Here is a 144,179-nt window from a genome sequence, read left to right as displayed (position 1 = left end):
CCTTATGAAAAGGGAATGTCATTAAAAATTAGAGCTGGGCTTAGAACCAGAATCAAATACCCCTGATGTTGAGGGGATGTTGAGATTGGTTCAGGCCCATCACTGTTATAAATAGGTTTCAAATCAACCCTCCTGCAGCCAGTCCAGTGCTACTGCCAGACAAACGGATGAATGCTGAGAAAGTATTAGTGACGGGAGAACCACCTACAGGTCCAGGCAGAGGCTTTCATAGCTGTCCAATGGATTGGGATACCCATTTCTTATTAATTTTTAATGACCGCTGAGTATCTGTACCCTTGAAACAGCTTTGAAGATCTCAGCCATACAGTTCTGGGTCAGATAAGCACCTGAAAGCTCGCAGGCTCCTCTGAAAATAATGAGCCTGCACAACAGAGGTGTCAATTTCACAAGACCACCCGATGGTGTGAGATGGCTGCTCCTTCCGGCTTCTGGCTGGGCTGGAAGAACCTGGAGAACAACCTCTCTCATGTTGCTTTGGCACCGCTGTGAACTTGGCAGCACAAAAATGAAAAACAAAGGAGTAACTGTACTTTTCTGACCCTCTGAAAAGCTCCACTTTGAGTTGGATTTGAGCTCCAGCTGCAGCTACAGTTCTGGCGCTCTTGGTCCCACTGGGTTTGTCTATCCCTTGTAGCTAGGCAAGGTAGGATCTATTAGTAGTCTCTCCCTGATGTGCAGCTAACCACACTTGTTCATGCTTTTGTGACCTCTGCTTTAAAGAGCTCTGGGGTTGGCCACCCTTTGGGCCCAGACAGAAGCTTCACCTGGTGGACAAGGAAGTAATCTGACTATTTAGTGAACATATACTAGTGCTCCACTATTTGCACTGGCTCCTTATTCACTTCAGGGTATAGTTCCGGGTGTTGCTATTGACCTTTATGGCTTTAGTCCTACCTGTCAGGCTCTGGCTTCAAGGCAGTCAGTCCTGGTGGTCAGAGCTGTCGTCAAGAACAGGTGCAAGGGTCAAAGCCAGCCGCAGAGTCAGGACTTGGCAGAGGGCAGTACTGAAATTGAGGTATGGGGATAAGCTATGGATCAGAACTGAGATCACGGTCCGTAGACAAGCCAAATCAAGATCATAGCTGGAGTCCAGATGCAGGCCAAAGATCAAAGCTGGGTGGCAGTCAGTCCAAGGGTCAGGAGGCAAGTGCAGGGCTGAAGAATAGTTAGAGTAGGGTCTGGGCAAGGCTGAAGTGGGTTGGAACAAGAACTGGATCAAGGGCAGGCTGGAAGCCTAGGGAGTCTGTGGTTCCTGGACAAATAGTTCTGTTGTGGGGTCAGTGAAATACCTGTGCCTGGGGGTCATCTGACCCCGGCCCTGTCCTGGAATAGGCTGCTGCAGCAGCATGCCTGAGTGATGAGTCACTGCCGGCTTTATTGGAGGGGTGAATTATGGTATCTGAGTAAGCAGCCCTGGTCTGGCTGCAGGTTTGTCTCTCACTGCCTCTCAGAGAAACTGCCTCTCTGACTACGCGCCAATGCATCAGTTGAGGACAGCTCTTGATTTAGGCAGCAAAGCACTTGAACACATGCCGAAGTCCTGTTGACGCCAATGGATGGATGCAACATATGTGTTCAAGTGCTTTGCTGAATAGGGGTGGGATTACTCACATGCTTAAATGCTTTGCTGACTCTGTGTGTTACTGCCTAGGGGGTTACAGTGCCAATGTTTGATTGTCTACTGGACCCCGGACTCTGGAATTCTCTTCTCCTGTTGGTCCAACAGAGGCAGTTTTCTAATCCTCAAGCCCTGCTGGGGAAAACCCTATCTGTTTAGCTGGGCTAGCAAGATGAAAAGAGGAATATTAGACTTGTGGTTGTTACAGCGGAATCTCTGGTACTATTGTTATTATTTATGTGTATTGCGATAGCACCTAGGAGGCCCAGTCACAGAGCAGGACCCCATTGTGCTGGGCACTGTAAACACATAGAACAAAAAGGCGGTCCCTGCCCAAAAAGCTTACAATCTAATTCTATATTAGTTTGGTATCGTCTTTGCCTGCACACAAAGATGCAGCAACAAGCATGGTTTAAAATCATTACAAAAGTTCCTCCATGTGCTTCTTCAGAAGGTGAAAAACCCATGTCTTTTCCCCATCCTGTGTCACTGAAATGAGAAAGACTTTCCAGAAGGTTTTCTCCTTGCTCTCCAAAATCCTCCTCTCCCTTGTTTTTATTTCCCCACCCCCACTCTCTCTCCAGCACTGCTCTCGCCTTTGCTAGGCACTCTCCAGCAGGACGTGGGGAGCAGGTCTTCTGAAAGGGCAGCAATGAGTAACACTGTTTGCAGTCAGTGGGCAGCCTGTATGTCTTGGCAAACACCCCTTAGAACCTCAGCATTTGGACAACAATCTTTTTAAAATGTCTCTGCCTGATACTTTCCACGGATTCTAGCAAAAAGGTTGCAGGCTATTTCTGAGACCTGGTGTACACTAGGAAATTAGGTGGTGTAAATACATTGCTCAGGGATGTGAAAAGTTCACACCCCTGAGTGACGCAGTTAAACTGACCTAATCCCTGGTATAGATCGCGCTAGGTCGACAGGAGAATCCTAGCCACCGCCGCTCGGGGAGGTGGATTACCTGTGCCAACGGGAGAAGTCGTCCTGTCGGCGTAGGTAGTGTCTTCACTGAAGCGCAACAGTACTCAACTACCATTCAGGATTTGATTGAAGGAACCTAGGTTATTAGGTCTGTCTGCACTTTACTGTTCCTTCTTTTCAAAACTCTTCTGAAAACCTGATTGCCCTTAGAGAAAGCATCACTGACTGTGATGTAGTTCTGATGTAGTTTACTGTAGTGTTCCCTAAACTGTACAATAGATTCAAAGAGTGCGTACGAAGCAAGGTACTGAGCCCCACCTGAGCAATTTAGGTCAGTGGGAGATACCCATGCTCAGTGCCTTGTGAGATGAAGCCCTTTGTTCCTGGAAGTGACTTCAATGGGGGCATAGTCAGGCCATCTGCATATTTATAGTTTCTAACCTTATTCTGTAATGGTGGGCCTGATCCTGCAGTCCTCACTTGGATGACACCCCAGCTGAAGCCAGGATCGCAGGCCACACAGTCGAGCCCTGCATTAGTTCTATGGCGCATCTGGGGACATATTTTGCTGAAAGATGCTATCTAAAATAAAATGTGCTTATCCGTTCGTTTGTATTCACTTTCTTGGCAGTTAATTGGCGGAGGGCGGAAAAGTTTGGCTGTTAGAAAACAAACCCAAATCTATTGTTAGCAAGGAAAACCAGATCTAAAATAAGGCATAAAACTTGTTAATGAACAAGCTTTGCTATTTAGCTCAATTGGAGCAGGCTAAAAATTGTTAAGCCCTGCTCCCAGCACACTGAATGCAGCCTTTATAAACTAAACTAAATTAAAAAATTGAGACATCTAGTTGTTTTATTTCTTTCCTTTTTACACTGAGGGAGTGATCATATTTCCTTCTTTTTCTGATATTTTTCTGTAAACAATAATTGGTTCCTTTGTGCCTACATTCACACATTGGCAGTTGCATGCAGTGTTTTCTTGGGAGGTGAAAAGAAAAAGGGAGTGATTTGTTTCAATGGGTTATTGTTGAGTGAATGCAAATGTCTGCTACCACTGGAGCAAATAGGAGTGGGGGATTAGGAGAGGGGAGTTGGTTGAGTGGCATAGGCCATCTGTCCTGGTCCTGAGAAAAGAGGATTCTCATTTGCAGTGTATGTTAATTAGTAAGCTGATTGGCTCAGCTGTCACCTCTGTAGAGTGAAAGCGCACAGGCACAATTAAATGCATGTCCTTATATGTTTATCAAAGCACATGTTTTAGGCTGCACTGTTTGAGTTGTAATTTTGTCGTCTTAGGTGCTGGGATGGTTCTTTGCTATTGTGCCTACAAATATAAAAAAAAAAAAAAAGGAAAGGCCTTAATTAAGATGTGATCTGGACTGTTTGCTCAAGCGTCTCTGGCAATTGCAGGCTGCATTCTTTAATGCACTCGAAATTACTCATTTGCATCAATAGGCATTAGCTGAATTTATTTCCATGCAAATGTATTCCCTTGATGTTTCTGCACAAAGTGCTGGGCATGGAACTATCTGTATGGCAAGTTTGGGCTCCTACAGCGTCTCCATTCAAACAAAATGTCAATATCTTACCCCTAAAAGGACACCGTTAGTTAAAATAAAGCACTGGCTGGGTTTTGGTTTGTTTGTTTGCTTTTCCCCTACAGTAACACATGCAAGACAACATCCCAGCAACGTTCCTCTGGGAGAAGGCAGCAAAGGAAGCTGTCTGCCTAGAAGCCCCAGGAAGCTATTTCCCACGGTGTCATTTTTTGGTGTATTTGTTTGCTCTGTTTCAGCCCTTGTGCATGCACAGTGCCCCCATCTCACACACACCCTCCTCTGTGGGTACATAGGGTCCTGTCTGCAGGTCCTCCTGCACAGGCCCTCCAGCACATCTGTATAGCAGCAGCTCACTGGGGTCTAAGCAGACAGGAGGCAGGGCAGGTCTGGGCTGATAGAACCACCTTTGTCAGAGCCCCCAGCCATTGACCTTCACACAGAGGAGTGAAAGGGCTGCAAATCCAAACAGCCATGGAGTGCCTCTGCTGCTGCTTCATAGCCTAGAGTGGAGGAGTCCTCCCTACTGCCTCTTCAGAGAACACCCTGCTCAACTAGCTGGAATGGGTGCTGGGAAGAGGCATTGTCATGTAATGTCCACCCTCAATGAGACCGGACTAGGCAAGGGGCCATGTCCAGGATTCCACTACAGTATTTGAAAGAGGAAAGTCACAGGAATGAACATAGACTGTCCTTCCCAGCCAGGGCCGACGCAACCCATTAGGTGACCTAGGCGGTCGCCTAGGGCGCTACAATTTGGGGGGCGGCGACCGCGGCGGTATTTCGGCGGCGGGACCTTCCGTCGCCTCTGTGGGGGGCAGCATTTCGGGGCGGGACCTTCCAACGCCTAGGGCGGCAGGAAAGCGGGCGGTGCTCCTGTTCCCAGCCCATCTTGTGCTTTCGTGTCAGACTCCCAGAATATAAATTAAGGACCACTTCTTCATTCTCCTTGAAAGAGAAATACCTGCCCGCACAGCAGGAAAGATGGTACACACTGTGTGTGTGTGTGAGCACATGACTCCCTGTGAGCTGATTCACCAGCCAGGGACGGGAAACACAACCCCATCTATAGAGCACTTCAGGGATCACTTCACTGTCAAAATAAGGTCCCCAAAAAAGATCAAATAAAGTTAAAATACTGGGCCGCGATAACCAGAGGTGTTCCCAGGTTCCAGCAGCCAGAAGGGAGAGGACATAGTCTTCCCCTTGTATAGCTCTTCCTGGCTAGGATAGAGAGCACTTCCTGGACTCTGCATCCTCTCTTGGCAGCTGCTTCAGTCTAAGAGGCAGGAAGTTTCACATCTGGTCTCCTGCTTGCCTCTAGTCATGTATCTTGCAACTGCAGCTTCCAATTTCAGAGTGCCCAAGGGCAACAACAGCTGTTCTGGGAGATGCGTATGCACCCCAAACCTGAGTGTTCTGATCCCCTTTCCCACCAAATACCTTGTCACTTAAGGGAAAGTGCACTGAGCGGGGAGCCAGGAGGCCGCAATTCATGGGCTGACTGTCTAATATTATGGCTATTTCCAGCCAATTGTATTGTTTTAAAACTAAAACATGATTTTAATACACAAACATATTAATACACACACAATGCTGTATATGCACATAAATACCCATCCATGTATGTACAGTTTTCCAAATCATGCAGGATGATATGGGGCAAACTGTACCAAATAAGTGTAAAATCTTCTATTAATTAGTAAAGCTAAAGACTTTGCTAATCCTTTGGAGAGCTTATCATATGTCACTAATCTAGAGCTCAGTGCAGAGCTAGTAAAAGAACAGCGTATGGTATTTGGGACTAAATGGGGCTTATCCGGGGACAGACCATCAACCGTATTCAAGCTTGGCGATGGAGCCCCTCTGTCTGATTAGTGCACTGTCCGCAGGTCTGGTTCTAGGGCACTAGGGGCAGGCAACCAAGGTGTCACCCTCGGTGCCAACTTCCAGAGGGTGCTGTACCATTGCACCGCTTGGCTATTTTTTGTCCCTCAGCCCGCTCAGGGGTGAGCGCCAAAAATGTTTTCTGCCCCAGGCCGCACCTGATTGCATGATCTATGTAAGCCAGGTTGGAACTGGTGAAATTTCTCTCCCTCGGTTACTGATGATGAATCCCATTAGGAGGGAGACCCAGGAGAGTGGCGCTGAGGTGGCCATTGATGGATGAGGTGTGCTGCCTTGTAAGTATGCTCCATAATGGAGTTCCTCACAGACTAAATTCCATTTTTGCTTTTTTTTTCCCTTGCACTGTCCCTTTCTCTAATGATTCACGGGTTCTGGACAAATGCCCTTGTTGCCAAGAAGGCTAATGGCATTTTGGGCTGTATAAGTAGGGGCATTGCCAGCAGATCGAGGGACGTGATCATTCCCCTCTATTTGACACTGGTGAGGCCTCATCTGGAGTACTGTGTCCAGTTTTGGGCCCCACACTACAAGAAGGATGTGGAAAAATTGGAAAGAATCCAGCAGAAGGCAACAAAAATGATCAGGGGGCTGGAGCACATGACTTATGAGGAGAGGCTGAGGGAACTGGGATTGTTTAGTCTGCAGAAGAGAAGAATGAGGGGGGATTTGATAGCTGCTTTCAACTACCTGAAAGGGGGTTCCAAAGAGGATGGATCTAGACTGTTCTCAGTGGTAGCAGATGACAGAACAAGGAGTAATGGTCTCAAGTTGCAGTGGGGGAGGTTTAGGTTGGATATTAGGAAAAACTTTTTCACTAGGAGGGTGGTGAAGCACTGGAATAAGTTACCTAGGGAGGTGATGGAATCGCCTTCCTTAGAGGTTTTTAAGGCCCGGCTTGACAAAGCCCTGGCTGGGATGATTTAGTTGGGGATTGGTCCTGCTTTGAGCAGGGGGCTGGACTAGATGACCTCCTGAGGTCCCTTCCAACCCTGATATTCTATGATTCTATGATATTCCCAATACTGTTTACTGACAAAATTTGCAGGTTATTTTGTTTTTGTTTTTTATTTTTAAAGTAGAGCACTAAATCAGCTATACATAGGGGGCTGGCAGATGGCTAACGGACCGTGAGAAAATGGTAATTGTCAGGATTAGAATCTTAAAAGGGAATTTAAACAAAGCTCAGTGAGACTTGATGTGATTGATCTCTGGAATTATATTTAAAATGTTTAAAAATAATGGCTGGAGGCCTCATCATGGTATTACCTCAGTACCTCAAGTATTTATCCTCACACCACTCATATGAGTCAGGGCAGTCCTATTAGCTCCATTTTACAGAAGGTAGGGTTACCATACGTCTGGATTTTCCCGGACATGTCCGGCTTTTTGGGCTCCAAATCCCCGTCCGGGGGGAAATCCCAAAAAGCCGGACATGTCCGGGAAAATCGGACATGCGGTCGGCGGCTCGGGTGCCGGGGGCTCGGGGGCTCCGCCGGCGGTGCTCGGGGGGGCCCGGTGCCGGGCCGGGGGCTCGGGGGGCCTGGCCGGCGGTGCCGGGCCGGGGGCTCGGCCAGCGGTGCTCGGGGGGGCCCGGGGCCGGGGGGCTTGGCCGGCGGCTCGGGTGCCGGGCCGGGTGCTGGGCCGGGGGCTCGGCCGGCGGTGCTCGGGGGGGCCGGGCCGGGGGGCTCGGCCGGCGGCTCGGGTGCCGGGTGCCGGGCCGGGTGCCGGCGGTGCTCGGGGGGGCCGGGTGCTGGGCCGGGCCGGGGGCTCGGCCGGCGGTGCTCGGGGGGGCCCGGTGCCGGGCCGGGCCGGGCCGGGGGGCTCGGCCGGCGGCTCGGGTGCCGGGTGCCGGGCCCGGTGCCGGCGGTGCTCGGGGGGGGGCGGGTGCTGGGCCGGGCCGGGGGCTCGGCCGGCGGTGCTCGGGGGGGCCCGGTGCCGGGCCAGGTCGGGGGGCTCGGCTGGCGGCTCGGGTGCCGGGTGCCGGGCCGGGTGCCGGCGGTGCTCGGGGGGGCCCGGTGCCGGGCCGGGCCGGGGACTCGAGGGGCCCGGCCGGGGACTCGGGTGCCGGGTCGGGGACTCGGCAGGCGGTGCCGGGCCGGGGGCTCGGGGGACGGGCTGGGGACCTGCGGTGCCGGGGGTGGGCCGCGCCTCCTCCCCCCACACACCCCCCTTACCTGCTTCAGGCTTCCCGCGACTCAAATGTTCGCGGGAAGCAGGGGAGGGGGCGGAGACTTTGGGGAGGGGGCGGGGTTGGGGCGGGGGCAGGGGCGGGGCTGGGGGCGGGGTTGGGGCCCCTTTAAAGTGTCCTCCTTTCGGAGGCACTAAATATGGTAACCCTACAGAAGGGAATGAGGCACAAAGAGACTTGCTCGAGGTTATATGAGAAGTCCGTGGCAGAGAAAGGAATGGATCCCAGGTCTCCTGAGTCACAATCTAGTGCCTTAATCATCACACCAGTGTCCCATGCAGCCTGCAAGGATCAGGGTTAGAGGAAGGGGAAGGCTGTCTTCTCCGTGGGCATCTGGGATATGTCGTGTATCGAACAGATCCTGGCACAGGAAGGGAAAGGGAGGCCAGGGCATCCTTACCCATATGCAAGGTACGCAGCTGCGTGCTGCTCCAGCCCCTGCTCCGGCTCTTCCCCAGGGCCCCCGCCCCAGCCCTGCCTCTCCCACCTCTTCCCGCCCCTGCTCTGCCCCAGCCCCGCCCCCACTCTCCTAAGCTCTGCAGCATGGCCGGGCCTGCACTCACCGGCGGTGGGAAATGCAGACCTGGCCCCAGCCGTGCAGGTGGTGAGTTCTGGGGGGTGGTTTCCCCCTGCCCCCCAAGCCAGCCCCCACCCACGGAGGCCTGAGGACAGCCCCCTGCTCCCCCCTGCGGAGGCCTGGGGCCCCACACACACTCCCCATGGGGGAGGAGGGCTGCGTAGGGACCCAGAATAGCTAGGGGCGGCCCTGAGGGGGGCATTGGAAAAGGCAAAGTGCCACCTTTTTGGCATCGTTTCTCCTCACCCAACCCCATAGAAGCCCTTCTGTGGATGCATCACGGAGCGGAGGATCCATAAGTGAGGAATGGGCAGGCTGAGGGGGCAGCGCAGCTGCTGCATCCTGGATCCCATGGGGGTTTGATAAGTACAATTGACCCTGTGAACATTAACAGTACTAAGCAGCCCTTTGTGGAGCCTTCCAGGGACACTGGCCTTTTGGGAAGCCCTGCTGGAGCTCTGCAGCGTAGGCTCCGGGATGGAAGTGAGCAAGAAACAGGGAGTAGGCACAGGCCCGCCTTGTAAGAGGCCCTCTACTTCACTGTATCTTGGATGATCTTCAGGCTTAGAAACCAGGAGCCTGTTTGGCCAAAGGAGACTCAGGGTCTGTCTAAGCTCGTCTAAAACATGTTTCTATTTAAGTAACGCAGCTAAAAACCCTAGTGTAGACAGAGCAAGATGTATTTTTGCATGTGTCCGCTAGTCCAAGTGGCCCCGAGGTGAAATAGCAGGTTCACGCCAATCAGCTAACAGATGCTAAAATACAGCTTGTATTGTTCTATGCTAGGGTTTTAAACTGTATTAGCTCAAATATTTTAAAAATACACCTTTTCTCCTAATTTACACCAACCCACTGTATGGAACTGTCTTGCTTTAGTCTAACAGTTACAACAGACAGTGAGAAATAAAACTCTTTCATTAAGAAGTTTACTGCTCAGCATCGCGCTGAATGGCATATCTATTTCACCTTTGCAGTTGAAGGTAGAAGCATTGCTGCATCATCAGAACAAATGTCATTGTATGATCAGAGATCCTGAGGCTAGAACAGCTACGTCACAACTTTTGAGAATGGCTTGGGTGTCACCTGCTCTGTGGCGATAATTAACAAATCAAAAAAATGTGAGGTCATTATTACTAATTGCATAATTACTTGATCTACTTCTGGCACTAACACAACACTAACACTGCCTTTTGAAGCCATTTACATGGCCCAAATGGAGTGCAAAGTCAGTGTGAATCGATACTATGAATATGAATGGAGAATTCTGATTTACACTCACTTTATCCAAGTGTTAATGACTCCACAAGGCAGTGGAGAATCAAATCCCTCTATTTTGGCTGCACGACAATATCACAAAGAACAGCAACATCATTTTCCCAATACTTTCTCACCCTGCTATCTCTGAAAGACCATTCCAAGGAGTGAGACTGTCAAGTGGAAACACACACATATACGGTCTTTTTCCTCAGAAACACTTGTTGGGTCATCTAAAGTATTCACCCCTCTTGGCTCCTATCTTGCACAGCAGCTTCCAGTTCATTTGTCTGCAAATTGGGGATTCATAGTCACTTGCATTTCTATTTTGAATCCCTCCTTAGAGCATCCATAATTTCCCTTTTGGAAGCATTGAAACAAAGCAGAACAGTTGCAAAAAATAAAAAATTAAAAATAAAAGAGAGAAAAAAAACTCTTAAGTGCCTCGTTGAGAATCAAAGAGTTAAACTATCAAGGGAAGCTCATTTCATAGAAAATCTAGTGGAATTATTTTGAAAGCAAATTGCTGAGGTATTCCAAGAATGTTGATATCCAAAACTGTCATAATAGTTGACCCTCAGATACATAAATATCCATCCCTTGGCATAGTCATTGCAATAATATTAAATGTGAAAAGAAAAAGAAAACACTTGTTGTCTTTCAGAAAGAGGGGAGTGGTGTTTTACAGCAGGGATTCTCATCAGAACATGCAGCAAAGGGAAAGATTAAAAAAAAAAAAGCTTCAAGTACTTCTAGTGAGGAGCCTTTCATCTCCAGCTCTGTAACCATTTAAAGATGAAAGTCCTAAAGTTTCACTGGGAGTGATGAAAAACATTCCCCAGGGCCTTGCTTAAAAGTTTTGCTGCTTAAGAGTTTCTCCTCATACCTAAATTATAGGCAAAGAGCCAGATCTTGGAGGAGAGGCTCATCTGCACAGGTTAGGGTGTGCGCAAAAGTGGCTTAAAGCTCACATTTATACCACCCTGAACCTGATCCCCCTGCACCAAGTTAGAACTGTAAATGGCCCCAAGAGACAAATCTGCTAATACCAGGGCATCCTGGCCACTTGTCCCTGCTATTCCAGCAGCAGGGGGGGAAGAGGCGTAAGAGTCTCCAGGCTGTCCCTACACCATCATTCACATGGCCCTGCTCCTGCAATGAGCTATATTCAGGTAGATCCCTTTGAAATCACTGCAGGATCAGAATGAGGTACTGTACATTACTGGGGGAATTATCTCCTCTGACTGTGGGGATCTGACAATTTTGTTATATGTGACAGAGAAGATCATTTTCAGTAACCAAAAGTCTGAGATTTGACCTTTGACTCTTGTGACAGGGTCAACTCCCCCCACATTGGATGGGGAAGAGTTGACTCCTCACTGTGGGCAGAAGAAGCCATGCCCCCATGTCCCTACTGGGCATGCCCCAGGTGTAGCACCAGTATAAGCTGACTGGGCTGACTGACGGAGAAGAAGGACACTCCTTGCCAGCTCCTGCCAGGAACCACTGGATCCGCAGACCGGGGAAGCCAGAGGCGCCGAGATCCAAGCATCAGGGGGTAGCCCGTGTTAGTCTGTATCTACAAAAACAACAAGGAGTCTGGTGGCACCTTAGTCTTTAAGGTGCCACCGGAGATCCAAGCAGACATCCAGCTACCTGTGGACACCCCAGGGAGGCCTGAGCTACAGGGGATTACACCGGCCGAGGAACCCAGAGACCTCGAAGACACACAGACTGCCACCGCGAGTATCATGGTAGGAAGTAGCCCCGGGGGGGACTAGCCATTGTCCCGATGATGGTCAGTGTTTTGCGGATGGATCCCCACTGACCCCGTGGCAGACACACTCGCCACTGACAGGGCCCGGGGCTGGGACCCGGTGGAGCAGGGAAGGCCCAGGTCCCCCTACCCTGGCTGTCACCCACCCTTCCTGGGTGGCGGCCCACATGCTCCAACTGGCCCTTAGGCCATACAGCCCCACTCAATAGGACAACTCTATTGATTCTGGCCACGAGGCCATACAGCCCTGCCCCATAGGGCAACTCTGTTGACTCTGGCTGCTAGGCCTTGCTGCCCTGTAAAACCCAGGGTATCGCTACTGACTCTGGCCGCTAGGCCTTGCTGCCCGGCAACCCAGGGTATCGCTACTGACTCTGGCGGCTAGGCCTTGCTGCCCGGCAACCCAGGGTATCGCTACTGACTCTGGCGGCTAGGCCTCACTGCCCTGCAGAGAAGGACTACCCCACCAATGTAGGTTATGTGACACCACCACCTGACCCTGATGCCAATTTGAGACACATAGTCATTGAGCAATTGAGGCACTCAGACTCAGTGGCTGCTTTGGCAAATGTTGGCTATTAAACTATTCAGTGGATTCTCGCGAATAACCATTCTGTTCTCGGAAACCAGGATCAGTCAGTGTATGCTTCACAAACAGAGTAAAAAAGGAAGAAATTCATGGGATAATTTATTCAAAATGAATAATTCAGCCAGCAGTAGTGACTACTCCACAGATTGGGTCAAAAGTTGAGTGCTTGAATAAATGAATTGCCCTTTCACAAAAATAAAAAGCAGAAATTTCAATATTTATCATTTGCAGATACACAAATATCCCAGAACAACATTTTATAATGAAGGAGAGCGTTCAAATTCTATTGATAACAGGCGTTAGAAAAGCAAATAATAACTGACTGGAGCATGTTTATGTATGAAAAGTGACTTTTCATACAAACTGTCAACAGTGGGCTATGTTATGAGGCCATTAGGAAATAGAAATTCTGTAAATAACTTTCCTACCCCGGCAATTATTGAGCCTGGTGCCAGTAAATAAGCATCGTCTTGAAACACAAACTAAGCTGTTGTGAGTTCGGAGATACATGGTGAAAGCACAGATTCAAAGGTTACTGATCCACAGCTGAGACCAGAGGAAGACCCATTGAACCGGACATAAAAGTGAAAGCTTTCAAAGACGTCTCAGTATCACAAGCGTAAAGGAGTCGTATCGGTCTATGGATTTGGTATAAAATGTGTTCTACAGTGAAGGCTTCTGAAGGCACTGACAGAGTGGGAGACTGGAGTCTTCTTTTCATCCAGTGCAGCCCAGGCAGTGCGTCTGTAAAAGTCTGTCTCTCTAGCTTGGGTTTTATTAGAGCTGGTAGAAAAACGGCAATAGAGGGAGGGGAAAATCACAATTTTGGGGGGACATTTTTGGTGTGTTTTTGGAATTTAAAATATTCCAACCAGCTTTCATTTGTTTATATTGCACCCGTGATACCTATGAGGTATTTGAGCAACTATCCTTCTCCACCCCACCAGCAGCCCTGCTTACAGAGACTGTAAAGTCTTTGGGGCAGGCACCATCTTTTGTTCAGTGTTTGTACAGCTCTGTCATAATGGGGTCCTGCTCCATCACTGGGGCTCCTAGGTGCTACTGCAGTACAATCAATCAATTAACAAATAATAGCCCCATGAACATGCCCCCTCCCTATTCTAAATGGACTACCACTAGGGCTGGGAAGGAAATGTGTCTCCATGACTGTTCCATCCTTAGCTAGTAAGCTGAGGCTACACCAGCAACACTGCCTATTAATGCTAATTATGCTGTGAGCTGCTTATTTGGAAGGAACTGATGTGAGACTACCAAATCATCTCTCACTGCCCACCAAAGCACTGCCTGACAGCAGTGACTTTTGCTCACTACTGCCCTGGTGCTAAATGAAAGCAGTAATTGAGCAGTCCGTATAGCCCATTGCACATGCCCTGGTCCATCAGGCCATGACTCGTGTTTATCAAACCTACGTTTTCAGTAGGATCAACTACCGAACTTGGAATAAGCAGAAATACCTAGGCAGCCTTTTCCTATTGTCTATATCACAGCCCCAGCTGAGATCAGGGCCCCTTCTGCTAGGCACTATCCAAACACATAGAAAGAAAGAGAGCTCTCTGGACTGAAGATCTTACAGTTTCAACAGACAATGGATGAGTGAAAGGAACTATCATAACCATTTTATACATGGGGAACTGAAACACAGGGAGACGTCTTCACTGCAAAGTTAATTCAGGCTCTGTCCCCGGTGTTGCCTCTAACTCCCCTCCTATCCACACCCCAAACTCTCTCAGCCAAGTTTAGAATTGTATTAAAGCTGAGCTAGCTGTGGGTATAGAATGGACTAACCACTCAAGTGCTCATGGTCCTCCAGTGCCTTCCAACAATTTCTCCCCTTGTGCCCAGAAGGACAGACAACTTCTCCTACTGTTCATTGGGAAAGATTCATAGAGTGGCTCAGCTTACTGCAGCACAAAGACCAGTCCTGGGTTTACAATGGCGCCATGGAGCCAGGCCCATGCTCAGAAGGGACCCTGGCCTGTTCCGCTTGCACCCCAAGACCCCGCCAGCCTGCTGGCTTCCCCTCACCCATCACTTGCTCCTCTCGGCCTGCCCACCAGCTGGCCAAGGGCTCCTCTCCACCCCCTGGCCCCACCCATCGGCTCCTCTCTGTCCCCTGGCCAGACCCCAATGCACCTCTGGCTCCAGGCAGTCTCTGCTTCCCACCACCTATGGGGCCCCGCCTGTCTCCCTGGAGCTAGCCGCCAGGGACTGGTGCAGAAGTCTGGCCAGTCTCAGTCGGTTTGGGGGTGTGGGGGAGGAGGAACAGTGGTGGGAGGGTTTGGCTGGGCCCCTCAGGCAAGTGGGTCCTGAGGGAGCCCAACCGGGGCAGGCCCTGGCCTGGCTGATCGCACCACTCCTGAGGGGCCGGAGCAATTCCCTGCCCTGGGACAAGCCCTGGCTGCGCTGCCGGCTCCGCCCGGCAGACACAGACACCTCCCAGCAGGGCCAGTGAGTGCGGCCGGGAGGCAAGGCGTGGGGGAGTGGGACTCTGAAGGGTCTGGATGGGTGCTGGGCTGTGACCGGGTGGGGAATATGTGTGTGTTGGGGCACTAGGGAGTGGGGGTTCTGTGGGAGGTGCTGGGCAGTTGTGGTGGGGCTGTGGGCAGTGGGGGCGCTGGGCAGGGGTGGTGTTGTGCAGGGTGCTGTGCATTTGTGGAGGAGGTCTGGGGGGCACTGGGCATAGTTGGTCCAGAGAGGCTCTTGCCATAGGGAGTTGGGCGGGGGGCTGTGTGGCACAGCATGGGCCCGCCCCCGAGGGGAAGGAGCATGCTGGCAGCACAAGGACGGGCGAGCCAGTGTGCATCTGGCAACTGCCGGTTTGTAAATAGTGCCCTTGCACTGGGCTGGGCGGAGCGGGGCCGCCCCTTGTATCCATGCCCCATTGCCTCTGGCTGGCCCCTCGCTCTGGGGACTGACCTTTCTGCGCCATAGGTGCCAACTCCATGGGTGCTCTGAGGCTGGAGCATCCACGGGAGAAAATTAGTGGGTGCTCTGCACCCACCAGCAGCCAAGTTCCCCTCATCCCCCACCCCACCTCCTCCTCCCACCCCTGAGCACGCCACCTCCGAGCTCCTCCACCTACCTCCCAGCACTTCACACCCGGCCACCGCCAAACAGCTGTTTGGTGGCGTTAGCAGGCCCCGGGGCCAGGGGAAGGAGCGGAAACGTGGCGCGCTCAGGTGAGGAGGTGGGGAAGAGGCGGGGCCGAGATGGGGATTTGGGGAAGGATTTGGGATGGGGGTGGGGCAGGGGTGGTTCCTCATGGAAGGGGGGCAGAATGGAGGTTGAGTACCCATGGGAAACAGGGGAAGTCAGCCCCTATGCTCTGCGCCATGCACCATTGCCTCCATGGGGGCCCACAAATATGTTTGGAGCCAGGCCCACAAAAGGTTAATCCAGCCTTGACAAAGATCCATGAGATATGCCCCCTGAAGTCTCTGGGGGAGTGCAGCACTAATGAGGAAAAGCAGCTCAGGGTGGCTACTCAGACCTCCACTAGGCTAACCGGGGTGTGGATCACCTAAGTTAACTCTGAAGACATATCCTAAGTGCCTTGGCCAAGGTTACATAGGAAATCTGTGGAAAGCCAGGAATTGAACTCCAATCTTCTGAGTTCTTGTCCAGTTACTATAGCCACAGATCTATTCTCCTAGATTGCCAGCCCCTAGAAAAACAAGAAGGGTTCTTGTTCGGTTGTTTTTTTGATAAAACAGTTTTTCTGATTGGCAATAAGAATAAAATATTGTGGACATAAGAGAAGCTAATGCTGGCCTTTCCTTAGGGAATTGATACAGGGGGGAAAAGGGTGGTCTAATAACTACAGCAAGGGGCTAGGGAGTCAGCAGGACTCTGGTAGGAGCAGTTAAAAAAAGTGTTTGCTGTAAAAAAGTTTCCTTACAGTTTTATAGCTTAACCCCACAACAGGAGAAAGATTCCTAACTTCCAGTAAACAAGAATGCCTCATTTTAATGGGAATCAGCACCAAAATGAAGGGCTTGGTTTGTGAAATATGTAATATAATCCCTCACCTATTAAAGGCCTGTTTCTCCATTGCCCTGTGCCTTGTGCAGTTATTTAAGATGGTGCAAAGTAAGTGCAAAATGCTACCAAAACAGAATTCACTACTCACTTATGTCAGTGCTAGTAATATACCCCCACTTGACACAGGTGTGTATGACTACTCAAGACTTAAGGCAAGGCAGAATTAAAGAGGCAGGATAGGCCTGCAGTTGAGCAGTGGCCTAGGACTTGGGAAACCCAAGTTCTGGTCCCTGTTATAAACCTCCTCTGTGACCTTCAGCAAGGCTCTATGTTTCAGTCCCCCATCTGTAAAATGGGGTGTATCGGATTTCCTTTCCTCACAGGAGTGTTTTGAGGACAAATTCATTAAAGATTCTGAGGTGTTGAGATGCTGTGGTAATAGAAGTCATATAAGTACTTAAGACAGGCCCTATAAATATTTTTTAAGTGCATGAGTTGTACATGACTTTAGAGATCATAGAATCATAGAATATCAGAGTTGGAAGGGACCTCAAGAGGTCATCTAGTCCAACCCCCTGCTCAAAGCAGGACCAATTCCCAGCTAAATCATCCCAGCCAGGGCTTTGTCAAGCCGGGCCTTAAAAACCTCCAAGGAAGGAGGTGAACAGTAAAAACTTGGCAGCAAGTACGGTGTGGCTCTGAACTTTGCCTGAGGTAATCTTAAACTGTTTGACTACTGCTGAATGCTTCAGTTACTATACCGCCAAATATTCCACAGATTGTCACGGGGATGTTGCAGCTGCATAGTAGGAATGTGAAATGCCAGCAATAAAAGGGTTAACTGGTCCTCTAGCCATTCCTACACATTCCATATAGTGTAGCAATCTACTGAAATGTTTAATGCAAAAAAAAAAAAAAAAAGGTACCTTTGGCTATGGCTACACTACGCAGCTTATAGCGACACAACTGTGCTGCTACAGCCGTGCCACTAACAGGCGCGCAGCGTAGCTGCTATTTGTCGTCAGGAGAGCAACTTCCCTCCCACACGAGCAGCAGCAGCTTTGTCGGCGGGAGTGCTGTTCACACCAGCGCTTTTTGTCGGTAAAACATTTGTCATTTGGGGCGGCCGGGGGGGTTAACGCCCCTGCATGACAAAAGTTTTGCCGAAGAAGTGCCAGTGTAGACAAACCCTTACAGTGTGTATGAACTTTCCATTCACAAACACAGTAGAAAATACATTACCAGCATGCCAGGGGGAAAGGCCTTCATGGCACTGAGTAAGAAAAAAACATTTCACAGCCATCAGCTCCATTCTCCCCTCAGCTTCAAGGAGCCATTGTGTTGAATCATTTTGTTGCTTTGTTCAAAAGAAAATTAATATTTTCTGTTCTTTTATTTTTTTCCTGTTAATATTTTGGGTAAAAAGAGCGTGGGGGGGGGGCAGTAGAAGAGGAGACGTGAAGCAGGGAGATCAAGATCTGGTGAATGAGATGTCTGTCGGAGGGGAACATGGCAGCAAAAAGTATCCCTGAAGTAACTACATTAATTCATCTAGCCTCTAGAGCCTTGTGTTCATTCCTTTTAGGGGAGATGGATTCTACTCTCATTAACAGTGGGGTGGCCACGCAGAGGTCAGTGGAGTTGCACTGAGGCAGCCTTAGGTGGCAGTAAGAGGAGAACAGGGCCCGAGGAGTTGGGGTGGCTGTGCCCATGGGGCGATACCTGTTTGGAGAGGCAGTGACTTTGGCCCCCACAATGAGCCACGTTTCCACGAGTCATTTTAAACCAGGCTTAGTTAATATATTGTTGTGCACACCTGCTGTGCTGGGTTCTGCAGGGTGCTGATCTCACCTGTGAGGTGCTGGGTGTCCTCGGCTCCCAGGGAGGTCAGTGGGGCTGAGAGTGCTCAGCACCTTGCAGGGTTGAACCCATAGATGTCTCTGGTACTTGATACAACGTTGCCTCAAGCAATTTTTAACCTTTCTTGAATCACTGGTTTCCAAGGCAGTTGCCCTGCCCTACTTGTGGAACAGCCACCACTAACATGCTCTCAACAGTGTAACGCTCTTGTAAAAAAAGCGAACATCATTCTGGGATGTATCAGCAGGAGTGTTGTGAGCAAGACACAACAAGTAATTCTTCTGCTCTACTCCGCATTGATTAGGCCTCAACTGGAGTATTGTGTCCAGTTCTGGGAACCACATTTCAGGACAGATGTAGACAAATTGGAGAAAGTCCAGAGAAGAGCAACAAAAATGAGTAAAGGTCTAGAAAACATGACCTATGAGGGAAGATTGAAAAAAATGGGTTTGTTTAGTCTGGAGAAGAGAAGACTAAGAGGGGACATGATAAGTTTTCAAGTACTTAAAAGGTTGTTACAAGGAGGAGGGAGAAAAATTATTCTCCTTAACCTCTGAGGATAGGATAAGAAGCAATGGGCTTAAATTGCAGCGAGGACGGTTTAGGTTGGACATTAGGGAAAATCTTCCTAACTGTCAGGGTGGTTAAGCACTGTCCAGGAAGATTGTGGAATCTCCATCTTTGGGGATTTTTGAGAGCAGGCTAGACAAACACCTGTCAGAGATGGTCTATAGATAATATTTAGTCCTCCATGAGTGCAGGAATCTGCACTAGATGACCTCTTGAGGTCCCTTCCAGTCCTGCTGTCAGGGCCGACTCTACTGTTTTTGCCGCCCCAAGCAGCGCGCTGAATTGCCGCTGTGGATGGCGGGGGCAGTCTGTTTGCCGTTAGGGCGGCACGCGCGTTTCCGCAACGGCGGCAATTCAGCGGCAGCTTGTGTCTTCAGCCGTAAGACAGAAGCCGCCGAATTCCCGCCGCGGGCAGCTGAACATAGAAGCTGCCGCCGAATTGCCGCCGCCGCAGAAACGCACGTGCTGCCCTAACGGCACATGGATTGCCCCTGCCGTCCGCGGCGGCAATTCAGTGCGCTGCTTGGGGCAGCAAAAACACACAGACTGCCGCCCCTTGCAAATTGCCGCCCCAAGCACTTGCTTGGAATGCTGGTGCCTGGAGCCGGCCCTGCCTGCAGTTCTATGGTCTGTGCTAATGCCAGAACTGAGACAACATGCACTGTTAAACGATGTTTTAATGCTTCTCTCTAGAACATTCACTGTTCTTTGTGATGTGGTAGCACCCAAATGTGCGCTGGGTGCTTTACAGAACCTATGGAGAGATCCAGGGGCAGACTCATCCCTGCTTTAGGGCTGGGGCCTGCGCAGAGGGAAGGTGGGTGGTGCATCCCCTATCCATGGGCTCGCGGGTTCTGGATCCAGAGCTCAAAGAAGACTGAAAGTTGATGTAACTGGGTACCTGGGGATTCCTTTGGCATGAAGAGGGTGCCTTGGTGGTGCTGACCAGTGTAGCTGGTATGTGTTGCCCCCCTCCACTTCAGCCTGTCCCCCAGCACTGAGGCCATGTGGGAGAGGTGGCTGAGGGAAAGAAAGTGTGGCCTGGGGGCGTGTTGCAGCTGGGAGCAACTTAGAAGCACTCTGAGGCTGCTCCATGTTGTGCCAGGGGACAAACCAGTCCCAACCAAGCCCAGTATCAGAGGATAGAAAAGTGGTATAAAGCCACCTGTGCATCTCATCCATCCCCAACTGCACCAGACACATCACAAGCACAGCCGAGCAGCTGGCCTCAAGGATCCCTCAGCAGATTCAATAAAGAAATGCAGAGGAACTGAAGAGAGAGAGAAATATTATAGATTAAAGAGAATGACTGTGTCTCCTGTAGGTAAGGCACCTGATGCAATGTAGGTATTGCAGTGTGGATCTGAAGGGAGGTCAGTCATGGCTGTGTTATCAGCTTAATGGGCTATCATCTTTGATAGCCAATATGAAAGGAATTGGTCTCTGTCTGATGTCTTTCTGTAAGGTGTCCACATCATACAAACCACCACAACTAGCACCTTTTGTTGTCAGGCTCAGAAGAGAGAGGCAAAGGACTCAATGGTCATGGAAACTAGCCTGCTTGCTCTAACAAACCTATCACAAGGCATCAGCAAGGACCTGCAGCAGAAGCCCCACCACATGAGGAATGGCCCAGCTGTGTCTGCCACTAGAGGGAGACATGGTTACAGACACTTGGCCAGCAAGGCACATCACCTCAAGAGGTAGTCCCTCCTGATGAGGGTTGAGGCATAGTGATGTGTGAGGAAGTTTGCGCTGCTGCTTGACTTTTTTGTGGACATCACTTTCCAAGGTGGCGTGAGTCAGGTACTTTTTATGAGCATAAGATTCATTTCTTTTAAAAGAAAGGAGGAATAATGTATTGTCAGTGGATAAGCTCACAGCAGTTCATTCCAGTCTGTGAGTGAGAGAGAAATGTGTCCATGACCATATCAATTTTGTCCCTCACTTATCCTGCCTCTGCCAGAACCATGCTCCTTGCACTGCAGCTAATGGTGAGCTGCAAATATGTCCTCCCCAGGTCAGTTTTGTTGTTTGCATCGAAGAAATATATGTTGTGCCAGGTTGCTGCCTGGCTGCAAATAAAGGAGGATTCCATACAGCAGCAGCTTCTGCTGAAGGAGGGGAAATGGATGGGTCTGTTTGTGTACACAGATGACCCAGATTTTTGCAAACAGCCAGCAAAATGTGACAGGCAAATATATCCAAACCAAAATAACTACAGCCAAGGGAGCGACTCTGCCTAAGGAATTGTTCAGTGATACCTGCTAACTAATGATCTCACGGAGAGCATCATCCTTCTTACTGGAGCACCATCCGTTATTGCACTACTTACTCTAAGCTAATAAGAAACCTCCTTTCCCAGCTGAACTTGTGTGGGCCCCAAAATGCTGAGTGGGTAGATAGGAAGGAGAGAACAGTACAGTATTCAACAGTAATACAGGAGGGAGAGGCCCGTTGAGGTTGGACTGGGAATTGCTGGCGGAGCATGGAGACAAAATGTTTCTTGTTTCTTAATTATCTGCTGGGAGCCTGATGAAGGCTGTAGATATAGGGTGTCTATAGGTGGCCTTTGCAGCCTGCCCTGAAGGGCCTTATTGGTGCACTTGTGCCCTTTGCAGAGACACCTTAGGGTGGCTAAGGGGGTTGAACAATGCTGCCTTGAGCTGGTTCAGCAGAGGGGAGGTTGGCGTGAGAATTTAATCCTTTGATTACTGACATGGTGGACAAGGCTCAGCAGTAGGAGACTATGCTCTAAAAAGTGCAGTGCAGCTCTAGCCACTAGCCCACACACACACTGCACCACCACAGGAAAGGAAATCCTCATGGCCGTGTTTAATTATTTCCCCTTCTTGTGTGTGCCCAAGAATTAAACACATGGCAGAAAACATGCCTGTCAAGCCATGTAAAAGACACAGGACAAGAGAATAAACCTGCATGGAAGTCCAAGGCGTTGGACTAGAACCCACAGCTTTGTTTCCTTGCAGTACCTGGGTGACTCTTGGATACATGTTTGGCCTCCGTATGCAAATCTATAAGACCTTTTCAGCTGCGGCTCATTACAAAGGCACAGCCCATTTCTGAATGGAAACTGTAGCAAAAAATAAAATAGATCTCTGGATGTAAAACTTCTGACATCTTGAATTCATAAACTGAGCGACAGCATTCTTGTGCAGAGTCTGAGGGTGGCCTTTTCGGATCTACCCTCTTTTATACCAGACGAGTCTAACCTCAGCGTCAGGATGACTCCAGCGAGTATCATTATGCTAAAATGAAGAAAAGAACATAACTCAAGTCTTCACTATAAATTGCATAAATGGGGGGGACTAAGCCTGCTGCCATCAATCCCTGCTTAAGAAATGTCCATTGACTTTGTGAAGGGCTCCTCGTTTCTTGGCCTATGAGGAAGTCTCCAGAGATGGTAATTCTGTGCTAGAGTCAGAGAGCTTTGCTCAGAGAGAGATTTCCCAGTGAGTGAAATGCCCAAGAAAAACCCAACAGTAAAAATACATTATAGAAACAGAAGAATAAACCAACAACCCATCCTGTTCCACCTACTGTATTACCAGACCACTTCCATTTTGCACAGCACACCCAGAGCCTCTCTTGTCAAGAGCCAGCACTAAAATCAAGCACAGACTGAGTGGGCTTCCTTTTAGAGTAGGGCTAGGGGGCACAGAGTCCCTAGTCCTCCAACATGCATACACCTCCTTATCAATGATGCAGTGACAAAAAGTTCTTGTGCTCCTTCCAACCCCCCAGAGATGGAGCATCTCCTTTTCTCTTCCATTTTAACTCAGCAGAAGGATGAGAACAGTTCTCTGCTTAAACAGCAGGTTGCCCTAGCACAGATTTCCGTGGGTATTCTGAATGCAGAACGACAAGGATTGTGCAAATGAATGCTTATCACCTTCATACAGAGTCATGTGAAAGAAAGAGATATGGTAAGAATGTCTGATTAAGCATTTGACAGGGAGATGGCCATGTGGTTAAGGCACTGGGAGATTTCGGTTTTATTCCTTGCTCCACTACAGATTTCCTATGTGACCTTGGGCAAGGCATTTAATCTCTCTGTGCTTCTGAAAAATGGGGATGACACTTATCCATGAATCCATCAATGTTGGTGAGGTGTTCAAATACTGTGGCGGCGGTGCCACCTAAGTATCTGGATGCACAGCAAGTAAGGACAATTTGCAGGAGTCACCTGAGAGAGTGCTTAAAGAAAAAGTGACTTGATCTAATATGCTCAGCGTGACAGTCCCTCGTTGCCATGTGGAGGGAAACTGCCCTGCTTTGATCTAGTCCTAAACAATGTGTGGCAGCCCATACTCTCACAATAGGAGCAGGTTCCCTTCTTAGAGCTTATTTTGAAACTCCTCCAGACTACCCCAAATCATGCTCCTCCTCCTATTCAGCAAAGGCATCACCATTTCCCAGCCACATTCAGTGTCTTCCCTAATGTGACCCAGTTTGGGTTCAGTGACAGTATGGGCTTCCAGCTGGGCAGTTCAGCTAGCTCAATGTGTGCTAGCACTTTTATTTCACTATAGTTTTTTAAACTATCGGTAAATAGAAGTGCAGGCAGCACAAGTCATATTCTCACCTGAGCAGTAAGACGGAAGGCACCAGCTACACAAGATAAAAACACAGCGAGCTATGGTTGTATGGGTTCCATCTACTGTCACCAGAGGGGTAACCATTTATTCTTAGTCTGTTCATCCCATTTGCTCCATCTTTCCTCATACAGTTTAGTTCTTCGCCTCATTCAAGGAGTAAATCGTTCCACTTTTCTCAAGTCTCTTATTCCTGTGAACTGCATTTTTATACTGGGTAGTTTGTTGCAAGCATAGGACTGAAATAATGCTTTATTGGCTGCAGCAATTCTCACTAGGTATCTGCCTCTGTTTAACTTAAGTAAAGTAGGACATTTTCCTAACACCATATGAACAGAGATTTTTATGGGGTGGGGGAGGGTGTATCTCCTTGAAATCAACTTTCTGAGTTAAACCCAGAAGTGTTTCAATCTGAGACATTCCCAGCAGTTATCAAGGGGCTTCTCCACTCCGTGGCATTCTCTTCATCATTTTGTACGGTGAGATTGTAATTTTCAACCTGTATTTTCTTCCAGAGTCGAATTTATACTAGTCATAGCAACAGTCATCAGCATAGCTGTGCATTCCTCGGGAGAGACACGTTAGTTTGTTTTCTTTCCCTCCTAGCAAATTTATCTTGCTATATTTTAGAAAAGAACGACTACTTTTAAACAGTTTTACTCAGAGAAATGCTACCGCCATATTACGATGCTGTTTTGTATGCTTATATAGGCTTAGTTTCACATGTGGTTTTAACAGACATGGTTTTGCACAGGGGTTCTCAAACAGGGGGATGTGACCCCCTTAGGGGGTCGCAAGGTTATTATATGGGGGGGACATGAGCTGTCACACTCCACCCCAAGCCCCGCTTTGCTTCCAGCATTTATAATGGTGTTAAATATGTAAAAAAGTGTTTTTAATTTATAAGGGGGGGGTCGCACTCAGAGGCTTGCTGTGTGAAAGGGGTCACCAGTACAAAAGCTTGAGAACACCTGGTTTAGCACATGTGGCCTTATTGCAGAGCGGCAGTGTGTGTAAACTGTAATACAATTTTCAACAAGAAGATGGTAGCTGTCGTTCAAATGGGGTCAGGACTTGGGTTTCCAAGAAGCTCAAAGCCCGATATACTAGTAAACCTTAGGTAAGGTACAGAGTTCAGTATCATGTGCCATACTGGTAACTTTCTGGAAACCCAGAGGCTGTATCTAACCTCCATAAAATGGAGTCAATGGCAGATGGCCCAAGCTTCCATGAGGAGCTGGGGTCCTTGGATGCTGCTTGGCCCCTGGAGCCATCTCCACTTGGATCAGACTGGGCAGTGCATGCTGGGACTTAGAGTTTCCATGGGCTGTGCTTCTGTACTGAAACAGAAGACAGCTGTGGCCTTCACTATGGGTCGCCATTAGCCCACGGGTTGCATTCTGGCCACCCAGATTAGATGGACAATTTACAAAGCTGGAGGCTTGGGGTCCCCTGAGAAATAATAAAAAATAAAGAAATGTTGGAAAATCTGGCGGCTCTAAAGATGAATTTCTTTGTTGTGGTGCCCAACACTGGCACAGCATGTCAGCCGCACAAAAACTCTGTGCTCCCTCAGTAAAGGACCACCAACCAAGAAAACATATTGAACTATGAATGAAATTATTCTTCAGCTGTCTTAATTATACAAGTGAGGCCTTCCATAGCTGTGAGGATGAACCTTGCCATCTGATATCCAACCTTCTTGATAAAAAAGATTGACACTTTTACAACAGTGAAATTGAAAAAAGCAATATCTTGGGGCCAGACTCGATAGACTTGCTCATGTTGATTAGCACCTTACTCTGGAATTATTCCCATTAAAGTCAACAGAGCTTTTTGCGGAAGAAGGTGCTATTCAACGAAAGTTAAGGTGACACAACTGGGCCCTTAGTACTTACTTGGGTGTATCTGCTTAGGTCACTTTGGCTTAAAATAGTGGTCCCCAAACTGTGGGGCGTGCTCCCCTATAGGGGTGCAGAGGAGCATTCACGGGGGGGGGGGTAGGCGTGGTGGGGCCCAGGCCAGCCCCCCACAGAGGACAGAGATTGAGTACCACCCATCCCCATTCTGCCCCAGCTCCCACCTGCAGCTCCACTCCCAGCCCCAGATCCACTCCCAACTGCAGCCCTAGCCTTGGCCCCATTACCTCTGTCCGCGCCCCCACCCCCAGAGCTGCCACCCCACTCACAGCTTCCGGGGTGGGGCGTGGACAGGAGTAAAGGGGGGCATGACCATGAAAAATTTGGGAACCACTGACTTAAAGGGACTTGTTAAATATACTTTATTTACTACAGCTATTGTTGAAATAGTGATCCACTCTGCAACATCTTGAAGTGTTGTCGTAGGCCAACAGGAATAATTAACATCAGAAAGCCTTTATATAAAGGTACAGCTTGAGCCGTTAAATGAAATGCAGATTTAAACAAATGATTTAACATAGACAGTGGTGTCAAGCTGAGAATCCACCAAAGGTAGAGACAGACATCTAAATGCCTCCGAAGGTAAATGCCTCCAGAAAATACTCGGTATTAAATGGAAATAAATGTATAACAAATGGCGAGATCCGTCAGAGAGTTCAACATTTCCAATGTTATCCAGAAAAGGAAATGGGAATATCAGGGACGTGTTAAATATGAAGCCAGAGCATCTGCCATTGTGCAGCTGGAGGAACATGTGAAAGGGGCCAACAGAAAGAATCATTCCATCAAACAGTACTTAACGGGGGGAGGGGGGGAATGATGGGACTTAACATAGAGAATGTGCAAAGCACAGCCCAGCGTAGACAGTAGGGTGACCAAACAGCAAGTGTGAAAAATCAGGACAGGGGTTGGGGGGTAATAGGAAAAGACCCAAAAATCAGGACTGTCCCTATAAAATCAGGACATCTGGTCACCCTAGTAGGCAGGGATGGCATAGCCTTGTTTGTGCCCTAAGTGAGGTCCGATGGCACAGGAAAGATTCAGATTGCTAAAGTCCTGCAAATAGGTAACTGGACTCTCCAAAGGATTAAATGAAAGAATATGTCATTTTTCAACTTGGTTTAAAGAGACCCACCTATTTGAATTTCTTATTCATGAAGCCACTACTGTATCTCAAAAAATTCAAAACTAAATGACTGAGGTTCAATCTACTTTTTAAAAAAGGGCCCTTTGAAAGTGTCTTCACTAGATGCTAATTTCCTAACTATTCAGGAAGTTGAAGTCTAGGCTGTGAGAAATGAATGGAATGCAGTGGCCACTCTTTCCAGCTTGCCAAGGGCCTTAGGCCCTACCCTGGATTTCAGTGGGGCTCTCCAAAGGGTTCAGGGGTCATTGGCCTGCTAAACCCAGGGTTGTGAGTTCAATCCTTGAGGGGGCCATTTAGGGAACTGGGGTAAAAAAATCTGTCTGGGGATTGGTCCTGCTTTGAGCAGGGGGTTGGATTAGATGATCTCCTGAGGTCCCTTCCAACCCTGATATTCTATGACTCAGGGCAGGACTGGAGCCTCCAGTCATTAAGACATATATCCCTGTTATGCATGATATTCTGGAAAGTTGGGGTGCTTTTAAGGGTGATCACTCACATTCTTGATCTTATGTGAATTACAAATACTGTATTTGTGTAGCCTGGCTGGCTGCCTGAGGGAGTATGTGTGCAATTAGAAAGACTGTCAGATATGCAGATGTCTGTTATCTGCAAAGGTATCACCTGCAGAAAAATACTGAGCCTGGAATCTCAAGCCTTTGCATTATGAAAGAGATAGCATCATGCCCCAAGTATGCGTTGTTTTCTCTATACCTGTGCATTTTGTACTTTGCAAGTTCTGTCTTTGATAGAAGCATTATTGAGATGTTGCCAGTTTAAATTCCACAGAACAGATCCTTGGCCGGGGAAAGTCAGTGTAGCTCCACTGAGGTCAATGAAGCTATACTGAAACACGCCAGCTGAGAATCTGGCCCTGTCTTTTATGCAATTCAAGTACTGGTGATAAATGAAGGTCATTTAAAATGCCATTATCAGTTTTACTGGAAGCAGGCTGATTGTGAAAAGAGAATTTGCAATGCTGACAAATTCTAAAGAATGACTCAGTAGAATACAACATTAACTGAAAACCAGTAGGACAAATCCTCCCCTTACTTAAAAATCCTGTGCAACTCCTGTGAAGTTATATGAGGGAGGTATAAACTGATAGAATTTGACCCACAGTCACTGCTTTTACGGTGCATGAGAATGATTCATGTTCACAATGTATAAAGAGATCCAACTTTCTATATGTATATTAGCTATATGGTTTGCCAGATTCCTGGACAGGGTACATATGTTTCCCATATTGGAGGACAAAGGACATTGCATTAGGACACTGTCTCATTTGTGTTGTTTTGTCATCATGTTGTAATGACTCTGGAAACAGTACTCATCTTCCTCTTAAAATCTTCTGTGCCCTGTTAAACAGTGGACACATTCCATCCATCACAGAGGTGGCTGCATTGTAGTGATGGGTGGAAATTATCTAAAATCATTGTTAATGTGAAAAGATGATAAATGAGAACTGAAAATTAATTTAACAATTGGAGGTGAACCATGGTCCAGCATCACCCATCCAGCACTTTAAAGTTTCTGTTTGAATACATGGACACTTAGATGGGACAGAGGTCCCGTTTATAATGTAGACTTGGACTCAACAGAACCTTGCTCTTAGGATTTTGGCCTCCTGGGGAACTGAAATTGTAATACAGAACATGGAAAACACACTCAAAATAACACTGGATGATTTAGGCAAGGCAATAACTATATTTTAGAAGCCACCTAACTACTCTGAAAATCTCAGCCAGGTTTTCTTGGCTTTCTTAACCCAGATCCCAGATTCCCTTATTCAAAGGTGGTCTTGGAACACTTCAATATTACCACCTTACAAGTTTACATCCCCTATTGCTAGCGCAGTTAAATAAAAGATGCATAAAACAGAGTAAATAACACCTCTTGGAATCAAATTATTTTTTCCAGCTTATGTGGCATTTTATGGCCTGGATTTTCAGTTGGTAGCCAGTGCCTCTTGTCTAGTATCAGACAGATCCAAAAGAGTGTGTGGGTCACATTCTGAATATACAATACATACAGAGAGAGCCTGGGACATTTTTGAGACAGGTAGGGAGATAGCGATAGAATAAAAGAACTAGAATCAATACAAATGACTATTGTACACAATAATAATACTTTATAATATTTTTCATCTCCAATGATGCATACAGCATCTCTGCCATATTAACAGTGAAAGTTCCAGGCCTTTTTTGTTTTTTTCCCCAGGTTGATGATTCTGTTCTGGCTTTTGAAGAATATATTTCTCCATAAAAATTTCACTGACCCAGTTCAATTTGGTTCATGGATCTTTTAAAGTTTTCCAATATCATCAAACATAAAATAAACATTCATGATGTGAAAGGCTGCTTGATTTTTCAGGTTTCCCCTGTCCATTCACAGGAAGAAGCATGTATTTACCATTTCTGTGTGTGCCTACAGTGAGGGCTAGGCTGCAAACAGAATGACACTCACACTATCAACAAGTATCGACAATTTCTCAAGCTTTACTGGTTGTCTGTCAGGCCTTGGCTACACTTGCAAGTTACAGCACTGTAAAGCCACCCCCAGCGCTGTAACTCACTCCCCGTCCACACTGGCAAGGCATTTGCAGCGCTGTATCTCCATGGTTGCAGCGCTGCATGTACTCCACCTCTCCGAGAGGAACAGCAAGTATTGCGCTGCTACTGCAGCGCTGCGGTGCCAGTGTGGCCGCCCAATGCACTGTGAATGGCCTCCAGAATTATTCGGCAGTATCCCACAATGCCTGTTCTATCCACTCTGGTCATCAGTTCAAACTCTACTGCCCTGGCCTCAGGTAACCAACCATGTGACCCACCCTTTACATTCCCCGGGAATTTTAAAAATCCCCTTCCTGTTTGCTCAGCCCGGCGTGGCGTGGAGTGCTATCAGCGAATCTTTCCAGGTGACCATGCCGCCACACGCCAAGCGAGCCCCAGCATGGAGCAATGGCGAGTTGCTGGACCTCATCAGTGTTTGGGGGGAGGAAGCTGTACAGTCCCAGCTGCGCTCCAGCCATAGGAATTACGATACCTTCGGGAAGGTATCAAAGGACATGATGGAAAGGGGCCATGACCAGGACGCCCTGCAGTGCAGGATTAAAGTGAAGGAGCTGCGGAGTGCCTACCGCAAAGCCCGCAACGCAAACGGCCACTCGGGTGCTCCCTGCAGTGCAGGATTCTACAAAGAGCTGGATGCGATACTTGGGGTTAACCCCACCTCCACTCCGAGCACCACCATGGACACTTCAGAGCTGGTGTGGGGGGGGGGGGGGGGGAGGAGGAGGAAAACGGGAGTGATGGTGGTGGGCCGGATGGAGACACCCTGGAATCCCTGGAGCCATGCAGCCAGGAGCTCTTCTCGAGCCAGGAGGAAGGTAGCCAGTCGCAGCAGCCGGTACTTGGACAAACAGAAGAGCAGGTTCCTGGTAAGCGGTTTTTTTGGGGGGAAGGAATTTTTTCAGTGCGGGCTGTTTGGGAGAGGAGGGTTAGGCATGCATGCCTAGATGCAGAATAGTGCATTGATGTGGTTTATCACATCGCGGTAATCGGCCTCAGTAATCTCCTCGAATGTCTCATCCATAACGTGTGCAATGCGCTTGCGCAGGTTTATCGGGAGAGCCACCGTGGTCCTTGTCCCAGCCAGGCTAACGTGTCCGCACCACTGTGCCGTGAGGGGCGGGGGGACCATTGCTGCACACAGGCAAGCTGCATATGGGCCAGGGCGGAAGCCGCATTGCAGTAGAAGACCCTCCCTTGCTTCCCAGGTCACCCTCAGCAGCGAGATATCATCCAGGATGAACTCCTGTGGAAAATGTTGGGACAGTGTTCAGTGTAGGTGCCCCCTGAAACTGTTGGCTCTCCCCAAGGCACAGAAACCCAGAGGACAGTGCAGCCCTGAAACAATCAGTCCCCCTTACTCACCATTTTGAGGCTCCCATGGGATATGTGTGCTTTGTTTCGGACGGGAAAATTATGCTATTGTGTAGACCCTGTGTGTTTTCTACTCCTTAAGTGCAGGGGGAATCATTACTCTGTCTGGTATAAACAATGCTGCCTCTGTTAAATGTTGCATTTTGCCTATACAGCTGCATCAACCTTGAGACCTCAGCTGTCCCTCTTATCGCCTGCTCAGAGACCGCGAAAAAGCAAAGAAGACATGCTGCAAGAAGTGATGCGGCAATCTATTAAAGAGAATGAGAAAGCATAGAACTGGAGGCAGAGAGAAAGCAGGATCCGCCAGGGAAATGCAGCGCACCGGCGGCAAAGCACGGAGCACCGGCAGCAAAGCACGGATCGGTTCATAAGCATCCTGGAGTGCCAAGCAGATGCTATCCAGGAGCTCGTAGCCATGCAGAAAGAGGAGCAATACCGCAAATGCCACCCCCCCTACAGCCCTTGTCCCAAAACTCTTTCCGTTGTGCCCCACTGTCACCTCTAAGCCACTTTCCCCAACTTCCATGTTCTTCCCGCCACCCGCTGCCTCCAACACCAGTATCTTCACCACCCAGCCCTGAAAACCACGACCCTTACCCTCTGCACTCAACCCCCATCACCATGCAGTATAGCTGTCCTGAAGTGCAGCACTCACTGCACAGCACACCAGACAGGACATACGCGAATCTGTGATTGTACTGTTCCCCACTCCACCCCCTTGTTTCTTTTCAATAAATAATTTTTTTTTCTTTTCAATAAATGGATTTTTTGGCTTTGAAAACATTCTTTATTATTGCATAAAGTAAAAGACTCCTTAGCCCAGGATATGACTGAGTGAAGCTTTAACCCTTCCCTTCACAAATATTATGGAGGGCACAGCACGTGGATATAACCGCGGGGATGCTGTTTTCGGCCAAGTCCAGCTTCCCATACAGAGATCGCCAGCAGGCCTTTAAACAGCCAAAGACACACTCCACAGTCATTCGGCACCGGCTCAGCCTGTAGTTGAACCGTTCCTTGCTGCTGTCAAGGCTCCCTGTGTAGGGTTTCATGAGCCACGGCATTAACGGGTAAGCGGGATCTCCAAGGATCACAATGGGCATTTCAACTTCCCCTACCGTGATCTTCCGCTTTGGGAAAAAAGTCCTGGTCTGCATCTTCCTGAACAGCCAAGTGTTCCGAAAGATGCGTGCGTCATGCACCTTTCCGGGCCAGCCTGTGTTAATGTCAATGAAACGCCCACGGTGATCCACAAGCGTCTGGAGAACCATAGAGAAATACCCCTTCTGATTAACGTACTCGGATCCTAGGTGGGGTGGTGCCAGAATAGGAATGTGCGTCCCATCTATCGCCCCTCCACAGTTAGGGAACCCCATTTGTGCAAAGCCATCCACTATTTCCTGCACGTTACCCAGAGTCACGGTTCTTCTGAATAGGATGCGATTAATGGCCTTGCAAACTTGCATCAACACGATTCCAACGGTCGACTTTCCCACTCCAAACTGTTTTGCGACCGACCGGTAGCTGTCTGGAGTTGCCAGCGTCCAGATTGCAATAGCCACCCGCTTCTCCACTGGCAGGGCAGCTCTCAATCTCGTGTCCTTGTGCCGCAGGGTGGGGGCAAGCTCCTCACACAGTCCCAAGAAAGTGGCTTTTCTCATCCGAAAGTTCTGCAGCCACTGCTTGTCATCCCAGACTTCCATGACGATGTGATCCCACCACTCGGTGCTTGTTTCCCGAGCCCAAAAGCGGCGTTCCACGGTGCTGAGCATGTCCGTGAACGCCACAAGCAATTTCATGTCGTACGCATTACGCGGCTCGATAGCATCGTCAAACTCCTCACTCTCACTGTCATTTTGGATCTTAAGGAATAGTTCGACAGCCAAACGTGACGTGCTGGCGAGATAAGTCAGCAAACGCCTCAGCAGTTCGGACTCCATTTCCCGCAGACAGATCGCGCTGCACAGAAACTGTTGAAAGATGGCGCCAAAGGTGGACGGAAACAAAGGGATTTCTGGGATGCGAAGCGATGCATCACGGGGCGTTGGGACAGGACCCAGAATGCCCCGCACCTACACCCCCTTCCCACAACCCACGGCGCCAGAATGGGAAGAGGTGCTCTATGGGATAGCTACCCATAATGCACCGCTCCCAATAGCGCTGCAATTGCCGCAAATGTGGCCACGACAGTGCGCTGGGCAGCTGTCAGTGTGGATAGACTGCAGCGCTTTCCCTACTCAGCTGCACGAAGTCAGGTTTAACTCACAGTGCTGTACATCTGCAAGTGTAGCCAAGGCCTCAGAAGTTGAACGCCTCATTGAACAGAATATCTCACACAGATGTTGCAAACAAACCAGGCAGCAATTTCTCAAGAAAAATAAAATCCTTCTTCTTGCATAGACAGATGTAGAGATGTGCAGTACAGTAATGCTAGGATATTCTGAAATGATTTACATGCTTCTAGCTCCACATTGATTTGAGAGCAGGTCGACATGCCAGGGAGCAGGAAGAAAACAAGGAAAAGAGAAGACAGTAATGAGCAAAGAATTTGAAAGGTAAATTATTATTGTTGCCCTTTTTGGCCAAGCAGTAGCCAAAATTTGGGGCCTTGTAGTGTGGGCTCCATTTGGATGAGAAATTGGTGACATGGAGCCAGGATATGTTCTTAGTGTAATGTGTTTATTTACACAGTGGGCACATGTCCTATTTCCCTCCACAGTGGTAGGAACAAAACAACACACATGACACAGCTCTCTTTGTACAGAAGCTTCAGACCAGCTACTGCTGACGTCTCTAAAGAGCAAGCTCTCTTGCTTCTTTCTCTCCAGAGACCCACACAGACTCACAGCAAAAGGCAGAATCCTCTCTGCTAACTGCTGACACAATAATTTTGTCTCAACCTTCAGCCTCTGGGTTTGAAATGCAGGAAATCCCGTTGGCTCCACATTCCCCTCTCAGTTGGCTGGTCTTGCCAGGTGGATCCAGGCATCAGCACCGTCCTTTGTCTGCAGCTGTCTTTCCTAGGCAACGGAGCTTCACGCACCCACTTTAATGAAGCCTGTGAAGGCGTTTGCTTCCGAGAACGCTAAAAGCGGGCCATTAACACCTTTTTCATAATATTATTATTTGTATATGTAGAATCTAGAGTACCCAACTGAGCTCATGGCCCCATTATGCTAGGTCCTGTACAAACATGTAGCAAGAGCCATTTGTTGCCTAGAAGAACTTACAGTCTAAAAACAGGTTTCAGAGTGGTAGCCGTGTTAGTCTGTATCGGTAAAAAGAACGAGGAGACCTTGTGGCACCTTAGAGACTGCATCTGATGAAGCGGGTTTTAACCCATGAAAACTTATGCCCAAATAAATTTGTTAGTCTAAAAACAGACAAAGAATCAGAGAGTCACAAAGAGGAAAAATGAATTGCCCAGGTTTGCAGTCAGTAGCAGATCAGGGAACAGAACTTAGGTCTCCTAATTCACAGACCAGTGATCCACCCAAGTCAAAGTTACATCTGCCCATGGCCAGCATTTAAGGCACCTTTAAGATTTCCAAGGTTAGTACTAGTTGTGGTTGACATTTTCAAAAAGTCTTACCAGATTTACCCAGTGTATTGGCCTGAAATTAAAAAAAAAAGAGGTGGAAAGGAATGTTAGCTCATCTAGCAAATGCAGGGTTGATTCCCAACAATATATATTTCCCAGTGCTTTTCCCAGGTCCATTGTAAATGACTTAACAATGGGGCTTCCTTCCCTCAGAATCTAATAGAGCTCACCCTTGGCACAGTTCAAGAAATGGCTTCTGTGTAGAGTCTCTTCCTCCAGAGGCCCACACAGATTCACAGCAAGCTGCAGACTCTCCGCTAACTGCCTGAACAATAATTTTATCCCAGTCTTCAGCCTCTGGAAACGCCAACAACCCTGTTAGCTCCACATTTTCCTGTGGGCTGGATGGTCTTAACCAGGTCCCTCATCCTTTACCGTCGTCCTTGGAGACAAAGCAAACTCTTCTCTGTGAAGAGCAGCAACCCCGAAGCTTTGGATCCTGAGAGCTGGATCATGTAACATTTCTCATTCTGAAAGGATAATCAACAAGAGGGAATCCCTTTCCTTGAGAATACTCCCAGTCTTAGGGTATGTCTACAATGCAATTAAAAACCCCAGGCTGGCCCATGCCAGCTGGCTCAGGCTTGCGGGGCTTGGGTTAAGGGGTGGTTTAATTGCAGTGTAGACATTCAGGCTCGGGCTGGAGCCCAGGCCCTAGGACCCTGCAAAATGGGAGGATCCCAGAGCTCAGGCTGCAGCCTGAGCCTGAACATCTACACTACAATTAAACACCCCTTAGCCTGTGCCCTGGGAGCCCAAGTCAGAGTCAGCTGGCATGGGCCAGCCATGGGTGTCTAATTGCAGTGTAGACATACCTCTAGAGTCCATCTGTTATGAGAAATTTTCTAGGCATTTTGCCTTTTTAAGAACAAAAAATGTCCCTTTTCCAAAAAGGTTGTGGTTCTGAACACATCAGAGCTACATGGACAACTGCCCTTTCCCATTGTCATCTTTCATTTCACAGCCACTTGCAAGTGTGTTTACTCATTGCATACTGCGCTATAACTTGAGCAATAAATTGCATCCATAGGAAAGATGTTAGAGTATCTAAATATGTCTTGGAATGTATGGAAATACCTGTCAAAACACGACTCTCGTATCATTGTTAATTCTAAACATTTCCCTTGTTGATTAACTGGCTCTGTGTAACGCCTTACCTGCCTCCGATCCAATTTCTTATGTAACTACTGCTTTCGGCACCACAAATATTTTTTCTCTTAATGATGAATGAAATGACTTATGCCACAATTACTAGGTAGAGGCCTTTCAGTGCTGCACCAAGCCAAACCTCCAAGACCACAGATTGCTTTTTTTGTTTCATTTGATCTGGACATACAACATGCTGCATCGACAGAATCACATAGAAGCCACTTCTGGAAATGTTCAGGAGCATCTGAGAGTTCATATACCCTGGTTATGACAGTCCTGTATTTGGTGTCATGATGAGAGCAGAGGACTGAGAGCCAGTTAACCTCTCTGTGCCTCAGACTAAGCACATGTAAAGTGGGGATAATACCTATCTGACAGAATTGTCATGGAACATACTTCATTTCTGTTTGTGAAGTACTTAGACACCATCATCTGAGAAGTGCTTGATCATTGCAAAATTGCTAGAGATGAACATGGGATCTGTAAAGCCCACACATTTTGTTTCATAATACAAAGCCAAAAAAAAATCCCTTCATGATCATTTGATTTTAAAAATGGCGTGTGTATTTAATATACTAATGTGTCCAGGATTCGTGGTAGAATCCACACCCCCTATTTTCACAGTAGTATACTCCAAGCAGGGTTTCTACTGTGCTTCTAGTCAAAATGAAACTGCCACAAGAATTGCCAAGGAGATACACATATAAATCAGCCACTAGATGAGGCTGGGACGTAGTCAGACACTGTACTGTACGAGCTCTGTCTTGTGGGAATACACTGTCAGTATTAAAGTGGCGTTAAGAATGACTGATTTGTCCCAGTGTTCAAGTCCTATCATAAAGTAAGACAAAGTGCCACTGAGGAGAAAAGCTCTGCTGGAAGCAGTAGAAATAACATCCTCATCTTGAGTAAAATTCTTCAGTGGCTAATAGATTAAAGACCTCAAATAGTTATTAATTATTGATCATTATTGTTTGAATTAAATGGCCAGTGTAAGAACTTTAATAATAACTAATATCCTTCCCCCTCCCAATCAACCCACACTGTGGAGAGGAGCAGTTCCCTTGAAAATCCACAGTAAGGTGATTCGAAGGGAGAAAACGGTTAAACAGAGTGTTCCCCTTGTAATTTACATAGCCATCTTCCCTTTCTTAGCAAAGTATCCCAAGGAGCTTGTGGATACAGTAAACAGGGTGAAAGGTTGGAGCAGGAACCAATGAGCAGCGGCACTAAGGCCTTGGCTACACTTGGCAATTCACGGCACTGCCGCTGCGAGCGAGCGTGCAGCGCTGCAGGCACTGATTACACTGGCGCTTTACAGCGCTGCACTCGCTGCGCTCAGGGGGGGGCGTTTTCACACCCCTGAGCGCAGCAAGTTGCAGCACTGTACAGCGCAATGTAGCCAAGGCCTAAGCAGCACGACTGCAGAGGAGCTGCAGGTAAGTTAAGGCTGCACTAACTGCCACTGTATGTGCTGTGACTGCCACACACAGTCACCAACCGGGCGTCAGTCAGCACTAATGGCAGGACAGCCACTGCCCCTTCGGTGCTGCCCGGATAGGGTTGGGAGATGGGAGCCTGGATCTCCATAGCAATGATCTGGATAATCCTGCCACTACCAGTTCCGCACCAACACCAGTTCTGTGGATTGGGGCAGAAAATGCTTAGACTCTACCCACTTTTATACAAGCGAGGAGCATATGTGGGACGCTGAGGATGACTTACTGATGAATATTTCAATAAGAGTCTGGGCAAACTGTGTCGACAGAGTCTGTGCGTGGCCTCAAACCTCATCCAAGCGAGGTCCACATCTCCAATACGCCAGCAGGCTGCTTGAATCAATACCTGAGCTGGTCCACAAAGCCGCTACCCTCTCCTCATTTAAATCCCCACTGAAGACCCACTTCTTCTGCATCACCTACATACAGGAAGTGAGTGGATGAGTGGTCTGCTTGCTTTCTCCCCACTTACTGTGCAAAAAAGGGGTCCAATTCTGGGTGGGGGATGACAGTGGCTCTGGAGCTAGGGATTGCTGGGGAGAAAGAGTTTGAGAGGAAAAGGGGGGACTCAGTTGCTGGAGGAAATCTAATGAGTTTATCTTAGAGCAACAAACAGCCAACTAATAAACTGTGGACCTATAACCTGCCCGATCAGTTTGCTTGAATGTTGCATCCTTTTCCCTCTCCTTTGTCTAGCTTTTTAGACTGCATGCTCTTTGGGGCAGAGACTGTACCTCCCCCTGTATTTGAAAAATGCCTAGGACATTTAGGGCTCTACCTCTGTATTAATAATTAATGATAATTAGATGCAGCTTTGTAGTCTTGCATCTGGGACTGCACCTCCATGCTCAAGTGCAGGGCAGCGTCAATCTCCTTTGAATTGTGGTTTAGATCTCCTTAGCACCAGGCAACAGTGCAAATCTGGAGTCACTCCTGACTTCAGCGGAATTACCTAAGTGTGGCCACGGGGCTCCCAGCCAATGGACAACATTGACTTTGATTTAGGAAAGTTCAGCAGGTCCTACTACAATGCCGCATTACTCTCATAGGGATAGGTGTACATAAGTAGTCTGTCATTTCAAAAAAATATCCCTTGCCCCCCAGAAGTAATTCTGTCTCTATGGCTATCCAAGGGAAATGTGGTGATCAAGGCTCATTTTTAATGAATATATACTGGCATGGTGTATATTTGATAGGTCTATCTTGCAGAAGTTGTATCTTTACCTTCTTATTCCCCAAGCCTAGAATCAGGAGATAATTTTCTTCTAAGGGCTTGATTCACTCCCAGGCCTCTGGTAGCAGAAGCTGGTAGGATCTGTGCTGGGGGTGGAAGGCATCTTACAGTCACACTCTCTAGGGGCCCAGAGCCAGCCAATGGCAGTGGAGGAGGTGACATGGCCAGCATCCATAGGAGATATGTTGAAGTAGGATTCAGTATCCAGTTCCAAATCTTTGTTTTTCAAACCCTCCAGAGGTTCTCTCCAGCCTTGTCTCTCTCTTCTTCTCCCCATTTCCTCCAATCATCCAGCACTCCCCTCCTCTCTGCCCTTTCAGACTGTTTCACTGCTGCAAGAGCCACCTCCTATGCAGCTGCTGCAGAATAGCCTTCCTGTATCTCTCCAGCTCACCAACCTCTTATCCTTTTACAAAGCTCATCTTAAAACTAGGGCTGTCAAGCAATTAAAAAAAATTAACTGTGATTAATCACGCTGTTAAACAGTAATAGAATACCATTTATTTAAATATTTTTGGCCCTTTTCTACATTTTCAAACATATTGATTTCAATTACAACACAGAATACACAGTGTACAGTGCTCACTTTATATTTATTTTTATTACAAATATTTGCACAGTAAAAAACAAAAGAAATAGTATTTTTCAATTCACCTAATACAAGTACAGTAGTGCAATCTTTTTATCATGGAAGTTGAACTTACAGATGTAGAATTATGTACAAAAAAACCTGCATTCAAAAATAAAACAATCTAAAACTTTAGAGCCTACAAGTCCACTCAGTCCTACTTCTTGTTCAGCCAAAAAAGTTTGTTTACATTTACAGGAGATAATGCTGCCCACTTCTTGTTTACAACGTCAGCTGAAAGTGAGAACAGGCATTCGCATGGCACTGTGGTAGCCGAAGTCGCAAGATTTTTAAGTGCCAGATGCGCTAAAGATTCATATGTCCCTTCATGCTTCAACCACCATTCCAGAAGACATGCGTCCATGCTGATGACTGACCCTGCCAGCAGGTAGGGGATCTTGGGGGACAACTACTGCACTGGTAGGGTGCAAAATAAACTTTATTAAGAAAATGCAAAAAAACAGGGAAAATTCAATAGTGAGGGGTACGGGGTTTGTTAAGGTAGACAATTGGGGAGGTGTTTCTTTTAGTAAATAGGATAGGGGGTTTCAATAGTGGGGTCCAATACAGTGGGGTCCAATACAGTTGGTAACCAATTAACACTGAAGTATAAATGTAACAGGTAGCTAACAGTTCCTATGTAAAAGGTGTGTCACAGCAGCATATAACCAACTAACAGTTATGGGTAAAATGTGTTAAATAACCAACAACTCTAGGTAAAAATATGTCACCGTGGTGTAAATGTCAAATGTGAGGTGTGTTAGAGAGAAAAAGGGTAACCAATGGGGTTTTATGCTAGACCTCAGTAATACAATTGAGGTTTGGCAGCAGCAGGAGCGGGGTGAGCACGTGGGGGAAGGGATTAAAAGAGAGAGACAGAGAGAAAGGCAGTGGTAGAGGAGTGAGGTTGGGGGATGGGGGAAGAGGAGCACATGGTGGAGCAGAGACCAAAGGCAGAGGCGCTGCGGAGGGAGATTTAGACTCAGGGGGACACAGAGAGCAGACAGGCTGCAAGTTTAAACAGCAGAGAGACTGCAACGAGTGACTGGGGAGCTTGGGGGGAGACACAGGCAAGCTCGGGGGGGGGGTTAGGGCAGCGGGAAGACAGACTTAACCACAATTATACAGAACACAGTAAAATCTTGTCTATGATCTAACTTAACCAAGACTACACAAATTAGCAAGTAACAGAACACAATGCAACAATTTTTTTTAAACCTAATTTACAGAGCACAATACAAACAACTCTTTAAACCTAACTTAACCACAGCTATGCAAAATGAAATTACAACTTATCTAGACTAAGAACCTGATTCTAATAGGTGCACCTTACACTATGCCGCTTCTTTGATCGGGAGGGGGAGCAGTTCCGGAGGGCAGAGTGGTGTGTGCCCAGGGTACAGCCCCGGGAGGAGGGGGGTGTTAACTAGTGGTGGCTGCAGCAGTGGGGTGGCTGCAAGCCGGCAGCCCAGGATACAGTCCAGAAAGGCACAGCCTAGGAGCGGCACAGATTTATTTCCAGCAGCAAAGGCGCTGTGGAGCAAGAAACAGATTACAGATACAGACCAAGGAGTTAGTTTGGGTCTGTTTGCTGGGGAAACCAGGCCAGCAGCTAGGACAGGGGAAGTTTGCAAGAGGGAGTTCTTACCAATCCCCAGGACAGCAGCAAGCACAGAGACAGGAACGGCAGTAGCATCGGAGGATGGAGAGAGGACTCGATTCGCTTACAATAATCAGGAGATCTCCAGGCACAAATTTGTTGTTCGTGGGAGGGGAGTTTAAAAATGGGGGTACGCTCAAAAACAAACGAGAGCGGGAAGAGGGCCCCCCAAAGACCCCTAGTTGATCAGACCAGGTGGCAAAGCAAGGACCTTCTCTGAGGTCTGATCAGAAAATGTCCGGCTTTAAAGGCAAACTCAGGCAGTTTCCCACAAGTACTTTTGATTGGCTCCTCTAGATACAGGGGAGGAGAGAAGGCAGGGAAAGGCTGCAGGTAAGCATAGGCATGCCTGGGCATGTTCTGGGCCACAGGTATGACTCATATGCTTAATTAGTTGGCCACTTCAGGTCTTGCATTTCTGGGCAGCGCCCCCCACACCGAGCCCGAGTCTGAACAAAGGAACCAAACAAAGAAGCAAGAAGCCCCCTCCCTAGACAGAGCAATGGCTCCAGTTAGTCTGTACAAGCCATTCCTAGGAATAGGGCTGTGACTTTAGTTAGCACAATGGCCGGGAGGGGCGGCCACACAGGACAAACAGAAAGGAGAGGGGGAAAAGGAATGCAGCAGGGGGGACAGCTGTAACAGACAATGACGGGTTCTGCTCAATAACGATCCAAAGCAGTGCAGACCGACGCATGCTCATTTTCATCATTGGCGTCAGATGCCACCAGCAGAAGGTTGATTTTCTTTTTTGGTGGTTTAGGTTCTGTACTTTCTGCATCTGAGTATTAAGACTTCTGAAAGCATGCTCTACACCTCGTCCCTCTCAGATTTTGGAAGGCACTTCAGATTTTTAAACCTTGGGTCGAGTGCTGTAGCTAACTTTAGAAAGCTCACATTGGTACCTTCTTTGTATTTTGTCAAATCTGCAGTGAATATATTCTGAAAACGAACATGTGCTGGGTCATCATCCAAGATTGCTATAACATGAAATATATGGCAGAATGCAGGTAAAACAGAGCAGGAGACATACAATTCTCCCTCAAGGAGTTCAGTCACAAATTTAATTAATGTGTTATTTTTTTAACGAGCATCATCAGCATGGAAGCATGTCCTCTGGAATGGTGGTCGAAGCATGAAGGGGCATATGAATGTTTAGCATATCTGGTAAATACACTGCCATGCAAATGCCTGTTCTCACTTTCTGGTAAATAAGAAGCGGGCAGTATTATCTCCCGTAAATGTAAACAAACTTGTTTGCCTTAGTGATTGACTGCACAAGAAGTAGGACTGAGTGGATTTGTAGGCTCTAAAGTTTTACATTGTTTTGTTTTTGAGTGCAGTTATGTAACAAAAAAATCGACATTTGTAAGTTGCATTCTCGCAATAAAGAGATTGCACTATAGTACTTGTATGAGGTGAACTGAAAAATACTATTTATTTTGTTTATCGTTTTTACAGTGCAAATATTTGTAATCAAAATAATAATATAGAGTGAGCACTGTACTCTTTGCATTCTGTGTTGAAATTGAAATCAATATATTTGAAAATGTAGAAAAACATCCAAAGTATTTACTAGATTTGAGTTGGTATTCTATTATTTAACAGTGTGATTAAAACTGTGATTAATCATGATTAATTTTTTTAATCGTGACTAATTTTTTGAGTTAATCACATAAGTTAACTGTGATTAATCAAGAGCCCTACTCAAAACATAGCATTTCTCCCTTATTTAGGCTTCTGACTTTCCCTCTGTTCATCTGCCCTTATTTATTACACAGTTTGGGCTGTGTGAAATAACTTTTATAAGACAAAGTTGCATTCTCACAACCTTTCAAAGTTCCATACTTTTCATTTGCAAGCACAGAGGAAATCTTAGCATGGTGGTTTAGCCTTATGTGATGTTTACCCTGACAATCATTTGAACTCTTAGGCTTAGCAACAATGAGTATCAGCTTGAAATTCAATAAACCTGCTTGGAATCTCAATCTCTCAAACTGACAAGTTCAATAAAAAATGGTTTAGCCATTTTCACATCCTTATTGATACAAATGGATGCTGACATGATCTGTGGCAAACTTATGCCAGTATGCATTTCTATTATGCTAATTCTCTCCAACACTTCAATTCTAAAAGTTAGGAAACCTTGACCTCTTCTCAAGAAGGCTGATGAAGATCTGATTTTTGAACCAATATTTTCACCCAGTCTGATAGTTAGCTAATGACTTTTTATCAGCCTGGAGAAATAACTTGTTACTGTATTATGTAGGTATGGTATTCAGTGCATCCAAGCCTTCCAGTTATGACAAGATTTATTTTGGCCAAATTCATTGTATGTACATAATCTGATGTGATACTGAGGTTTATGCAGCTGTGCCTTTGTATAATCCTGAAGCACCTGCTTCGATGCATTAAAATTTTCATTAATATTTAACCTGTTTCGATGTTTTGCTCATCCTCCATATTGATTCACACTTGTTTTCTGTATAATAAGGAGACTAAATATGAAAATGTGAGGATCCACTGAATGGGCTATTATATGACAGATATTATGTGATAGGATACCAACCACTGTGCTACCTGGACACATTTTACAAGGCTTAAGTTAGGTCCATTAACATTCCAGGTAAGAAGAACAAATCACCATACTCCTCTGTTGTCCACAGCTTTTCATCTGACTATTCAACTAAGAACCCAGGAATTAACAGTTTAATTGATTAAAAAGACCTGAGCAGACAGGCATCTTGCATCTTTCTCTTTATGTGGCCAGGTTCATACTTAAGCATATTTCTGCAGAGAGTAATTCTAGATCTCTGGGCCCATCACTGAGAAAGCCCTGCCTCTGCCTGCCCTGAGCATCATCCTGGGGGCATCTGGTTCAAAGGACAGGTCTTGCAGTGATTCCGAGATAGTGAAGCAGTCCTTAAGGTAACATGGGCCTAGGACTTTCTTTATGCCAACTGGTAATTTGAATTTTATTCAGCCGTCAATTGGCAAGCAGCACAGAGAGCTCTTGTCAGCCCAACACCCCCCTCCCTCACCACCCCCCAGAAGACAGGCAGCTGCATGTCAAGCTAGCTGGAGTTTCCAGATGACTTTCAATGACAGTCACAGATGCAGCCTGTTGCAATAGTCCAACCAATAAGTTATAAAGATGTGGATGAAAATTGCATCTAACAAGATAAGGGGCAATATCTTTACCAAAAAATTTTTTTTTCTTCTGAGAACTAAAGCAACTTGGGAGTCAAGGAGCTGTGTTGTATCTAGTAAGAACTTCAGACTATTTGATGACAATTCAGCAGACGCCCTCAACTGAGGGAACAGTTATAGATTTCACCAAGTCCTCAAAGCCCTTCCAACTGCCGATCAGTATCACCTCCACCTTGCCTGAGTTGAATTGCAGTCAGATGGCTTTCCAAATAGATCCCAGTTTTCACCAGACATTGGGTAGCCAGGAGATGACAAGGAGATGCACAGCAGAGTGACACTGGTGTACTTATGACACTGCTGCAATCCCTATCATCTCACAAACTTATCTAGCAACTTCACGTAGATGTTGAACAGAAGAGGCGACAGGATTGAGGATTGCTGAGAGTGGTCAGGAATGGGGTGAAATTACCCACCGCCACCCTCTGGGAAAGGAATGAGCAGAACTACTTGAAGGCTATTCTATCCACTGTAACAAGTGTCAGCAACACTTTGTGACTAACTGCGTTAATGGCTGCTGAAAAATTCAGAAGCGTGTTCTATCAGTAAGGACAGCCAGCGTTCATCCCTTGCCTTCTGAACCTTGCTCAAATGGGATATAAAGAGCTTTAGGACATTAGATGTTTGGGAAGCTAGCCAGTCAGCATCTGCTAAATGAGTTTTCTTGATAAGGGGTAGTTGGAGAATGAGAGGTAGTTGGCCAAGATGCTCATGCTTAGAGTTGATTTCTTTAGTGGCCGCCTGACTATAACTTGTTTCAGAGCTGTCAACAGATTGCCCGCAATAGGAGGAATTGACAGTTTCTTCCAGGACAGGGTCCAGGCATATTGATATGGTGTTAAAACAAAACATTAATAGGATCTGATGCTGAGAACATTGCAACATACTGCTGAAATCAAGAGTGACTCCAGACTGGCAAAGAGATCTAAACGTGGATCATCATCTTTAATTTGGTTTGCTATAAGGAAATCTCAAAGCTGCCAAGTGCCAAAACATTTGCCTTAAATTTTTACAATTTTGACAATGGCCTGTATCTATTTGCTCTAAGAGGTTAACTATTACACCCCCTTGTTTCATTGGATCCGCAAGAGCTTTCTCAGCTGATGCGGATAATATCGTCATCTCCCTATCTCAGGGATTTACTATGTCAAGAGGATTAAGACAAAACTATGACTTATTCCCAGCACGAAACAATTTGAATCACCTCTTAGCTGTAAATGATGCATGACAGTGAGTCAATTCTGGTATATCTGTAGGTATATTACAGCGCCTGAGATGATTATGGTATATTTATAAGATTTTAAACCAATTTTAATCTCTCACACATGGTGAAGAGGGTGGTCTGCTGAGTACCCTGGCTTCATTCTGGGGGAGCTGATTGTGCTGTGAAGAATCTGACTTTATTTTAGGAGAGGGTGGAGTCCCTGAAAACTATGGTTTTCTGGAGGCTGTGCTTCTGATGCTACAATGCTCAGAAGCAACCTAGCAAAATGCTTTTGTCTCTTTTTGTTCTCCTCCTATTAAAAAGTTAATAATAATTAATAAATCAGTATAGCTGATGCCCACCCACAGTTTAGGAAGTTATGGGACAAGTGACATGATCTACAAATATTTCTCTAGTGAAGATAACATGAAAAAAAAAAGTGTGGGATAAAATAATAGACTGTCCCTGTTAAATAATAATAATTAAGCATAAATAATGAAAAATAGCACTTATGTAGCCTTTACTGTCTGAAAGCACCATAAAAATATTAAATAATGAACTCTCATAACATCTTTTGTGTGCATACTGAGACTATAACCGCCTTTGAAAGGATGTTTTCTGTCATTTTATAAATATATATAACTAATGAGACAACAGAAGGAATCACTCACACCCAAATATTTCTCTTCCGCTTCCCAACCCTCCTCCGCCCCACTCAGCAGAAGATGACCTCAAAGGTCTTTTCCAGCTTGGATTCCTATAACTCCATGAAGCCATATGATGTAAGCAAAATAGCAAGAATAACAGGAATCAGTGAGGAGAACCTTTAGTCCAGTGGTTCTCAACTAGGGGTACATGTACCCCTGGAGGTATTCCGAGGTCTTCAAGGGGATACATCAACTCATCTAGATATTTGCCTAGTTTAACAACATGCTAGCAGAGTCAGCGCAAACTAAAATTTCATACAAACAATGACTAGTTTATACTGCTCTATATCTATACTCTGAATTGTAATTACTATATATTCCAATTGATTTATTTTATAATTAAATGGTAAAAATGAGAAAGTAAACAATTTTTCAATAGTAGTGTGCGGTGACACTTTTGTATTGTTATGTCTGATTTTGTAAGCACATAGTATTTAAGTGAGGTGTAACTTGGGGGTAACACAAGAGCAATCAGACTCCTGAAAGGGGTACAGTAGTCTGGAAAGGGTGAGTGCCACGGCTCTAGTCCATCACCCCTGGCAGTGCAGGACGGTTCCCTGTAGCATATTTTGCAGGGCTAGGTCCATTCCAGTTTCAGGGGTTCCCAGAGATGTGGCACTCTGCTGTCACTGAGAGGGAATTTAACCGTCTAGCTTCTGCTCCATGTTTCCAAGCCAGCTCGTCCAGGGGCCTTGGGCTCTGGGTTCTGGTCCAGCACATGCTCCAGGACTGGAATTGGGGGCCAGACGCAAACTCTCCCCAAACTGGGAGGGAGGTGGCAGAGGAGGAATCTGGAGTCAGAGTCTTGCCCAGGGCTTAATTTGTGCCAGGGCTGAGTCCTGGCACCTCTGGGCCTGGCAGGTCGTAGCCCCGACACCTCTGGACTTGCTGCCTCAGTTATGAATGAAAAAGTTGCTTGCTCCCCAGCACCTCTTGCATTACAACTGAAGCAATGGTCTTGCCTCGAACCCCTCTGTCAGGGCGCCGCAGAGCTGGTCAATCACCCGCCCTGCTCTGGCTGCCGCGGCCCCACGTGCCCGTCCCGGCCGGAGGGAGCCAGGCAGCGCGCGGGAGGAGCAGGGCCGGGCTGCGGGCTGGCGCGGAGCCGCCCCCTTCCCGGGGGTTGGGGCGTGGGGAGGAGCCGCCCCACCCCCGGACTGGGAGCCAGGCGGGGGAAGGCGGGGTCAGCGCGGCGGCTGCTCCCCTGCGAGCCGCCGGGCGGCCGGCTCAGAAGCGCTGGGGCTGCGGGAGGGAAGAGGCGGCAGCGGCGGCGGCTCCTCGCGCGGGTCCCTCCATGAGCAGGCGGTGCCGAGGCAGGGAGCGCCGGGGGCTGCCGCGGGACTCGGGCAGGTAGGTGACCCGCGAGCAGCCGGGCTCGGGCTGCAGCGACAGCGCGGGGCACCGTCCCTGCCCGCTGGAGAGGCAGCAGGCTGGGCAGGGCAGCCGCAGCCCGGCGCCCTGGGGCGCTGCGTCGGGGGGCAGCTCTGCTCCCTCTGGGGCTCTTAGCGGCCCCCTCCCATGGTCGGCTCGTTCTCCCTTTGGGGGGCTGCATTGCAGCCGGCAGGGGGTGCTGGCAGGGACCCCTCCAGCTCCTTGCACTAGTTAGTAAAGGGGCTGCAGCCCATCAGCCCCGGGATCCCCTGGCGAAGTCCCCGGGGCTGCTTTGCAGAGATCGGGGAAGCGCATCGCTGCGCCTGGCAGGGGGGTTGATCGGTTCTTGCCTTTAACTTGTGGGGTTGTTTTTCAAAGGGAATGAAAAAAAGTTTCCCAGGGACCTGCGAGCTCGCAGCGCCTCTGTCTCCTCGCCGCTCCTCGCCGTGCTTGTTCTGCGGCGAGCGATGCACTCCGAGCCCGCCAGCTAGTTACAGTGTAGCCTCTCTAGAGACCGTCCGAAGCGGGAGGGAAGCGGGATGGGGATGGAGGTTTCATCTGCACATTTTAAAAACAAGGCAGAGCGCAGCTTGATGGGTTATATTTACCTTCGTTTTATTGGGCCTCAAAAATGGAAAGCTGGTAAACAGGGAAAGTCAACAGATTGCAACTTTTGTGCATGGAAAAAAAAGTAGAGAAGGAGATTGTTTCCTTTAAAAGAAAAGGACAGATTGCAGCGTTGGTACACACGCAAAAGTCTAATGTAGTTTTTACACACCCCTAAAAAGCAAATGAGCTGGTGTTTTTAAGTGGATTGCATCTTGGATACACAACGCAGATGAACGGTGGTGGTGGTGGTGTTTTTTCAATAGCTTGCTCCTTTAGTACATGGTAAAGCAGATAAGTGAAGTAGCTTTTACGTGGATTGCAAACTCTTGTACGCCGAAAAGCTGTCAATCGGGTGGTATTTTTAATAACAGTTCTGCAACTTCTGCGCTTACAACAAGAAGCAGCTGCAGATAGCAACTCTCACATGAAAGAGAAATTCTGTGGCTTTAATTGTGCGGTGCTGCTCCGTGATACTCACAGGTCTGTGCGCGTGTCTTTCACTCTTGTGGCAGAGCATTGATTGTGGTGGTGCAGCAGTGATCCCCATCGCAGCCGGGACCCCGGGGAAGGGACAGCATGCGGCCGGAGGATGTCTGAGGCTGGCTGGGGCAGTTTTCATACTACTCTGCTTTCTCCGAGCGTTGCCAGAGGAATGATTGCTGCGTGGAGTGCCTTCTTTTGCTTTTACCTGGTGGTGACTGTCAGCAGCCTCCCAGAAGCCAGGCTGCCCATCTCGGACCTAGAAGACAGGATCACTCGAAAACCAACAGGTAAGGGCAGCTATATGGGATGCTGTGAATGTTGGTACGGGTCCCATCCAGCGGTTGGGTTTGCTCTTGCATTCTTCCAGGGGAGGGGGAATGGGGACAAATCTCCAAGGAATCCTTGTTCCTTTGCCAGCTTACTCCACCAGCAGTCATGAGAAATGCACAAGACTGATGTCTCTGACGCACCTTCCACCTCCTTGTGCGATTGCAATCCTGATGTTCTCCCAGGCAAACTAAATGTAAATGTTAAAGCAGCAGGAGGAACAGTCCTGTTGAGTGCATCTGAGCTGCACAGCTTTGCAGGTGCATTGTTTTGGCAACACAGTTCCGAAGTGTATCCCTAGAATTAAGAAAGGTGGTTGGTGTTTTGTTTTTCTGGCCACATTCATCTGCATGGGCACTCCAACTGAGAACTGGTGTTTTTACTATATTAATTGATAATCTGAGGCTCTTCAAGGGGTAAAAATTAAGATACACCTAAAACTGCAGTAAGTGCCACCCAGACCACGCAACCCCCTGTCTTAAGTGGTGATTTTAATTATTCACAGGGTTTCAATTAACACTGAATTTGAGGTTCAGTGACAACCAGGGTTTTTTTGGTGGTTTTCGGGTAGCTGCTAAAGTGCATTGTGACAAAGGTGGGCTACAGATAAAGTGAATATATGCCCATCCTCAGTAGAGTGATGGAGGGTTAGACTGTGTAATTAATTATAATCTTTATTTATAAAGAGCCATGTACATTAAAATTCTGGTTAGTAAGAAATATAAGCACCTTTTAAACGCACATAGAGTGACTATCATGTTTTAAATATTAGAGTCCAAGGTCAGGATTTAAACTTCAGTTACTAATACTGTACAAATCCACTCTTCAAACATGCCCTCATGATCTATTCGTCTTGTGAAATGTGTCCCATGCACTTTGTAGTGTTTGCTTTGTAGTCGGATTTTTGCTTACAAAGACTTGTAAAATAGCGAGCAAAAATAGTTATTACAAGTGATCTCGTTTACTGAGCAGGTTTGTTTCGCTTGCTAGCTGGAGTCATGACATGTTACAGATTTGGTTCATGTCAAAATTACTAATCAGAGCTTGGAAAAGCAAAGCTACTTACTTACATGGACTCACAATCTGTATTAATTTAAAATATCTGTCTATATTGGGGTGTGTGTGTGTGTGTGTGTGTGTGTGTGTGTACACGTACACTTTGCAGGGATAAAACCAGAGTCGTCGTCGTTTTTTTTTTGTTTTTTTTTTGTTTTTTAGTTAAGTCGTGAAATAATGTGTGCTGAATTGTGAACATATTGAGAGGGAGAAAGAAAATGTTTATGGGAATCCAGTAACTATCCTCCTCAAGTGAAACATTAATGTAATCCGTGAGCAAAGTTAACATACAGGACAAAAGCTGTTTTAAAAATATACGGAATGTTTAAAATTGGTGTCGCTCTGATATGCCTCAGCTGCTACCTGAGTCTGTTTATTTTTCAAAGGCCTTTAATGGAAGGTCGTCTCTCTCACTCTTTTTCAAAGGTTCCATACACCAAACAGAAAGTTTCCATTGTTCAGGAAAGGGGTTGAAGCATGTTCGCCAAAAAAAGTGACAGGGGAATAAATGTGTTTCGCGGAGGCTGGGAGGTGGGGGCTTTACTTCCATACCCCTTTTGGTTGAAGCTATAAATCACACTGGGGGTTGGTTTTGTTTTCAAGAAAGTACTAATAAAACACCAGATTCTTAGTGTAACTCATTTGGCTCATTTTTCACAGCCAAAATAATTGATTTATGGGGCAACATCTCAGCTACTTTGTCAAAGCAGCTGAATATGGTGTTTAAGAGGAAACAAGAGCAGCCTGTGCTAGTGAGCTTATCAGGAGTTCACTGAATGTAGTAGTCCAGCTTTTTTCGTGTTTTAGTTTTTAATTCATTTTTTGGCCCATTTGAGCCAAATTCTGTTCTCAGGAACACCAGGGTAAATCTGGAGTGCCCCCACTGCCTCCATTGGAGTATGTCTGGATTTACACCGATCAGCTGAGATCACAATTTGGAACCCATGGCACAATTTTACCCCAGTAATGTTATTCTGTTCTTTAAAGTGCCCAGGCTTGCACTTTAAGTTAATAGGATGGCATTTGAAATATAGCAAATGATGCACAATCAGTGTCCTCCAATGTGTTGCTAGAATATAAGTCGTTAAAGAAAATGGTCCTAGGCTGATGTGTCTAAGAGCTAAATTACACCGTGGAATTTCCAAAGTTGGTGGTGGAAATTCTACGTACAAGTTTATTTTTACCATATTAGCTTTTCAAAGTAATGACACACTTCTGATCCTGCTGAAAGCAATGCCAAAACACCTATACAACTTCAGATGGGGCCGGATTAGGCCCCAGCTGAGTGCTTCTAATGTAGAGCATATTTTAAAATATTTCTCTGTTGGCTTCAGTTGTTGAAAATAGGGGTGTTTTTGACATACATGATGTGCAAAATGTAACTGCAACAGCGCTGATTTTGGGGAAAACAGGTACATGTGCAAAAGCCACTAAAATGAGGCAGAATTTTCTGACAGATTTGAAATATGGAGTAAGAATTTTTGGTTGGCTTGTAATGATGTTTAATTGGCTGGGCACTCAAGGGTAAGGGACCTATTTTGAATGTACAGGGCACCCTTATTTTGGAAAAAGATTCTGCGAAAGAAACTGTATAAAGAATATAAACAGTTGGAGCCAAGTAAAAACACATTTTACTTTTCAATCTTTAAATTGAATGGCAAAAAGCAAATTCTTTCTCCTAGTCAAATGGGTCATGGGTATTGGCTCATTACTGAAGGTTGTTGTTCACTAGCTTTCGCATTTACAGTCTAAAGCCTTATTTTCCATAAAGGGGCTTGGAAGGATTTTTCCCTAGTGATCTAATTCTCCACACGGGGCTGTGAAGGCTGTAACAGCTACTGCTTTGTGCCTATGCTCAGCTACATAAAACACACATTGAAGGGAGGCATTCTAGAGGTATGTGTATGTTTGCTAATATGAATACTAGCTATTAGTGGAGGTGGAGGGGGTGCAAGTTTTAACATCTCCACAGGGAGGTGTTCTGCTGTTGGCAGGAAGAAGGCAGATGGCGGGGTTGTTGCTGAATAGAATCCAAACTGAAAACACTAGGGGCCTCATCTAGGCTGAGTTTCTCTTCTCTCCCTTTCTCGGGCTGCTGCAGGAAGAACAATGTCAATTTTTTTTTATGAATGAAAGTAGAGAGGCAAGGCAGCATTGAATGTGTGTGTCATTCACTGGCTATGACAGAGATGATTAGGGAGGTCAGTGAACTCTTTGCTGCCTTGAGCATGCGGTCACTCTATTCAGCAGCCACAGAATAGACATCAATATAAAAAAAGCCCTTCCAATTTGCATTAGTATTCGGATAAAGATATTACTTCGTACGATTTGTGAATGTCAAGTAATGCTAGCTGCGTTGTTAGGGAGCGGATTGATAGAAATAGCAACATTTCACTTTAAATACTTCTGCTGGCTGTCCTGCCTCAGTTTTGCCTGAGATATAGATGACACACACATCGTATTAGAAAGGGAAATTTCTCTACATATTAGATCTCTATTCATCTGAATAGCATTTTAAGCTAGAAATCTTATATCAAGAAAGAAGTTTGCATGTGTGTGAGAGATTATTGCATAAAAATAGAGAAAGGAAAAAAGCCATCAAATCTGTCAGTGGAACTGAAGTTTAGTGTAGTAGAATTGTTGCGTTTGATCAAGCCCTTGCCAACAGTTAGTGAAAGTTACTGTACTGTTCCAAGTAGTCACTTTTCCAAGCCAGAAAAAAAAGTGACATTTTCGTTTGAACTTACCATTGATACTTGAATATTAATAGTCCCCTGCAACTTCTCCAATTTGAAATACTGATGGCATACTTGTTTTGTTATTTTCTTCAAACAGCTAATACCAAGTTTGTTTTCCTTTATCCTTCCCAGCTTCAGACTAGCTGAGGATACATGGTCTAGGACATAATTATCTAGGTTGATGGTCATTTTGTTTTATTGTGACTGTGTTCCAGAGTCCACCATGAAATTTAACTTCATTAGTATGAGTTTTAATGGACACGCATAATTCCTATAGTGATGGTCAGTTTTTACACATTCTCTTAAAGGTATTTTTAAAGGAACTATAAAACTGTGTCATATATAAATTAGTGTCATTGTCTACTTTGTAATCCAGACCTAAAATTTTTTATAATGTGCTGTTTTGAAGAATATATCTAATCATGCTTCTTCAGCTAAATAGATTCATTTAGTCCTTTTGCAGTAGTAACAATTAAAAAAAACTTAAATGTATATGTTAAGACTAGCATATTTCACTGAATCATAAATTAACAGGGCATTAGTAACATGATGAGAGTTACTGCTGTTTTGCACCATATCCTTTAAAAAGCAAAGAGTGAGTTGGCAAATCTATTGAGTGCAGAGTGTTAACAGACTTGACGCGGGACTTGTACACCTCAGTGTTTCTGTGTCTGTCTAGATCAGGGGTCGGCAACCTTTCAAAAGTGGTGTGCCGAGTCTTCATTTATTCACTCTAATTTAAGGTTTTGCGTGCCAGTAATACATTTTAATGTTTTTAGAAGGTCTCTTTCTATAAGTCTATAATATATAACTAAACTATTGTTGTATGTAAAGTAAATAAGGTTTTTAAAATGTTTAAGAAACTTCATTTAAAAATTAAATTAAAATGCAGAGCCCCCCAGACCAGTGGCCAGGACCCTGGCAGTGTAAGTGCCACTGAAAATCAGCTCACATGCTGCCTTCGGCATGCATGCCATAGGTTGCCTACCCCTGATCTAGATTTAGCAGGAGCTTGGATTAAGCCTGTGGCTTGTTTTTGTTTTTTGTTTAAACCTTCATTAACAAATAGTAAATGAGGATGCTAACAAGCTGGGAAATCTAAAATTTGTGAAGAGAAGTGTCAATCTGCAAATTAACTGATGCAATTAAAATGAGCCTGCTTGACCATTATGATAACTTCCATGGGTCCATCTCTCAAAATTTCACCCCGATTCAGGAAAGTATCCCTATTCAGGAAGGGTGCCTTAAGCATGCACTTAAAGTTAAGCACGTGCTTAAGTACCATTGAAGTCAGTGGCACTTAAACATGTGTTTAAGGAAATTTCCAAATCAGCGCTCTTTCTTTTTGGGAAACTTCCATTCAAATTAATGGGAGCTTAGTCTCAGTACATACTGTAACACTAAGCTCTTCTTTCTCTATCCAGTGAATGAGTAGAACTTGGGCGTAAAATGTGATATTAGAAAACACTACATTCTTTTTTCCCTTCAGCGAACTTTAATGCATGTATCTGCTACTTCAAATACAGAACCTAAAAATAAATGAAAGGGCCCCAGTTCTCTCTGTTTCTAACAGTTACGAAGATATCACTATTATTAACTCCTTTAAAAATGTACTGAACCTCTCATATGTCTAAAGGTACATATTGCTAACTAGGAAACAGTTTAGAATTGGAGACATTAACTGAACAATATTTGGGGATAGTAAAGGCAAGACCCACTAAAATACATTTCTGTGACAGTCATTTTAATCTACAGTATTGACTGTTGTATAGATCTTATCAAAACCCCCCAAGACATCTTAAAATGGGGAGCAAAGTGGGCTGTAGTCCACGAAAGCTTATGCTCTAATAAATTTGTTAGTCTCTAAGGTGCCACAAGTACTCCTGTTCTTCTTTTTGCGGATACAGACTAACAGGGCTGCTACTCTGAAACCTATCCTTGATGTTGTAGCTTAGCTGTTGACACCTTTAATATACATGGTGAGAATGCCCTAGGGTTACAAACATGCTTCTGCTCTGAGGTGTTACTGGCATATGTTTGGGTAGAGCTGGCAGTCATGTACCAAATTCAAGAATTTTTGACAAATTTAGTTGGAATTTCAAATCCAAAATCCAGGATAGATTTTTCCCAAAAATTTTCGATCAGGTAGAGTTAAGTGTGGTTCCGTTGAGTTTACTGGAATTATACCAAAGTGAAAACAGTTTGAGATGGGAATCAGACTCTGGATATCTTGAGGAGGCAAGTATCCAGGCAAAGCAACCTGATTGTGGGTATAAATCTTTCAAAGATTTATGTGGGTGTTTTAATTTTTACATGTGACTAGTGCCCACTGCAGTCAAGTTTTTGTAGGATCGGGGCTCAGCATGCTTATTGTTTTACACAGTATAATTACATTGATCCTCTGCTGATTGTATAGAATGTAGAATATTCTAATCCTGGAAAAAGTTATTACCATAAAATGGGATAAAAATGACCAATGTCTGCATCGTGACTACTTTCTCTTAGCTAGGCTGAATCTGATAGCCAGGCAGCTTATTTAAACCTTATTGATCCTTGTTTCCTGACTCCATGAAGTACCCGTAACAGTTTTTCCATTGGCAAATGCTTGTAACTAATCTTTTGTCAGTGTTCTGTGAATCTTTGTACAGCTTTCCACACTGTTCTGTTGTCTTTTCTATGACACTCTCTCTCTCCAAAAAAAAAAAAAAACAAAAAACAACAAAAAACCACACAACCAACCACCCACAAATAAATCTATACCCTTAAAGCTGTTCGGTAGCTGTGTCAGATGGAACTTTCTCAGCTTCCCCTTTTTCATTTCTTTTTAATACTGTTTAGTTTATAAACCTTAGTCTCCTCCGTGCACCAGGCTGAATGCCAAAGAGGAAGGCAACTTCATAAAAATTCGACATACTCCCTTTCTGCAGCTTACTGGACTGCAATTCAGCAAATCCATTCACAGTGTGTGTGTAAATGGGCGCCCGAGCCCAAGTGTGAATATCTAGCACCCCAAGTGAAAGCTCTTAAGATAGAATCATTATACCAGCGATATCTATGCTGCAGACCTGTAAAGTATCCTAGAGACTGCAAGCCTCTACACTGCAAAAAGAGCCTTAGATAATCTTTTGCACCTTGATTGTGCACTTTTCCTCATGCATATCTGAGCTCTATTCCTCGTGCAAGCTGTACCTTGAGTGCTATGTATGCTTATCACTTTAATTTTCACTCCTGTCTGTTGGTTATATATCTGGGACCCTTATAAAAACCCTGGTGTATAATTTTGTCTGAGTTATAACTGTCTTCACCGCTCCCCTCTTTCTGATGCACTTTCAGCTTGATAGTTAGCAAATGAGGTGGACATTGTTTGAAGCTGCTGTGCTGTGTGTTTGTGAAGAAGGGGCTTCATTGTTGCTGAGAATGTGATATTCATTATGTGCTGCCCTCTAAAGAACACAAACTCTTTGGCTTGAATAACCAGGAAGTTTCTGTAATTTCAAAAACAAACAAGAATTCTAAGATAAGACCAGAGTAAAACCTTGGGTAAACTTGGTAGTTAAAATGTGAAAGGTAATCAGTTGTAAACCTGCCCTGTCCTTCTGATAGACTATCTAAAGGAGTATTATAACACTGAGGAGTACTGAGACTAGCCAGGTGTTGTATTTGCTGTGAGACTCAAGTTGCATAATATATCAAAACCCCAACTTCAAGAATCAAAACATTTTAAAATAGAAAACACTTCACTGGAAACACTGGTTTAGTTTCAGAAGAACTGGATTAGTATGAAAGTTAGGGTACTGTATTTGCTACAGTGCAGCAGCTAGTATGAAATTTGATTTTTTTGTTTGGTTTTGTTTCAAAAAAATAAAACCCAGGAAAGCTATAGAATTTGTTAAAGATAGTAATTATTTAGATGTTGCATTAAATCTTGGACCTGCATTGTAGAGGGTTTTTTCAAATATTAGTGTAAAGAAGGGTCTCAGTCCTGGTTCACCAAGGCAATGGGAACTTTCCAATTGATTCCATTTGGAGCAGGTCTGTGTCCCAGGATCTATACCTTTAACTCAATGTAAAGTTTCACAAATTTTAGTTCATATGGGTGTTGCAAGGTAATGCTTGCTAAAAGACACCATGAAATATAGCATAGTTTGCACCGGTGAACACTTTACTGATCTTAAAACCTCAGGTGGACATATGGCAGCTTGTCTTTTTCTCTTTCTTTCACCAAAGGAAGCCAGGTGTGACAGCAATTTCAGCAACTCAAATTTGAGACTCTGAGGAGGAGAAGCAAATTGTGGCCTTTCATGACGTACTGTGCACCTCATTTGATAAATGGGAATTTGGGGTCAGAAGAATAGATTTCGAACTCTAGTTGCTTGATTATCAGTTTCAACATATTTTACGCTTCTGGCCAAAAGCTGACTGCTTAGTAATGTGCATTCATGATCTAAGACTAGGGACCAGTCTACACACACTTTTTGAGCACAGTGATTTACTGAAATCAGTACAACTTTTATGTGTGTACCCCAGCCGTTAAGCCAGGGAGTTTTGTTCAATATTCTGTGGTAATAGAGCAAATGATGATAAATGTCAGAGTTTCAGGCTATGTCTACACTTAAAACGCTACAGCTGCAGTTGTGCTGCTGAAGCGCTTCAGTGTAGACACTCACTACAGTGACACAAGGGTTGACTAGGTGGACCAGAAGAATTCTTCTATCGACCTAGCACTGTCTACACCAGGGATTAGGTCAGTGGATTTTTCACACCCCTAGCCAGGAACTCTTCAGGGTAGGCCAGCTCTAAGAGTTTTGAGTTGAGCCAACAGGAGCTGTTAAAATGCTAGATGGTGTTATTGGGCCAACACCCGAGGGCCTTACTCAGTTTATTCGATTTCCCCATTGAAGTAAACTCCCTCATTGAGGTCAGTGGGGAATTTCCAGAGCAGGAACCAAGTTCGAATTGAGGACCTAAAAACCCACAGGAGCGACCTGAGGAGGAGAACCCAGCCAGCAGCTGCTCCTGAGAGTGCTGTTAAAGGGGGATTCTAACTGTGGGAGGATGGACCAGAGCACAGCAGAGTAATGTTACATTTCTGCTCTGAAGGCCACACGGGTGCTGGAGGGATAATGTGCATCCCTTCTGGACCACTCACTTCTTCGCCTGAGTGTTTGGACCTGCACGCAACCAGCTGGGGGAAGGAGGAAATGCTGCTGTGGAGGTTGCCAAGAGCCCCCCAGTCCCCCTACCCCCACACACTTTTTCATGCAGAAGGGGGATTGCAGCATGTAGAGGGCCCTCTCCCTGTGCAGGTCTATGGGACAAGTCTGGTCCCAAAGTAAGGACCTCAGGATTTGGTTGACTATGAACCGAAGCTCTGCAGCGTTTTTTACAAGGCTCTTGACATTTGGTTGTGGAGTCTCTACAGCTCTGTCAGAGGCAAGTTTTGTCAGCTTGTTCTGTGGGGTTTTTTTTTTTTTTTTTTTTTTGAAGCTTTCTGTATTGCCAGCTTGTAGTCCTGCCTGGTAAAACACGAATGAGGGCCTGATTCTGTGCCCATTGAATTCTGCATCAGAAAACACCCATTGACTTTCAAAGGGAACAGACTCAAGCTTTTAACAGATTACAGTATGAGCAGCTATTTAGCATAAGCGGGGATCCTTTGGAAAGGATTCTAATGATCCAAACATTGTACCAAGCAGAAAAAAAAAAATAGTTTATAATACTAGTCAGCTGTGTGTTGTGCGTGGATTTGGTTTTGTTTTTTGTGCCTTTTTTTTTTTATACTGTCTGCTTTTAGTGTTTGGTTGATTCTGGGTCCTCCATAAACTCCCATTTCTCCAGAAATGTGCCTTAATATTGGAAAATAATTCTTGTGATTTGCCAGTGGCTGTATTTGTTCTGTGAATCTTGTTTATTTTTATCATTCTTATCTAGATTTGACACAGCCCCCATAACTACTTGCAGTCTGAATCTGCTGAAGCAAAGTGTTCTGACAAAGCAACAAATATTGTTTTGATGTACAGTAACTCTTGGCTTGAAGTCTATGAGAGAGAGGACCAGAGGAATGTCAGTCACTGTCATATTAGCAAGATTCTCATGTCAGTGGGTTTCCATCATATCACTGTCGCATGGCATTAGTACCCTACGCTGTGATTTGAAGTTAGCACAATACAACAGAGAAAGTGTTAATAATCCTCCACAGGGGTCTGTAATTGAGGTGGGGCTCAGACTGCTCTCTGGCAGTCCACATACTGGAAGGCAGGAGGCCAGCCTCACCAGAACTTGGAGTGTGGAAAAATACTGTAGCAATTTGCATAGGAACAGAAGATCAGTGAATGTGGTGGCACTCTGTGCCTCCTGCTAGAATACACTGTGGTACAATGGAGAAGCCCTGGTACATTGCGTACTCTCTAAGGAGAGTTCCCCAGAGTCCAGCAGACAAACAGGCTGATGGGGTATCAAAGAGAGTTTTCTGAAAAATGTTTTTTGTGGTGTGTTGTTTTAAGGTTTTTTTTAGGTTGGAGTGTGAGACTCAAGTATTAGAAATCCTCTCCCAGCGTATGTTTTAACCATTTATTTGGAGATTGCAGTAGTCCTGAAGTAGTTGGTAATCTGATTTTTATAAACTTCTGTAAATAGATCACTATTGCAAATGTGTTGTTACTAACCAGTACTTGAATCTGTAAAGAACCAGCACACTGGCTCAGAGCAATTTACCTCCTGAGATTGAGTCTAGAGTATGATGGGGAAGGAAAAAGCCCAATAGAAACTGAAAGGCAAGGGGGTTAAAATAGGGTGCAAAGATAAGTCGAATGTGCACCTAAAGACAAATCCTTTATGACCCTGTCTCTAATTAAAATAATAACTGGAATTAGGCACAGTGCTATCCACTTTCTATCTGTGATATTTGTGTCTGTAAGAATAAAGCTTTTTGTGGTGGGTGTGGGGGGGGGGGGCTTTAGAAGAAAAGATTTTAATCTTCCTTTGGTAGCTGGTGTTTCTGCTTTAGAACTGGTAAAAACCATATTTCTCTCTGCCTTGGAATACACATGCTAGTTGACAGTAAACAACTGTCCTTTAGCACTTCATGAAAGAAGAATAAAGTTTTTAAGAAAAGTTCCCCAGTTGATTGAAATAGTAATGTTAATAGACTGAGGTTGGGAATTGATGACTAATTGGGAGGAGTTGATCGCTCAAGGTGCATAAAGAAGCTGATAAATGCTGTGTTTAAAAAAAAAAAAAAAAAAAGAGCTTGTTATTGAGCATGCTTAGGGCTAGGAGAACACTTACTGTTCAAAGTGAATGCAATATTTTTTGCCAGTTCGTTATGCATGAGCACACAGTTCTTCCTCCTCCCTCTCCCCCTCCCCCCAGACAGCAGCTTTTCATGAAAGGTGTTTTTACTGAAAACTCAGAAAGCCTCTTTCTTGCAAAATGTGGTGGAGATGGTTCCCTGGAGGCCTAGAGAAATGAGCCGCAGGGATGGAAGCCCAGAACTCCCACTAAAAGGCCTAAAAGCACTTCACACTACAGCTAGCACTTGGGCCTCACACCACTCCATGTATGTCATTAGTCCCCTTTTGCAGCGGTAGAATCCAAAGGTGAGAGAGGGAAAGGAGCAAATTTTCTGTGATTACAAATAAGTTTTGTAAAAATTAGCAAATGTTGTTCACCCCCCCCCTCAAAAAAAATTGCTTCAAATATATCGCTCAGCTTGTCCTGAGAAACTGGTGAGTCATGGCTGAATGTGAAGTGGTCATTCCAGGTCAGTCCTAAAACATCAGTGTCAAAATTTTCATTAAGTGCCTGACTTTAGGCACTTGAAATCTATAATTAAGCACCAAATTAAGTGGCTGGATATTTTTTTCAAAGTTTCTCGGCATCCACAGATCCTCTTGGCTTGGAATTAGAGGCCTATATTTAATAATAATAATAATATTTAGGACTTTTCATCAGTAGATCTCCAGGTACTTTACAAAGGAGGTCAGTATCATTATCACCATTCTACAGATGGGAAAACTGAGGCACAGAGAAGGGAGGTGCCCATGGTCACCCAGCAAGCCAGAGCCAGGAGTAGATCCCAGATCTTCTGAATCTCAGTCTGGTGCTCTGTCCACCAGGTCACACTGAGACTTCTAGATTTGAATATCTTGACCACGGGTTACCTTTGCAGGTACTGCATAAAATCCCTTTACAATTTTCTCTTCTTCGAAGTGAATCCGCTACCGTCTCAGCTGAGCTTGCCCATCTTCAGTCCGTTGTTGCTCAGAGGCAGCTCATTGGGAAGAGAGCAGTTTCAGAATCTAGCAACTGATGCTCACAGACTCTCTTGGGGGGAGAAGAGCAGAATGACCATGCTGAGCAGGGGCCTCAACTGTGCCTCCATTCAGCTCTTTAGCCATTCACTGGCCAAATGCATTTCAGGGAGGGGAGCACTTACAGGGCTGCCTCTTCCTTCCCCCATTGCTGCTGCAATCATTATCAGATGGAAGGGGGGGGGCATGTCAAGTGGATGGGGCAGCAGAAGGAGTTGTGGACTCCAGAAAGATCAAAGATGGGGGGGGGGGGGAGATTGTATTTCCGTTTCCTTTGGCTACTGATTCAATTAAATAACACCTTTATTTGGATCCGAAGCCAAAAGAAACCCAGCCATAAAACCTCTGTCCCCAAAAATGTTTTGAATCTTCCCCCTGCTGAACCACATGCACACACAACCCAGACAAAAATGAAAATAAGTCCCTGGATGTGTTTATTGATTTTTGTACTATGACTTCAACATGTCTATTATTTAGTGAAGAAATAAATTTGTCTTTGACTCACTTTTATTTATAGTTATGGTGGTAGATGTGGGTCTTAAGAAGGAATTTGAAAGAGAAGGTCATGGGCTACTTGATCAACTCAGGCTCTTCATGGGTGGGTGGGAGGGAAATCACAGAGTAGATAGTTGTATATGAAGCAGTTGGCTTGTTGAGGTTGGCATCAGTGCCTGACTAAAGGGATTGGGGTTGATATAGTAGTTTGGTGTTCTGGAGAAGGGATATTTAGGTCCAAATCCATAAGGTATTTAGGCTCCAGTTTTCCATTGATTTCAAATACTTTTGTGGATCTGGGCCTTTGTGATTAAAGCCACTGAAGCGGGGCTTAGGAGACTAGGGTTCTGTTCTCAGCTGTCTCACAGTTTGCATGTGTGACCTTAGGCAAGTCATTTGATCTCTCTGCGGCTCGGTTCCCCATCTGTACAATGGGGATAATGCATCTTTTCGGTTACCTTTTGTTATCTTGTTTGTTTGGACTGAAAGCAGCTGGGGGCAGGGACTGTTTCGTACTATGCGTTTGTAGAGTGCCTAGCACAGTGGGCTCTGATCTGGGTTGAGGCGTCTGGCCGTACCATAATACCAAATAATACATTGAACTATCTATCTGAAATAATACCATGTGATCCAGTACTTCAGTGTGACTGAAACACAAATCCTCCTTACAAGGAGCCATTTAGATTAGGATAATACAGAAGATGGAATGTGCTAGTCCTGGCAAAAATGCCTGAAACATTTTTTTTAGGTATTCTCAAAAATGTGTAAATATTTAATTTACTGTTCATTGAGGGGGGGCGGGGGGAATGCTACTGTAGAATTAAACAAGTCCCAACACTCTTTGCCAACCTGCTGCTTGATTACAGCTACCTTTGGGGTGAAAAAGTAGCAACCGTTTAACAATCCAGAGCAATACCACACAATAGTTAAGGACAGAAAGTGAAGAAGAATACTTGAGCTGAGAGGTGAAAACATTATCTACTATCCATACAAAATTGGAGAAAACTAGGTAGGCAGAATTTCATTAACGGATTAACCAGACTAGAGTTTGGCTAGTCTGAGGCTAACACACAGCTCTGCCAAAGAGCTGTTCCACGTTTTCAAGACCACAGGTGGTGAGGACCTTAGTTTTATATCTCCTCTAAAAGACAGCATCTCCAGCAGCATAGAAATGCACCATTGGTTCAGAAAGGATTTGTAAGGCCATCTGTTGAACCATTAACGCTATTCCCTGCACCACCGTAGGTTTTCCTAGCCAAGTTCTGAGAAGACTCAACATGTCTCAGCCTGGAGCTATGACCAAATCACAGCCCAGTATGTTATTTTAGGCCATTGTAAACCCAGCAGTAATCCTCAATATGATCAGAAACTGCCATTTCAGTGATTCAAGTAGGAAAGCAAATATGAAAAGAATCAATTTCTTTGTCCTGGGCAAAACGTACATTCTTGCTACTGTTGTGTTGTGTGCAGGTTGGATTCCACCCCACAAGTGATTGCATCTAAGTCCCCATATATGGTACAAATATAATTGTCAGGGAACATGGTGACAACACAGTTGTCCCCTGACCTAGCTATGACACAGTTATAGGTTTTGATCCTGTACTTACTGAGGTCAATGGTAAAGCTGCAGTTGATTTCAGAAGTGCAGGATCAGGCCCCAGAGTTGTAGCATGGCTGGGACCTAACTGTGTCCCGGTAGCTGGGTCAGTCTTGACCATCTAAAGCTTTAGCTTAGTTAAATCACTTCCACTCTACACACGTTGATTATGCTGAAACTGTGTCCTCGGTTATATTTGTAGCGTGGCATATGTGAATCATTGGTGAAAATCTTTGGAATCAGTAGTGATATCTAAACACGCAGTATACCAATCCATGAGACAAAGCCTGCTGGGGTTTTTTGTTTTTTGTTTTTTGTTTTTTTTCTCTGATAATTCCCTTTGAAGTCAGAGAGAGTTTTTTCTTCAGTAAGGGCCGTGGGATTTGGCCCAATCAACAAAAGATAGTCATAGTCTATATTCAGTTGTCAGAGGGCAAGAATGGCCTTTCTGGTTAAAGAACTGCCCTGGGACTCAGGAGATCTGGCTGAGTTCCAGCTCTACCAGACACTCTGTGTGATGTTTGGCAAATTGCTTAATCTCTCTGTGCCTCAGTGGCCTATCATTAAAAAATGGACAACAATACTTCCTTTTCCTACCCTTTGTCTTGTCTATAAGATTGTAGGTTTTGGGGGGCAAGGACTGCCACTTACTGTGTGTATGTACAATGAGGCCGTGATCTCTTGTTGGGAGCGTTTATGTGCTGCGCTAATACAAATAATCTGTCCATCCTAATTGAATGGGGAGGGGAAAGAGGTTCTCTGAGAGCTCATTCTCAGCTGTCACACAGGAGTGTTTTTAAAACTAGCAATTTCGGGGGAGTGGTATAGAGAAAGGTTTGAAAAACTTTGGTGTGGGAAGGAAAGAGAAAGCTGTCAAAATCAGGAGATCACATAGGGGTAAGCAGGTGACTGAAAGTGGCGAGGGACCTTTACCTAAGGAAGTTAGTAAATATATTCAGAAGTTATAAAACAATGTACAAATGTCTGTAGATCACAGAAACCAAACAGACTTCTATTTTACTCCAGGACACAGGAAATGACCAGTCTTGGAAAGTGCATTTCCTTACGGAATTATTAAGGGAGTTTGGAACAGAAGTGTTAAATTGAATCTGGCATTTCTGTAGCCGAATCTGTTCCAGAATTTTGGACTGATTTGTGAAAGAGTATGATTTGGTAATGTTAAAATTGTTTTTTTTGAGGGGTGGGAACAGAGACACGCATGACTTCCTTGAACTCTCTCTTAATTTATTACGTGTTGTTAGAAACCCATTGTAATAGATACGGTTACACAAGACCATTAAAAGATCAATTCTGTTGAACTTGATGCCCTGCTGCTGGAAATGATCAAATGTTGCATTTGATCGGATTTGTGTGCGTGTATGTTGTTTTTAAGCCAACAAGTTCTGATAATTTAGGGTTTGTTTTCCACGTCTGTTTTGTATAACTTCATGGACTTAATAAAAATAAAGAACTCACTGTATTTCCTACTAAAGAAGTGGAACAGACATTACCATGGCATTTGAGTGCAGCAAGGTGAAAATAGAAATTTGTGTAGAAAAAAAAGATCAAACAAGCTGAAAAAAATCTAGAGGCCAATTTAACAGAATATTGAATTGGGAGCTGTCTACTCCCTTTAGTGATTGGGTTTTTTTTTTTTTTTTTTTTGAGAGAGAGAGAGAGAGAGACAGAGAGACAGAGATTGAGAAATAAGAGACCTTCACTTTTTAAAGCTGAGGGATGAGAGCGAAGTTTTGCAGTAGATGGAATGTTGCAGCCTCTGTGCTATATGTGCTTTTAAAACCCATCTCCATGATTTCTGGCTTAGGTTAAAATGGATAAAACTCAGTAAAACCCCACAGAAGGGGAAATTGGAGACTACAGACAAGCTTTTCAAACTGGGAAGCCTGGCACCTAAATCCACCCTTAGCACTGAAATAACTGGTGTGGTTTTGAAAGCTGTTGAGCAAACACAGCTTCCATTGAATTCAATGGATTCGGCACCTTTATAAAATCAGGCTACTAATTTTAGATTGGGATTTAGCTGCCTAGCCTTAGACCTCTAAACTTGAGAAGTTTGGCCTTCGGTTTTGTTAAGTATACAATGAAAATACACCAAATTTATGTATTGTATTTTATTTTATTTTTACACTATTAAATATAACTTGTGGAGAGGAGTCTAAGTCCTGAAGACACTTGCTCTGAGCTCATCCTTAAGAATAAGGAACTATGGAAGGGGCCCATTTTATATCATTACAGGAAGACCATTTTTTTGTTTGGTCCTGTTTTACTCCCAAAATATGATCCACGGTATACATAAAAATAAGCGCCAGAAACCTTTACCATCTCCTAATACGTGTTGTGAGAGGTTTTTTTAAAGTGTATTTTTTAAAATTACTGAACTAAAGGCAATTGATTGTGTTTTTAATTATGAAACTAACCCTAATCTCCACGTAGAGGAGTTTCCCTCTTTATATGGAGGAGAAGGTATAGTGAGGAAACAGTGCCAGGAGTTTTGAGGTTTAATGCTTATTAAAGTTTTAGTGGGTGGGAAAATTCAATCAATACATGTTGTTTAATGCACTGAAACTGGTGTTAGCTTTCACTAGCTGCACTGGAGAGTAGTTTTCATTTTGAAACTAGGACACTCGTAGTTGGAATGACAATTAATGCTGAGTGAATATGGTCCCAGTTGGAAGCCCATTTTTGAATAGAATGAAAACTCCCCCACCCCCAAACATTGGCTCCAGAGTGTAGTAGCTTCCGTTTTTAATTAGCAGGCCAGGCAAAATTTAGCTCATTGTGTCTTTCTCCTCCTTTGGCCCAGTGGATAGCATGGATTTCTCCATCTTGTTGTCAGGAGGCTGTTCTTTTTATTTTGCTTCGTTTTTGGTGCAGGGGGCTTTCAGGATGCTTAGGATTAAACTCATTGTTCTGGGGTATTTACAGCCAGCTGCCTGCATTAAATGAAGATTAGAGGAGCGCACATTAAAAGTGCAAGGAAACTCAGAGGAACTGGGATTTGGTATCTGCATAGCTGTGAATTGAAGGGGAAAGGTTGGGGCTTTATGGATGGTAGATTTTTCTGATGCCATGTGATCTCAAAGCCGACTCCATAAAGCATCACTAATAAATGCCCAGGCTGGTCCTGGCTGGGAGTGAAAAAGAAACTATGTTACAGCTCTATGAATCTTTGCTGTTGCAGTAACTGCCTCAGAAACAAAACTTTAGATTTAACTTCTCCATTTAGACCTGCTGAACTTTGCACTGTTTAAATGTTTGTCTCATGACACATCCAGAGCACTCACATGTAGACATTAACTAATTGTCAAAAGGCCTCTCTGAGGTAGGTAAGTCTCAGTATGCGGGAGATTAACTATTTTAGAAGGAGGTGGAGGAATTAAGGGAGGGAACGCAATAAAAATACCCCCAAACAGTCTTTAAAACTTTGCAACGTTTGCCTTTATAATGATGATGTACATGTTTGAAAGATTTTATAGCAAGGTTAAAAAAAAAATCTTGCATTTCCCTCCCTCTCCTACGCCTCTTGTACTACTTGTTCACTATTTAATTGCCTGAATCTTGTTGCAAGCTTCCCAAGAGCCTAGCCAGTATCCTTCGCAACAGCCCAGCTGTGTGGGCTGGTCCCGCAAAGGGAGTAAGGATGTTGTGGTTCTAGTCAAGGTTTGGATGCTGGGATGCTGAGGTTCTGTCACACCTCAGCAACAGGGTTCCTTACTGACCTTTGACAAGTATACGTCCTGCTCCCATAAAGATCAGTGACAAGACATCCATTACTCCAGTGGGAACAGAATCCAGTCCTTAACCACCCTGTGCCCTAATTTCCCTACCTGTGTTGTGCGTTTAATATTTACCTACTTTGTAGGGTTATTGAGAAGCTGAACCTGGCAATTGTTGCAAGGCCTTCTGAGAGCCTTGGGTATAAGGAGCGCAAATCAAAATACTAACAATACATGCAACATTGTGTTAGTGGCAGTCTCCTTTCCCCTTATGCTTAAAACGTGAGGGCAGGAGGCTGGTTGCTGCTTTTTCTTGTATTTATGCAGTTCAGCCTGCCTGTCAGTAGCTTCTCTCAGGTGCAGCAGGCTATTCAGTCTTGTTCCTCCTTGTCACTTTGTCAGTCTAGCTTCCCCCTGTAAACGGCTCAGATCTTGAGGAGAGACCCAGAATGTGCTAAGCATGTGTGTTGCCATCAGCTGTTAGCCAACTTTGGAATTTATTAAAATGCAGCCTGCAAGTCAAACATGGCCCAAAGAGTTCTAAAAGGTAGCTCTCTATTCCTTCATCTTTAATAGGGAGCTTCAATCCATGAGGGCTACAGGTCCCAGGTATAGAGCTCCATCTTGATCCAGCAGTCGTCTTCTTGGATCAAGGCGGTGCATTGCATTCTGGGGCTTGTAGTTTCCATGGGCTGTTTTGAGCAACTATTTCTGCAGTTCCAATTCAGGTAAAATGGGCACCTCACAACATCCTGTGTTTGCAAACACAAAATCCTATGTGTTTGCAACATCCGGTGTGTTGATTAATAAGTCAAGGATACTTCAAACCTGTTTTTAGAAAATGCTTCTGAATCATAATTGGGATAAAATCAAGGTTGGTCGTTGTCGTTTTCATTTAAGTTCTGTTTAAGGATCCCCACATTGTGAAACAAATGCAAACACTTTTGAGCAATATATAGTGCACCAGATTTTAAGACGAACTCCCCAATCACTGTGGCCCACTGCTTTTAAGAGAAAAACACAGAGCCCAAATCCTGCCCTCAATTCTGGACACGCAATAGCCATCGAAGTCCTGTGTCTAAGGGTAGATTTTAAATATTCCCAATTTGTTAGCTGTCTCTAGTTTAGTGTAATGAGACGTGTTTGACTTGCTACCTTATGAGAAAGGAGAGTAAATCTGAGCCAGAGTACGTCTAACTATTTTATGTGGGTTATTTTATTCCTTCTTCTGACTCGGTATCTCAATTAAGTGATTTAAGAAAACACGCCATTAAAAACAAAATACTGTAGAATCCTGATGAATCCTGTTTTCTACTTGGTTGATGAAACAGAAAGCTAATTGCTAGTAGTAAATCCATTCAAAGGAAGATAGGCGGGAGGGAGAAAAGTTAATATTACTCCTTGAATGCCATTTAATCTCTGAAACCTTTCATGCAGATGTAAATTAGGATTTGCACAACAGAGAGTCAACAGTGGTTCAATAGATGAGGCAGATTTGTAACATCTGCTTTTCCATCCTAGAAGCCCTTCAAATTCAGTATGACTGTATCCAGTCCAAACACTACTGATTTTTTCCCATCGATCCAAGTTTATAAAGAAAATCATATACAAACAAAACAAAACCTGCTTATCATTTTTAATTACATTTAATGTTGTTTGTTTTTTTCATTAAGTCTTTACTAAGAGGACTAACATTTTTCTAAATACAGTTGTGGTAATATGATGGCAGTTAATCTGTTTGCTTTTTTTAAGTAAAAGAACATTAATTTCTTAGGAAGAAACCTACGCCAGTAACCGTTCCAGAGTATGGAGGCTCCCATAGTGATAAACTGTTTTATACTGCAGTGGTTCTCACTATTATTTTGAAATGCATTTAAAGCTTTTTAAAAACAAAAAACCACAAACTACTGCTGAAAGATGAAATTGCTTCTTCAAAAGACTAAGGTCACGTGTTTGCAAACTTGGTTTCCTAAAGTCAGGCCCCTAGATTGCTGTTTAGGCACCTATACATCTAACCTGATTTTTTTTCAATAGTGAGGAGCACCCAGGAGTTCCCGTTGACTTCAGTCAGGCAGCTGGGTGCCCATTGCTTCTGTGAATCAGGCCACTTCAGTGTTCTACTGTAGATGCCTGTGATTGTCAGGAATGTTGGGCAACCCCCAATCTCTGTTCTTGTTGCCTGTGAAAATCAGACCACATACCTGGATTTAGGTGAATAACTAGCGAGGAGGGATAGCTCATTGGTTTGAGCATTGGCCTGCTAAACCCAGGGTTGTGAGTTCAATCCTCGAGGGGGCCATTTAGGGATCTGGGGCAAAATCAGTACTTGGTCCTGCTAGTGAAGGCAGGGGGCTGGACTTAATGACCTCTCAAGGTCCCTTCCAGTTCTAGGAGATAGGATATCTCCATTTATTTAATCTGCATTATAAACTTGGGCAACCAGTTTTGTGAATTTTGGCCTTTCATCATTTGAAGAATTTGTCTTCTTTCATCTGATCTCAGTCTTTTTTTAAAAGATTTTAAATAGATTGCAGAATAGTACTGAGAGGTAGCACCCTTTTGTTATTAAAGAAGCAAACAGTTTTTTGCCCTAGTAGTTTCTGAACTCCTGAACAATTACTGATCTTTGTTTCTTTCATAGAAGCTAATGCAAACACCTACCTAGTGAAACATCCCAGATGGCATTGTTATCTGAAAGAAAAGACACTGTTTTTCTTGGGTCAACACTGGTTACAGTCTGACACTGTGGAAAAATGATCCATGAAGGTTGAGAACTGTGCATTGACTTTTTTTTCTCCATTTGTCAAAGATCTTACACAGAAAGCAACAAAATTGGTTTTGCCTGACAACACTGATCATTTGATTCCTAACACATGTTGGCTCATTTATGTAGCCATTATATTAAGTCTGTAATGGCATTTTCAACAAGGCACCACTGCTTCATTGGCATTATAATATGAAATCTATGTAATGTGATCTCTGCAAAGCAGTATAAATATCTCAGGGCGGTGATAGTCTATCTGAGCCACGTTATCCTTGGGAGCATTGAGCAAAAGGACTGGAGTTGTTGGGATCACAGCAGCCAGAAGCAGAGTGGGGAGATTTTGTGTTCTGTAAAGTTGGAGAGCACTGCAGAATAATCTCATCATGATAGCCTGACATTGTTTGGTGACATTTCATCAACATTTGATGTTTGCTGCCCTGGATCAACTCCCCCACTCACTGCAAGGGTCATTCCCTTGAACCTTATCTTTACTGACAAGATGTGCTTTATAAACAAGCAATCCCACGATCTTAATTGTAACTGTTGCTCTCCCTTTCACCTCCCCTCGGTTTCTGGGTTACCACTTTTATTGTGATGTCTGGATGTAGATTGGGAGCTGCTTGGTGCAGGATCTGTTTCTTCTCCATGTTCTGTGACATGCCCAACACACTTCACTCACCCACCTAGAAACATAATCATTCAGTATCTCCACGCTAACATGGCAATGCAGTGTTCATGTCGCTCTGTATCTCTGATTGATGAGAACCTTGGATGTCCTTGCTTTGGGGAGTGTGGCTAGATCTTAACATACGCAGGTAGTGAGCGGGTTTATAATAGAAGGAGGAAGGAAGAATAGCAGGAGCACAATCAGGTAACACAAGAGTTCACCTGGTTCTGTTCTCTCTGACTCTGATTTTGATGCTACTGTAACTTCCTTGACTTCATGGAGTTACTCCTGACTTCCTCTGCCAGGAGATGGGAATTGGAATCTGGACCCATGGATTCAGTGCTCAGCTGTGTCTATTAGCTTCTGCCCTTAGCTGGGTGGGGAGAGACTCATAGCTATTTGAGACTTCCTGATCCTGGAGCTTGCCAGAGCTGCTCTAAATTTTTTCAGTAGAGTTATGGCCCTCGCGGGACCAACTGCCAGCTGGGGATGGCTAGAACATGGTGGTTCATTTGGCCACATCCCCTTCCTGGAACTACCCTTACAGGCCCTATATGCTGGGGAAGGCAGAGGAGCTAGCTATATCAGCTCTATGTCACACAGCCCCCACACCCCCCGGGCAAAGTCTGCTGTGATGCAGAGGGCTGAGTGGGCCTTAGAGCTGTGTTCCCATAGCTCCACAGAGTCATCTGTATAATTTTGAGCTCAGTTCCCATGGAGTGATCATAAATTAACTTTAACAGGAGAGCATACCTTGCATAGTTTGTATTCTAGGTGAAAGGTGGTTGGAGCAGGTTAGCCTGCAGGTAACAAGGTGTGTTCTTCACAATACCGAATTAATCAAACACTTTGATAAGATTGTGGAGTGACTGTCTTTTTGTGTGAGGCTTCATGTGCAGTCTGAAATACGTGAACCTTAAATAGAAAGGCGGTGCAGATGACAAGAGGACTGACAATTCCATAATGTGACTTCCTTGACTTCAGTGGAGTTTCAGCAGGAATAAATTAAGTTCAACCTATGTAGCTTTCCCCCCTAAGACATAAATAGCTTTCAGTCAGTATAATGAGAAAAACCACAGGAAATGGTAGAACTCAGCATGCCTTCTATTCAGAATTTTTTTTAACCTGTGTCTTTTAGAACAAAAATTTCCTCCAACCTTTGATTCACAAGTAGACGTCTGAATGAGGGAAGCAAAGATGTTTGAAGTGAAGGTTGAAAGTGTGTCCTGTGGTACCTGGATATTTTGCCACATAGAAGTTATATATTGAGTCAATGAGTGCTGTGGACAGATAATTATGACCCCTATTAACCCTTGTATGGAAGTCACCCTAAGAGAAGGGAAGTCAAATCTCAAGTCTGATGGAATAAACTGATTACCCAACAGAGTAAGGATGGTCTGGTGGGTAAGGAACTGGGCTGAGGTGCAAGGGATCTGTCTTCTATTCCCATCTCTGCCATAGGCTTCCTGTAAGACCCTGGGGAAATTATTTATTTAATTTCTCTATGCCTTAGTTTCTCTACCTGTAAAATAGGGATAATACTTCCTTACCGCATGGGGATGTGATGAGGTTAAATTCATTGCTAGTTTTGGGGTGATGAGATTCTGTGAAGATATGGGCCATCTAAGTATATACGCACACATTTCCTTACTTCTAGCTTCACACTATTGGCCAAGTACTATATGGGTGTAATCATCTTCCTCTAGAAACAGGACACCACACTCAATAGGCAGATGGTCTGATGCTGTATTTTACTCCCATGTTCCTACCTAATATGTTGTCACAACAGATTTGTCATGATAAAATATAGTTGCTGAATTAAGTAGTAGTAGTATCTGTCTGTAGAATTAAAATGAAGTAAGGGATAGATATAGTGTTATTACCACTGTGCTTATTAAAATCTTGCATGTTACCTGCCCAGTTTTCAAAGAGTAAAATATCCATTTGAAAGTAAAATAGCAGAATCACTTAGTCCCTTGTTACTTAGGACCTGTAAAATGATCTTGTAAAACATCGTTGTCGGGTTAAGAGGTTTAGGTGCATGACCGAGAGAGAGACCATTCTAACTGAACTGCTGCAGTTTAAAAACGACTGCATGAGTTAAAAAAAAATTGTTTCCAGGTTCATCCCAAACTGAGTTTTGATGCCTAAGAGGAGTAGACATCTGATGGAAATACTGGCGTACTTAAACATTGGAACTAAAAACCACACAGAAATTATTGCTATGGATGAGCCAAGCAACTAGGGAGATATGAAGTATCTTATAAGTGAATGCACGCACAGTCATTTGCAAGAGTTGAGCCAGTTGCTTTTTATTGTAGAAGACATTTCTTTATTAGCTCTTGTGGTATTTTTTTTTTTTTTTTTTAATTCTAACTAGTCTGAAAATTGCATCTTTTCTCTAACAAATTTGCTACAAGGTCTTTCTAGCAGTGACATGCATTACTGCAAGAGCTGATCTTCATTAGAAGTGCCTCTTGGTAATTCTCTGCTCATTACTGCTTGGATAAACTAATAAATGGTTGAATTTTAGTCATATCATGGGAGTCCAAAACCTAAATTACCTCCTCCTTTATAAGAACCTATTAAAGCTTCATACTCATTAATTCTAGCACTGTTGGCAAGTGACATATAGGCTCCCATAACCCTGGTGATAATTTATACCTCTGAAAATATTTGTTTGTAACTGTCTATGGATTTTGAAGAAACAGTGTTAGGTCATTTAAGTAAATTAATTTTTTTTTTCTTTTGAGGGAGGAGTTTTATGACCTAATTATAATAGAAATAGTTCATGAAAGTTTTTGAAAGAAAGGGCATTGAAAATGGTATTCTCTTTGGATTGGGGATGGTCTTGTGGTTAAGGCACTGGACTGGGACAAAAGGGATCTGAATTCATTTTCTGGCTGTGCCCACAAGCTTCCGCTTTGACCTTGGGCAAGTCACTCAGAGTCGTACCGTTTAAGGTCAGAAGAGACTACCACATCATCTATTCAGTTTGGCCTCCTGTATATCATAGGGATAGGCCACCAACACTTCCCAGCACCCGCACGCTAAACCCAGCTGCGCTTCAGTGTCTCATCTGTGAAACACTTCCAGTCTCCCATGCTTGTCTTTTCTTGTTTCAATTATAAGCTCCTTGTGGCAGGGGTTGTCTCTCTTACTGTGTTTGGCTGCAGTCACTATTGGGACCTCTAGGCCCTACCATAGTACAAATAAATAACTATAGTAACAGATGTTGCAAGATTAGAGAGCCCGGAATGATTATTTTGACAGATCCCAAAGTTGTGCTAGGCACTTCACAGGAGAGAAGACCAGAGAAACTGCCCAAAATGGCATGTAGCCGATCTGCGACTGCCAGTAGTAAATATCTCTAACGATTGACACTAGATGGGGAAGCCTCTGAGTTACACCTCTATCTCGATATAACGCTGTCCTCGGGAGCCAAAAAATCTTACCGCGTTATAGGTGAAACCACGTTATATCGAATTTGCTTTGATCCACCGGAGTGCGCACCCCCCCCACCCCCGAAGCACTGCTTTACCGCATTATATCTGAATTCGTGTTATATCGGGTCGCGTTATATCAGGGTAGAGGTGTACTACAAAGAATTCTTTGCCAAGTGTTTGTCTGGTGGTGTTGCCCACATGCTCAGGGTGTAACTGATGACCATATTTGGTATCGGGAAAGGAACTTTCACCCAGGTCAGATTGACAGAGACCACCTGGGGAAGGGGTGGGTTTTGCCTTCCTTGGCAGCATGGGGCACGGGTCACTTGCAGGTTTAAACTAGTGTAAATGGTGGATTCTCTGTAACTTGAAGTCTTTAAACCATGATTTGAGGACTTCAGTAACTCAGCCAGAGGTTAGGGATCTAATGCTGGAGCGGGTGGGTGAGGTTCTGTGGCCTGTGCAGGACATCGGATTAGATCAGGGGTCGGCAATGTTCGGCACGCGGCTCACCAGGGTAAGCACCCTAGCGGGCCGGGCCAGTTTATTTACCTGCTGACGCGGCAGGTTCGGCCGATCGCAGCCCCCACTCGCCGCGGTTCGCCGTCCTGGTCCAATGGGGGCGGCGGGAAGCGGCGTGGGCCGAGGGATGTGCTGGCCGCGGCTTCCCACCGCCCCCATTGGCCCGGGACAGTGAACCACGGCCATTGGGAGCCGTGATCGGCCGAATCTGCTGCGTCAGCAGGTAAATAAAGCTGGCCCGGCCCGCTAGGGTGCTTACCCTGACGAGCCGCGTGCCGAACGTTGCTGACCCCTGGATTAGATGATCACGATTATCTCTTCTGGCCTTAAAGTCTGAGTCTATAAGCAAACTAGAAAAGAAGCCTAGAAAAACAGACCTGTCTATTTTCCATTGTCCCTATGGATTAATAAAATGTGTATAGATAGATAGATATAGCTAAGTAACTCAGTTGAGATCCAGTAGGGCAGCATTGTAGGGGGAAGGGCAAGGTACCATCCTAACAACCCTCACCAAAACAAAGCTGTCAGAAATGACGGATGACGGTGCTGTGGCCACAGCAGAGACCTTAGAGCCCAGCTGTTGCCAGTCCAGAGCGTAGAGTAAATGTGTCCTTTATTACAGTAACCCCAAAATGACTTTTGTAAAAAGAGTTTGTCACTTTGTCATGAAACAGTTTCATTGTCACTTTGTCATGAAACAGTTTCATTATCACTTTAAAAGGGAGGCTTATTTTTAAATGGCTGTTCCATTCAGTGCAGCGTGCATTTGTCTGGGCTTGTTCCCGTTTGGTGAATTTATGATATAAAAGCCAAAATATACAAGTCTTGATCACTTGGCAAACAACTTGGGTAAAACCATGTATTTTATATGGATGAATTGTGCAGCTGCATGGGGTTTGTTTTCTAATGGATTAAAATAGCAAGAACTTCCATCAAGGTCAATAGACAAAGAACAGTACTGAGGCTTGCAAGTGTGAAGCTATATATGGGGTCCTTACATTGCAGGCCAGAAGTTAGCGCTATTGAAGTAATACTCAGGTTGTGGTGCAAACCAGCAAAACCAAGGAAATTCATAGTTAAAACGGAAAAGCTATCTTTAACTGGCTAGCAGTGTTTCTTTTCCTCAGCTGTGTTCTTCCCAGGGATCTCGCAGGTCTGATGTCAGGGAGGAGTTTCCCCACAAAACTGTTGTTCAGTGGGAAACTGGGTTTTTGACCAAACGAAATTTTTCATGCGAAGTGTGTGCTTTCTGCAGAAACTTAGTTTTTTTCATCAAAATACTGAACATTTGAAAACTGAAATATTTCAGTTTGTGAATGTTGCTGCAGTACCTCTTGGGGATTCTGGTTTGGTTGCCTCATATTCACATTTTCCTCTATGGGCCAGGCTCCCAGCCAGATGACATCTCCCATGAGGGGCTATGGCCAATGACTCACATGATGTACCATCTCCCGCTCCAAGAGCGGAGACTATGGTGCATCATGGATATGTAGTCTGAGCACGAAGCCTATAAAGAAGAATGGGAACATGAGGCACCTGACCTACAACTTCCATAAAACTGAGCAGCACTTAAATTTATAAGTATTTAAGTTTATGGCTGAAATATTTTGGTATTCAAATTTCCATTGAACATGAAAAATATCCAGGGGAGGCCAATTTTTTGACCAGCTCTAATCATAACACTTAATTGCCACAGGACAACCTAAAGATACAGGCCCAGATCTTCAGCTAGTGTCAACTGGTTTAGCTGCAGTGAGGACACCAGCTCCACTTACAAATCCAGACCTGAACTTCCTCAGATCTGGACAAGGATCTGAAGCTGAGCCAAATTTAAGGTGTATTTGAATCATAGGTTTGGACCCATCTTCTTTGAATGGTTCCATTGAAGTCAGTGGGAGTGTTGCAATTGACATCAGCAGGGCCAGGGTTTCACCTCGAGATTCAGTGGCAGTTTACTGATTCTTCTAATTAATCGGTATAAACTGGGAGTAACTCTGTTGAAGTAAATAGTTACACCAGTGTAAAATCAATGCCAGTGCAAAATCAGGCCCTGGAATTGCAGTCTCAATGTGTATGTATAACTGTTGTTAAAGTTGATGGAAGTTAAACAAACAGCTTACCTATGAGAAGCATCTAGGCTTTAAGCTTATTTTCTTTTGTCACCGTCTCATAAAATTAAACACAACAGCATCTACTACAGTAACTGCCCATTATGCTGCAGCATTGTTGCCACAAGCTCTTGTGTTTCAGAACACCATGATTGACTATAGATACCGTGTGTCCAGCCTTAGGTTTGTTTTGTCTGTGCAGCTCCTGGCTGGCTGGATAGATAAAATTCTGCTCCGTTTTGAATGCAGGGGCTATTTCAGAGCTACTGAATGGGTTGGTTAACGTTAACTTTAAAAACTCCTCCTGCCCCTTGTCCTCTGTCCAACCTTCTCTCCTGGAGTCTCCTTCACCCATTCTGTGTGCACCATCACACCACCTCATATTTCTGAAACAAAGTCTCCATTAAGGTCCATGTGTTCCATGAAGCATTCCAGTGGTACTAACCATATGCCAGTCTGTGTGTGTTCTACATTGTAAAGTATGACCACGGTAAGGGCCAAATCCTTAGTCACGTGAGTATCCCCGTTGAAATCTGTGCAGCGACTCTCAGGGGACTAGGATTTGGACTCTGGACCATGAGCCCTTCAAGTCAGGGACTTATTTGTTTGCCCCAGCCCACCCAGCATGCAGCATCGTATGTGGTTATGACTCCACATAAGAATATAGCCTCACTGCACTGCATTTTGTAGGCTATCCCACATTTTGGCCATTTTTCTGGCTTTTTCCTGCCTCAAGAAGGAGTGGAGACAGCCTCTCTAGCCCTGCCAGAAAGCAAGCTGTACAATGGCGCTGTGTGTGCATGACTGCGATTCTTGTGATTTTTATTTATTTTATTATTATTTTTTGCCTTCCTGCTTGCTGGGGGATCAGGAGGAGGGCAGCGCTTAATTCTGACAAGCAGCAGGAATGGGAAGTTCTGGGAAGAGGAGAACAGCAGGAGTAGAGCTTAGATAACTTGCTGTGGAGATGCCCCCATGTTTCCCCTTCCCAGAGGGGAAGAGACGCATGGTGGCTTATAAAGTGTTTTGAAGTGAAAGATCATACATTAGCATAAGGGGTGAAGTCTTGCCCCTCTTGCAGTCTGTGAGAGCTTTGACATTGATTTCACTAGGGCCAGGATTTCACCCTAGATATTAACCTTGGGTTATCCATTTGCCATAAGATACACAAATAAGGGAGCCAAAATCATCCTCCCTCATGAACTATTTGTCTTTTCTTTAAAAAACAAAACAAAAACCACCTGAATTTAAAATTGGCCAAAATAACATGTTGTTTAATTGAAGAAAGAGAAACAAAGCCCTAGGCCTGATACCTAATGTAGTGAGCTTCAGCTTACAGAAAATGACTGTAGCTGAATTACAAACCTCAAAAAGACGGAAGGCTTTGTAGTGGCAATGCTGACACAATGCCAAAAAAAAAAAACCGAACACCCAACCCCAAAAGGCCCAATCCTGCCTAGTCCTGCTTCAGTCCTGTTGACCTTTGGCATATTGCAATGTGAGGCTCTAGGGAACAAGTTGTAAACCTGGTGGCAGCAATTCCAGAACCATTTATTTCACTGACAGCACCTACTGGTTTCATACTGCAACCTTGTTTGAATTTCATTCACTTCGTTGATCCTACTCACAGTGAGTAAAGCAAGCAGGGTTTGGTGCCAAGTCAGTACCTCTAAGTGAGCTATTAAAGTACCAGCAGTCCTCAACGTTATGACGTTTGAGTTACGACAAATGGCACTTCGGACGTTTATAAATTGTCATTGTGTTTCGACTTTACGACATTGGTTTTGACTTTACAACGCTCGATCCGACATTGTTCCTATGGGAAATTCGCGTTATGACATTTTCGACTTAAGATGCAATTTTCAGGAACCAATTGTGTCGTAAGTCCAAGGACTGCCTGTACTCGGTCTAAACAGCACCTGTACGGTGCTGAATGCTGTTATCTGACTAAGGTAAACCATTGCTTGTCACCAGTTGATGGCATTTCTGCAGTTTTCATCTCTTGGCTCCTATGTGCATGAAATTAGCAAGGATATAGGTGCCATGGCTGCTGTCATCAGTCATGCCAGGCTCTTTCATCAGTGTTTGATGCCTGCTTTATTTAGTTATTTTTTCTTCTCCATCACAGAATATCTGGGGAGCGAGACTGCCTTTCTGGAGGAATTGGTGTTTGGAAGTGGAGATACCATTGAACTTTCCTGTAACACCCAGGGCTCTTCTATGTCAGTTTTCTGGTTCAAAGATGGCATTGGGATTGCACCGACCAACAGAACTCATATTGGACAAAAACTGTTGAAGATCATTAATGTGTCATATGATGACTCTGGGCTATACAGTTGCAAGCCACGGCATTCCAGTGAGGTTCTAGGTAACTTTACAGTCAGAGTAACAGGTGAGTGCTGTAATGTACATTTTTTGTTTTGTTTTGTTTTTTATTCTTGCTTCTACAGATGGCCAACACAGCTGGTGTTCTGCATTCATTCTCTATGTTCTGCAGGCTTCTACATGATCTCTCAATTTTTGGCAAAGTCAAAGTAGGCAAAAGTAGAAACTTCTGTGTGGAGTGTAAGATTCTGGAGATTCATATCATGGGAGCTTTGGAAATGCTGTTATACAGATTAAAACCAAAATCCCCCTGAATGCTTATAGATATTTAATTCACAGTACTTGGTAAAGTACCTTAAATGATACACACCCTTTTGAGGTATTTTATGGATGGGTAAACTGAGGCTCACTGAGGTTAAGTGACTTGTTTTCAGGGTCACGGGGCAAGTCAGTGGCAAAGTCAGGAATAGAACTCAGGAGTCCTGACTACTAATCCCCAGTTCTAGCTGATAGACAGTACTTCCTCCCTAACCACATGACGTAATTTTGCAGATTAATTTTAGAAATACCATTTTTGTACACGATCCATTTGGGAATCTGGTACTTAATCTTAGGGCATTAAATTTATTACTACATCCTTCTTGCGCTAATGTTGGCACACAGGGTGGAAACACAGACTTTCACGGATTCTGTAGTCATAAGGGACATCGAGATAATCTAATCTTACCTCCTGTATAGCACAGGCCATAGAACGTCCCCAAAATAATTCCAAGAGCAGATCTTTTAGAAAAACATCCTATCTTGATTTTAAAAATTGCCAGTGATGGAGAATCCACCACAACCCTCGGTAAATTGTTCCAGCCGTTAATTACTCTCACTGTTAAAAATGTATATCTTATTCCCTCTGGCCCCTTCCATCCCTCTGTCATTAACTGCTGTTTCCATCTGCTCTGTGGTGTTGTGATGGACTGTTTTGCCCTTCCTGCTAAGCGTTCTTCATAACATTTCTCTTGGGCGCCCTCATTTCCTCACACCAGTTGGTTTCCACTTGACAGCTTCATGTGGAGTCTGTGTGTTGACATCCAGAGTACGTGCCCCAAATATGTGCAGTGTCCCCTTCTCATTCTAGTGGAAATGGACTCCTGGTTTTTAATGGCATTAAATGGAACATATCAAAACTTTCAAATAAGTATGTATCAATGAAACAGCTACTGTCATTTGCCTAACCTTTTTAGCATGATTAAGATAATTAGGGCTGGATGACCATACACTGCTCCAAACATAGATTACTGAACTCCAGGGTGCCAGAATGTCTCAGTTTCTGACAAGTAATTAGTAGATAATTAGCTAAGAACACCCATCATTATTGAAAACTGCTGGACAGGTGGTTGAATAAACATCAGTGTCATTAGTTGATAATAATCCTGATTTAAATAGATTAAGGCAGTGGTTCTCAAACTTTTGTATTAGTGACCTCTTTTCGTACAGCAAGCCTCTGAGTGTGACCCCCATATAAATTAAAAACACATTTTGTACATTTAACGCCATTATAAATGCTGGAGGCAAAGCAACATCTGGGGGTGGAGGTAACATCTCATGACCCCCCATGTAATAACCTCATGACCTTCTGGGGGTCATGACCCCCAGTTTGAGAACCCCTGATTTTCAAAGTATCTACTGATTTTTGGGTCACCTAGGTTCAAAGTGCCCATATCTCTGTTTATTTCCTTTGGAGTTTTGAGTGCCAAGCATTTCGATAAACTAGACCCTGGGCCCAGATCCTCCAAGGTATTTAGGTGCCTAAAATACCTTTTACGGATATTGGCCTGGATGTCTCAAATTGGACACTCAAAAATGGAGGCACCCACTTTTGAAAATTTGTCCCTAACCTTTTACAGTACCAAGTCATTCTTCCCCTCACCCGAAGTGATAACCAAACAGATGTAGTCTGGAGACATACACTCAGTCCCATCACAGGGGGTTCAAAGCTGGAACATGATACAAATAGTGAAATCCAAATTGTTTAAGGAAAAAGACATTTTCAGTGAATCTTGACAAACATCTGATTTTAATTGAACGTTATTGGAGATCACTGTGAACATTTCAGGGTCATATCAATTAAATAGTTAAAGAAGTATTTGGCCTTAGAGATTTTCTTTAACTAGGTGCGATTATTGGGAATAGGGAACTTCAGGTTGTTAGAAACGTTTGTATCTTTTTTTTTTTTTAAAGTGACATTAAAATGCTTTTGAGTTCAAGGAGCAACAGAGGCAGGAAAGGGCAGCTGGCTATACAATCAAGTGAAACAGCTGTCAGACCAAAAAGTGGTAAAGTGAGAAATTGTTTTTAATAGTGGAAAGACTGATAATCTTGTGCTTTTAAAAGTTTAAGCCCCTGTGTTTTTCTTCTTGGCTAATAATAGCTAATAACAGCTTGAGAGCAAGTGAGTAACCTGAACCACCATTCTGCCAGTATTATGCATCTTTGATTCTGTTAGCTCAGTGTCATTACAACCAAAGTGCTGCTAATGTGGGAGTTTCAGTTTTAGCTGTCAGCCATGTTTGGTTTAAACTTTGAAGCCTTTGCATTGGGTGGCACTAGTGGCGCCTGTTATATTCGCTTATGTTTCTTCATAATTATTAGTGATTGCTTAGCATTCAACTCCAAGAGTGAGACTGTAATCTGAGAGTGGGGTTTACATTCCTGCATTTTAAAAGTAACACCAGGGTTAGTTAGAATTCCTTAGATATCTAAATATTTGTTCGCTAAGATTATGTGCCATAATTACTTGGAGTTACACTGGTATTGGTAGTAACAAACTGGAGTTTACTCTGTAACTGAGCAAAAGTAGGTCCTTTAAATTTATAGACATGCATATTAAAATTTCCATTTAATAAATGGTACAGGTACCTAGTGTCTCTTTGAGAAAGAGCTTCCTTCTTAATGATGCTTCCACGCCCTCGTTAGATTTACTCAGGAGGACCAAATTACTATGTTAATGTCCATCCCTTTCGGAGTAACAAAGTTCAACAAACAGTTCCTAGATCTGTTGTCAGGTCTCTGGCCCCTGACGCTGCTCATGCCGCTTTGCCAGTGGTGGGTAGGGGAACCCAGGCACTCCCCTCTACACTGGGTTCCAGCCCAGGGACCCTATAACTGTCAGCCATGGTTTACATAGTCCCCTTGCCAGTGTTTCCCTGGGCCTCTTCCTACCCAGCCTTTCTTCCCACAACTTCCCTGGGTTGACCCTTCTTTCAGGGCTAGGATCCCAGGGTTTATTCTCCCCTCCCGGTTTCTTCCCCTGTTCCTAGAGAGAGTGACTGCGCACTCTCTCCCTGCAGCTCTCTTCTGCTTTTAACTTTCTGGCTTTGTACTAACCAGCTTGCTCCTGCTCACCTGGGCTTCATGATCAGTTAAGCCTGGTTTTCCTTCCAGGTGCAGCCAGGTACCATAATTGGCCTCTCAGGTCCATATTAACCCTTTCTGGGCCTGTGTGAGGCGTACACCCTCCATCACAAGGAGTAAAATGAATCAGGTTTTTCATTAAGGTGGTTTGGAAATCAGGTTCAAAGTTATTGCCTTGTACCGTAAAGGTTAATTAAAGAATAGATTTGTGTATGAATAGACTTGGAACCTTTTAAGCGTGGCCTTTAAAACACAGGACCCTGGGTGTGGGTGGTATTCAGCAGTTCACTAGTTAAGAAGGGATAGCCCCATTTTCTTTCTGCAAACAGTAATGCTTACATCCGTCTTAAAATAAACAAATCTTCAGAATTGATCCTGCATGCCAATTATTGACACTCCAGTTCTGCAATCCTCCCATGCACAGAACTGCCCTTGGAGCTGATGGGTGAGTGGAGTCCTGGCAGGACAGGATCTCAGGTTACTTGCTCTTTTCTCACAGTACCAAAATGCAGCTTTTGAAAACCCCAGGCCAAGATTTTCAAAAATGGGTGCCTAATGCTAAGGTCCTGTTATCATATTTAGGCACTGACACAAGTGACCTGGTTTTTCAAAAGTAGTGTGTGCCCAGCAGCTCCCATAGAATTCAGTTCCAGTCTGGAACTCTCAGCACTTCTGAATTCAGTCCACTTCTTTAGGCACCTGAATATGAATGTAGTCTCCTAACTTTAGATACCCATTTTTAAAACCTTGATTCTAGTCTTTCTGAACAGACTCAGCATTGTGAGTAAGATGAGACAGACCCTTTCTTTCTGTAGGTAATAACACTTACCCTGAGAGGAAAGGAAAACACCATCCACAAAATCTGTTTGATTTCTTGTCAAAGTATAGTATTTAATTAAAAATGTGCTCCCCCTTTCCCCCCCTCCCCCCCCCCCCCAGTTTAGACTGGTATATTTTAAAGCATATAAATATTATAATCATGCATGCCAAAATAAGGATTACCAAACCTCATGCTTTCAAGATGCAGGGTCAGGAAGGATTTTACCCCTTCCCCCTCCCTTGTGCAGCAGTGCACGTTTGGTCATGTTCTTGCCTTCATCAGGGTCTGTAGCAGATGTTGTCAAAAGCCCCAGTTCAGCAAAGCACTCAAGCACATGCAAAACTTTCACCAAGTCCCATGGGATTTTAGTGGGACTTAAGTCCTGGGGCTTAGACACATGCTGAAAGTTGTGCACGTGCTTAAATGAATCTGGGCCAAAGACAGGATGTTAGGTATGATGCCCCCCCCCGTAATCTAATGCAATATGGTAACGCCTGTGTTTCTATACAGTGAATATTTCTGCAGGTCTCTCCAGATTCTGTAGAACAGTAATACCTCTGTTAGCTTTTTCACTGTATTTATCAGTCAGCTGGATAGAAGACGATACAGAAATTGCAAGAGCTCATCTTGTAACAAAGGATATTCTGCCTGACTTTGGCTAAATTGGATGCATTACATTTCTGGCCACATGTTGAACATTCATAGAATTTCCTACTGCCTAAAAATCTACTGCCAATTTCTTTTACGGCTGTATCAAAATGTAAAAGCAGCTGCATAATATTATGCCTTTTTTATATTTACTGGCGATTATTTAAAGTAAGAGGCAATGAATAATGCTAAGCCTTACAAACAGGCTTCAGGGTATAATTTTATTGATTGGTGGTTTCTAAACAAACAGTAGCCACTCAGGAAAAAAGAACTAACAACCTTAGTAGATAGCTCAATAAATGCAAACATGGTGTTAGGCGGTGTGAAATGACAGGTGAATACAGAAAATAGTATAAAGACATTACATATTAGTGATATGCACTCACCTGGCATGTGCTGGTTTGGTCTCAAAAAGAATATATCCCATTGCTGAAAGGATATAACCAAAAAAGAAGAGATCCAGAGAAGGGTAGTGAAAGTGTCTAGAAGCATGGAGAACTTGGATATGAGGAGAGATTTTTGAAAGATTGGGGTTGTGTGGCTTAGAGAGGAGCTAACAAGAGGGTTAGTCCGTCGTTGTTATGGGGGTTTTTACATCTGAAATATCTGATCCTGGCCATTATTGGATGTGGGGTATTGGAGTAGCGGAGAATTGGTTGGATCTGGTATGACCATCTCAGTGTTAGTCAACTGTGTGATTGGGGGAGTGAGGAGGTAAAGTGCCTCATTGGGCCTCACACCCGCAAGGTGCAGTGGCTCCCTTACATGATACCACCCAGAGGCGGCGTGTGACCTCACGTCTCCCCTCCCCCCCCCCCCCCGCCCCCCATTTTTGCCTTCCATTTGGCCCTGCTCCCTGAAGTGCTGATGTAGCAGGGCAGAGCCCACCCACTCCCATGCTGTCTCTAGCTCCTCACCCCAAGAGTTACACGTCGTCTCTGATCCCACCTGGCACCCAGACACTTCAAAGCCCTTCTGCATGGTCAGGACTTTGTGGCTCCCAGAGGCAGAGCCAGAAAGCAGCTGCTTTGTATGACATGCACTGTTTGGAGCCAGGGAATTATTCCGTCAGCAATCTACTGAGCTGTAGTAGCTGCAGAAGACTGCCATGTGCTTCCCTTGGGAGGGTTTTGTCCAGTACATCCATATAGATTGGACGCCCTGGCCATGACCCTAGCTTCCCCTCAAATCCTCCCTCCCTGTGTTTCTCTAGAGCAGCACAAAACAGGCAAGAGATGCAGATCAGCTGTGCCCACTGCACACACACACACACCCCCCGTACTGCAGTTCAGCTTCTCATGCCTGTAGGAGCATCATGACCTGGCCATTGCAAATGTGTGTGCTGAGTCTCCAGAGATGAAAACACTTAACAACTCCACTGGCAGGCAGAGCTGCACTTACGTAAAGTACCTGCTTTCCTAGGCTGGGTCTGCACTACATACATACTTCAGTATGAAAAATCAACACTCGAGCAACGTAGTTTTGCTGACCTTAACCCCCCCATGTAGACAGTGCTGTGTCGGCAGGAGAGTTTCTCCTGCCAACTCTCATGGAGGTGGACTTATTAAGCTGACAGGAGAGCTCCCGTCAACTTAAAGCGCCTTCACCAAATGTGCTACAGAGGCGCAGCTGCAAATTTGTAATGTAGACCTGACCCATGTCTCCTGATTGTCACAACTGCAGCATGGTGCCTTCATTACAGCATGACAAATGGGGGGTTTCCCTGTCCTTCTATCTCAAGCATCTTCCCCTTTGTAGTACTCCGTTCCCAAGAGTGTTACTAGAAAGACCTGCTCTGGAGAACAGGTGAGAAGAGTCTGTGTCAGAAAAATACGGGTGGGGAAGATGAAATGAAAAGGAAATAAAATTCTAACTGAATCGCTCTTGTGATTTCACCACTGCACTAGTTCACTAGTCATCGTAGGCCTTCAGAGACTTAACACACATGCTTAATGTAATGCACCATTCATGAGCCCATAGCAGTGTGGAGTCAATGGGACTACTCACAGTGTGTAATGTTATGTATGTTGATAAGGGTAGCTCAGTGGTTTGAGCATTGGCCTGCTAAACCCAGGGTTATGAGTTCCATCCTTGAGAGGGACACTTACGAATCTGGGGCAAAATCAATAGTTGGTCCTGCTAGTGAAGGCAGGGGGTGGACTTGATGACCTTTCAGGGTCCCTTCCAGCTCTATGAGAGAAGTATATCTCCATATACATATATAAGTTTTTGCAAGATCAGGGCTTCAGAGTCTTTCAGCCTAGACAGGAGCTGAGGTCCAGCTCCTCAAAAATATTTAGGCACCTGGACCATGAGTTAGGCCCCTAAATACTTTTGAGCATCTGGACCTGAATATCTAAGATTTGAAATAACCAGGCAGGATCCTTCTTGGGAAAAATACTTTCTGGCAATCGTTAGCCATCATAAAGAAGAAGAAAAAAATCATCTCAAGTCTTGGGGGAAGGAGGTTGTTTGTTGGTTATTTTGGTTTTTTTGCTGATCATCTTTAACCCAAGATTGAGGGGAAACAATTCACATTTCTGCTACTTCTGCTGTTTGGTTAGCTCTTCTGCATGGGAAAGTTGATAGCAGTGGAAAAGAGGAGAGCTTCCTTTATTAATCTTAGATTCTGTAGAATACAGCAAAAAAAAAAAAAAAAAGCCCTGCAGTTAAGAGTTTCTGAGACACAGAGGGCCTAGTTTTCAGTAGGGCTGCAGCTCCCCACCATTTTGGCATGCACACCCCTGTGGTATTTATCCATCAATCTCGATTCCCCAGACAAATGTGAAAATCCTCTCACTTGTGCCCAAAAATGCAGTTATGGAGGGTGGGTATGGAAGCTGCCTCTTGAAAGTCTGCTCCATAATGGTTTAAAAAAATGACTGAGTTTGATCTACTGTTTCTTGTAGTGGTATCAAGAAAATGAAATACTGAAACACCAGTAATAGTAGCACAACAAGTGACTTTTTTTTTCCTTCCCTTTCTAGATTCTCCATCATCGGGTGATGATGAAGATGATGATGACGAGTCTGAAGATACAGGTAATGGAATGCATAGTCTGTGTCTTTAAAGCTATCATTCATACTATTTCCACTCAAGAAGGTGTTGTGTTCATTGATTATCATATAGGACATACAGCATATTATTATAATTCAAAACAAGATTTCCAGAATGTATATGGGGAACTGTGTGGCCTGGTGGATAGGAAACAATCATGCTGAGCTCTTGTCCTGTCTGTGCTGTGGACTCACTTGGTGACCTTGGACAAGGGACAGAACAGCTTTCTGCCTCAGTTTCCCTGTCTGTAAAACAGGAATGAGTTACCTACCTTTTGAAGTGCCCTAAGGAGGTCTCTTACCTCATTCAAAGTTGAAGGTGATAGCCTGTAGCATTGGAAATAAGAATTCCCCTAGATTTGGTACCTAGCCACCATAATGATATGTGCTCTAGAGTCTAGAAGTTCATAAATGATGGCAGGCCAGATATTTATTATAAGGTCTTTATATTTATGCTCAAATACGAGGGCGATGAAGACCTTCTAAAAATCTAGATAGATTTGACCTATCGCTTCAGCTTCTTGAACCTGTCCTTGTATTTAAATTCAGGCAAACTCATTCTACCAGTGTTTTTTATTTCAGTGTAGGTATACTGATTCTACACCAATGAAGTATCTGAGCCTGTTTTGTTTTTTGTTTTTTATCCAGTTTAATGCTTTTTCTTTATTAGCTAGCTTGCTGAGGGAAGGAGCAGCCATAGGCAAGATTCATTGATGCCCTAGGCAAGAACAACTCCATTTGATCTGCACCCTCTGAATACTCATGGTGAAATCAGCCCCAAATCTGAGACTCACATTGTTTTCCTTTTCCAGTGAGGCTCTTTCAACCCTCGTGCTTGGTACTTTGAGTGTAATATCATTAATCTGGATCATTACATGCTTCAGAGGCGTTAGTGTTGTGTTTTATTATGCACTTTATATTTCTGCAAGGCAAATTGCCTGTGTGTGTGTGTGTGTGTTAATAAATATATGTCTAGTATTTGAACTCCAAATCAGCTATGTACCTTGGCAGAAATTCAGTATGACTGGAACATTTCTCCTACCCACGGCATTAGATCTCTAGGACTCTGTAAAACAGGTCTGCCACTGTAATAAATGTGTACCAGAGTGTCTTGCAAGAGGTGAACAGTAATTGAGAGTTATGGTGCCAGCTGAGCCATCGGCAGCAGTTAGTGGTTTTCTGATACCTGCTCGTTAAGGGCCTGCTTCTATGAGGTGACCAGCACCTCCTGACAAACACTCAGCACCTTTAATGCCTTAAAGCCAGTGGAAGTGAAGCAAGTAGTCATCACTACTCAGGATTTGGCCCTGACTTAGAGAAACACCTGATTTAACACAATTTAAAGTTCTTTACTGGTTTATATATAGATTTTATTTTTAAATGCGGTTTATAGTAAACTGCTTCATCTCTTAGCACCGGGTGTCACAAAACACGGGCTGTGTGGTGTTACAAAAGGACACATTTTTCTTAAATTAAAAAGAAAAACCACACGTGTTTTGCCACATGTATTTATAGCTTGTATTCTGGGTCTCCTTGACTTTTAGGGCTTCTTTTTTTAGAGCTGAAGGTAACCACTAGATTTACACAAAGGCCTAGCTATGAAGAGCTGGATTCTCTTTGGCTATACAATGGTCAATTAGGCTAGTGTGCCAAAACAGAAAGCTGTGAAATCATGTGGCCTGTGGCAATGTGAAAGTGCTTTTTCCACCAGATGTAGTCGGACCCGCCAGTGAATCTTTGTCCAGTGTTCCTGAGTTTATTGCATAAATGGGAGCCATGTCATCAATCCCTTTGCTGCTGTATGGGATGCTTTGACATATGACCATCTGTGGTACATTAATTCTAAGTGCCAAAGATGGAACAGATCTGTTTGATCATCTAGGTCTCCCCCTAACTCCCAGGGCAGTGTATTCTGGGTTCTTCATCCCAGAGCCTTATGTGTAGTCTGGACCCCACACTTCCTGCTGGCAAAAAGCAGTTACCAGTAGGTACGTGCCAGTGAAAACCATGATGACTATTAGCGGAAACCTTCTGTATATGCATGTGTGAAAAGGGGCCAGGCTGGGGGGGATGTCTGTTCTTTATCCCTCCAACCCCTCATTGACTCATGCAGTCAGAGCGGGAGCAGAGGTCAGTACAAAGGCCCAGTGCTTCCTCACAAATGGTCCCATGCGTCTTGCAGAGATCTGGAGAACTGCACGGATCATGAGGGACCCATACGATGTAAGAGCCAAGTCCCTTGCCCTTCCGCAGGGACGTGCCCCACAGAAGAGTCCTCCATGGGAACCTGGCGGAGCTTCTTCCTCCCCAACTCTCTCTCAGGTTTTCCCCACAGGAGAGAGAATGTCGTGACTCTTAGTTCTCAGTCCACGATTTTATCAGGAGTCTCACAATATGTGGAGTTTTTCTTAAAGCTCCAGTTCCTGGAGTCATGTGATAATGTGAGACTCTCAGCTTATTTCATTCTCGTTTTGGCTTTTAAATTATGTTTCTAGTTCTCGTGGCTGCAGAGAAAAGCGTGAAAATGCAACCCCCTAAGGTTTCCAAGACCAGAAGGGAAATACAAGACCTATCCGTCCCCAAGTGTATTCTTTTTTGAATGTTGTGTTTTTTAAGCCTATCTCGTGATCTTTTGGAGCCTGATTTGTGATTTTTTTTTTGACTGATTGGGGCTGGCAGTATTGGAGCTAGAAAACAAAGCAAAGACTCTTCTAAGTGGGACACATACACGCATCTGCATGGAGTTCTCTGCTACTTTCATCTTCCTTTCCTCTTTCCTCTGCTCCTAACAATAAAATTGGAGGTGACCCCTCCTTAAACAAAAAACACACAGGAATAGCTTCTGTAACTTCAAATCACACCCAGATTTGCTGCAGCCAAGTTACAAATTGCAATCTGTGCTTGCAGCATCTAAATTATCTACAGCTGTTTATTCTGATTCAAAAATGAAAACAAAACTCTTCTTTCAAATCCTCCTCCCCTATCCCCCCAATTTTATCTATTTATTCAGAGTCCCTGCTGGCTAGCCGGAGCACCTTCAAAGAACCAATGTAATCTCCAATTAAATCTGACTGTGTACTCAGAGGCGTCAGATGGGGAAATTACACAATTAGACTTGATTCTGTCTGGTGCAGAATTTCATGGCAGTACCTAATTGTTAAATGAGCGCTCAGCTACATTAATTATTTCAAGTATCGCTCCTCTTTTTTTAATTGGTCATTCAAATGGGTGGCCAGAATCTTAGACAAATAAAGTGGATCATTAGGCTTAGTATGTGATTGTGGGAAAGGATCTAGATAATATTTGCTGTTCCGTTTTTCACACCAGTGAATGTAGATTTACTGCCCAGAGTTAATTTAGAGGGTATTTTATTTAAAATTTCACTTTTTGCCCTCAGTGGTTTGTGATCCAAGCACTCACAGGGGTTTGTGATTTGCATTTCAGAAGAGATTTAGCAGCGTACGATCTACGTGCAAGTTAAACTAAAAGCACTGGTATTCTGTCAGCTTCCCTGGATAGCAAGAATGAACACCCCTTAAATGGGACACTGCCATAGATATTTATTCTCAGGCCAAGCCTGACGCTAGTTGTGTCCAAATTGCACAGGGGTGGGACTTCAGCGCAGGAGATCCCAAGATTTTAGAGGTCCTTTTGTGAATGTGCAGTCATGTGGAATAGGACTCCAGTGAAGGAGGTAGGTCATGGAATAGAGCAATTAGTTTAATCACTGTGGGCCTGATCCAGCTGGAGCCCACTGCACTCCCTTCTCTGCCTTACGAGCTTTAAGGGCCCAATCCTGCTCCCCACAATGACCAGCAATAAAATGTCCTTGGGTTTCGGTAGCAGTATTTGTTGCCAATGATTGATGCAACCTGTACTTCTCGCATTAAATTCAAACGTGTCTTTAAGTGAATTTTGATCTGACTGACATTCCTTTTGCTTGGGAAGTTTAGAGCTCAACCTTGGCCTGCCCTGCTCCCCCCAGACTGGGGAAGGTAGAAATGGGGAGGCTGTGGGGTCTGGCACATATGAAGTATAACATGGCAAGGAGCAGTCGTCATGAAGCATCCCCACATATCTGTTGCTTTGTGAGTCATGAAGCCAAAGCTCCCAGCACCTATGAACTGTGGCTGTCTTATTACACCGCCATGCCCAGAGGAGGGTTGCTGCCTCAGTTATTTTATGGCATTTGAAACCTCTCTCATGTTCATTTGCTGTGCACCCAAGTTTGATTTCCAAAGAACATGTTAACTGTGCAATTCCTACATTTCCTTTTATTGGTGTTGCTTATTGCTACAAATGCTTTAATCCGGTTGTAGCTGCACAGTTCTGATCCCAGTGGGGTCAGGGCCTTAAGCTGTCTACTCAGCATAGTAATGTTAAAAACTAGGTGAAATGGGGGTGGTTTTGCTGCTAGGGCCAGATTCTGACTTCTGAGATGCACAAGCAGCTCCCACTGGAGTCAGCGAGAGCTGTTCAAGCATATATGAGGGGAGAATCAGGCCCTTAATATTTAGTCTTCATAATTACAGTTGTCAAGGCTGTTGAAGTATTTGGGTCCATGTGGTCTGCAGTCTGGTTGATGAAGCGTTAAAACAAATTAGAGTTGAGAGCAGTGCAAACAATACAGCTGTTCTCCGCAAATAAAGAGATGTGCACTCCTGAGTCTACAGTTTCCACCTCCTTTCCCACAGCCTGATGGCTTTCCAGCGAGGCAGGACAGCTACAATGAAGTGGAACTTGTGTCTCATGTTTGCAGATGCTAAAAATGCATGCTGGCTGGTGCAGATGTAGCCTACGCTACAAGAACTTGCTTGCCAATTAATTCCTTGGGCCCTAAGGCACACGTTTTTAACAGTGAGCGTAACTATCCATTGGAACAATTTACCGAGGGTCATGGTGGATTCTCTATCACTGACCATTTTTAAACCAAATTAGGATGTCTTTCTAAAAGATCTGCTTTTATTTGGGGGAAGTTCTGTGGCCTGTGCTATACAGGGGGTTAGCAAGGATCACAATGGTCCCTTGTGGCCTTCGAAAGCTGTGCCCAGTAGAAGAAAGTAAGGAATGGAGATTAGATAGTGAGGTGCATTTCACTTCAGTGAGCTATGCACTGAGCAACTGAAAATCTGATTTCAGCAGAGACAGTCACTGTGTCAAAATCTGCTCATGGTTACAATGATGTAAATTCAGAGTAACCATCCCTGTGATTTTAATGGAAGCACTCTAGATTATAACCATAATATGTATAGTACTTCACAGCTGGGGGCTAAGGGAGTTAAGCATTCCTGACTCAGTGGGATTCAGGCACCTGACTCCCTTAGGTACCTTTGAAAATCCCAGCCTATGTGTTATCAACAGAAAGGGTGAAATTCTTGTCACATTTGAGTCCATGAAGTTTACCTTACGAGCTTGATTGTGCCCAGCTCTGCATGGATTCAGTGTGTGTTCTGGACTCAGTGCAAGAGCCCGGTGAGGTTAGCACCTCTCCAAGGGGGCAGGGAGGGCTGGCATGTCCATTCCTGCTGTACTTCCTTGAAATCTGGGGGACATAATGCTAGCACAGTGTCTTCAGCAGCTTTCCTCTGTGGTGGCACATAGGGATGCAGGTGGGGTGATGCCCCAGCACAAGGCTGCGGAGGAAAAGTGCTCACTAATCAATCCCATCCCCTACTTTCTCCTTTTGGGCATAGCTTTGCAGGTTAGGTGATGCAAGTGCCCAAGGAATTTGCAAGCAAGTTCTTGTAGCTCAGACTAGATAAGCTGCAGCACCCATATCAGGAAAAAATGACTTCATGCCCCCGGCGTTGGTGTGCTGTTATAGACAGGACAGCTCGGGCTCTATGATGTAAGATCAGCCTTGTTTTTGTTTTTTTAGATACAAGTAGAAACATGAAGAGCTAAACCTATGTAGGTCTCAGTCTGTTTGGGGGAGGAATAAGCTGGCAATTTAACAGAGGAAAAAATAACTCTCAGTGCTAGGTGTTGGCTCCAGGGGATTGTACAGCATTTAAAAGTTTTTTTCCTGGAATTAAAATTAAATACTGAATTAAAGAACCAGCAAGAGGGGAGGACTTTCCATGTTAGACATGGACAGTTTTAGCCTCAAAATCATCCAGCCAGTTTAATTCAGGTATGTTTGTTAAATTTGGGGAAATGCAAAGTGTAATTGTTGCACCAGAAGTTTACCTGGCTAATATAATAAAAGTGGCACTTTTTGGACCCATGCATATGATACAAAGGTATAGACAGATAGTCAAGTTTTCCAGGACTAAGCCAAGCATGAAGTTATAGAGATTACAGTCTGGGCACACCTAGTTCCATGAGAAGATACAAAACTGGGCAAAGGCCCAGTATTATCGAGGGCTTCAATAGAAATGGAAACCTAAGTGGCAGCATTTCTCAGAGCTGACACACGCACACGCACAGTAGGTAGTTTCTAATCCTTTGGACGGTAGCTGCGATTTACTATTGACCCATGGCTGGCCTGTCGCAGCAAGCCTTGATTACACATCATAGCTGAGAAAAATAAATGAGAGTAACATTGGCGCCCTCCTGCTGGGTGAGAATTGACGCCATTCCTTTATTGTGCTGCTGTCTGTAACACGTCAGTGGAGATGAAACATTGCTGGGAGGCAGTTTGGGACTGTGATAATCTCTCCCACAAGAGGATGTACGAAGTACAGTGAAGCTACGTCAATGCTAAGTCTTTTTTGCCAACTAAGGTTTCCTACTGGTCTGTATCTTTATGGTCCTCAGCCCTGTAGTGTCTGGGTGCCTCTCAAATGTCACTGATGTTCCCCTCCACACCTTGCATTTTACAGAGGCACAGAGTGATGAAGTGATTTACCCAAGGTATACAATCAAGTTGTGACAGAGCCTGGAATTTAACTCCGTGGTTGGAGCCCTAATGTAGACAGATCTCTAGGCAGCCATTGGCATGTTACTCCTATGTGGTCAAACCCTGCTCAAAGCATTTCTAGGCTTGTCTGTGTCTAAATTGCAGACAGTGCTTTGTCTATGCTAATGGTCCCACCCAGGTGTCTGCACTTGTGTTAGCAAGGAAAGAAAATTTGAGGCAAAAAAAAGTCTTAATGGAGACAAGGCTTAAAAAAGGGAGAGGGAAGAAGATTGGGTAACATTTTCAAAAATCCCGTTGACTTTCAGTGTCACTGAAATTCATTAGGGGTGGCAGAAAGATGTTGGAATAGTGAAAACACTTAATTTTCAATGGGACCTAGGTGATTTGGCATATGAAACATAGGCTCCTAAGCCACTTTGGTGCTTTTGAGAATGTTGGCAAGGAGGTTCTCTTGCCTGTTAGGCCACATGAGGAGTTTAAAGGCTTACTTTGGCTCCTAAGTACCATTCTCACAGGTGTCCCCTGTTTGTGTCAGAGTCGTGTCTTCCTCTTTGCAAAAACTGGTTCGCATGCCCTGCATTTCAAGAGCTGGCGTTCTGCTGCTGGACACTTGCTTTCGACTTAGACGATGTATCATCTTAGCTGCCAGCCTTGCCTTCTTCTCCCAACCACTGCAAACCATTAGGGACAAATTCTGTATGCCTGTGTCTCCCCTTGATTTCACTGGGAGCCACATGCATCACAGAGCAGAACGTAGCCCACAGGGTGATGTGAAAAACACCCAGAAATACAACCCTGTAATGTTTCCTTAAGCAGAAATCACGCTTTGGGAGACTTTTTGTGCCCCCCCTTCCTCATACACACAATGTAATAAATTTTCTGCCACTGTCTTAATATGTATATATGTAATGCATATATGTAATGGTTGTAGCAATGCCAAGAAACATTGCTGTCTACTTAAGGCAGATTATAGAAGTATTTTGTGTTAGCAGCAGTATTTAAAACTTATCCTTGTTCAAAGGTAATATGAATCCTTAAAACTAAAACCACTTGTAGTTTAAGAAAGTAAACATGATAAACCGGTTTGGAGTTTGGTTTTTGTCTTTTTTGTTTTTGTAGGAGGGTGGGATACATTCCCCTTCACTTAGAGGCAAACTCTTTCAGTGCTTTCTGCTAACATTACTTTACCTTGGCTCATTGCTGGACCATCATCACACTTTCACGGTTCCAACACCTTACTGCCACCCACAGTTCTTGGCTGCCATTCTGTTGAAGTTACATGTATGCATTTGTAGAGTCTGAGGGTCAGATTCTGATCCTAGTCTGGAATAACTCCCCTGGTTGATTGCAGTGGAGTTACTCCAGATTTACACTGGTGTTACCAAGAGCAGAACCAGGCCGCAAACAAGTCTTAAATGCAACCACTCTGTCTGCATATATGAGAATCATTTGACTGGAAAGTATTTCAGTATAATTCATCTTAACTACAGCAGGGAGCAATTGAGTTACCACTCCACATATGCCGAAGCCTCTTAGAAAGCAGCTGCTCCACTTCATGTTATGCTCTACAGAAATAAGCCTATTTGTGTTGTGTCTTTCACTTCTCAGGTGCTCCTTATTGGACCCGTTCAGAAAGGATGGAGAAGAAGCTGCTAGCTGTGCCGGCAGCAAATACCGTTCGCTTCCGTTGCCCTGCCGCAGGCAACCCCACCCCATCCATATACTGGCTGAAAAATGGCAAAGAATTCAAGGGAGAACACCGAATTGGGGGCATCAAAGTAAGGCATTGTGGGTCTAATCTTGACCATGCTGTGTTCATTAATCTCTTTGATCTATTATTGATGGATCGATCAGAGCCAGCGTTCACTGCGCAATCCAGAGAGGGGCAAATGAGCGTGAGATCCCTGGCTTTACATAGTAAATATTTCCATGACCATTAGGGCTTATGACATTTTTCGGCTCAAGATGTTTTTTCTAAGATATGTACGAATTGCGTTTCCCTCAGTACTGCCGTTATTCCGGCAACTTTGTCATAAGTGAGAGAGAAGAATATCCGTGTAGATCATCATGAACCACAGTGACTGTGCCAGAATGGGGATATTTTTGATAATCATACTAATTGTTCAAATCATTGTTAAAACTAGCTGCTACCCGTTTTGGTGGAATGCCAACACTGAGCATTTGCTCATGTTGCTAGTCTTTTTAAAAGTAACCTCATAAAAACAGATCAGGTGTATTGCTGTGCTAGCTGCAAGAACTAGATGCAACAAGGTACAAAGAGACAGGTTTTTATCCAAGTTACAAAAGTGTAAACCCAGAGTGGTAACACTGAAATCAGTGAAGTGACTCCTGACTTACACCCATGTAACAGAGATCAGAATCTGGTCTGAACTCTTAAGCATACCTCATTCAGTTATGTAACACGAGCCCTGCAGAAATACTGGGACTCTGTTGGGTTTGGGAGTCATTAACATTCTTGTGATGTAAATGATTGACCTGTGGTGAAATGATGGAAGCCCCTTTGCCCTGGGTAATGCCAAAGAGGGACAGGTTGGCAGTGTGATTTCGAAGGTATTGCGGCCATGATGTCTACAAACAGAGCCCACGGACACTGAAAACCAGTAAATAATCTCTGACCAGCAGTTTCTGCACCACCTTGTAATTGTACATCAAAATAAGGCAGTAACTTAGCAGGAAAATCAGTTGCTCTTGATTCTCTCTCTCTCTCTCTCCCCCCCCCCCCCCCCCCCACCGTACTATACCAAATGCCTTCCCATTTACCATTTTGGGGAACAGAATAGCTGGTGGGATGGTTATAAACACAGCAGAGTCACACAGAAGCTTCCTAATCAGCACATTGTGGTTTGTTGACAAGGTTGAGGACGCACAGGCAGTTCTAGATCTTTGGAGACGTTAAGGCGAGACGAGAATCAGGGAGGTAACTCCTCTCTGCAACTGATCTGATAATAGATAACATTTCCAAGTCACCCCGTACAGCACAAACATTTTGTACTAATTACATGCTGTGCGGATCATCACGAACTGCTTTCAGGCTTCTATGTGCAGTTTTAACTGCTTTAGACAAAAATGTGTGACGACAGCTGCACTAAATTATGCTCGCAGAATTAAACCTAAAGTTAATTCCACTTCCCACTTTTCTGTGGTTTGAATCTACCCTCGAGTTCAGATAGAAAAGTTTAATCCTCTGCATCACAGTAACGATAGCGCTTTATGTTCTCTACAGGCACCTTCCAGCAATAAGTAAATGTTTAAAAAGCTATCCGAGGCAGTGTGGAGCCTGTTACAGCCCTATTGGTTTAATCCCTCTCTCTGTCTAGACACAGACTCTCTCTCTCTCTCTCTCTCTCTCTCTAGATACAGAGACATCGCTTTGTTTCTCTCTTTCTTGCTCCCTACCCTCGTAGAGCTTAGATAGAGACCCTCGTCTCTTGTAAATATGCCAACTTATTTTTCATAGATTCTAGGACTGGAAGGGACCTCGAGAGGTCATCGAGTCCAGTCCCCTGCCCGCATGGCAGGACCAAATACTGTCTAGACCATCCCTGATAGACATTTATCTAACCTACTCTTAAATATCTCCAGAGATGGAGATTCCACAACCTCCCTAGGGAATTTATTCCAGTGTTTAACCACCCTGACAGTTAGGAACTTTTTCCTAATGTCCAACCTAGACCTCCCTTGCTCCAGTTTAAGCCCATTGCTTCTTGTTCTATCCTTAGAGGCTAAGGTGAACAAGTTTTCTCCCTCCTCCTCATGACACCCTTTTAGATACCTGAAAACTGATATCATGTCCCCTCTCAGTCTTCTCTTTTCCAAACTAAACAAACCCAATTCTTTCAGCCTTCCTTCATAGGTCATGTTCTCAAGACCTCTAATCATTCTTGTTGCTCTTCTCTGGACCCTCTCCAATTTCTCCACATCCTTCCTGAAATGCGGTGCCCAGAACTGGACACAATACTCCAGCTGAGGCCTAACCAGAGTAGAGCGGAAGAATGACTTCTCGTGTCTTGCTCACAACACACCTGTAATACATCCCAGAATCATGTTTGCTTTTTTTGCAACAGCATCACACTGTTGACTCATATTTAGCTTGTGGTCCACTATAACCCCTAGATCCCTTTTCTGCTGTACTCCTTCCTAGACAGTCTATGAGGATCGATCAGATGAGGATCTGTGCCAGAAAGAAAGTTAAAAAATAAATCCGTTCATTGTAAATTGAAGATTTAACACTACAAGTACGATTGAGTTTTCATCCCAGGATTTAGGCCCAGTGAAAGTGAATGGCCAAATCCACAGCTGGTGGAGCTTGGACAGTTTACACCAGCTGAGGAACAAGCCCAGTGGATTAACCTGCAAAGGCTAGAATCACAAATTAACATTTCCTCTTCCTCTTTTTCTCCAGAGTTCAGAATAGTTTAAACTTAGCTGTTTGGAAATATGTGGCCAGCAGAAGAAAGGTGGAACTTGCCACATGCAAGTTTGGATTTTTTTTTTTTTTTTTAATATCCCATCCTAACCTCAAATTTTTGCCTCTAGTAAATGGGATTTAGATACCACCTAATGTGCATCAAAACTCAAAAGGGGGGAAAAGAAGACTTCCAAACATGGATGAAATAAATTATATACAGTTCATCCTTAAATGGCAAAGGAGTGCAATTCATATGACTTATCACATGAAATTTCCCAAAGAGAATTAATAGTTAAATCCTTGCTGGAATCTATAATATTGTAAGCCTGTGTGTGTTAAATGACCCTAGAAGGGAATGGGGGGCTGAAAGAGGGAGACTGAGGATTATCCCTTCCCCAGACCATTGCACCGGCTTGCATACCAGTCTAGCAAACATGGACTGAGTTTCTAAGTGTGTCTGCAAATATTTGTCTCCCAAAGAGCCAAGAATGACAACACCAAATAAACCAGAGGAATTTCCAGTATCTCACTGATTTGATTAAAGTCTGCAAAGAGTTACTTTGTTTCTAATGGTTTATCAAGTACAGTGACTGCCCAAAATTGGGAACATCCTTCTTGTGATCCCTTGGGTCTGGACTCAGCTTTTGACTAAAACTTTTCCTTATTTGTTTTTAAAAAAACCTTTCCAGACACCTTCTGTGTCACAGGAACACAGCTCAGAGCCAGTTTGAATCTGTATTCAGACCCCCACTTCCCCAGAACTCAAGTCCCATACAATGAGGTGATGGACACTTTGTCTAGAATAGGCAAGACACATGGTTGGATGTTTGGAGTGTTTGGATCTAGGTTTATGACACCGCACTGCCACATGCTTCATATCTGGAGCCAAGCTTTACCAGAGTTCAGATCCTAGATACTACCATGATGGGTGCTTTACAAATGCCTAGGAGAGAAGGATAAAAAGGGGCGTGCAGATGCAAGGCTATGATACAAGCCACTATGGAGATAGGTCATTAACAGGTTTAGATCGAGACCCCCCCCCCCGGCAAGTTCTGGCATCAAGTCTGGTCCAGTTTCACCTGTAAATTACATGACAAAATGCCCAGTGGAATCTCCAGGAAAGTATCATTAAAGAGATGGGTCAGTAAAGAGATGCTCTAATCATGGTGAAATTTTGGTCCGGATTTAGCCCTCAGATGCACGAGTGCATTGGATTCCAGGTGCAGAATTGGACCCATAACCCTCAGCAGCCAAAACCTACCTTTCTTTCTATTATGTATACATTTAAATGCAGTGACATGCTTTGTTGTCAACACTTAGAAACAAGGTTAGGAAAATGGGCCAGTCAACACTGTTACTTGTGCAGATGCTGAGATACAAAAGGTTGGGGGAAGGTAGAGCTTTATGGCAAGAGTGTGACTTCCTCCATTAAAACCAAGCCACGTTTGCTCCATAGCCCTTACACCCAATGCCTAGTGCAGAAACACTGCTTTTGACAGTGTAATTGTGCTCTGATCCCTTTCAAACAAGGCATGAGGATCCAGATAACAACTAGTGAAAGATGATTACAGCAGCTCCGTTTGAATTCACCTGCTGTAGCTAAAAGTGCTGACAATTGATTACACACTCATTTTCTGCATCGGCCCTTGGTCTTCTGTAGTGTGCAGAACTGGCATCACTGATGCCACTTGATTCTATGTACCAAGAATCCGCTCCAAAATGTGTTGTTAAAATACTGTTGACAGCTGTTTGGGGGCAGATGGCTTCTAATTAATGTCCAGAGGCTTGGGAAGGTTAACTGACTCTGCTCACAGGGATTATGCATACCGAGCACGTTTGTGTGTGTGTGTGTGTGTGTGTGTGTGTGTATGAATCACTTTGAGTCTTGACTGCTCACAATTGCTTTCTACATCAGTTCAAAATTTTCAGTGCTTCCCACATATGTGATCTCACTTAACTAACTGAGAGTTGTCTAGTGAGTTGTGCAAGGATGCCAGCATTTATTTTCAACTCTGTAACTGATGGGCCCCTGCGACCTTGGCCAAGTCACTTAAAGTGGACACCATTGGTCTGAAATCCAATCAATTAACAAAAAGGACATGGAGTTTCTTGTACTACACTCGAGTCAGGGTCACCCTGACAGTTTTGTGCTTTACACTCATGGTTTTCCTATGGTTTTTAATCTTGTCTCTCACCTGTTACCGAACGGAAGACGTGCCCAATGAGAAAGGGAAACAGAAAACTATATAAAGGAAATAGTGAGGCTGACTGTACATAAAGTGTTGCCTAATACCCAGAATAAACAAACTGTAAAATATAGAATTTTTTTTCTCCCTGGTCTCTTTCAGTTTTGCTGATTGGTGGGTGAGTGTTACTGGTAACACAAGTAGGTTAAAGATTTGCCCAAAAAACCCAAAGGTGTGGTTCTTTAAGCTGATGGAGTCCATTTAACCTCTCTGGCCCTCAGTTGACTGGAGTATGTGATGCTATCTTATTTAATGTCTTTGAAGCACTTTCAGGCCCTCTGATGAAAGGCACAACATAGAAGTGCAGCTAGCAATTATTTGTTTTACCTTCACACCAATGAGCTCTATTTGTAGACCTGGCCCTCGTAGTGCTAGGTGCTGTACAAACATAGAACAAAAAGATGGTCCATGTCCCAATGGGCTTACGGCCCAATATTTATATTACGGGAGCACCTACAGCCCCAGGCAGGATCAGAGCCTGTTATACAGCCCACTGTACAGCTAATTCACTGGGCTTGATTCTCACATAAGGACCACTTTACACCAGGCAGGCAGCGTAAATTGTCCTTAAAGTGGTCAGAACTTATATTTACAGACATGCTGCGGCCCCATCACACTGGGAGAGAGGGGGTGAAAGAGGCCTGGGAATAAACAAGAATGAGGCCCATTGTGTTTTGCCATTTGTTCATTGATTATAATGGTCCAACGGAATATTAGCTGGTGATGCCTTATGGTTGGCTGGGTTTTTTTTTCCCCTCCCTCTAGTTACGGCATCAGCAGTGGAGCCTAGTGATGGAGAGTGTGGTTCCGTCAGACCGAGGGAACTACACGTGCGTTGTAGAGAACAAATACGGCAGCATTAGGCACACTTACCAGCTAGATGTATTAGGTAAGATTTCCCTACTTCCTCTTAACTTCTGATACGCAGTCATCATCAAGAGGCTGCTTGATGGCTTATGTGCAATGATGATTTGGGGATTAATCATATACCCCGTCCCCTGAAGTGAATGACGCAGGTCCATGACCACAAACCCAGCTGGCCCTCATTCTCAGCGAGCGTTCAAGGAGTGAATGTGCTATCCTGGACGTGATGCTTCCTGCTCAGGACTGAGGCATGTTGATTGGGGCAGTGGCTGGGAAGCCTATGCTGCAGCTCCCCGGGTGTACCCTTTCTGTGGGAGAGCAAAGAGCTGTGTTCTTTGCTCTTGCTCATCCACTGCCTTGCATGAGCCCTAGTACAAGCTCCTGTGCAGACATTGGCAGTGGGGAGAAAGGTTAAAAACGGGTTCCCCTTTTTCATTTCAGAAAGGTCACCCCACCGGCCTATCCTCCAGGCAGGACTGCCTGCCAACCAGACTGTGGTGGTAGGGAGCGACGTCGAATTCCACTGCAAGGTCTACAGTGATGCCCAGCCTCACATCCAGTGGCTGAAACACGTGGAAGTCAACGGCAGTAAATATGGATCCAACGGGACGCCGTATGTCACGGTGCTAAAGGTTGGTAGACACCGTTTGCTTTCGCATACAAGGGAGGACGAACACCCCTTCTGTGGTGGTCTCAGTATCTCAGTGATGCCATCTGAACTGCTTAGATATTACAAGGATTCCCAGAAATGTTACCTTCCTGGATCCCTGCTTTGTCCAATGCTAATGCAGTATTGCCAGAAAGTTATGGATCTTGGTGTGAATCCAGAGCGGTGTGTTCCATAGCAGTGAATGTGCAGACTCTTCAGTTAGCCAAGGGATAGAGGTGCCTGTTCAAAACAACCACTCTCAAAGTTTGAAGGCATAAAATTAAGGAGGCCTTCTGAAAATGTACATCCATAGAGTAAGATCCTGACTCCATTGAAGTCAATGGGGATTTTGCCATTGACTTCAGTGGGGACAAGATTTCACCCATAATGGGCGAAGTAGATGAGATGGTTTTTATGCTCAGGCTCTATTCGTTTGCTGTATTACTAATACAGGTAAGGAATCTTTCTTTTGTGTTTAAAAATGTGATGCCAAATCCAGTCTTTAGTGACCTCTGTGCAAAAAAACAAAGTTTGGCCCATGATTTATACCTTGACAGTTTCACTTTTAATTAAATCTATGCATTTCCAAAAAAAAAAAAAAGAGAGAGAGAAGTAAAAAGCAGTTGTGTTCAAAGCCTTGCTCTGTTAGAAACTCCGTTTTCTGCCTTTTTAGGATCATATTTTTGCAGCTAGATGAGGCTTTGGTACCTAATTGAGAGGCAACAATGATATCTAGTTTCATGTTAGATTAATTACAGCTAGGACATGTACAGTCATCTGCCCTATCACAGTCAGAGTTGCAATGATTGCCAACTACTGTGTCATCGGTGAAATTTATAGCTGGTGCTGTGGAGAAGAGGAGACATACAGAGAGCTCAGAGCTGTGGACTGGGGTGAACACAGCACTGTGCAGGTGACATCATTATTTGACAATTTGTTAAACCACCCACAAGTGGATAGATGAGGGAACAAATAAATGCCATTAAGGATAGCATTGTCAAAAGTGACGGATAGGCCGATAGAAACACAACTTTCATTAAAACTCAATGGGACTTACGCTCCGAAACGTCTGTGTCACTTGTGAACATGATCTTAGGCTGCTTAGTTTCTTGAGTGCATCTGAAAAGTTTGCCCTAAATGTTTAGAACCAGGAAAGATACAAATTAGAGGGGATGGTTTTCCTTTCCCTTGTTCTTCTAAAAAAAAAAAAAAAAAAATCTCTGCCTGTAGCTATACAGCGCTTAGTCCAAAGATTAGGTGTTCTCATTCGTGGTGAGACAGTAAACTTTGTTTAGATATTCATAAACTCAAAACTGGAATTCTAAAACACAACAGAGCCCCCCCAGGCTGCATCAGCAGTTCAACACCACAGGTCCTAAGAGGGAAAGTATTGTTTAAATCTCATCATCTGTGCGTTCCAAGTTTCCCTTATATAATTGTTCCAGTGTTTATAGGGGAAGGATAATGAGAGTAATCTGGGCAGATGGGATATCTTTAAGTGGCACACAAAGCCAGAACATTTAGCTGTAAAAGTCCCTTTTGACAGTAAAATATCACAAGTGTGTCATTTAAAGTAATGTCTTCCCCTCCCACCCCCCCTTATTTTTTTCTGGAAGTGGGATAGGAAAGTGTCCTGAAACAGCTATGCCACAGTTTGAGCCCAAACTGAAAGGGTCAGAGCTTATCTGATTATGTACACTAGCCTAGATAAATACCCTGGGCCAGCACATGGTTGTGAGAGTCATGACACTTGTGGGGACTGTGTCCTAATGAATGAGATGCTGTCAGGTGAAATTTGGCCTAAAATGGATGAAAAAAACATATTTCCATATGTGTGCATGTACACACATACCTCTACTTTTAACATATAAACGTTCCAGTGTTTGCTCCCTAAATAACACAACATGGTGCTAGTGCCTGAGAACAAGGATGTCACCATGAGCCTGATTCTCTTCTCACTGCTCAGACCAGTGACATTAAAGCAGTTACTCCTCATCCAAGCCCAGATTCAGGAAAGCATCCCTAGTTGGCAAAGCACGTAGGTTCCATTGTAGCCTAAAGCTAAGCATGTGCTAGGTGCTCTGCTGAATAGGAATGAACTTGAGCATGTGCTTAAGTGTTTTCTTGAATGGGGCCTTCCAGTGTTGTGAGAGAATACGGCCCAGCGACAGCAAACAAAACTAAAACTGACTGGTCCATTTTCCTGGACTGACCAAATGCAAAAAGAAAACAGTGTAAACCAGGAAAAGTGTACTACTTTTAAAACCCTTTGCAGTTTACTGAGATGCTGATGTAAATCCATTTAAAATTCATAGGGCTCAATGGAGTTACTCCAGATTTGCAGTTGTATCTCAGAACACAATTTGCCCTTTGATTGTCAACCCGACGATGTCCCTTTTACATAGTAGATCCAGCATATTGTCAGTTTCAAGGCACACATTTTTCCTACATGTGAAGTTAAAGAAGGGTCAGACTGTATGTACCGTACTATAACTCAGCCAGTTAAATGATAATGGAAGCCAGAGACCCTGGAAATCATTACCCAGATTGAACTAACACACTGGAAGAAATGGTTTGAGACTGTTCTTCAGTACTTGGCACCACAAGTTGATAAAACTTTTTGTTTTTCTGGCTGTGCATAAAGATTTGCTTAAAATATGCATATATTAATTTCCCATTGATTTCACAGCAAAGAACCAAGTGCTGTGTTACATGCCACTCAATATAGTTCCGTGTGGTCCTTACAGAATAAAGTGCTGCCACCTCTGGAAGTTCACAAAGTTGTGCAAACAGCAGATTGTCACAAACCCAGGATTCTACTCTGCTGTGGCAAAGAATTATACATGTAAATAGTGTTTAAAAATTAAACACTGAGTGACAGAGGTGCTAGATTATTAGAACTGCCAAATGCCTTCTCCTCTTTGGACAGTGTGAGCTATACCTTCCTAAAGGTGTGAGCGTAGGCAAGCATTTGGAAACAGAGGTTTGATTTTATTTTTATTGAATGGAAACAGCACACTTATCCTTGCTACTTCTGATTAATTGTCACTGCATCTAGGTGTGTTAACGCTGGTTTATGGCATCGGGGCTCAGGGGGTTTCCATTTCAGGACGCATCCTTGTGCTCAAATACTGGGCCTTGGTTTGGTTTTGTCATTCTCACCTTTGTATGGTTTATTGGAGCTGAATTGCCCCTCCCCTTTGGCGCTTTCCCCACATTATTATAGAGCAGGGTTTGTTCTGCCCCCGTGGGAGGAGGCAGTGGCTCCGATCTCCGTCCCTAGCAGTGCAGCTGTGCTGGAGTCATGCTACCAAGATCTCCCGTGGCCATGGTTGCCTTAAAAGGGATTCCTGGCTATAAGTCCCTCCAGTGCAATCTCCACGGGGTTGGAGGGAAGTGATGCGCTTCCATGAGGTTGCCCAGTCTCCTGACCCCGGGTAAATCCCTAGTCCAGCGGAGCGGCTTCTGCAGAGTCCAGAATATGGGTTGGATGGCACACTGGAAGCAGCTGAGGCCCCTTTCATGCAGGAGGGAAGGAAGAGCTGCATGTCAAGATTGCCCTCTGCATGTGGATCTGGGGGAGCACAGACTCTCCTAATCATTACATTTAATGCTACACGTTAATCCGTTCTGAAATTGCTTGACAAAACCAAACTGCCATCTGGATCAGTTACCACAAAGCTGGGCCTAATCTGCGAACAAAAAGAATTCTGTAGAACACAGGAGGAATTCGCAGGATGCGCGGAGGAATGTTATCCATGTGCCAGTCAGGGGGATTGAAAACTCCTCATTCCAGTCTCCAACAAGGGATGGTGTTAGCCCAGGATAAACTGTACCCTCTCTATCAATACACAGAGACTTTCATTATAAATAATGAAGCAGCAGCAAGGAAACTGTCTCACTAGTCAACTTAAAGATGGGTTCAAACAAACTTTGCAAAGGGTGAATATCAGCAGTGAGATTGGGCCTGAAACTGTAAAGTTCACATCAGAATTTGAACCCTAGGCTCATCTGGAATGAGTTTGTTCCTAATTATGGAGCTGATCCTGCAGTCCTTTTCACAAGTCAGTTCTGCAGAATCACACCCTAACATTGTGGCTGTAGATTGGGCCAGGCAGGGGAATAACAAAGCGCTATCGCTTCATTTTATCTCCCAGAATTGAAAGGAGTATTTTTCTAGCCTTTCAGGCATGTTTTGAGACCATCCAACAGGGTTGCACAGTTTCAGACAAAAGAAAAACAACTGTTTAGAAACAAACTTATGTGCCATGCAGCAGCTTGGAAGACAAGAAATAAAAGCCTGTTTAATGGTCTGAAGTTGGACTGATTTATATACACCACTTTATTTAGTAAAGAAGAGTCTCCTATGTGCAGTGGAAAAAGTTACAGCTAATTTCTGAAAGGCAAAGTCAGCAGTAGGCTTCAGACTGCCACTGCTTATATTTTGTCTCCAAATTCTATTTTGGAATCCTGATAATTGAAACAGTATTTGCTGAATTGGGTTGCAAACACAAATCTCCATGTAAGCCGTTTTCCTGCTGCTTCTGTCTACAGCGTTATTAAGAAACCATAGAATCTTTGGCTTTCTGGCTGCCGTTAGATGCAGAACAGGGTAATTATCTTTTTAAAAGCGAGATTATGTATGCCTTTTAATTGGAGAAGCACCAGTAAAAGGAGAGGAGTGAACTTGGGCACTGTTAGTGGACCAGATCCAGGTCACCTTGCTCATTCAAGTCTTCAGTAGCTCTCCTCGCGTGAGTACGGTGAGCAGAAATTAAAGTATAAAACGGTCATGCTCAATCAGTCCTAAGCTAACGTAGCTTCGATGGAGGTATTGTTTGGTTTACTGAAGTTCAGGTTTCTGTCTGTTCCTGCAGTCTTGGATCAGTAAAAACGCTGAAGCCGATGCTAACCTAAATCTGTTCAATGTGACAGAACAAGATGAAGGAGAATATCTGTGTAGAGCCAACAATTTCGTAGGCATAGCCGAAAAACCATTTTGGCTCCACATTCGCAAACCAAAACCAGGTAAACTATAGACTCTGTCCCAAGGCCCTAGCAACTGCAAGAATGAGCTTTAACATTTTAAGAAGCTAGTGATTAAAATGACTCTTCATTTTGTATTAAACCCTGTCAACTGATGCTGAATGGCTTTACCTTATTTCCTTGCTAATTATTTTGAAAGAATTAAATGCCTCTACATCAATTGCAATGGAAAAATTCCCACAATAAAATGACTGTCAAATTTTGCTATCAGCTTTTTCTGCTCATATTCCTTTCTCTTCCTAACAGCTGAGTGCTGATAACAGGATTGCATGCTAATGATCTTTGATGCTCGAAGCTCTAAGAAATCAAATTCACTTGAAGATTTTGCCCATATTAGTATAGTCAGTAAACAGACTTTTTCCTTTCCAATAGTTATTCACAATTAACATTGGTATTAGATCATGCAGGCAAACGCATAAATAGAGAATAGCCGAGTCCAGTCAGTCCCTGGTTTAACTCTGTTGGTTTACACTCCAGAATAATTTTGCCTATGTCTTGAAAATTTTCAACTAATTATAAAGTTATAAAGTGAGAGGCAAGTCAGCCAGTCTATCTCCTTGATAGTGTAGGAATGTTCCCTAAAGGACGCTTTCTAATGATGATCCAGAATTACATTATAGCCTCAAGAGCTGTATTATTAATAGATACGCTTTTGGTGTTGAAATTGATATTAAAAATAATGTCCTCCTGATGAACATATTTCTGTATTAAATCACCATTTATCTGGTCAGCACTTTACCCTTTCCTCTCTACATCTCTTCTTTCTGTCTTTCTCTTTTTCTTACAAGCTCTGTTTTTTCCCCACACTCCCCCTGCTAACCAACAGTCAGTCCTATTGTGGGAGCAATTTTTCCTTTTGATGCTTTTGCTTGCATGCTTCATTAGTGGGACAGAGTAAGAGCCTGGTGAAGGGAACCTTTTGCTTTTACTACAGGTTGCAAACGGGAATGAATAAATAAATGTGGACAACAGGGCCACTGAAAACAAACAAAAAAATCTTCATCTGCTTTTGAAATTTGCCTGTAAATCCATGTGGTGTCCTCAAACTTGCTGGGAATGTGGCTTATCCTCTGTTTTTCCTCTTTCTATCTATGTGTATTTTTTTTCCCCTGTAGACGGCAGGTGTTAACACAACGGATAAGGAGCTAGAAATACTGTACTTGCGAAATGTTACTTTTGAGGATGCAGGGGAATATACTTGTCTCGCTGGGAATTCTATTGGGTTTTCACATCATTCTGCTTGGCTGACGGTTCTACCAGGTATTTCCTTCTGCGCTGTCCCCTTTCTTTCCTCTTGGTGATGCTTCAGTGTTTAATTTAGAAATGCCAAGTTTCCGCAAACTCTACATTACATGGAGCAGTGAGTTTTGATCTTTAGTCGACTTCTCTGCAGAAAGAACTCTCCTCTTCAGTTTGCTGTGCAGATCTCTAATGCATACTGCAGTTGCATGTTAAATACTGACATACTTCATGTGTCATCTGAGGCTCACAAAGCACTTCAGAGATAATAATGATCTGAACATCTCAAGATCCCTTTGGTTTAGGCAGGTAGTATTATTCCTATTTTAAGATAATTTCTCAACCTGCTCATCTATAAATGGAAGGTTACAGCAAGAGTCACTTGTAGAGATGGAGGTACAGAACCCAGGAGTCCTGGCTCCCAGGCACTGCTGAGCTGATTTTCAGAGGTACTAATACTCTGAGCACCAACTGACGGCAATGGGAGCTGTGGAGGCTCTGAAAATGGAGGCTGAGATGACCCCATCTTGTACTCATTTCATGTGCAAGAGTGACCTTGACATAGGACAAGTTCAGACCATGCAATAGAGAGATCTGCACTGCTGATGAGAGAGAGAGAGAGAGACTGCACTGTCCCACACCCTGAAAGCTGGCCTTGTGTTAAAATGCATGAACTCGCTTGGGGAAGGTGCAGTCCTTACTCAAGCAGCATTTCCCCTGAAGCTGATGGGGGTTCTGCCCCAGAACAATTGCAGAAGCAGACCCAAATTCAGCCTTTTCTTTTTATGTAATTCTCATTTTTAATAATCCATTGAATGGGCAGCAAATAAATTATATTCTCTCAAATTCCCTGGTTATAAAACACATTTTGATCCTCCCTACCACCACCATCACTGTTGATAGCCCTTGCAAACAGACGTGCCCCAGAACATTTTTCTGAATCAGAAACTTTGGCATTTCTAAACCCTGACGTTAACGGAATTGGTGATTTTTTTTTTTTCATATTAATTGCCTTTGTTAGGGGTCAGAGTGTCTCCTCAAAGACGGGCCTTGAGGCAAGTGGGATCTGCCGGTTCTTCTCTTTAAAATGGCTGGTGTCTGATTCTGTTTCCGCTTCTGCCATCCCCTTGATTAAAAAACATTTCTGTTGGTTTAAGTTCGGAGGTTTACATTATTATAAGAATCTGCCTAGATCATATCATCAAATTGTTGCATTGGTTTTAAAATGTATGAACTCGGAACATATTTAAAAAAAAAAAAAAAGCCCAGCTAAAGTGGAACTTTATAGTGAACTCAGATGCAAGGAAGCTCCAGATATAGCAAACTGGAATGGGGGGGTCCAGACTGCACCAACCATTAGGGTGATGCAGATTGTAGTCTGTCTGCGGTGACCCTTCCACTTTCAGCAAAGGGAGAAAAGGCCTTGATCAGAGACTTCGGAGCTGTGATCAAACGAAGCAGAACCAGCCCAACAGTATTTCATGGCATCCATACTCCTGGCCTTGATCCTGTGAGGTCCCTCAACTGCTTCTGACTTCACTGGGGGTTAGCAGAGCTCTACACAAAGGTTCTCTGCTCATTTGGTTAGCTGGCTCACAGACATGTAGCTTGCTGCTGTACGTGCATGTACAAGCCTTGCCCTGTTTGAGTGGAACCTCCGTCTTTCGCATTGCCATGTTCCTTCACAGACACAGTCCAAAGTCTAATAAAGTAAGTGGAAAGACTCACATTGAAATAACTAGACTTTGGGGTGGAGCTTGAGTGGTTCCATATCCACTTTGCCCATGAAGGAGTAGAGTTCCCCCATGAGTTTTCTTCACTACTGTGCTCATGGCCGCTTTCAAGTCACACGCACCCAACTTACCCAGCTCAGCATTTAGCCCAGAGTGAGGTGACTGTGTGAAAGGAAACAGAGTGATTTCACTATAAGGAGTTCCGCTGCTGATTAAAGAACCATTGGGCATCCTCTTTCTGTTAGTATGTTGTTGGTTTTGCTTTGACCCCTTGTAAATTCAGAAGTGCCTGGACTGAATGGAGCAGGTGGGGAATCATTCTTGATTTGTGCTTTGCTTGAGTAGGAGTTGCAGGATTGAGCTCTGAGTGCATAGTGCTAATTATGTTATAGCCATCAAAATGATTGGGCTCATGACTGTTCAGTGAGCCTACGGGAAGTTCTGACCTTCTGGAATCCTGGGATGGGATTTTTGCTATAATAATTGGGATAATCTGTCCTTCCTTTACTTGTCCAAACAAAATATTTACATTATGAATTATAATTAAGCCAAGTTTCCCATTTATCCTCACCCAAGTATCACGTTTTTAACCTCACCATCCTTTCTTTGGAGACAGGCGTGATTCAGGTGGGATCTTAGCTTGAGTTGCCATGTTAATCTCTTGTCTAGGGCACATCTGTTGCCAGCATTGGGGTCAAAACTGATGAGTGAAATAGAGGAAGGGCCCAATCCTGCATTGTTTGCAAAAGCAAAACACCCAGTGTGGGCATTCAGAGTTCTGGGTTTGGGAGGGCTCCTGGCTCAAGTCCAATGGGGTTACACATATACAAAGATGTGTCCAACCTAGGCCTGATCCAACTCCCACTGAAGTCAATGGGAAGATTCCCATTGGTGACAGTGAGCTTTGGCTCAGGCCCTACCTGAATTTCTCGCGCTGCACGTGTATGTGTTGGCTGCCGTCGCCTGTCCTCGCTCCTCACTTCTGTCTCTTGTTACTCTACAGAGCTAGTGGAGGTGGATGATTCTGGCTCCGTTTATGCTGGCATCCTCAGCTATGGGACTGGCTTCGTTCTCTTCATCCTAGTGGTTGTCGTCGTGATTATCTGTAGGATGAAAATGCCCAACAAAAAAGCCATGAACACCCCCACTGTACAGAAAGTCTCCAAATTTCCTCTCAAGAGACAGGTAACAGAAAGTAGATACAAGATTCCTATCTCCCCTATAGCCCCAGCCTACCTTTACATTTCCTTTCTATGTTCGGAACCTGACCCTGTGTTTTTTACTCAGGCAAAAATGCCATTAATGTCAGCGGGGCGTTCGCCTGAATAAAGGTCGGGCCCTGTGTCTCAGTTTGTTTCACTTATTCATTTACTTTAGATTTTTCAGTGAAAATGTCGTGTGGCAGTTAATTCTCTTTTTAGTTTACAATTGTTTGTCAGAGGCTAGCAATTCCAGAGAGACCTGTGCTTACCTAGGTCTAGTAAAACAGACCCTTAAACCAGCCCTGTGGCCACACGTCACAACACCCCAGGGAAAATGGACCTCCCAGAGAATAATCTACCGTCCTGCACCCCTAGCCAGCCTGAAGAGGAGGAGTGGGAGAAGAAGTGTATTCTTGGACCTGTTCCCACTGAAGTCACTAGCAAAACTTCCAGTGATGTCTGTGGGTCCAGGATTGGGCCTTTCTGCAAGGGACAATGATGGCACTCTGTACAATAAAAATCCCATCCAGTCATGCATCAGTGACGGGCACTGCAGAACAGTAAACGTAGGAATTAAAAAGGACTGCAAACCCTGCTCATTCAGCCTCTCTGGCTGTAAACCACCTATTGGCTTGCACAGGACTGACTCCACGGACGCGCACACACACCCCATGTGTATGGGCCAGAACTTTAACTGGTATCAACTGATGTAGCTGGTGTAAATCAATAGCGTACACTGGCAGAGGAGCTGGCTCTGCATGCCGAGATATATACACTCCCGTAATATGGGACTGATCTTTTTAATTTTCAGGTTACAATTTATTGTAAGTCTTCAATAAACAAAGATTAGTTCAAACTGATTTTCTTGGCTGGCTCCTTTTCAAGCACCTCTGCATGTATCTGACACGGAGGCAGTTGGCAATAACATTTTATTTGCTCTATTCAAGCAGGTGTCATTGGAGTCGAACTCTTCCATGAATTCCAATACCCCGCTGGTCAGAATCACCCGCCTCTCATCCAGCGATGGGCCAATGCTAGCGAATGTCTCGGAGCTTGAACTGCCTGCTGATCCCAAGTGGGAATTAACGAGATCTCGGTCAGTCAAACCCACAAGCTGAATATACGTGTCGTTCTTTTGTCTTCATTCCACTTGTCAGCATGGTCACATTAATTCATTTGTTTGTGTCTGTCGCTTCAGCCTGACTCTGGGGAAACCTCTGGGTGAAGGTTGTTTTGGTCAAGTGGTGATGGCAGAAGCGATTGGGATCGATAAGGACAAACCAAACAAGGCCATCACTGTAGCTGTCAAGATGTTAAAAGGTACAGAGAACAGCACCGTGAAGGAATGACAGGAGGTGGGGGTGTTAGGCATTTGCCCTTGGCATTTATCTTGGTTTGGGTTTTGTTTTTTATTTTAAAAATATGACTACATAAGAAGAGCAAACCTAAGGCCAAATTCTCCCTTTGGCTTCCATAGCTGATGCTTGTTTCCACAGATTCCACTTAAGGTGGGTCAGAGGAAGTGATAATTGTTATCTTAAGGATGGCTAAGTGGATACAGCACTGGACTTGGCCACAGGAGACCTGGGTTCAGTTCCTAGTCCAGCCACAAATTTCCTGTATGACATTGGACAAGTCACTTTATCTACCCTTTATCTGAGCACCCTGCCTTTAAAATAGGGATAATGCTTCCCTATTTCACAGGGGTGTTGAGTATAAAATCCATTCAGGATTGTAAAGTGCTCATCTACTTGGGTGATGAGGGTCATATAAGCAGTACAGTAGATCTTCCTATCAAATTGAACCCTGGCCAAGCTCCCTGAGATTACATCTCAACAGTTTAAGAAGAGGCAAAACAATGAGGTGGTTTGGGCTCCTCCAAATGCTCCTGTTTTCCCTGCCTAAAGCACAGAATCTGCAGTAACTTGACTAGCTTTCCCGTCCATGGAAAATACCTGGAGGCGAATGGCATGGCTAAGCCAAAGCAAGAAGTGCTGAGGTTCTGCACAGTATTAATACACCAGCTGAAACTTTTTTCAAATGAAAAATTTTTCCATGAGGAAGTGGGGTTTGAGGGGGAAAGTTTCAACATTGCCAAACTGAAACATTTTGATCGTTTGTGTTTTGGTTTGATTTTGAAAACTGAAAAAAAAAAAATTGGTTTTCCAATTTATTCTGAAGGCTTTTACCCCACTTTTCCATACTTTGTAACTCTTTTTCTAACTTGAGAAAGTTGGAAGCAGTAAAAGGTATGAAAATTGTTTTTCACCCATTTTATCACATCTTTTACCTGCCCCTGATTCTTTTCCAGTATGAAAAAATGGGGGGAAGTTTGTTTGTACGTACGTAAAAAGGTGGGGTAGAATGGAGGTGAAGCCCCAAAAATCCTAAAACTCAAATCAACAACCCAGGTTTTTTTTTTCAGTTTCTAAACATCAAAACAAAACACACAATGTTTTATTTCCATATCAAAATTTTTCAGAAACTTTTTTGTTTGGCAACAAGTTTTGATGTTTCAAGTTTTCACCCCGATTTGGAACAAAGGCAAATATTAACATTTCCCACAGGATGAAAATTTCATTTCCTGACCAGCTCTCATAAATGGTCAGATGGCCAGCCACCATTCACTGAGTGTGTAACCTATTGTATAGTACTAATGCACTCTAGTTATGCTTTTACTTTCTAGACTGCAAGAAATGCCTATCCCTTCCTAACAGTTTCTTTCTCCTCTCTCTCCCCCCCGTCTTCTCCAGATGACGCTACTGACAAGGATCTTTCTGACCTGGTGTCCGAAATGGAAATGATGAAGATGATTGGGAAACACAAAAATATCATTAACCTCCTAGGCGCCTGCACGCAGGATGGTATGTTTCAGAGAAAGCCATATGCTACCATCGTACTTCATGATTTCAGTGGTAAACAGTCCCATTCTGCTCTGTGGTGCACGTTGTACTAGCGCAGCCTTATGTATACACAGTTGCTTTTCCGTACCTCTACTGCAGGTTCCTGGCCCAGCAAGCATAGGGATTTTCCCCCTCCAATGTAATATTGTGCTCCAGGAGCCGCTTATTCAGGCTGTGTAGAGGCCAGGAGGATTTTACCCTTTCCTCATGCATCTGAATTGGCCACAAGATTAATTGTGTGCACAGACATAACTAACTGTGCTTTGCTCAGTGAGAAGTTGAGTGGCTTTTAGATATTGGAGCAAATTTATGGTGTTAGGAAAGTCTCTACTTGTTATTGATACTGGTTTTTATTTTGTTTTTCAAATGCTTTTCCTTATTGTCCTTCTCCTTTTTGGGGGGTGGAAAATGGAGCTGGAAACGGAGAGATTGGTGGTTTGACTGTCATTTATTAGTATTTACTCACTGAATGCCCAAAATATGCTGGGCAAGACTCGTGATTAGAGCATTGGCTTTGAGTCCCAACTCTGTGGGTTTAGGCAAGTCACATAATACCCTCTATGTCTAAGCCTTTCCAGCCATCAAACAGAAAGGATAATGCTCACCCACAGGGCAGTTAGGCGGGTGAGTTAATGTTTGTGAAAGGCTCTGAAGAGATGTGTTTGTCAGAGGCCGCTTGGCTAGGGAACCTGACTGCAAATCGAGACCTGAGCGCTGTTCCTATCTAACTTTCTTAGGTACTTTGGTGGCCCTCAATACTATAGTATCCGAGCACCTCATAGTCTTTAATTCATTTATCCCCAGAACACCCCTGTGCAGTAGGGAAGTTCACAGATGGGGAACTGAGGCACACAAATAACGTGACTCGCCCAGGGTCACACAGGAACTTTGTGGCAGAGCAGGGGCTTGAATTTGAGTGTCCTAGACTAGTGTTCTAACCACTGACCCATCCTTCCTCTTTAATGCCACATTTGCTGCTGACTTGTCATATGATTTTGTGTAACGTCACCTCACTACCTCATTCCCTTTCAGTAAAATGAGGCTAGTGACGCTCACTCCATTTTGCAAGGCGCCTTGTAATTATGATATAACAGCCAGATTGTGACTGTTTTTTGTTGGCAGGCCCACTTTACGTTCTGGTAGAATATGCGTCAAAAGGGAACTTGCGGGAATATCTCAGGGCTCGTCGGCCGCCCGGCATGGACTATTCATTCGACACCTGCAAGCTGCCAGAAGAGCAGTTAACATTTAAAGATTTAGTCTCGTGCGCCTACCAGGTGGCCCGTGGCATGGAATATTTGGCATCTCAGAAAGTGAGTTGAGAGACTTAGTTTGTTATTATTTATCACATACATAAACATATGTGTCGGGCCACAGATATGCAAAGTGCATTGCAGGCAAATAAATGACTGGGTTCTGCCTTTAAGAGCCTACACGTACAGGAGTTATCTTTTTCAGTAAGAAATGCATTGCTACTTGCAAAGAGAACTAGAAGTCCATTTGTGTATGATGACATCCATTTATGAGCAACTTAGCTGGGTGCTCCTTTGCTCTAATCAACAATCCACCAGTAAGTGTGTGAACAGTGTGGCAATACAAAGACACTGCGGAGTCCGTATGAAAGGCAGATCTCAGTTGTGTGTTTTCAGTGAGCAAATACAACGGTCACACAACAGAAGCATCTAAATGCAGAGGTAATTGACTTTCAGATGTCCGATCCTCAGTCAATCTCAGCCAATATCCGAGGGCGGCCACGGTCAGATTTAGAGCCATGCTGAGCTGCATCTTGGTGATGTCAGCATGACAGCAAAATTGAAAGTCACTTTGAGAGATAATCTCATCTCAGACAATAGAATCAGGAACCTCTGTGGCCCCTTTTCAGTAATGCTGAAAGTGCAGAGCATCAAGGCCGAGGCAGAGACCCAGCCTATGACAAACATTCGTTTGTTAGAAGAGCAGTATCTCTACTAAGTTACCAGGTGAACGTAGACTCCCTTGGAGTTAGCCCAGCGAAGGATTTGGCCCATTCAAAACAAGATCTGACACTTACATAGAGCTATCCATGGGCTCCGAAAGCGCTTTACAAACATTGGACCCGGCACTATTCTCACACTTGCTTCACTGGAGTTACTCCTGATTTACACTGATGTAAACAATTGGACAATCAGGCCCATTTTACAGATGGGGAAACTGGGACATTACATTATACACCGTGAGTCAGTCGTAGAGCAGGGAATCAAATCTTAATATCTTGATTCCCATGGCCTTACTGTAAGTAAACTATTAGCCCACATTCTCTTCCCTGGTGGTGGCAGCTTAGTGTACAGATCTGGCCGATCTCCCGTGGAGGAGAAGGGGCCCTCTCCAGTCCAAGTGTCCCGCCCTGAGAGAGCAGATGAAGAAGAACTGCTGTCTTGCCACTGGAGGCGAGCGTGTATGTTAGATGTTGCTAAGAAGTAGTTTGTCTGAGACTGCATGTGGCAGCGATGACCTAAAGGGCGAAGAATTAAATGGTGCAGCTTTATTGGCTTTCGAGTAAATGAAATGGCACTTCATAAACCACGAATCGTAAGCAGCTTAACGAGCCCAAATGTATCTCTGTCCTCACCTTTCGCAGTGCATTCATCGAGACTTGGCAGCCAGGAACGTGTTAGTCACTGAAGACAATGTGATGAAAATAGCCGATTTTGGCCTAGCCAGAGATGTTCACAACATCGACTATTACAAGAAAACAACCAATGTGAGTATGGAGCTGCCAAGTGCCTGGGAGGTCCCAGTGGTGGAGGAGTCAGCAGCACATGCCCTTGGTCCACACCTTCTTTTTAAACAAATTACTGCATTGAGAAAAACAGTTTGGCTCTGATCCAGCCATTGGGAGCAGACGGGCAGGCCCCCTGCACCCACCAGGAGTCCTGTTGAGATCAGTAGTGCTGCCTAGACGCAGCAGTCCATCCGTGCACTGTCAGTCGCAGGATTGGTGCCTTCACGGCATTTTCTTACACCGTGATTTCTAGCGGTGATGGGATCTGTGACATCAGGGAGGCATCTGTGCATCGTGAGCTTTGACAAAGTGAAACTCACTTTCTGCTGAAGGAGAAATCAAGCCACCTTAGTTGTTCCTATTCACTGCAGCTGTGGTTATATTGACCCTGCACTGCTCATATTCAGAGCTTTCCAGTACCCCTCACTTCAAGGGCCATAACTCAGTCTAGTACTAGAGTTACCTGCATTTCACATACATCCCTCGCTCTTATAGCTGAAAAGTATTTGCATCAGATACAAAGAATCCTAAGGCTGAGGTTCTAGAAGGAGTTATTTACACTACAGGAATGAATCCTGCAGCATTTTAAGTTTCCTTGGGAATCATTTTCATATGACCCTCGTTTCAGGCCTGTGTCACACATTGCATTCCCCCCTTGGGCCCCTGGCAGGGTGAGAAAGAGAGTCCTGTTGAAATGACACCCCCCCCCCCCCCCCATTGGGTGAATTCACTCTGTGCATTTCCCTCTATATTCAGACTAAGCAGCATTTTTGCATTGAGTGAAATAGTCTCTTCAAGCCAGCAAGGCCCGTGTGTGTCGGTCCCACTCTATTTTGAAAAGGAACAGCCCCACAGCTGCTTTGTACACGATGGATGCTGTTTTTCATGCAGAGATTTAGATGCCTCGATACATTAAACCTGCCTTGGCAGTGAAATGCAGCATGCAAGAGGGAGGGTGTTTATAACACAGATAGTCAGTGAAGACCGGGGATCAAATGTTATAATCTGTTTACATGTGGCCACTACTGCCTGCACAGTGATCAGGGAAGCAGATGTGGTTGCTAATGAAAACGTTTCAAACTGGATTAAAATAGAAGATTCAGATGGTGCCGTTGTGGCTGAGTGAATATGCTGATGGAACATTCCCTTTGTCTTCCTAATTACAGGGTCGGCTGCCTGTGAAATGGATGGCTCCAGAGGCATTGTTTGACCGGGTCTACACTCACCAGAGCGATGTGTAAGCATTACCCACATTAAAAAAAAATTTAAAATAAAAGCAAAACAAAATACCGGAGGATCATAAAGACAAATGCCCTGCTAAGCACAAATGGGACTTAACTCTGGGCCCAGTGCTGGTGAAGACTGATGGCAAAAAACAAAGCTCTCCGCTCGACAATAAGCTTTGTAATTGACTCTGAAATACAGTTCTGTACATGCGACATTGCTCTGCCCTCAGATAGCAGCTTTCATCCAAAGATCTCCAGCTCTTGAGCTAAGCCTCCTAGTACTTATATAAACATAAGCAAGTCTTTCATACTCAGTTTGTAGATGAACAGACTGAATCGCAGAAAGGCTTGATCTTGCAGTCTTTGCGCAAGCAGAATTACCATTGACTTCGATCTGGACGATCACTTAGCTACAGTAGGAGGTTCAGGCCCTACCTGACTTGTTCAGAGTTACTGGAGCTGGTCAGACAATAATTCATTAAATACATTATCTGATTAATTTTGCTATTTTTGGGGTCAACTAAATTATTGTACAAAACCATGTTTATTTTAACCTAGCTAGTTTCAATGGCTGCACGCTGTAAAACAATGGCATAACTGGAATGAAGAGCAGAACAGGCTGTTAAACTATTTCAGGTCACGGCTGAACTCAGAACTATCCACTTTAATGTCTATGAAAGCTGAAATCGCCCAGCTAAGCATAATGGCTATTTTATTTTTTAATAGTGGGCTCCTTGTGCCAGTTTAGCAGAAAATCTGTGGAACTGCCAAATACAGCTGTTTCTCTGCTGAGCTTCAGACACATTTGTATTCTCTCTTTCTGTAAATTTCACATGCTGTCGCTTCGGTGATCTGAAATCCGAGTTTCAGCACGTAGGTGGACACGTCAGCTTACCTAAATTAGAGAGAGATTGAGAGACAGATCATCTCTATTTTAAAAGAGAAAATTAAGGAGGCAAAAGATATTTTGAAAAAGAGGACTTTTAAATGTAGCGCAGCTGCAGTGCTAGGGCATGTAACATTAGACCTCTGCTGATTTTTGTAGGGGGTGTTTCTTCCAGTCCGGCCAGTGAAACAAGGGTTGTAACAAGCAAGTTTTGATATCGGCTTGCACAGTGGCCTGTGGTTCCTAGCCTGCGATTCAGTGAAGCTGTGCATGAATAATTTGATTTGTTCCATTCAGTGGAGCTGGTGGAAGACCTAACAAAGCGCCAGGGGTAATAAATGGGCTGTCACCTATCTGATTAAATGCTCATTTCAGTTTCAGACATGGTGCCTGGGATTTCTTTGCTATTGAGTTGGATTAGCAGAGATCTCCAAGTAACTAGTAAAAATGGCCTAGGCAATTAGTCACGCTGTTGATGGCTGTGTTAGCTATGCATGGCTGCACCGAAATAAAGCAAAAAAAACAAACAAACTGAAAAACCTCATTGAATTTTAAACATCTTTCTTTGGTTCCCAGCTGGTCTTTTGGAGTGCTGCTATGGGAGATCTTTACTTTGGGTGGGTCTCCATATCCGGGAATTCCAGTCGAGGAGCTCTTCAAACTCTTAAAAGAAGGCCATCGGATGGACAAGCCAGCAAACTGCACTCATGACCTGTAAGTGAGAGAGCATGGGCGGGAGTATCCTTACAGCTTCGTTTCTAGAAACCTTGACTGACGCCTAAGTTCATTTTCCTTCTTAATTCAGTTTCTCCAGTCCCCTTTCCAGTGTGTGTGTATAAATATCGCTGCCCGTTCCTTTGTCTGACCCCCACTTACTACTATTTAGCTGGCCCTGCTGTGCGACTGTCTGGCTGGCTCCAGATAAACTTACCAGACCTGATGCATTTAGACTCATTATGTCCCTGACAGACAAAACATGCAGCTATGCTTGGTTGATTCATGTCAACCCGTGCCCAGCTCAGGTCTATGGATTTGCCTAGTGAAGCTCAGGCAGAAACAGACTAAGCAATTGCTTAGGGCCCTGAGCAGTATGTGTGGTGGGTGGGTGAGTGGGTGGGGAGGATAGTCCTGTGGTGACTTACCCTTTGAATACAGCTTTTCCTGCCTGATGTATTTGTCTGATTGCGGCACTATACCAGAAACAAGGGTTTATATTTCATGGCATCCCTGTAAAAAGGAACTTTGAGAGATTGCTCTTCAGAGCCTCTTTCTGTTCAACACACAAGTTGCCTATGTATAAAGGGGGCCAAATTCTGTCTTTTGGTAGAGTTAAGTGAGGTGTAAGTCAGGAGAGGGTTTGGCCCACCCAGATGACTGTGACAAGTAGTAATAGGGAGATAAGCTCTTCTGTCCAGTACCGGCACGTTGGTCACTGTGCAGATGAGAAACACTTTCTCTGGCCCTGAGACCATTGCTAAGAGGCTGATTCTGAGCTTCAGAAAATGGCATCATTACATTTAATTTCCTTCCTTGTTGTTTCAGCTTCAGTAACGCCCTAAACGAATGTGAATTAAGTAACATTTAATTGCCTGTGTCTAACTCTAGTCAGTACGCTGGGACTGAGGCAGGACAAATCACTATTCAGTGAGCGTCCTGCTAGCAACGCTCCATTTTAAGCCTATTGTCTCGCCATTCCCTACTGTTGTCTTTTAACTCTTCCCTGGTCCAGTTGGCTTTGCCTACTCCACACTGTGGACAAACCTGCTGTAGGCAAAGCTTTCCCTGCTGTATGTTGAATTTAAAAGCAGACCAATCTGTATGAAATTGGTATGTGCTCTTGTTTCATAAGTGCTGCATCTCTGTGGGAGGATGCCCTCTCCTGTAAACATCATTGGTTACTGCTCAAGGGAGAGGGCATTCAAGACCAATAGGGCATGGTGATTGTCCTCTTGCCCTGTCACTTGGCTGGGAGCAAGAGCCAGGCCTTATCATTGTTTACCATGCAAATCAGATTTCTGACTAGGACATTAGGGGTTTCTGTTTGGATAATCCAATGGCTTCCTCTTCAAATGTGATCATTTATGGCCAGCTTTGTGATTTGCAGGTTGCCCATATTATTGTAAAGGGGTGGGCGTGTATGTCAAAGAAATCAAAGTGTGAATTTCCTCCTCATTTTCCCTTTGGGGCCTCCGGTCCTGCTGCCAAAACCATGAATGCTGGGGCTACATAGAGCTCCAAGCCATTGGCAGCCTTAGGCCTATGCTCCCGATGCCATTGCCGAGGACCGTGTGATAGACAGCTACAGTAATAAAGCTGCTGACAGACCCAGCTGCCTTTCTCAGTACTCTGTAACATAGGCTTTCCCTCACTCTCCACACCCAGTTTCCATACCTGTTCCTCTTGGGTTCCAGCACTGCGGGTTCCTACGGCACTGTGCTGGAGAGGTTTCCCTAGGGGATCCTCTTTCTTTACTTTACTTCTGCTGCAGGCATACCAGCTGGGTTGTGTTATGCCCTGCAGCAATGCACTGACCGGTGGCCATGTCTGGGCTGGGCAGTGGGTTCAGGCACAGAAGAGCTGCACGTCTCACTTTGCTTAGGGCAATGCAAAGGAGCGGGGGCTGGCCCTGCCTCAGCAGTTGCATGGGCCAAAGCCTGGCTGTGCTGGGACACGTATATCTGCACACGTGCTCTTCTCTTCCCCCACCCCGATCACAGGGAAGACCTCTTGTTCTTTGTTCTCCTCAGGTACATGATCATGAGGGAGTGCTGGCATGCAGTCCCATCGCAACGGCCGACCTTTAAGCAGCTAGTGGAAGACCTGGATAGGGTCCTTACTGTAACATCAACTGATGTAAGTATTACTCTCTGGCTAAAGATCAGTCCTGAGTAGAGATGGGCCTGAACCAGAACCCTGCAGTTGATCTCTCTTGAGCTCTGGAGGTGGTTTGAAATTCAGACCTGGCCCCTACCCTACCTAAGCCAAAATCCCAGGTCCCAAAACCCTCATGCTTCGGGGGTGTTCAAAACCCAGCTCTGGCATTCCCAGATCTAACGCTAATGCTTGCGGTAACTGAAAAGCATTGCAGCATCATTAGCTATCTCTTCTCTCCCACCCCTGACCATGTAACCATGTGACTTTTCTCCTTGCCCTCCTTGCAGGAGTACCTTGACCTCTCCGTGCCATTCGAGCAGTATTCCCCCGCCTGCCAGGACACACACAGCACCTGCTCTTCGGGAGATGATTCCGTGTTTGCCCACGACCTTCTGCCGGATGAGCCATGTCTTCCCAAACACCAGCAGTGCAATGGTGTCATCAGGACATGATGACTCCAAAAACACAGACAGACCATTGAAAAAAAACTCACGAATGTAGGCTTGGAGGAGGCCAAGGACAAACCGTAGTGAAGGATCTTTGAATGAAACAGCTTGGTAATTCAAGACGTTTTTTGTTGTTGAGCCGTAGAAGGGTTGTGGGGTTTTGGGGTTATTTTTTTTTCCATTTTGCTGTATAAGAAGTCAAAAAGCACTGTTTGGCCTGAAGGACCTAATCTCTTGCCAAGATGATTATTATATATACATATATATATTTAAAAAAAAAAAAAAGGTTAAATCTAGGGGTGCTGACCTCTGGACCTCCGGTAATGTATTATCGAGTGCCAGAGTTGCCGTTCTGTGCCTGCAATACAAAGAGGGGGGAAAAAAAACTTTCTTTTTCTGGGGAGGAGAAGTGTAAAGAATGTAGAAATTCTTTGCTTATGCAATCTGTACATGAACCTTTTTGGTGAAGCTCAAAAGCCACATTGCCTGCAGGGATTAATATATTTATATAAATAGCTGTATTTTTGTTGGTTGGGTTTTTTTATAGTCGCTTGATCATTACCCAGCTACTTAGATTTTTTTTATTTTTATTTTTTCAAAAAAAAAAAAAAAAGATTCCCCCTTTTTTTTTTTGACATAGTCAAAATCTCAAAGGAGTTAATGGTTTGGTGACAAACAGCAGTTTGACTGTAATAGATCATAACCCACTCTTGCACTAGCGCTGCAGGTGACTGGTGTATAGAGAAGAGTCAGAACATTCCAAACGGAAGGGCAAATGCATGAAGGTTCATTTTTAGGTTCATAGGGAGGAAAGCATCAAAGTGGCGGGTATAAAGGTACCACATGTCTCCGGGGAATTGCCAAATCATTAAATCACAAGCAGAATTAGTCTCTGATCTTGCAACTTCTTATACATGCGTAGACTGTCCATCCAGAGCCCCATTGTCTTCAGGGGGGCTTCATGTGAATGCAGTATTTTGCCAGTATGCTGGATGCTGCAGGATCAGGCTCTAAGAGATGGAGATTTGAGTTTTTGGTTTTTGCCTTTAAAGCCCAAGAGAAGCAGCTGTTTCGGTACTTCTCCCCTTTAAAGCTAGTAAGTTGTCTCCATCCATACGCAGTGACTTGGAGAGAGAAATTACGGGTACCTGTAGGCAAGAGCCTTTAACTTATATCAAAAAGGTTTATTCCAGAGAATTGTGTACATATCTATAAATATATACTGTATATATATATATATAAAAGAATGTATAATACTAATGCAACGTAAAGCAGTACTGAGAGGGAAATCTCTCAAAGTAAGAGCATTGCAATCTAGGATATACTGATCTGGGCAAAAGATTTTGTTTTTATATCTTCACAGTTTTGTTTTAAAAATTGTATCTTAACATGTATATTTGTAAATTTATTTATAGACATTAACATATCTGTTCAGTGGTTGAAATAGCATAGCATTACTGTAAACTTTAAAATTTACTGCGTTTAAGTTCTTTAACTTATTAAATATGGAGAAAAATATATTAATCAAGTTTTTCTTTTGTGTTTACGGGAAATATTGAGAGAATGTATAGATGTACAGTCCTCTAACAAATTACATTTAATGTTATAAATATATTCATTTTAAAAAAAAAATTAGTTTATCCTGGATTGCAGTGAGCAAAGGTAAGTTTATTTTGCAATACATCATCAGTGGTTAAATCCAAACAAATAACAGAGAGATGATTTTTACATATTTGAAAAACTAAAGCCAAGAATTCTTCCATCAGTTTAACCACTGTGCATTAAGGGGGTGTGGGTGTTTATTTTTCTATTTTTGAATGAAGGTATTCTTTGTGGTTGATCTTAAAAACAAGTATGCAGCAAAGCTAAATGTTGACTTTGAATGATGCACATTATTTATTTTTTTTCTCCTTGCCGGTATCATTGCATTTTTGGATTTAAGAAATAACACACTGGCAAAACAGTAAGAGGAGCCGCATTCTTTATAGGGGAAGTAAAATGATTGTATATTGCTTTTAAGTCTAACGCATGCTAAAAATGCCAATAATGCCTAATTTGCTGGACTTAAATTTGTATGCTACTTATGTGCCTCTGTGCCAAATCACTATTCAAAAAGCACACTAAATAAACAGGGGAACTTTAGTATGGACCAGAAAGGCATGGGGAGGTATTTTTATGAGAAGATTTTAATTCTTTTACTAACACAAAGTGGCAAATATCATAATTACATGGTGGTTTGATTTATTTTTTTCTCCTGTGCATACAAAATATCAGTGATTCAAAATAACAGGCTGACAGCATCTCACATTAGTATTATTTTTTTAGCAATACAATGCTCTTCTCATAAAAGTAATAATTTATAGTTTGAGGTTAAGTCCGTGGAAGTTCTTGAGAAAGTAGATTTCTATAGATTTTTTTTTTTTAAATTAAAAAGAAATTTTGGTATTTTCTTACAAATGTCTGCTAATTGTACATTCCAAGTACCTAAAGCATTAGGTTTCCCATTAAAAATGTACAAATTTGTGCATGATTTCAAATGTTATTAGATATTATAAATATATATATAATTTATTGAGGTTTTTACAAGATGTATCTGTAGACTTGTTGACTTTAACATTTCTTATACAATGCTTATATAGTTTTATAGCCTGGACTGTTATCTTTTAAAGCTTTTTAAAAAAAATTTAAAATTCCGATTTTGTTACATTTTATACTGTTGATGTTACAATCCACAGATTTGCATAGTGTGAAATTTTTTTTTGTTGGTGAGCAACTTTATTCAGTTTATTTTAATACTGTATTTCTTTTCCTGACAGCTGCAACTGTCAAAGGTGTGAAATGAACACTAAATAAACCTATTCTGCTTTTAACATGAAAAAAAAACCATTTTTACCCAAAAATACAAATAAATGAGTTGTTGAATTTGTTTTTCCAGTTTTAATGGGCCTGTTCAACAATAAATCTTCTGTTTTCAAGTGTGTCTTTAGTGATTGTCATGGTAAAGAGATATTGTATGGTGCTGCATTGTGATATTTATTTATAGGCCCAGTCTACACCCAGATTTTGTGTAGATATAACTGTTGTGGTTAGGGGAGCAATTTTTACCAATATCAGTTATTCCACTACGAGCCCTGCAGCTATAATGGCATACAGGTACCCTATACTACTAAAATGTTTATTCCCCTTCCTGTACTGGCATAAGCACCTTTACAGCAATGTAACTTCATCCACAATGGGGCAGGACGTGTGGGAAGGCAGTTCATCTTTTGGGTGGAGATAAAGCCTTACTCGGTTGGTGAAATCCTAGCTTTACTGAAGTCAACAAGAGTTTTGCCATTAACGTCAGTAGGGCCAGGATTTCCCCTAGATGAGTAATATTTACTCCACTGGGTCAGTGAGGCTACAGTGGTGTAAGATACTCTTCACTGTGAGTAAAAATATCAGTCTGGTCAGTGGAGAATATTTGGAGTTGCCATGGCCCCGATCCTGTTTTCCTTACCCAGGCAAAAATTGCATTGATTGTAATGGCAGTTGGCTTTAATGTGGACTGCAGGGTTGATGTGTTTAGTATTAAGTTTCATGAAAAAACTCAAGTATTCATGCAAGGTCTTGAGTGGCCTCAGGTCCCATTGAGTGCGAGGTGAGGGCAATCAGACCTAGGTCTTCAAAGGTATTAGATGCCTAATTGCCACTGATTTCAGTGGGAGTTAGGGTGCCTTTAAAGATCAAGGCCTCAGTACCTTGCAGGATCAGGCCTTGCTACAGCGAGTCCTGCTGCCTGTGAAGGGCTGGGAGCCAGAGGGGGCCCAATGTTTTGCTTTGTGTTGAGGTGTGGGTTAGGTTTTTGCATTAAATTGCCCCTGGTGAGATTTAAAGCAGCCGACCTACATATCAGAAGCATGGGCTGGACTTTAACTGTAATATCACAGCTCTAGAACATCTAGGTTTCAGCTGTGCAACTAACCAGACCTACGGCGCGCTAGTCCTCCAAAGACTTGCATCCGTATTTAACTTCATTTACAGGCCATGTGTACACTAGGGAAAAGGGGTATTTTTAATATGTTACATTCCTAGCATAGACCAGGCAGCTGTAATTTTAGCACTTTAGCCGGTCAATGGAAATGCTGCGGGGAGGGGGAAAGCCCAGTCAACACACGGCCACAGCGTGTTAAGTTCATCCCAGCCATAAGTCTCCACAGAACTGGTGATGAACATTACAGACATTAGCTGCAAACACAAGGGGTAAAAAGGAAGTGTGATTTCTTGGTTTTTAGATTTTCCATTGCATTTTAGAGAACACTTTTGGCATTCTGTGACGTGTATTGAAAGCAAACTGGATAGCAGAGTGGCTTATTTTTCATGCTTTGGGGGCAGATTTTGATTACATGGAGTAGTGCCGTGGGCTATGTCTACGTTACAGACCTTACAGCAGCACAGCTGTACTGTGTAGCCCCTCTATGCTGATGGGAGAGAGCTCTCTCCCGCCGGCATAATTAAACCACCCCCAACAAGCAGCAATAGGAGACACTATAGAGCTGTCCACACCGACACTTTTGTCAGTGAAACTTATGTTTGTCACGGGGTGTTTTTTCACACCCCTTGACCGACACAAGTGGTAGTGTAAACAAAGCCTTAACTGACAGTGTCCCAGCTGACTCCAGTGGGATGAGTTAGGCACTACAACTAAGGGTATTAGAATTGACCCGTAATTTTTATATTCCTGCTTCCTCTCCAGTAGCACTGTGTATTCTCAGGCATAGCTGCAGTCGCATATGATCAAAGCTTTTTGTTTTGAACCCGTCACTTGCTGAGCATACTGTCTGTGGTGAGTGAATTAGTAAATGTCTTCAGCTGAACATGAAGACTGTCAGGGCTTCCTTTTCTCTGCTTATCGGAGCTGTAGCAAAGAGCTCAACCTACAGGTGTTTCTACCTTTGCCTAAAGGGTACCAAGACTATACATGCTTGATGAATGTGTAGCCTTGTGTGTTAATTAGCCTTGAGTCGCTAACTGGGTGTCCTGAAACATTTCAGATATTTGTCAGGACACGTTGTGCTAACGTCTGCTATTCGAGGCTGCATCTTTAGCCTTAGATGTTAGGATTGAAAAGAATCCCTGATATCATCTTGAAGTCCATCCCTGAATTTTTGCAGATTTCTGCAAAATCCTTGTTTCTTTCTGTCAAATTTTGCCTTGAAATCAGCATGGAGATGGCATGAGCTCTCTGGCATGTTATGTCATTGCCCAAGTGATTGCTGCCACTTTGAATCCTACCAGGTTACTAGTGACTAGAAGCTATTACCAGCTGCGGCTGCCTGATGGCCAGTTTGAAATGGGGGAGGGGGTTCTGAATCCATCTCCAAGAGGACAGCTGTCTATATCACAAAACCATGCTCACAACCATTGCTCCCTTCACTTTCCTCTCCTCCCTCTGACTGGAGGGGGTGTTAACAGGCCACTTCACATTGAATGGCCCTTGAAATATGAGTTAACTACTTACAAGCTAAAGAATCTGTTCAAATCTTTTGTTTAGCAGTGATACTCTGTGTTGCCACATCAGTGCTTTAACGTGGCTTGTGTGGTCGCAGTGCAGCGCTGGGCTCTTAAAAAAAACCTCTACAAGGGGAATAGATCCCAGCGCTGGTGCACTATCTACACTGGCATGTTACAGCGCTGAAACTTGCAGAACTCAGAGGGGGGTGGTTTTTCACACCCAAGAGAGAAAGTTGCAGCGCTGTAAATTGCCAGTGTAGACAAGCCCTTAGTTTCTCAGACCAGAGGAAGAGCTCTGTGTAAGCTCCAACGTTTGTCGCTCTCACCAACAGAAGTTGGTCCAATAAAAGATATCACCTCACGCATCTTGTCTCTCTGATAACATAAGAGCAACATGGCTACATCAGTGCTGCATGATGACAACTGGCACCATTATTGAAAAGCCATTGCAGAGAGGCTGAGACGAAACCGATGTGGTTCCTGCTCCTCTTCTCACATACATTGGTTTTTACACCAGTGGTTTGTCTATACACCTATACACTTACTGTGGTGTAGCCAAGACTTGAATCTGTTGCATGAAGTGTAAAATAGTCTGTCCAAGATGCTCCCCTCAGGTCAGGGTTAACTGAGGTTAACAGGTTAACATATTACTTAGCTATGGAAGATTCTGCTGCTGCCTGTGTTTGGGAGATGACTGCTATGTGCAGGCTGTCAACCTAACACCAGCAGAAATAAGTTCCCTTGATTTCTCCCCTCCCTCCACCAAAATGAAGCAAAAAGGAATGTTTAAAAGTGTATGTAACCCAACTATCTACAAAAGTTGGTCTGGTAGTGGGCATTCCTTGGGTAACTACTGTCTGTAAAATAAATACCCCTTCTGCAAGAGGACTGGCAGTAAGCCTACCTTTACTAACACAAAAATTCCTGTAGCCACTGACAGAAAGCATGGGGAAAAACTCATGGAGAGTCAGCCCTCTGGCCAGACCTCCAACCTGAGTAGGGAAATGGTGGGATATGTGCTTGCCCTCTTGGGTTTCATGATGTCATTCTTCCTTTACTTACCTTTCATTAGCAGCACTATTAACTTTGTGGAGTTGGGTTTTGTTTTAATATTTTACTTTAAATTGCCCTACAATATTGCCAATTCTTAGTAGAGGAGCAATATTTCTCTTTGTCTGAAGAACAGAAGCATTTTGAAAGTAAAACAATCAAGGAACATTGCCATCACGCATTGGCCATAATTACTTATATAGCTGATGTACCCTTGAGCTCTCTGAAACTGGGACCCTCCTCTTATACTAATACTAGTGATTTTCAACCTAAATGCTATTCACCTTCCATCTTTCTATCCCACTCCCCCTGGCATATTTTCAGAACAGAACATACTTTTTATATGATGATAACTATGCTAATGAGGCCTTGAGATAGCTACTGCTTTCAAAGAACCTTATAATCTTTTAAGATTTGCTGCTACATGAAAAGCAAAGGTAGATTTGATAAAGAGAAGTGGAGGCTGCAGGCCTGCAGTGGTAAAGGCAACTAGTATACTGAGAAATGTTGGCATTTTGGTTCTAAATGCCCCAATAGCTATGTGGGGAAAACCAGACCCTCACTACACTCTTGAATGAACTCACACAGGAAAATGATAAAAGACAAAAAACACCCTGTCACCTGTGGGTGAACACTTTTCACAAAGCAATCACTGGATCTGACCTATCCGTTCTCCTCCCCAAAGGAAACCTGTACAATTTCAAAAGCCTGGGAGATTAAATTGAAAACTTTCCTAGACATTCAAAAATTATGGTCAGCACTGGATTTATGGTTTCTTACAACAATCCTGTAACCCCTGACCCCTGCTTTTTGCCCTATGGCTACAGGGCTGTTAATGGGGCACATCACCTTGAATGGGCCCATAGAATACTTATACTAAACTAGCTGGTCAATCTTGTATGTAGCTGTGACACGCGGAGTACCTTTCCCACACTTGAAGAAGACCTCTGTGTAGCTCAGAAGCTCTCCTCTCTCACTAACAGAAGTTGGGCCAATAAAAGAGATTACCTCACCCTCCTCGTCCCGCTAACATTTCCCTGCCCAGTGCTAGGTGAAGTTGTTGAAAGAGTCCACTTCTGAGACTGTACCCTCACATGTGGGCATAGTGGTCTAGGCTGGCCTTGCTTAGTACGTAACTCCTGTAAGTAGAAGAGAACGGTGTGGTGCCAGCATCATGAGCATAGGAGAAGGAGGCAAGACCTTTTGAACTCAGCGCTGGTGCCACGTGAGAAGGTGCTAGTGCCACAACACTACCAAAGGGAAAACAGGAAGCACCACGCCAGGGTTTAATCAGTGGGAAGACAGAAAGCTACAGCCAGCTGTAAAAAATGCTCTTTTAGGGTTCCAGCAGTGCCAGCTCCCAAAAGAAATGCTGGGAATAAAGTTCCTCGTAAGGCAAAGCAGTACTGGGGAGAGTTTGTTGGCAGCAGGGCGTCACCAAGAAATTTTCTCAGAGCGCATTCTTTGCTGTGCATTATCACCACTGTAGTGCATTCACCCACTGACACTTGCTGTGACCATTACTTTGACTCAGTTTCCCTGGCTATAAAAAGGGAAACTGAATAATAATTATCATAGTTTAGGAAATGCCATGACATACGATATATATGGCACGTCAGCTAGAGTGTCACTCTCTGCCCCCAATAAACATAGGATCAGTCCATTGGGGATCGATTTAGCGGGTCTAGTGAAGGCCCGCTAAATCGATCACAGATTGCTCTTCCCTGGACTCCAGTACTTCACTGGAACGAGAAGTGTAAGGTAAGTCGACAGGAAAGTGTCTCCTGTCGACCCAGCACGGTGTAGTTGCCACAATGAGTCAACTCCAGTTACATTATTCACATAGCTGGAGTTGGGTAACTTAGGTCGACTTAGACCAGTAGTGTAGACCAGGCCTAAGACAGAGCAGATAACAAAACTGGCATCAGAATGCACAATAACGATTTGAACCATGAGACGGTGAAAAGGAACTGGAGACGAGGTTGGTCCGCCCCGCCCTTTATCTCCTCGGGTGAAACCAATACAGGGGCACATGCATGGACCGGCAAGCGATACCACTTTCAAAAAGCTCTGGCTTTGGGCTCATAGCACATACTCATAACCCTTGATGGCATACAATAGGGACCATCACTCGAAGAAGAACCAGGCAAGATATACTCCAGTGTGTGTTTGTACTATACCCCTTCAGGACAAAATGATCTCAGTGACTCCAGGCAGCCTTTCCAAAACAAGGTCACAATTTATTAGTCACCTGGCATACAGATTCTGAAAGTCCTTTGCTAATCTAAGAGAGGCAAAAATTAAGACAGTTCAGCTTGGCTCGCTCCAGGCCAGGGCTCCCGTGAGCCATGCTGTCATCGAAGACGTCACGGCTATCCCTATCTATGTCCCTTTTTCCTTAGTTCCAGGAGAGAGCAGCTGAGTCTCTTCCACCAGCCACTCCCCTCCCCAATCAATCACTGTTGAGATAACATCTTCCACCTGCTGGAGATGCCCATGGATACTTGTCATTGTGTCTCAAATTGTCTTGGTGGATCCTCCATTGATATGCCTGGGTTTCAGCCGATCCTTTTCCAGCCCATTCATTCCACTACTTGACAATACCACACGCCTCCTGCTGAACCTTAAGAGCAACTTTTTAACCCTTTTGCACCCATTGGGTAGCAATGCAAAGTACAGAGCGAAACAGACACACACATAGAAATCACAAAAATATTCCATGCAGCAGGTTTAAAACCAACAAAAGGAAGTATGTCTTCACACAACGCACAGTCAACCTGTGGAACTCTTTGCCAGAGGATGTTATGAAGGCCAAGCCTATAACAGGATTCAAAAAAGAACTAGATAAATTCATGTAGGATAGATCCATCAATGGCTATTAGTCAGGATGGTGTCCCTAGCCTCTGTTTGCCAGAAGCTGGGAATGGGTGATGGAATGAATCGCTTGATGATTACCTGTTCTGTTCATTTCCTCTGAAGCACCTGGCATTGGCCACTGTCAGAAGACAGGATACTGGGCTAGATGGACCTTTGGTTTGACCCAGTATGACCGTTCTTATGTAAGTTGTTGACTCTCTAAAGAAGGCTCGACCCAAGACCTGTGAATCCAACCCATGACCCTTCTGGCTTGTGAAAGAGAGTCATGACTGAAATAGTCAACACCTTATTCAGGGAAAGACTCTTCCCTTCCTTCTCCATAGCCTCCTAGACTTTAAGGTAAGAGGGGGCCATCATAATCTAGTCCAGTGGTTCTCAAGCAGGGGTACACGTAGCCCTGGGGGACTCAGAGATCTTCCAGGGGGCACATCAACTCATCTAGATATTTGCCTAGTTTTACCACAGGCTGCATACCAAAGTCAGTACAAACTAAAATTTCATACAGACAATGACTTGTTTATACAATACACTGAAATTTAAGTATAATATTTATATTCCAGTTGATTTATTTTATAATTATATGGTAAAAATGAGTAAGCAATTTTTTTCAGTAATAGTGTGCTGTGACACTTTTGTATTTTTATGTCTAATTTTGTAAGCACATAGTTTTTAAGTGAGGTAAAACTTGGGGTTCATGAGACAAATCAGACTCCTGAAAGGGGTACAGTAGTTTGCAAAGGTTGAGAGCCACTGATCTAGTCTGACCTGCCCATTGCAGGCCACAGAACCTCACCCATCCACTCCTGTAATAGACCCCTAACCTCCGGCTGAGTTACTGAAGTCCTGAAGTCATGATTTTAAAATGTCAAGTTACAGAGAATCCCAAACCTGCACGTGATCCATGCCCCATGATGCAGAGGAAGGTGGAAAACTCCCAGAGTCTACCAATCTGATCCAGTGAAAAATTCCTTCCCGATCCCAAATATGGTGATCACTTAGACTCTGAGCATGTGGGCAAGACCCACCAGCTGGACACCTGGGAAAGTATTCTCCGTAGTACCTCAGATTCCTCCCCATCTAGTGTCCCATCACTGGCCATTGAAGATATTTGCTGCTAGCAGTCACAGATCAGCGACGTACCATTTTATGTAGTCTCATCATATCATCCCCTCTATGAACAGCTGTAAGCAGGGTCTGAATGAACTCTCCCCTGACAGCTAGTTGGGGAGGGCGGGAGACTTCAGGAGCAAACTATTTACATGATCTCTGCGTAGGTATCCAGCAGACAGGCGCTGTGTAACTCCAAGTGATCAACTTTGGCTGGTGTTGGGTTGTAAATCGTTTTAGTACTGAATGCAGGGGCAGTGAAATGTTGTCATCTTTATTGTATGACTAAAGGGGAGCAGAGTTGTGCTGAACTTGCCCCGATTGCTCAGTTGAAAGGGACTCATTAAGCCAGGGGCTGTGAGAGTGAGAGGGACGGGGAGAAGTATCTCAGCCAGGAGCTGTGGATGCTCCCTAAAAGTCCCTGGTCTGGTTTAACCTGTTCCTCCCCACTCTTGAAAGATAGAGCTAAATAGGCTCCATGAGAAGACTTGTTATTTTAAGTTCTCTAAAGAGCTGACAATCCAAGTATGTGGTCCGTGTTGAGGGCTTCCTACTGCTCAGCAGAATCTGTTGGACAGAGTGCGAGCACTGCTGCTCTGCCTGGGTGAACCATGGAGCAGCCACGCCGTGAGGTGGAGTGATTGCAGGTCGGGGTGACGCAGGCGGCCGTGGTCCTGAGAGATGAGGTCCGGGCATAATGGAAGCGGGATCGGTGTCTGAACCGAGAGCTCCAACAGCGTGGTGTACCAATGTTGTCTCGGCCACGCTGGGGCGATCAGAATCACCTGTGCCTGGTCTCTGCGCAATTTGAGCAGTACCTTGTGGACCAGAGGAAACGGAGGGAAGGCATAAAACAGGTGGTCCTTCCAGGGAAGGAGAAACGCGTCCGAGAGGGAGCCCGGAGCTCGACCTTGCAGGGAGCAGAACACGTGGCACTTCCTGTTGTCTCGAGATGCAAACAGGTCTATCTGGGGAAACCCCCACTTCTGGAAAACGGAATGTATGATGTCCGGACGGATAGACCACTCGTGTGTTTGAAAGGACCTGCTGAGTCGGTCCGCCAGAGTGTTCTGGACTCCAGGGAGGAACGATGCCGTGAGATGGATTGAGTGGGCGATGCAGAAGTCCCACAGGCGAATGGCCTCTTGGCATAGCATTGACGAACGTGCTCCTCCTTGCTTGTTGATGTAAAACATGGCGGTGGTGTTGTCGATGAGAACTAACACACAGCGGCCACGTAGGAGATTGAGAAATGCCTGGCACGCCAGGCGCACCGCCATCAGTTCCCGAACATTGATGTGCAGGGCTATCTGGGGTGCAGTCCACAGGCCCTGGGTATGGTGTTCGTTGAGATGGGCGCCCCAACCCAGGGATGAAGCGTCTGTGACCAGGTGCAGAGAGGGTTGTGGGGCGTGAAACGGCATCCCCTCGCAAACCACCTTGTGGTCTAGCCACCATGTGAGGGAGGTCAGGACCGAGTTCGGGACCGTGACCACCATGTTCAGGCTGTCCCGATGTGGGCGGTATCTTGATGACACCCAGGTCTGGAGTGGGCGAAGCCGAAGTCTGGCATGCCTGGTTACGTACGTGCAGGAAGCCATGTGACCCAGCAGGGTGAGGCACGACCTCACCGTGGTAGTTGGGAAGGCCTTGAGTCCTTGAATGAGGCTCGTGATGGTGCAAAAGCGATTGTCTGGCAGGATGGCTTGTGCACGTCTGGAGTCTAGAACCGCGCCGATGAATTCTATTCTCTGGGTAGGTTCTAGAGTGGATTTGTCCTTGTTGAGTAGGATACCCAACTTGTTGAATGTGTGCACTATTATGTGGACGTGATCTCGAACTTGTTCTTTGGTGCGACCGCGTACCAGCCAGTCGTCTAGGTACGGGAACACCTGTATCCCTTGCCGACGAAGGTACGCTGCCACGACAGCCATACATTTCGTGAACACCCTTGGGGCCGAGGATAGGCCGAAGGGAAGGACTGCAAATTGGTAGTGCACCTTGCTTACCACGAACCGCAGGAAGCGTCTGTGAGGCGGGTAAATTGCTATGTGAAAGTATGCATCTTTCATGTCGAGGGCGGCGAACCAGTCTCCAGGATCGAGGGAAGGGATAATGGCCCCCAAAGAGACCATGCGGAACTTCAACTTTACTACGAATTTGTTGAGTCCGCGCAAGTCCAAGATGGGTCGCAGACCTCCTTTGGACTTGGGAATGAGGAAGTAACGGGAATAGAATCCCCTGCCCCTTAACTCCACTGGAACCTCCTCTATGGCCCCCATAGCAAGGAGCGTGGAAACTTCCTGTATAAGAAGTTGCTCGTGAGAAGGGTCCCTGAAGAGGGACGGGGAAGGGGGGGAGGAGGGGGGGATTGAAGAAAACTGGATAGCATATCCCCTGTCCACCGTGCGAAGGACCCAACGGTCCGAAGTTATAAGGGACCAGGTCCGGTGGAAATGGGAAAGGCGATCCCGAAAGGATGGGGCTGGATCCTGTGGGATGACTGGGGCGCCGTCCTCGACCGCACCTTCAAAAGTTCTGCCTGGGGCCTGAAGGTGGTCTAGGTGGCCCCTGGTTCTGACCAGGTTGAGGGCCGGTCCACCTTCTTCTACCACCTCGCCCTCGCCTCCGGGTCGAGTCCTGTCTCTGACGAGGCGGGGGGGGGGGTAGAAGCGCTGAGGCTGCGGTCTAAATGGCCTGCGCTGAGGGCCCACAACATGCATCCCCAAGGAACGCATGATCGTCCTGGAGTCCTTGAGGCTCTGCAGGCGAGAGTCCGTCTTTTCGGAAAACAGCCCTTGTCCTTCAAAGGGCAGATCCTGCAGGGTTTGCTGCAGTTCCTGAGGCAGACCCGAAACCTGGAGCCAGGAGATCCTCCGCATAGCGATACCTGAGGCCAGGGTTCTCGCAGCAGAGTCCGCTATGTCTAAGGAGGCCTGTAAGGAGGTCCGAGCCACCTTCTTACCCTCCTCCACCAGGGCTCCAAACTCCTCCCTGGACTCTTGGGGAACCAACTCCTTGAACTTCCCCATAGAGTTCCAGGAGTTAAAGCTATAGCGGCTCAAGAGCGCCTGTTGATTAGCCGCTCTAAGTTGCAACCCTCCGGCTGAGTAAACTTTACGGCCGAATAAATCGAGGCGCTTAGCCTCCTTCGATTTGGGCGCTGCGGCCTGCTGACCGTGGCGCTCCCTTGCGTTCACTGATGCCACCACCAGTGAACACGGCTGGGGGTGGGTATACAAGTACCCGTAGTCTTTAGACGGAACAAAGTATTTCCTTTCCACCCCTCTCGCTGTGGGTGGGATAGAGGCAGGAGTCTGCCATATCGTAGATACATTGGCTTGTATCGTGCGGATCAGGGGTAACGCCACCCTCGATGGGGCATCCGCTCCGAGGATATTCACGATGGGGTCGTGCACCTCCACTATCTCCTCCGCCTGCAGGTCCATATTACGGGCCATCCGACGCAGAAGATCTTGGTGAGCCCGAAGATCTATTGGAGGTGGACCTGTGCACGATGTGCCCGCCACTGCCTCATCCGGAGAGGAAGAGGAAGATGCCTCCGGTGGGACAGGATCCAAGGGAGGGTCCTGGGCTCCCTGCTCCTGGGCCGGAGCATCACCTGCGCTTGAGTCCAGGGCGTCAGGTGGTGCGGACACGGAAGCCTCCATGCCCCCTGGCGGAGGCCGAGAGATGGTGGACTCCGGGGCCCTTCTAACAGAGTGACCGGAGCGAGAGGTCGAAGCAACTGGAGCCCCTTGCGCCTGATGGTACGCCCACGGGGTCCAAAACGACCAGTGAGAAGGGCCATGAGAATGGTCCTCTGTTATGTTCTGCCAATGGCCCAAGCCCTGTTCCTCGGCTTGCCCTTGAGGGGGGTATGCCGATCTCGAGAGGTCCTCCGAGGAGCGAGACCCCGATCTCGATGGCCATGGCGGTGCCGAGAGCGTCGAGACGATTCCCGTGGGCTGCGGTGCCGCACGGTGCCGGTCTGGAGATGATCTATCTCCACGCGGTGCCGGCGATCGGTGCCGGGACCGCGACCGGTGCCGATGACCTCGTCGGTACCGGGAGTCGGATCTGGACCTCGACGAGGACCTGGAGTATGCCCGGTACCGGGAGCGGCCTCTCGACGTCGAGCGGCGACCGTAGCGGTGCCGAGAACTACGTCTCGACGTTGATCGGTGCCGACGATCATAGCGGTGCCGAGACGTAGAGCGGTGCCGCGAAGAAGATCTTGGCCGCGAGTACGACCGGTGCCGAGGTGATATTCGGTGCCGGGACTGCGAGCGGCGTGGGGACCTGCTTCGGGACCTGGATCGGTGCCGAGGTTCCAGCCCTTGCGATGGAGGGCGCATCAAGGCAGGTTTCCCCCTCGACTGGACCGGGCGAGGCAACGGTGCCGTCGGTGCCGGTGGTTGAGGCGGTGCCGGCTCCGTGAGAGCTATTAAGTCTCTCGCCGCCGCGAAGGTCTCTGGCGTCGACGGGAGGCACTGTATCACCGCCTGCCTCGGTGGAGACGCCGTCTGCACCGGACTCAACGGCCTCGGCGCCGGAGTCGACGGTGCTGGAGGCACCTGTTTCCGGTGCTCCACCGGCGTACGCGGCTCTACCCCCGGCACTGGGGGAGCCAGCGTCTTCGGCACGGAGGTCCCCGTCTTATGGGCTTTCTTATGCCCTGGGGATAATGACCGGCGCCGAGGCACTTGCTGTGCTTTCGGTGCCGACGAGGTCCGGTGCCGGGAAGGCTCATCTGACGCCACTCGCGTGGTCGTCATGGCCGGTGCCGCCGGGGCACTGCGCACCGAGGCGCTAGGTGCCGGGGCCTGACTTGTAGATGGAGCGTCCGGACTAAGTGCCGCCTCCATCAGGAGTTGCCGGAGCCGAAAGTCCCGCTCCTTCTTGGTCCTTGGTCTGAAGGCCTTACAGATCTTGCACTTATCTGTTTGATGGGACTCTCCCAGGCACTTCAGACAGGAATCGTGCGGGTCGCTCGTGGGCATAGGCTTAGCGCAGGAGGCGCACAGCTTGAAGCCGGGAGCGTTGGGCATGAGCCCGGCCCCGCGGCCGGGGGAGAAAGGGGGAGACGACCCCCTTAATCCCCTGAACTATTATAACAACTAGACAACTCTTAAAACTATTGAACTATTTAACTATAAACACTAGGACTATAACTATAACTATAACTGCGAATAACGAACTAAGCTAGGGAGAGTGGAGAACAGCTAAGCAGCGCTCCACAGTTCCAACGACCGTCAGGGGCGGTAAGAAGGAACTGAGGGGGCGCCGGGTCGGCTGGGGTATATATTCAGCGCCATGAAGGCGCCACTCTAGGGGGCTCCACAGCCGACCCGCCGGTGTTGCTAGGGTAAAAATCTTCCGACGATCGTGCACGCGGCGCGCACACACCTAATGGAATGGATATGAGCAACACATCTCGAAGAACAACAGTTACAACGGTGAGTAACCGTCTTTTCTCTAAAGAGCTGACAATCACTTGCGTTGGGACAGTGTCTCTGCCCAGCCTCAGAGCTGGAAATCACTAAGCCCTGATCTACACTACGAGTTTAGGTCGAATTTAGCAGCGTTAGATCGATTTAACCCTGCACCCGTCCACATGACGAAGCCATTTTTGTCAACTTGAAGGACTCTTAAAATCAATTTCTGTACTTCTCCCCGACGAGGGGATTAGCGCTGAAATCGACCTTGCTGGGTCGAATTTGAGGTAGTGTGGACGCAATTTGACGGTATTGACCTCCGGGAGCTATCCCAGAGTGCTCCATTGTGACCGCGCTGGACAGCACTCTCAAATTAGATGCACTGGCCAAGTATACAGGAAAAGCCCCGCAAACTTTTAAATTTCATTTCCTGTTTGGTCAGCGTAGCGAGCTGATCAGCACAGGTGACCATGCAGAGCTCATCACCACAGGTGACCATGGAGTCCCAGAATCGCAAAAGAGCTCCAAGCATGGACCCAATGGGAGGTACTGCATCTGATTGCTGTATGGGGAGATGAATCCGTGCTATCCAAACTCCGTTCCAAAAGACAAAATGCGGAATATTTGAAAAAATCTCCAAGGGCATGAAGGACAGAGGTTATAACAGGGACCTGCAGCAATGCTGCGTGAAGCCTACCAAAGAATCAGAGAGGCAAACAGCCACTCCGGGTCAGAGCCCCAGACATGTCGCTTCTATGATGAGCTGCATGCCATGCTAGGGGGTTCCCCTACAACTACCCCACCCCTATGCTTTCCTCCTCCCCCACCCCTCCCGGGCTACCTTGGCAGTTATCCCCCCATTTGTATGATGAATTAATAAAGAATGCATGAATTTGAAATAACAATGACTTTACTGCCTCTGTAAGCAGAGATCAAAGGGGAGAAGGGAAGGTGGTTGACTTATAGGGAAGTAGAGTGAACCAAGGGGGCGGGTTTTCATCAAGGAGAAACAAACAGAACTTTCACACCGTAGCCTGACCAGTCATGAAACTGGTTTTCAAAGCTTCTCAGATGCACAGCGCGCCCTGCTGTGCTCTTATAACTGCCCTGGTGCCTGGCTGTGCGTAATCAGTGGCCAGGCGATTTACCTCAACCTTCCACCCTGCCATAAACGTCTCCCCCTTACTCTCACAGATATTGTGGAGTGCACAGCAAGCAGTAATAACGATGGGAATATTGGTTTCGCTGAGATCTAACCAAGTCAGTAAACTGCACCAGCGAGCTTTTAAACATCCAAAGGCACATTCTACCACCATTATGCACTTGCTCAGCCTATAGTTGAACTGCTCCTTACTACTGTCCAGGCTTCATGAGCCATGGGAGCAAAAGGTAGGCTGGGGTAGGTGCAACTGCACGGTGCTGCCGATTGGGAGAGCAGCCTGAGGCAGAAGCCTCCAGCTGGCATGATATTCCAGGCAGGACTGAATCTCTATTACACAAAACTTAAAGAAGAGAATGACCTGGAGTCATTCCCATTTTTGTCCAGGTGCCCCCGACCGACCTTACCGAGGCCGGCCAGGAGCACCCATGTCTGCCCAGGCGCCCCCGACCAGCCTAACCGAGGTCAGCCAGGAGCACACACAGGACAACAGCGATGGCTAGCAGTCGTATTGTACCATCTGCTGTCCGCAAGGCAAGGCAAGGGGATGCTGCTGTGTAGCACTGCAGTACCGTGTCTGCCAGCAGCACCCAGGAGACATACGGTGACAGTGAGCTGAGCGGGCTCCATGCTTGCTGTGGTATGTCATCTGCATGGGTAACCCAGGGAAAAAAGGCAAGAAACGATTTTTTGCCATTGCTTTCACAGAGGGGAGGGAGGAAGGGAGGGGGGCCTGACGACATGTACCCAGAACCACCCATGACAATGTTTTTGCCCCATCAGGCATTGGGAGCTCAACCCAGAATTCCAATAGGCGGCAGAGACTGCGGGCACTGTGGGATAGCTACCACAGTGCAATTCTCCAAAAGTCGACGCTAGCCTCGGTACTGTGCACGCACTCCGCCGAGTTAATACACTTAGTGCGGACACACACAATCAACTGTATCAAATCGATTTCTAAAAAATTGACTTCTATTTAATCGACCTAATTTTGTAGTGTAGACAGCCTAGGAGCTGGGTGCAACCTCAAGAGACTGACCTGCAGAAGTCACAGCAGAGAGGCAGATTGCAGAAGGTGACTGGTGAATGGAACGAGTGACTGGCAGGGCGGCTAGGCAGCGAGGAGCTGCAGCTGGCGGGGTGGCCGGCCAGAGCAAGTGCTCAGATGGTGGAGACAGCAAGGTGCCTTCTTACCCAGGTGGGAGGTGAACTCACACAGATGCACCTCTGAACCCTGGGTCCTCACTGACCAAGGACAACCACTGTGAGTGGGGTCTGGTGAGGGAGCAGAGGGGGGCACAGTAAAGGAACTTTTGGTTGTAGAACTCAAGAACATGAGGCAGAAGACACTGCCCCATGCACTCTGGGGTGAGTGTCCTGCTCACAGTTTTATGATTATGAATCCTGCTTGTGGCATTTTCCCTAATTAATGTCGGGTGACTTCCCTCCTTTCATTAAAAGTTTCTTTTCTACACTCAGACTCTGTGCGTGCGAGTGGGTAAGTATTGCCTCTCAGAGGCACCCAGGAGTGGTGTGTAATTTTCCCAGGCTACTGGGTTGGGGCTCGAGCCAGTTCTGTGTCATATTGTTGAAAAGGAACACCTAGATATTGAACTCGGCCCCGGTTGCTGCCGGCTCCACCTGGCAGAAGGGTTACACACACAACAGACTGATCCACACTGAAGAAACCCACCCTGGATATATTGGTTCTAGCCAACTACTGCCCAGTGTCAAACCTCCCATTACTGAGCAAGTTCATAGAGATGTTAAGCAAAGGCTAATTAGATGCTCATCCTGTTGACACCAACATCCTAGACTTAAGCACAATCTGGAATCAAGCCAGTACGTGGGACAGAACCAACTTTAGTAGCACTGATGGATGATTTCCTGCTGACAGTGGATAGAGAGCAGACATCCATTCTTACCTCTGTAAATCTATAGCATGTGACACTGACAACTATAATATACTGCTTTTTCACCTGAGAAAGGGAGTTTGGGATCCAGGGTAATGCGCTAAAATAGTTTAAGTCTTTCCTGGTTGCACCCAATGGAGTAGTGATGGGAAACTGCACCTCCACCACCAGACCCCTCACTTGTTGGCAAGGATCAATTCTCTCGCCAGTCCTATTCAATATCTACTTGCAGTGATTTAGTGAACTGGTTAGATAACAAGGACTCAAGTGCCCGTAATGTGCAGATGACACACAGCTCTCCTTATCCTTCACCACATAGAAACACACCATTAACAGCAAAATGTGCTTGGACAAGATCAGCTCATGGATGAAGAACATCTGGCTGAAGTTGAATCCAAGCAAGACAGAGGTTATGCTGGTGAGCAGAGGAAAACATTTTGAAGAATTTGCAACCACTATGCAGTCTTCTTTGGTTCAAGGCACACCCACAGGTGGTCAGTTCAGTCCATAGCTCAGGGATTCCTTGCTGACACTGAGCTTGGATGTAGCAGCATCTGCAAGTAACACTTTCTATCATCTCCCCATTGGCTAGGAGACTCCATCTCATCCTGGCAAATGATGACCTAGCCTCTGTTATATGTGCCTTCATCACCTCTCAGCTGGACTACAGCAATGTGATACATGTGGGCAAGAAGATTCAATGCTTAGGAAACTCCAACTAGTACAGAACACTGCAGCACATCTCCTCAGCAACACAGGCTACCACAAGGACATCCGCCCTGTCCTCTACTCCCTACACTGGCTTCCCATAGAATATCGAACAAATTCAAGGTCTCTGTCAAGGTGCTCCAGGGCCTGGGCCCAGGGTATCTAAAAGATGGACTAAGGCTCTGAGATGAAGACTGTGGTGGAAAACTTTGCTCCTCTGGCACAATGGAACTTTCTACAATAAGGGTAGAGCTCGTCTGTGCAGGAGACAGAACCTTCTCAGGGGCCGGACCGAGACTACAGAATGACCTTTTACAGGAGCTGAGGACCATCACAAACCTCACCACCTTCAGCTCCAAATGCAAGGCACATTCCTTTGATTCTACCGTCTCCAGCTTATACATGTTGTTTTACATTTATATATATTTTAAAACACCTCCCCAAACAAAACACCCTACTCAACACGCTCCTCCTCCTGAGGAGCGGATGAGAGAACAAACACCCTGACAGATAGTCACGTAGCTTAGATCACTACTAGAAGGTGCTCAGTGGTGGATGCAGTGTAAGAACCTTAATAGAGCAGCCTAGAACAGACTTTGCAAGCATGTGGGCACAACAATGGAGAGCTGAGTTATCACCATCATAAGGGGGAAAGGACATAGAGGGTGTGCAGACCTGCCAAATGTTTTCCCAACAGTGATCCACTGCATTTCTAGATACTTATGACGGCACATTTTGGGAATGTGCAGCTGTCAGAACAGGGCCGTTAATTCATATCACTTTGAACTTGTCAGTTTGCAGGGTAAAGGTGCATTTTGTTTTATGAATTACAATCTAAGAGTGTCATTAATCAAACTGGATAGTTATATGGGTAATTGAGATTTACAATTTTTTTTCCTGAGCAAGAATAAGCATTGGAATTGATTATACTGTGCACCTAAATTGGGGAAGCAAAGTTAGGGTCGATACAGATTTACCTGGAAATTATACAATGCATTGTATGAATTTGAGGAAATACCCTATTTTTTCAGCACAAACAGTTCTGTTCAATGATTTTATGAGCGATTTACACAGGACGTGGTTTAAAAATGGAAAACTCATGCAAATACCTGGGAATAAAGTCCCGGAACAGTGATGGTCAAGTAAATTGAATGTCTAGAGAGTATCAGGCAAGTCTGGAGTCTGACCAGCTTTAGGAAAGGCTGAAAAACTTCTCTCTTTGAAAAGGCCTTTCTCACAATAAGAATGACACTCTGAAACTCTTCACACTGGCACTGCCTTCAACACAATATGTATTATATATAAAAACCTGCAACGAACAGGTCAGCCAGCCAACCTCCCAAAACTATCCCAGAGTTTTTACCCCTAAAAGTGAGAAAAGGCTTCACTCCATGAAGTACATAAGAGACTTTTCAATTGCTATCAATTTTATGTGGAAGGCTTTCAAATATTATAGTAATAAGCACTAATATAAAACCTGAAGAAAGACAGAAGATAGCTAGCTATAGCAGACTCAAAATCTGAGTAGCCCAGGTTAGAATCTGTTTAGAAAGCAGAGGTCCATATGGCATTTCTGTCCTATTAGGTATATATCAAGAAGGCCATTTCTCTTGATTATTCTTTTTATTTTGTGTGCGTGTGGCATCAGAAATTTGGCCTTTGAGAAACATGGACTGCAGGAGACATAAGGTGTGGTTCACAAGCATATGACCTGACTTAGGCAAGCTGTACCCTCTGGTTTTGAAATATTAGAGAATGCCTGTAAAGACCTTGTATGTTTGAAAGGAATCTCTAATTCTCATTTATCAGGAATTTGTTTGTTTGCTTGAAACTGCCCTGCAGGAAACTTCAGTCCTTGAATATGAAGGTTTTAGGTGAGCATGTTGTATCTCCTGGGGTAAAGTTCTCTTGACCCAAAGGAGAACTGGAACCAAAGCTTCCTAAATCTGATTACTCCACAGTGTGCTGCCACTTGCCTTAGGGAAATGGAAGGACAAAACTTGAGACAACAAAGGTCTCCTTTAGTTGAGGGTGCTCAGCCCTCAACTGTCAGAGAAGCTTGTATTCTGTGACCACACTTAACTCACCCATACATCTTGATGCCCAACTTGTAGCAGTAGCCAAAAAGGCTTACTTCCACTGCTTCTGACCAGCAAGAAGACCTGCTCTTCAAGACCTAATCACAATGATTCATGCCTTTGTTGCTTTGGGACAGGCCTAATGCATCTATCTAGGACTGAGCATTGCTGAAGCCACAGAGAAGTTGCAGCTAGTCCAAAATACAGCAACAACTTCTAGATGGACAAGAACACATCACACCAGTGTTCTGCACACGACCCTGTGTCTCTATTCAATATCAGATACAGCTCAAGTTTCTAGTCCTCCTCTTCAAAGCTCTCATTGGGCTTTGGCCTAGGTACCTAAAGGCACCACCTCTTTCCACACTACTCCAAGAATATGATGATCAACAGATAGGATACAGCTGATGATATCAAGGATCAGAGCTGGACAAGGCATTCTTGGGGAAGGATGCCCTGCTGTGGAACTCCCTACAGCAAGTGATCAGGGTGGCTCCCTTGACTAGACAGATTTAGAGCACAGCACAGGATTCATCCATTTGCACATGACTCTCCTCCACAGAAGTGGTGACACTGCTGAGCAAGCTTTCTTCTCCCCCCCAAAATCTCCCAGGGGAAAATAAAAAAAGGCAGTCTATGGAATACAACCCAAAAGGACACAGAACACAGAAGATTCTTACCCGGACAACACTGAAGTTTAAGCCTCCTGTATTTAGCAACTAAGCAATACAATGACTGGTAGATAACTACAACTATGTGGATAAATACAAGAAGCACAACAAGATAAATACTAAAGATCAATATTCAGACTGAGATCCTTGGCTGCGACCAAGGAGCACATACCGCAATTCAGAAGAGAGATGCAAATAAACTACCTTTGTACTCCCCTGATCCCTGGATGGCTATGCGTCAGACCATCTTGTGCCAGCAGAGCTCGCCAGTGGGGCTGACCAGGATCTGGGTCTGAGGATTCTCTGTGGCCCTTATACATGCCAGGATTCTAGGATAAGACTACTTCTTCAATTTGTGTCCACGTCACCAGGATGAAAAACATGTGCACTCCACCCACTGCAGCACATGGACACCTGCTCTCTTACTCACTTGCTCTCTCTACGGTACAACATGCAAGTTTGCTTGACATCAACT

The 144,179-nt window shown here is 44.9% G+C and overlaps 1 protein-coding gene across 6 annotated transcripts; it reads left to right on the top strand.

Annotated features, from left to right (window-relative positions):
• The first annotated feature begins 46,567 nt into the window (after nucleotides 1-46,567).
• FGFR3 (fibroblast growth factor receptor 3) lies at nucleotides 46,568-121,843 on the top strand. Of its 6 annotated transcripts, none has more exons than XM_008169693.4 (18): nucleotides 46,568-46,708; nucleotides 47,851-48,108; nucleotides 77,719-77,982; nucleotides 85,776-85,829; nucleotides 94,315-94,484; nucleotides 100,147-100,270; nucleotides 100,687-100,877; nucleotides 107,056-107,200; nucleotides 109,916-110,097; nucleotides 111,065-111,210; nucleotides 111,313-111,434; nucleotides 112,868-112,978; nucleotides 114,140-114,330; nucleotides 115,635-115,757; nucleotides 116,945-117,015; nucleotides 118,467-118,604; nucleotides 120,638-120,743; nucleotides 121,052-121,843. In XM_008169693.4, the coding sequence occupies exons 2-18, from the start codon at nucleotides 47,928-47,930 to the stop codon at nucleotides 121,214-121,216; spliced, it is 2,484 nt and encodes an 827-aa protein (XP_008167915.1). In that variant the 5' UTR covers nucleotides 46,568-46,708; nucleotides 47,851-47,927; the 3' UTR covers nucleotides 121,217-121,843. The 6 variants fall into 6 exon arrangements, with proteins under 6 accessions (XP_008167915.1, XP_008167914.1, XP_065453206.1 ...); XM_008169692.4 differs by having other exon boundaries at nucleotides 111,062-111,210; XM_065597134.1 differs by having other exon boundaries at nucleotides 109,916-110,104; nucleotides 111,066-111,210.
• The last annotated feature ends 22,336 nt before the right edge of the window (nucleotides 121,844-144,179 follow it).

Source organism: Chrysemys picta, chromosome 5 (genome assembly GCF_011386835.1).
Source record: "Chrysemys picta bellii isolate R12L10 chromosome 5, ASM1138683v2, whole genome shotgun sequence".
Classification (NCBI taxonomy): Eukaryota; Metazoa; Chordata; order Testudines; family Emydidae; genus Chrysemys; species Chrysemys picta.
The sequence above is the reverse complement of the archived record's forward strand: the minus strand, read 5'-3'. Positions and strand labels throughout refer to the sequence as shown.

Excerpts from the sequence above, each read along its gene's own strand:
- FGFR3 (XM_065597133.1), top strand. The coding sequence starts at position 47,928 with ATGTCTGAGGCTGGCTGGGGCAGTTTTCATACTACTCTGCTTTCTCCG. Across the intron at positions 112,979-114,139 it reads AGGCGCCTGCACGCAGGATG|GCCCACTTTACGTTCTGGTA; the intron begins GTATGTTTCAGA and ends TTTTGTTGGCAG. Across the intron at positions 115,758-116,944 it reads ATTACAAGAAAACAACCAAT|GGTCGGCTGCCTGTGAAATG; the intron begins GTGAGTATGGAG and ends TCCTAATTACAG.